Source organism: Carcharhinus amblyrhynchos, chromosome 6, assembly GCF_965287045.1.
Source record: "Carcharhinus amblyrhynchos chromosome 6, sCarAmb.v2.hapA, whole genome shotgun sequence".
Lineage (NCBI taxonomy): Eukaryota > Metazoa > Chordata > Chondrichthyes > Carcharhiniformes > Carcharhinidae > Carcharhinus > Carcharhinus amblyrhynchos.
This window is the reverse complement of record NC_137329.1, coordinates 77,335,466-77,457,361: the sequence shown is the minus strand read 5'-3', so window position 1 is coordinate 77,457,361 and position 121,896 is coordinate 77,335,466. Positions and strand designations below refer to the sequence as shown.

Here is a 121,896-nt window from a genome sequence, read left to right as displayed (position 1 = left end):
ATATATTTATAAAAACTCTTGCTATCCTTTTTTATATTAAGCGCTAGCCCAGCTTCATAGTTTCTCCTACCCTTCTTTATCAACTTCTTTGTCAATCTTTGTTGACATTTAAACCTCTCCCAATCCTCTTCTCGCCCACTACTCTTAGCTACTCTAAATTCCTCCGCTTTTAATTTAACTTCTTTGCAGTTATAAGCAGGTACTGAGCTGTCTGTCCTTTTATTGCTGCTAAAAGGCATATAATGGACATTTTTGTCTATTTTTAATTTGGGCCTAATGCAATGTCCTGCCGTTTATGACCCTTTTGAATTGTCTGGCTTGTGATTGATTGATAGGTCACGATCAAGTGGTTCCTTCCTAAGGAAAGCCAGAGTTAATTTCAGTTTGACTGGTTAGAACTCAAGTTTGGACTCCAGACTGAAAACAGTATTTTTGTCTTTCTAGGATAAAGGCAAAATACTGCAGATGCTGGAATTGGAAAAAAAACAAAAATACCAGAATCAGAAAGCCTCAGCGTTTTCAACTCACCATCCAAAGGAGTAAACCACAGAGGGGGTTGGAAAGCTGCAAGATCCAGCATCACATGAGCATACTTATTTTCTGTGCTGAACCTAGGGCAGGTGTATGTTTGTAAGAGTATTTGTTTGGTTGAAACAGTACAGTTAGCTGTTAAGGTATGTGCAATATCATCACTGTTTTATTTTGTTTGTAATTGGTAAAAGTAATTGCTGATTGTCTTATTATATGTTAACTGTATTCTTAAATAAACTTTGTTTGATAGAAGTTCTCTAGTGGGTCATTTGAATCATACCTGGAGTGTAACATCTTATGCTTACCCATGCCAAGATTCAAAGTGCAAAAGTTATGGTCTAGGCTGACTTCATTAAACACCTTGGAGTTTCTGACCTAAATTATAACTTTACAGAAACATAAAATATATCAATAGCACGATATCATCACAACAGGTTCAGGGAATTATTTGTGTCTCAGTTCAGCCAGATATTTTCTTAAATCAGAAGAGCTTTCATTCCCTTTCTGTTCTGCCAGTTGGTGATCCTGCATACCCTCACCAGATATTCAGGAGCTGGCATGACTCATTCATTCTTCACCAATTGTATCTGTCTACCAGGCAACCTCAGCGGCTAGCTGCTGGGAAACAAGGGTTACCCACTGAAGACCAGGTAACTGACTACTCTGTGGAGACCTACCAGTGACTGACTGGAGTCAAATCAACACTGGGACAATTGTTGTTCTCTTTCCATGCCTTCTAACGATTTGGACGTTATTTGCTGGAAATAGTAATAGTGTCTGCACCAGTATCTGGTAATCTATTGCAACAATAATGACCAATGGATATTATAAATGTGGTCAGCAATCTGGATTCCTTGTCCAGAGGCACTGCAAAAATTCAATGTTCACATCCAATTTGGTAAATAAGGTGCTAGTTTGGCAAGGCTCACATCCACTGAGGCCATCAGGTGGATCTCGTATTTTGCTGATTTGTTGGGTTAAATCTGAACACCACTTTGTTGTGCTAATGACCAGTGAGATAACCCATTGCTGATGCACCTTTTTCTATTTTGATCTTGGCGTTGTCCCAGAATGGGTGAGGGACTTTCCTTGGTGTAAAAGATAAATTGGTTACCGTATTTTCAGAAGGTTGTGAAAGTCCTTGAGAAGGTGCAAAGGCGATTTACCAGAATGAATCTAGGGGAAGATGTGGGGACAGGGTTTAGGTACAAGGTTAGATTGGAAGCCCGGGGTTGTTTTCTTTGGAGCAAAGAAGATTGAGGGAAGATTTGATAGACGGATACAAGATTGTGACAGGCTTAGCTCTTCATTATTTGATTGCACAAGAACTCAGGTTCACAGATTTACAATTTTAAGCAAGATTCAAAGGAAATGTGAGAAATAACTTTTTTACACAGCAAGTGGTGCTGGAACTCTTTGTTTCCAATTCCACCGTCCTTGAGAGCAATCAGTGGTCATTCTTTTCATACAGAACTTGAGTATTGCTAAAATAAGAGACATACTGTTGAAGCTTTTTATCTTACATTCATCAAGATAGATTCACAAGAATACCAATAGCAAAGGGAAAAATTGTTGTTCCCTTTACTATTAGTACTGTTGCAAACTGTCCTAACAACTGCCAGTTAAAAAGCTTCGATACATTTTAATTTGATTTATCATTGTCACATGTGTTAACATACAGTGAAAAGTATTGTTTCTTGCATGCTACACAGACAAAACATACCATTCATAGAGAAGAAAATGAGAGAGTGCAGAATGTAGTGTTAGTCATAGTTAGTGTAGAGAAAGATCAATTTAATGCAAGGCAAGTCCATTCAAAAGTCTGAGGACAGTAAGGAAGAGGCCGTTCTTGAATCAGTTGGTACGTGAACTCACTTTTGTATCTTTTTCCCGAAAGAAGGTGGAAGAGAGAGTGTACGGGGTGCACAGAATCCTTAATTATGCTGGCTGCTTTGCTGAGGCAGTGTGAAGTGTATACGGAGTAAATGGATGGGAAGCTGGTTTGCGTGATGGATTGGGCTACATTCATGACCTTTTGTAGTTCCTTGTGGTGTTGGGCAGAGCAGGAGCCATACCAAGCTGTGATACAATCAGAAAGAATGCTTTCTATGATGCAACTGTAAAAGTTGGTGAGAGTTGTAGCTGACATGCCAAATTTCCTTAGTCTTCTGAGAAAGTAGAGGTGTTGGTGGGCTTTCTGAACTATAGTGTTGGCATTGGGGGGGGGGAGGGGTGGGGGGGTAACCAGGACAGGTTGTTGGTGATCTGGAACCTAAAAACTTGAAGTTCTCGACCCTTTCTACTTCATTCCTGTTGATGTAGACAGGGGCATGTTCTTCTTTATGCTTCCTGAAGTCGATGACAATCTCCTTCGTTGTGTTGACATTTGAGGGGGAGATTATTGTTGCCGCACCAGTTCACCAGATTTTCTATCATTCCCATATTCTGTCTTGTCATTGTTTGAGGTTCGACCCACTACAGTGGTGTCATCAGCAAATTTGAAAATTGAATTGGAGGGAAATTTGGCCGCACAGTCATAGGTTTATAAGGAGCATAGAAGGGGGCTGAGAACACAGCCTTGTGGGGCACCAGTGTTGAGGATGATTGTGGAGGTGTTGTTGTTGCCAATCTTTACTGATTGTGATTTATGAGTTAGGAATTTCAGGATCTAGTCGCAGAAGGAGTTGCCGAGGCGCAGGCCATGGAGTTTGGAGATGAGTTTCATGGGAATAATGGTGTTGAAGGCTGAGCTGTAGTCAATAAATAGGAGTATGACATAAATCTCTTTGCTATCTAAGTGTTCCAGGGTTGAGAGCAGGGCCAGGGAAATGGCATCTGCTGTGGACCTGTTGCGTGGTAGGCAAACTGTAGTGGATCCAGGTAGTCTGGGAGGCTGGAATTAATTTGTGCCATGACTAATCTTTCGAAGCACTTCATAATGATGCATGTCAAATCCACTGGTCAATAGTCATTAAGTCATGCTGCTTGGTTTTTCTTAGATACTGGGATAATGGTTGTCTTCTTGAAGCAGAAAGGGACCTCAGATTGTTGTAAAGAGAGGTTGAAGATGTCAGTGAATATTTCCATTAGCAGATCTCATGTCTCATTTTTCATTAATTCTCAAAAAGAAATTTGATGGATACCTGATGGAAATAAACTTACAGGCCTATGAGGAATGAGAAGAGTGGGACTGACTTAATTATTCTTCCACACCAGCCACACAAGAACATAAGTACGCCATTCTGCTCCATTTTGGCTGATATTCAACCTCAACTTCTGGGTCTTATGCCAATTTACCTTACATCACTAGTAAGGCTACATACAAAGAACAAAGAACAACCCAGCACGGGAAACAGGCCCTTCGGCCCAACAAGCCCGCGCCGCCGCATCACCCTACACCTATTCTACCCTGCGTATCTACAATTAGAACCCCTGACTTAGCCAGATTCAGGGGAGAATAGTGTCAATCTGGTAAAACCAATCAGCCTAAGAGCACATCTTTGGGGTGTGGGAGGAAACCGGAGCGCCCGGAGGAAACCCACGCAACCACAGGGAGAATGCACAAACTCCCACAGACACAGGCCCAAATCCATGTATCTGCACAGCTAGCAGTGCTAGTCACCGAGCTGTTGCGGCGCCCGTCTACCGGTCCAGGATCAAGCACACACACCGACATGAAGTACTAGGCCACTCCCAGAACCTCCAGGAGCAGCCCACGCACAACCCACCGTGTGCATGCCCCTCGTTTGACAACGAGGTGGACCTCCACCTGCGGAGTGAAAAGACAAAAACGTTAATGACAAGCCTGCCTTTCCGGTGTCTCCCGAGGTTCTAACCCTTATTCAATAACCCCTACCATAACCCTCCATCCTCGTTTCACTCATGTTCCTATCTAACTGAACCTTAAACGAGTCCAACGTTCCCGCCTCCACCACCCCACTCGGTAGCGCGTTCCATACCCCCACTACTCTCTGCGTAAAGAACCTTCCTCTCATATCCAAATTATACCTCTCCCCCCTCACCCTTAAATCATGTCCTCTTGTATTCGTAACCAATCTAGGGAGCAGTCTCTCACTAATGACCCTGTCTATTCCCTTCAGTATCTTATATACCTCTATCATGTCACCCCTCAATCTCCGTCTTTCCAAAGAGAACAGTCCCAATTTCTCCAACCTTTCCTCGTAACCCAACCCCTCCATGCCAGGCAACATCCTGGTAAACCTCCTCTGCACCCTTTCCAGAGCCTCCACATCCTTCCGGTAGTAAGGTGACCAGAACTGGACGCAGTACTCCAAATGCGGTCTAACCAACGTTCTATACAACTGAAGCATTAGACGGCAGCTTTTAAACTCTATACCTCTTCCTATAAAGGCTAGCATTCCATAAGCCTTCCTGACAACATTCTCCACTTGTGTCACAACCTTCATGGATTTGTGAACCTGCACTCCCAGGTCCCTCTGTGTTTCTATACTCCTAATTTGTCTACCTTTAATCACATAGCTCCTCTCTACATTATTCCTTCCAAAATGCATCACCTTGCATTTGTCAGGATTAAATTCCATCTGCCACCTATCTGCCCAATGCACCAACCTATCTATATCCTGTTGTATCACCTGACAATCCACTTCAGTACCCGCCAACCCTGCCATCTTGGTGTCATCAGCAAACTTGCTGATCACACCACCTACGCTCTCTTCCAAGTCATTTATGTAGACTACAAAGAGGAGAATCTGGAATGCTGCGTACAATAAATGCACTGAAAGCAGTTCAGAGAAGATTTACTAAACTAATAGCTGGAATGGGCATGTTGTCTAATGAGGAAAGGCTGGATAAGCTAGAATTGCATCTACTGGAATTTGAAAGAGTTGGTTGCAATGTGTAAGTTTCTGATGCTCTTGACATGGTGATGTGGAGAGTATGTTTCCTCTTGCGGGAGAATCTAGAACTAGGTACCACCATTTAAAAAGATGTTAAGACAGAGATAAGGCAAAAAAAACATTTTAAATAGAGGGCCATAACTCTTTGGAACTCTTTCGTGCAAAGGTGGTGGAGGCAAAGACTTTGAATATTCTTAAGGAGAAGTGGATAGATTCTCGGTAAGCAAGGAGCTGATAGGTTAACAGGGATAAGCAGAATGCAGAGTTGAGTTTACAATTAGATGATCTTATTAAATGGCAGAGCAGGCACAAGGGTCTCACTCTGGCTTCTTGTTCATACCTTTGTACAGTCCTTGATTTCCTCAGAAATGGCATGAAATTGATAAACTGCATGTGTCATAACTTACATCTATGATTCTATAATCCTACCTGGCTCCTAGAAATGTTTTTTTGGGTGACACAGTGGTTAGCAATGTTGCCTCACAGCGCCAGGGCCTGGGTTCAATTCCAGCCTTGGGTGACTATGTGTGTGAAGTTCTCCCAGTGTCTGTATGGGTTTCCTCCAGGTGCTCGGGTTTCCTCCCACAGTCCAAAGATGTGCAGGTTAGATGGATTGGCCATGCATTACTGTAAGGGGGATTAGCAGGGTAAATAAGTGGTGTTACATGGATTGGATCTGGGTGGGATTGTGGCCATTGCAGACTCAGTAAACTTGTTGGCCTCCGTCTGCAATGTAGGGATTCTATGATAATTCATGGGGCCTTGTGAATCACTGAGTCAATGGTTAAGTCAAATGAAGGGGCAATGAAGACATTTTTCTTGGATTTGCCTAGCCACAAATATCATGTCTTACTTCATCAATGACAACTCTTCAAAAGTATTTCCTTGGCTGTAAAGCCAATGGGATGTCCTGGCGTTGTTGAAGAGTGGGGTACATGCAACACATACACTGGGAACCTCTGTCATCTTCACCACAACTGTGGAGACACCAGCCTCTCGCCAAGCAACCAATAACCGCCCGCTGGCCCGGGCCCGGGATGTTTCTATTGGACAGACCACGAGTGCGAATGATTGACAATGCGATGGTCCAATGGACAGGAGGTGGCGGGACCTTCGCTTAACCCTTTCATAAAGTATTTGAGAAGCAGCTCGCGGAGACTTTGGGCAGCGGGAGGGGGGGGGAGGTATGGGGAGGGGATTTGAATTTAAATAACTGCCAGCGGTGGCGCGTGCCGGCGCCTATAGCCCGGCCTCGAGGGAGGGTGGCGATGAAGCGCTACGTGCGGGCGGTGCTGCTGTGTTCGGCCTTGGCTTTCGTCTGCATCTTCTATGTCTTTAACGAGATCGCCGAAGCAGAGGAAGAAGTTCCAGGGCCGTCTGCTCGAGACGGGAGAGCACGAGGTCGGGAAGCGGGCCTGCCTGCCGCGGTGCGGCCGGAGCCGCTCAACAGGTAAAGGGGAGGAGGAGAGAGGCCTCACCGGAGGAGGAAGAGGGGGAGGGAGTGTATCCTGGTAGCGGCGAAGCAGTCTGGGTTTCGATGCAGCGTTAAAATAGGGATTCCCGGTAACCCGCTTAAAGAGCGTCTCCTACTGACTCGGCGTGTTAATGCACCTCCCCATCGTACAGCCGGAGCTCAGATTGTATGCGCTGCCCTGCCTGTCTCTACCCTCCATGGTGCTGAGGCTGGAAATGCACGCTGCCTATCTGAACACACTGTGCCTGTCTCTCACTCTCCACGCTACAGAACATAGTAACAGAAGGAGGCCGTTCAGCCCCTCAGCCAATTCCACCATTCAGTGAGATCATGGCTGATCCAACTCCAATTTTTGGCCCATATCCTTTAATATCTTTGCTTAAAAAATTGCCTAATCTTAGATTTAGAATTAGCAATTGATCTAGCATCAACTGTTGTTTGTGTGTGGAAGTGCTTCCTAGCATCTCTCCTGAATGGTCCTGCCCTAATTTTTAGACTATGCCCTTAGTTCTACAAACTGCAACCAGTGGAAATAGTTTCATTAGTACAAGAAAGCCACATATGGTCTAAGGAGATCCATCAAAGATGCCAAAAGACCAAGCTAGAGTCCTAGGTTAAACACAAGGACCCCCGCTGACTATGTAAAGGTCTGCAAGATATAACAGGATACAAGATGAGAGTGTGTAGAAATCACTGGCTTCAGCACACCTCTCCTTCCCTGATGAGCTCAATGCATTCTATGCCTGTTTTGAGCAAGAGATCAGTGAGAGTACACCCTCCACCCCAAAAGCCAAGAATGAACCTGTATCTGTGATCACCATTGCAGATGTCAGAGCAATCTTACAATAGATCATAGAATCCCTACAGTGCAGAAGGAGGCCATTCAGCCCAAGTCTGCACTGACCACAATCCCACCCAGACCCTACTCCTGTAACCCTACATTTTTACCCTGCTAATCTCCTGATTCTAGGGTCAACTTAATATGGCCAGTCAACCTAACCCGCACATCTTTGGACTGTGGGAGGAAACTGGAGCACCTGGAGGAAACCCACACAGAATGGGGGGAATGTGCAAACTCCACACAGACAGTGACCCAAAGCTGGAATTGAACTTGGGCTCCTGATGCTGTGGGGCAGCAGTGCTAGCCGCCATGCTGTCCCTCAAAGGTCAACCCATGGAAAGCAAGTGGCCCGAATGAGCACTCGGATCCTGTGCCGATGAGTTGGCGGGGTATTTGCAGATATCTTCAACCTCTCTTTACAATAAACTGAGATTCCTATCTGCTTCAAGAAGATGACCATCATTCCTGTGCCAAAAAAAAAGCCAGGCAGCATGCCTTAATGACTTTTGTCCGGTGGCTCTGACGTCCATCATTTTGAAGTGCTTTGAACGGTTAGTCTTGGCACGAATCAATTTCAGCCTCTCAGATTGCCGGATCCACTATAGTTTACCAACTTCTGCAACAGGTCCGCAGTGGACACCATCTCTCTGGCCCTTCACTCAAGGTTGGAACACCTATTTAACAAAGACCCCTGTGCCAGATTCCTTTACTTACGACAGCTCAGCCATTATTCCTACGAAACACATCTCCAAACTCCATGGCCTTGGCTTGGCTCTTCCCTTTGTGACTTGATCCTAACCCAGAGACTACCTCCACAATAATCCTCAACACCGGTGCCCCACAAGGCTTTGTCCTCAGCCCCTTACTATGCTCCTTACAACCTTTGACAATGTGGCCAAATTCCCCTCCAACTCGATTTTCCGTGATGACACCACTATGGTGGATCACAAACAATGTTGAGACAGTGCAGAAATGAAGTTGAGAATTTGGTTAAATGGTGTGACGACAATAATCTCTTCCCTCAATGTCAACAAAATGAAGCAGATAGTCATTGCCCTCAGGAAGTCTAGTGGAGAACATGCCCCTGTCTACATCAGTGGGGACAAAGTAGAAATGATCGAGAGCTTCAGGTTTCTAGGTGTCCAGTTCACCAACAACCTGTAATAGCTCCCTAATGCTGACACTATAATTAAGAAAGCCCACCAACTCCTCTACTTTCTCAGAAGACTAGGGAAATTTGGCATTTCAGTTATGACTCACCAACTTTTACAGGTATACGGTAAAAAGCATTCTTTCTTCTTGTATCACAGCTTGGAATGGCTGGTTTAATATACAAAGCCAAAAAGCACCTCCCTCCCTTCTCTTTGCACTGAATTCCCAGTTTGAATCTGTCATGACGACTATAAAGGCCATGGGGAGTCATCAACAAATTGATTCATAAGCTTCATGGAGTATAAGAACATAAGAACTAGAAACAGGAGTGGACATCTGCCCCCTCGAGCCTGATCCACCATTCGATAAGATCATAGCTGATCCTTTTGTGGATTCAGCTCCACATACCCGCCCACTCACCATAATCCTTACTTCCTTTACTGTTCAAAAATTTATCTATCCTTGCCTTAAAAACATTCAACGAGGTAACCTAAGCTGCTTTGCTGGGTAGGGAATTCCACAGATTCACAACTCTTTGTGTGAAGAAGTTCCTCCTCAAGTCAGTCCTAAATATGCTTCCCCTTATTTTGAGGCCATGCACTTTAGTTCTAGTTTCACCTGCCAGTGGAAACAACTTCTCTGCTTCTATCTTATCTATTTCTTTCTTAATCTTATATGTTTCTATAAGATCTCCCCTCATTCTTCTGAATTCCAATGAGTATACGCCAATCTACTCAGTCTCTCCTCATAAGCCAACCTTTCAACTCCGGAAGCTGTTTTATGAATTGTCTTGTTGAATGAGTGAGGTGGCTCACCCAATGGGCAGCAGCCAGCAGGTATTTTAAGCCTGTAACTTTGCCCAGACCAGAGTTGTAGGTCCTGAGGTGAAGACTACCTAAAGTAAAGTAAAAGTTTGTTTATTATTCACAAGTAATGCTTACATTAACACTGCAATGAAGTTGCTGTGAAATTTGCCTAGTCGCCACAATCCAGCACCTGTTCGGGTCAGTGCACCTAACCAGCACATCTTTCAGAATTGCGAGAAACCGGAGCAAACGCAAACATGGAGAGAATGTGCAAACTCCACACAGACAATGACCCAAGCTGGAATTGAACCTGGGTCCCTGGTGTTGTGAAGCAGCAGTGCTAACCGTTGTGCTACCCTGCCGACCTGATTAAGCCTTGGGAGCTGCTTTTTCCTTTGGTGCACAGTAAAAGGTGTTGTTGATGGGAAACTGGCATGTGGCTGAATTACTGCATTGGTGACAAGGAAGAAAAGAAAATCTTTTTTCTTCCATCTTTCCCCCTGGACAACCTCTGAACGTCAATACTTTCTTCGGTAAGAGAAGGCCATTCTGCCTCTTTTTGTTTGGGGAAACTTGAGCTCTATAACAATAGTGGTGAAGACTGGGCTAAATACTCTGAGTGCATGCGTTACTACTTCTGTGCTATCAAGATTGAAGGATATGAAAAGCAAAAAGTAATATTGCTGACAGCATGCGGGGCCCCAACTTTTAGTGTGCTAAGTCTGACCTACACAGATGCCCCTGATTCAACTTTTAATGAACTGGTAGACCTGGTAAAAATAAAACACTGCAGCCCAAAGCACCTGGTAATTCTCCAGCGATATTGCTTCAACACGCTTGGGAGAATCCCTGGGGAATCTGTTCCTGAATTCTTGGTTGGTTTGTGGAAACAAGCTGAACACTGTCAATTTGGATTGCCTCTTAGCAAAACGTTGCAGGTGAGTTTGGTATATGGCATTAATGACCTAACCATCCAAAACAATTTGGATTTAAAATTATTGAGATAGCCTTGTCACTTGAAAGCACGCTACAAGCGGCATCAGACAGCAATGTCTTCTAACTAGTGGGGGAGGGACCTCAAAGGAGAGTTCTTGGATCAATTGTATATTAAAGCATCTCATTCACTATAGGAACCTTAGTTTCACCATCAGATTTCAAGGAATGGCAATGCTGACTTCAACTGTATTAAAAAATCATATTCCAGAAAGGTATAGATACCAGTTGATGGATTACTGCAAGAACTTTCAAAGGACACAACCACAGCAATGCATCAGGTACAGGCAAATGTGTGTTGCCTAGGAACAAAGCAGAGACAGGTACCTGAGTGTACTATGCAGATATCCCCTCTTTCAAAGACAGGGACACTAGAACTGAACCGTATTGTAACAACAAAATTTGCTCTGAAGATGTTGGAATTACGAGTAAATGGCCATCCCTTGCAGGTGGAGGTTGACATGAAAGCTGCAATTTCCATTTTAGGGGAACAGACTATAAGCACCTCCAATTTGGCATCAACTCCTGAGGTTAGGAGGTACAATGGCCAGGCTAACCAACAACACAAGGGGACCTTTACAAATAAAAGACAGAACAATGAGCCCCAGTAGTTTATAACTAGCAATCTGCTCATATCCTACTCATTGTTGTATGTAGGCATGGACCAAGCCTTATGGGCAAAAATTAACTCCAGTAGATTTGGCTCAACTGGTTGGAGATCTTCAGTCTCAACGTGGGGGAACTGTACGAAATTGTCAGTAGATACTCTGGAGTTTTTAACTGAAATTGGGAACGTTGAATGGATGTAACTCTCCTAATTAAATGGCAATGGGCTCCTGAGAGCTGGTAATAGCATGTCACACACTGACTCTTGCCACTTGACATCCTTAAATTTCTAACCAATATTAGAAAAGCCACACAGTTTCTTGTTGCCTGATTTGAATTGCACGTATGCCTCTCTTAGCCAATTTGAGGGTGTTCAGACTTGGGTAGGCAAAAGTTTACTTAGGATTACTGCTGGACTAATTGCTCAAAGTCAGCTTTCTACTGTCTGTCTAGGATGCTTCCATCCAATGGGATATTGTGATATGGTGTTTAGGGTCAAGTGGAAAGAGCCCCAGCAATTTGTTTACTGACTCTTTTGGCATTATCAGTGAAACCAGCTGCTTGGTTAATTGTTGATTTTGCCCTCTGCAAATTTGCCTGATTCAGATATTGGATTATTGAGTCTGCTGATGAGTATATATTTGGTTTTAATCTGACACCAATGTTCCATGTCATTTTCAAATCTTTTCCACCCCAAAGAGAACCTGTTCACATCCACCTTCCCCCAAAGGAGGACTATTTTAGAAGTTAGATAGTGTGACATTGAGTCTTGACTTGCAGGTGACAGGAATGTTTGAGCAGGTGAACACAGCTGTGCATAAACCATGAATACTGTCAATGTCCTCCTGCACACAGCATGAAAGGCCTTATTTGGAGGTGTGAGACTACAGGAACTGTTACTATTGCTATTTCAGTCAAGGGAGGCAAAGAACCCATGCTTTCACAGAGGGTTCAAATGCTGAAAGCACAATAAACAAAGCAAAACCATGTGAAATGTTTTTAGTTTAACATGCAATAACCAGCAGATTGGAGCAGTGCTTTAGAAATGTATATTTTCTAATAATTTGCTTTTAAAACTTCCAAGGGAAGCTATGACTTGTGCCATTGGAAGAATTGACATAGCTTGTACTTGGAAAGAAGCACACATGGTATATCAAAATCATTACCGTGGATTAATTGTAATGTGAAGAAGTTTGGTTAAAAGATTTGAGAATTGTGTGAATAGTTAGCTGGGTATTATACAGTCTGTTCACTTTGAAAAAGGATTACTTGAGTGGAAAGGTAGACTTCAGTTAGACTTCAATTTAAAATTTAATATTTACAAAAAATAGGATGTTAGAGGTAAAGTACAAAAACAATTTAAAAAACGGTGAGCTTTGATAATTAACGAAAAGCAGAATGACAAAAAATTTAAACATCAGCTATGATAACCCAAGATCAGTTTGAAGTCTCCTGGGATACAGTTTGGCAGGCAATAGGAACATTTTAAAGGCTTGAAAGGAAAAGGAGAAACTGAACAATTTGTAATGAAAATTATGAGAATAAAATCCCAGAAGAAAAATGGTCACCATCAAAAAATCTTTACTATTTTAGTAAAGGAAGAAGAGAATGTTGCTGATCTGCACAGTGAATGGCAAATCTTGTAGAGTAAATCATAGGATCCCCATAGTGCATAAGGAATCCATTCAGTCCATCGAGTCTGCTTCGACCACAATCCCATCCAGACCCTATTCCCATAACCCCATGTATGTAGCCTGTTAATCCCCCTGACACTAGGGTCAATTTAAATGGCCAATCAACCTAACCCACACATCTTTGGACTATGGGAGGAAACTGGATTACTCGGAAGAAACCCATGCAGACATGTGGAGAATGTGTAAACTCCACACAAACAGTGATCCAAACAGGCTGGAATTAAACCGGGTCCCTGGTGCTGAGAAGCAGCAGTGTTTGCAACTGTGCTGCCCATAAAAAAAAATCATGAAACAGAACTCTTATCAAGAGGCAAACTTTTTACAACAAGACTAAGATGTCCCCCAGCACCATTGTGAAAAGCCATCACACCTGCTTGAACTTTTGGTGATATTGGATACGAACATAAGAAATAGGAGCAGGAGTAGGCCATCTAGCCCTTCAAGCCTGCCCCACCATTCAATAAGATCATGGCTGATCTGAAGTGGATCAGTTCCATTTTCCTGTCTGCTCCCCATAACCCTTAATTCCCTTGTCTATCAGAAATCTAGCTATTTGTGACTTTAGCATATTCAACGAGGTAGCCTCCACCACTTCAATGGGCAGAGAATTCCAGAGATTCACCACCCTTTGACTGAAGAAGTTCCTCCTTAACTCTGTTCCAAACTGCCCCTCCCCCATATTTTGAGGCTGTGCCCTCTAGTTCTGGTTTCCTTTCTAAGCAGAAAGAATCTCTCTACCTCTACCCTATCTAGCCCCTTCATTATCTTGTAAGTATCTATAAGATTCCCCCTCAGCCTTCTAAACTCCAACGAGTACAGGCCCAGTCTATTTAATCTCTCCTCATAAGCTAACCCCCTCATCTCCGGTATCAGCCTGGTGAACCTTCTCTGTACTCCCTCCAAGGCCAGTATATCCTTTCACAAATAAGGGGACCAAAACTGCAGACAGTACTCCAGTTGCAGCCTCACCAGTGCCTTGTACAGCTGCAGCAAGATCTCCCTGCTTTTATATTCTATCCTCCTCGCAATAAAGGCCAACATTCCATTCGCCTTCTTGATCAACTGCAGGCTGAGTTTTTGCAATTTGTGCACAAGGACCTCCAGGTTCCTCTGCACAGTAGCATGCTGCAACTTTTCACCATTTAAGTAATATTCTATCCCACTATTATTTCTTCCAAAGTGAATAACTTCACATTTGCTAACATTATACTCCACCTGCCAGGTCCTCGCCCACTCACTCAGCCTATTCAGATCTCTCTGCAGACCTCCCGCATTCGCCACATAATTCGCTTTTCCACTCATCTTCATGTCATCAGCAAATTTTGTTACCCTACACTCAGCCCCCTCCTCCAGATCGTCTGTGTACATGGTAAACAGTTGAGGCCCCAGCACCGATCCCTGCGGCACGCCACTAGTCACCAACTGCCAACCAGAAAAGCACCCATTTATCTCAACTCTCTGCTTCCTGTTAGATAGCCAATCCTCAATCCATGCTAACGTTTTACCCCCAACTCCGTGTACCCTAACCTTCTGCAGCAACCTTTTGTGAGGCACCTTATTGAATGCCTTCTGGAAATCTATAAATGCTACATCCACCGATTCTCCTCTGTCTACTGCACTAGTCACACCTTCATAAAAATCCAGTAAATTCATCAAACACGACTTCCCATTCACGAATCCGTGCTGTGTCTGCTTGATCGAAACGTTCTTTTCTAGGTGTCCTGCTATTTCTTCTTTAATGATGGATTCTAGCATTTTTCCAACTATGGACGTTAAGCTAATCGGCCTTAGTTACCCGCCTTTTGTCTGTTACCTTTTTTAAACAGTGGCGTAACAATAGCTGTTTTCCAATCCGCCAGCACTTCCCCAGAGTCCAGCGCAGCGAATTTTGATAAATAACTACTAATGCATCTGCTATTACTTCTGCCATTTCTTTCAGAACCCTGGGATGCATTCCATCCGGTCCCGGGGACTTGTCTACCTTCAGTCCCATTAGTCTACCAAGCACTACCTCTCTAGTAACAGTAATTGTATTAAGGACCTCCTCTCCTACCATCTTTAATATTCGGTAAGCTATTTGTGTCCTCCTCTGTGAAGACCGACACAAACTTAAAGCCTCAGCCATTTCCTTGTTTCCCACCATTAAATCCCCCCTCTCATCCTCCAAGGGTCCAACATTCACTCTAGCCATTCTCCTCTTCTTTATATATTTGTAAAAACCTTTACTATCATTTTTTATATTTAGAGCTAGTTTAGTTTCATACTCTTTCCTTTATCACTTCCTTAGTCATTCTTTGTTTTTTAAATCTTTCCCAATCTTCTAATTCCCCACTATTTTTAGCCGCTCTGTACGCATCGGTTTTTGATTTAATACTCTCCTTTATTTCCTTTGATACCCACGGCTCGTTATCCCTTTTCTTACAGTCCTTTTTTTATCACTGGAATATATTTTTGCTGAGTACTGAAAAAGATTTCCTTAAAAATCCTCCGCTGTTCCTCAGCTATCCTTCCAACCAGTCTGCGCCCCCAATCTACATTAGCCAATTCCACCCCCATCTTATCATACTCCCCTCTGTTCAAGCAGAGGACACTGGTTTGGGACCCTACTTTCTCACCCTCCATCTGCATCAGAAATTCAACCATATTGTGATCACTTGTCCCAAGAGGATCTCTCACAAGAAGATCCCCAATTCTACCTGCCTTGTTACACAGTACCAGATCTAAGATAACTCGCTCTCTTGTAGGTTCCGTAACATACTGTTCAAGGAAACTATCCCGACAGCATTCCAAGAACTCTTCCTCAAGTCCACCGCGTCTGACTTGAGTCAACCAGTCAATATGCAAGTTAAAATCCCCCATAATTATTGCTGTTCTGTTTTTGCGCGTGTCAATTATTTGCTTGTTTATAGCCTGCCCCACCTCAAAGTTATTACTTGAGGGCCTATAGACCACACCCACCAGTGACTTTCTCCCCTTATTATTCCTTATCTCCACCCACAACGATTCCACGTTTTGCTATTTGGAGCCTATATCTTCTCTCACTACCACCCTGATATTATCCTTTATTAACAGAGCTACCCCACCTTTTTCTTCCTGTCTATCCTTCCTATATGTCTGATACCCCTGGATATTCAGTTCCCAGTCCCAGTCACCCTGCAACCACATTTCTGTCATAGCCACTAGATCATACCCGTTTGTGCTGATTTGTGCCATCAACTCATTCACTTTGTTTCGAATGCTTCGTGCATTCAGGTAAAGTGGCTGTATGCCAACCTTTATCTGGACCCGATTTGTAGAAACGCTACTAACCTCTCCCTTGCCCTCTACTCCTTTAATTAGCGGAATGTCCTCAACATTAACCTGCACTCATACCCCCTCCTTTACTTTTGATTTTGTAATTCCCCCTACCCCTGTGTACGCGCACGCACGCGCACACACGCACACACACACCAAGTAATTAGATTAAAGCCCTATCTACAGCCCTAGTTACACAATTCACCAGGAGTCTGGTCCCAGCACAATTCAGATGAAGACCATCCCATCTGAACAGGTAACATCTGCCTGATCTTGCGTAACACTTGATCCAGATGTATGCGGTGCAGCTAACTTAATCCAAAGGCTTGGGATACCGCAATATGGAACAAAATAAATGCATTCAATTATTTGACCATAATGAAATCCAAAGTGACTGATATCCTGACACACTGGGCCTTGTACATGGTAATCAAGGAGGCAATTGTTCTTGTGAGGATTTTATGAATATTTTAACACACACCCTTCCAATCATTGTCTGAAATATCCTTACCAAAATATTCTATCTCTTAAAATCAGCATTAGCTCACTGTGCTCACATTATGCAAAAAAAAAGTTGTGAAATCAATGCCTTGAGAAGCAAAATCAGGTAAAGTTGTCTTTAGACACCTTGCTGGGAATTATTTTAAATTAGTAATTTGGGGAAAGCAAAATAAATGACTGTTGATGCTATAATGAAGCAAAAGATCTAACAGTTCTCAAATCCTCCCCTGTTGTCCCCAGTCTCGTTGGTCAATAAATGTTTGACCCAACCGTGGCAGGCAGGAAAGCACTGGCATGTCAGCAAGCTTGTTGCAAGGCACCATGGGATTTTACTGTGCTCTGTGACGTCTGAAACTTGGTGGGATGTTCTGTGCACAAAGACACCAGCAAAGTGAAATTTTGTGAAATTAGTATTTCCAGCTGTACTCTGTTATCCTGGGAAATAAAAAAAAGCTATGTATTAGGACTGTTTCAGTACGTGTGAGTCAGATAATTACTTTGTATGAAAGGTGTCACTGCAGTTGAATAACTTAGTGACATCCTTACAGGAGTATACATTCATAGCGCACTTGTGTTCCTTTTGAAATATGGTGAGTGCCATGAGTTATGAACTTGTATATTGATTTATACTGAATCAGTTAGCTCATTAGCACAATGTGTATCCTCCTGGCACAACCATGTGGTCTGTGAGAAGCATCAATCTTATGGTGTAAAATCACACAACAGAGAGGTTAGCAAAGTTGACAAAAGCAGAATTTCCATAGTGTGTCAAATAGTGAACATTTTATATAGTAACTGGAGCTTAAATAAATACAAGTATAAAATTAGCATTACAAAGTGCTTTTGCCACCAGGACAGGAAAGTGGGCAATACACAAAGTCTGATTTAACCATTGTTTTCTACATTGGATTAAGGCCTAACCGATTTTTAACCGTATGTAAGTGAATGTATTTTGTGTATATTAAAATCCGGCCCAAAAGTATCTATTGATTCAGAAGAAGGTGCTTACTTTCAAGTGAAAACCAAAAGCCTGTTGAAGGGCAATGTGAATTTGGTTTCTAAACTCCAACAGTTGTCTGTCAGTCATGTGAAAGGTTAATGCTGCTGGCAGATGTCACAGTTGAAGTTTTCAGAGGAAATCTTTGCTTGCATAAAACGGCATCAAGAAAGCTTTGTTTTTAGAGTCAAATATTAACAGTAAACAAGGCATCAAATGGATTGTAAACTACTGTCAACACCTTGTCTGGATGCTAGAATAAGATAACATCCTAATTGACTGTCAAGACACAATCATGAAATGAGTGTACTTTAACTTCTGGAATCAAGTTTCCTCCTTTGCCATGCCTGAACTGACTGAGGCTAAAGTGATTTATTGTGAGGTCACTTTTAATCATCATCAGTGCCAGTCTGCATTCATATAGTGCCTTCAACACAGTAAAATGCCCCAAGGTGCTTAATTAACAGGAACATTACATATATACAGTAAATAGTAATTATTGATGCAATATTGATCATATTTATTTATTCTTGACATGCTGAAAATGCAGACGTCACCTCATAGAACTCTCTAAAATTGTTGGGTGGAAATTTGACCCGTTAGCAATATTGTTTGCAGTGAATAAAGCAGCTTACGCTTAACTCATTGTAGAAAGAAAATGTATTCAAATACTGTGATCAGTAACACAACTTGTGGTGGTGACTGTCTGTCTGCTTTTGCAATTTTACTTTGCTAATTTAAAGTGTCCTGTCTATGATCATGTGGTTTCAGCAAAAGGGAGAAAAAAGTGCTTAAAAGTTATGGTTACAACCTGTTTCTTGCTCCACATTTTCAGTAACTGAAGTGGTTTAATGGAGCACTTCCTGTTGCTGAGCTTTTTTTTAATTAAAATTGACTTTAAATCTTGAGGTACATAGCAAACATTTTGGCCAGAATTCTCTGGTTGTTCAAGCTGGCAGGATTCTTTGATCTCACCATTGACACACTGTTGTCAGTTTTCCAACGGCGGGGGCAGCTTCAGTGGGGATTACCATTGACAGCAGTGGGACTAGAGGATCCCGCTGCCTGAAAATGGCATGCTGCCGATGAAAAACACCCGAAGGGAGGCCAGATATTGCGCCCCCTGAATTTTAAATTTTTGTGCATTTTTTTAAAAATGGAAGGGCAAGGAGTCACAGCACTTGTTAATGCTGTTAACAACAACATTTGTGTTTAAAACCCATTTGACAGCTAAGTCTATTTGGTCATTACGGGTTTCAGTTTTTTCCCCCCATGACAGCTGCATGGTTTATTCATGCTGGCAAGATTCTCTGGTTGATGTTTGGAAATGCACCCAGAATGTTGCTTTTGGATGTTATTTTCCAGTACTGCAAATTGGAGCCAAACCATTTATTTTGTAATTGTAATTGAGATATAATACTACATTGTGAATAAACATCAAAACACCCCCACCCCACCTCACCAAAAAACAAACCAGGGTTTTTGTGGTAGGTTAGGATTCATATTTAAAATTCCAACACCTCAGTACAGATAAAATTTTGACCAGTAGAATTAATATGCATTTTGATATACCTAATACTGAATCAAGGATATTACTCCATTTGGAGTCCTTTATGTTTCAACCAGTGAGTGCTCAGTGTCTGATTGATGGTATTGGTGCTCATAAATTGCTTTTGTTTGCTCAAGTTTTCACATACCAACATGACTAAAGTGAAAGAGTGTGTGTCTCCATATTCATCCCTGTCTGTCTCACTATCTTCACTACTGGTTCTTTCTCAGTCACTTGCTGTTTTGCTCTTTCTCTCCTTTGTTAATTCTTGTTTATGTTTCTTGTGTGCCTCTTTACTTGTGCACTGAGTGGAGAGCATGGGGTAGAGGGAAGAGGCAGAGATTTGAACATAAGAAATAGGAGCAGGAGTAGGCCATCTAGCCGTTCGAGCCTGCCCCGCCATTCAATAAGATCATGGCTGATCTGTCATGGCTCAGTTCCACATTCCCGCCCTCTCCCCATAACCCTTAATCCCCTCGCTTATCAAAAGCCCATCAACCCGCGTCTTTAAAATATTTAGCGAGACAGCCTCCACCACTTCAACGGGCAGAGAATTCCAGAGATTCACCACCCTTTGAGTGAAGAAGTTCCTCCTCAACTCCGTTCTAAACCGCCCCCCCTTTATCTTGAGGCTGTGCCCCCTAGTCCTACTATCCTTTCTGAGCAGGAAGAGTCTCTCCACCTCTATCCTATCCATCCCATTCATCATCTTATATGTCTCAATGAGATCTCCCCTCATTCTTCTAAACTCTAACGAGTACAAGCCTAGTTTATTCAGCCTCTCCTCATATCTCAAGTCCCTTAACTCCGGTATCAGCCTAGTAAACCTCCTCTGCACTCCCTCCAAGGCCAAAATATCCTTGCGTAAGTGTGGCGACCAAAACTGCACACAGTACTCCAGCTGCGGCCTCACCAATGCCCTATACAGCCGCAGCAAGACCTCCCTACTTTTATAAACAATCCCCCTCGCTATGAAGGCCAGCATCCCATTAGCCTTCCTGACCACCTGCTGCACCTGCAGGCTGGGTTTTTGTGACTCATGCACAAGGACCCCGAGGTCCCTCTGCACCGTCGCCTGCTGCAGTTTTTCGCCACGTAAGTAATAATCCTTCCTACCATTCTTCCTACCAAAGTGGACCACCTCGCACTTGCCAACATTAACTTCCATTTGCCAGTTCCTGGCCCATTCGCCCAGCCTATCTAGATCCTTCTGCAGACTCTCCACACCCTCCACGCAATTTGCCGTTCCACCAATCTTGGTGTCATCAGCAAATTTTGACACCATACATTCGGTTCCCTCCTCCAGATCATCTATATAAATGGTGGGGGAAGTGATGATACGTGTAGCAGAGGATGTGCATAAGGGGCACACAAATGGAATGAAAATCTGTTCTTTTGTTTTGGTGGGTAGTTCAAATGTAGCAGTAGCAGTGACTTTGGAGCAGGCTGCCTGTCACTCAACTCAACTTAGAAATTAGTGCATCTACTAATCAGCCATCCCTATCCCATCCCCCTCTGCTTCCTGCCTCTGAGTCAATTTTGAATCCAATATGCCACTTTGGGCACATGGGGATAGGGCCCTGGGCAAGATGCTCTTTCGAAGAATCAGTGCAAACTTGGTTGCCCGAATGGCCTCTTTCTGCACTGTAGAGAAAAATCATAGAATTCCTAAACAAGTCTGTGTTGACTATTACCGATTTAATTCATGTTTCTCCAAATGCAGATATATCCTGACCCTCAGAATTTGTTCTAGTAACTTTCCCAGCACTGTAATTAGACTGACTGGCCTATAATTTCCGGATCTATACCTACCTCCCTTTTTTAATAATGAGACAGAGTTTACAGGTCGCCAGCCCTCTGACACTCGTGGCCAGAGAGAATTTGAAAATGACTGCCAGTGCCCCTGATATTTCCTCCCTTGCCCACCTCATCATTTAATCCGGGGCTGCAGATTTATCCACTTTTAAGACTGCCAAACCTGCTGGTGCCTTCTCTTTTATATTAATTTCTTCTAATATTTCACAGTCCTCCACACTGAGGTCTACATTTGCATCATCCTTTTTCATTGTGAAGAATGATACAAAGTTTTCATTGAGGACTGTTTGAGTGGGTAAATAACCAAATGTTACTTCTTGCTGGTGCATTAGTAACAACGGAGCATATGTTATATAAATGAGATTAGGATACACTTCGATGTAATTGTTAGAATAGAGACTATATTTCTAAAAGCAGCCATTGGAGTAGTTAAATTGAGTTAGGTAAACTTTTTAAAGAACTATGTCAGAGCATCTTTTTTTGGGGGAGGAGCAGGGATTTGGGATAAGGTAGATAATTTAGTTATGGAGCTGGCATCAATACAAATGCAATAGACAAATGGCCATCTAATTTGCTGAAGTTGCTATGAATACTACATCCCCTCTAGTTTTTCTAAACTTTTCGTAGCTGTGAGTAAAATTTTGCAAGGTCAAATTAACTTAAAAGTTGAAGGTGCAACAGCAGTGATTTGCATTGTTACCACTGAATTTTAGCTTTGTCTTGATTATAAAACCATAATGTTAAATAGCATTTGAAATTTCTTTCTTCCATTTCTCCAAGACGATTGCTGAGTACAATTCCGCAAACATCCACAAATGCATTTTTCAGGCGGCCTGGTAACTTTCTCTTCTCTCCTCCGTTGATACCAAATTTCATATTTTTCTATCCAAGCATGGAAGTTCTGAGGCTCCTAATTTTCACCTTTCGTTCTGATAAGTATCCAAGCTGTGGCCTGTACCAACCAATGAGAAGTGTGTGGTCAGTTATGTCAATTTGATGTGGTGCCTGCATATATGTTTCTTTAAATAGTTTTCTTTTAAAAATCCCGGGGTTAGACATGGTGCACAAAGCCTGCTTGTTGTCTTGTGTTGCAAGCCTGCAACATGCTCTATTTTCAGTCACATCAACTTTGAATTGAATTCATCACTTTTTTTATAAAAATGAGGTCTCCAAGACAGCACCTGGTACCTTCAGGAAAGGTTCAAAGCATGTTTTATACTTTTAAGTAATCCATTGTTTAAAGGTAAAATACAGCTTGTGAACAATTAAAAAGTTATGCAATTAGCATGAACTGCAAATATTCAGTGAAGAACTTTGGAAAAATGTAAATTCTCTGATTATACTTCCTTGAAATTCTCTACTATATTAGCCTGGTCATTTCAATTGTTTAAACTTCATAATCTATTATTGTATGTAATTTAGATTATTTTTGACTAGCCTACATAATACATAAACTGAATGCAGTCACGCTTTATATGCTTTCCTTAATGTTTGGTAATTTTATTATTTTGCACATTGCTTTGTGAAAAATTAAGTTATTTTTCATAAATGGCCTACTTTCTTTTTATTCAATCAGGTGTAAGGATGTATCTGTATCTTTCTGGAATCCATATTGGATGCTGCCCACTGGTGTTTGTGCAGTGAACTGCTTTTGGGAATCTGCATTTAGGTAGGCTTGCTTTGTAATATGTATACAGAATAGTGTAATTTATATTCTGGTTTTCAAGGATTAGTGTTATGGGGCGGGTAAAACTTGTATTTGGAAAATGAGCAAAAATAGTTACAAGTTGTTTGTTTTGATACACAATGGTGTATCTTATACACATGCATACAGGGATTCACTGACCCTGTCAGACAGCCCGTGGGGATCCTGATGCCCTGCCGAATGGAGCATCAGCCAAAAACTGAGGTTCTTAATGACGTAAAGGCAATCGGGATTGACACAACTTGCCCCGCTGGCCCTAACTGAACAGCAACCCAACTATTATGTAAACCTGTTAAATGTCATACAATTAGCAGGCAGGACAGCCCTTTCAGTGGCCTTCCACCATTCATCTGCCTTTTCACGGGGGGAACTGCACTGGATGAGCTTTGGTTATTACCAGCACCAATGTGGACCTGGCATGCTGGACCCCAGTGTCCAGGTCCAGTAGCCATTTGTCCCTCTGTCAGGCTGCAGAGGGAGGGGCCCCAAGGGTCCTGGGGGGTTGGATAGGCTGGAGCCAGAGGACTGGAGAATTGTAAGTATTTCACCCTTATTCAAAAAAAGGTTGTAAAGCTAAGTTTAGCACCTGCAGGCCAATCAGTTCAACTTTGGTGGTAGAAAATGTTCAGAAACAATAAGTTGGGACAAAATTATTAATAGTCACTTTGGAAAAAGTGAATTAATTAAGGAAAGCTGACATGGATTTGTTATGGGCAAATTGTGTTTAACTAACTTGCTAGAGTTTTTTTTGAGGTATCAGAGACAGTTAATGAGGATAATACATTTGATATGGTGTATATGGACTTCCAAAAGGCATTTAGAGTGCTGTACAACAGATCTGTGAGCAAAATTATAACTCACGGAATAAAAGGGACAGTAGCAACTTGTAGATGAAATTGGCTGAATGGCAAAAAATGATGAGTAGCAATTTATGAATTTTTTCCAGTCTGGAGGAAGATTTGTAGTGGATTTTCCCAGGCATCTGTGTTAGGACGTTGCTCTTCCTGATTATATATTAATGATCTAGACTTTGGTGTACATGGACAATTTTAAAATTAGTGGATGATGTGAACCTTGGAAGCATTGTGAATATGAAGAGGATAATGTGAAACTTCAATACGTTGGTGGCGTGAGTGGACAAGTGGTAGATTAAATTAATGCAATGAAATGTGAAGTGATTCAATTTAGTAGTTAGAACTTGGAGAAACAAAGTAAAATAAAGGAAACTATTCTAAACGGGGTGCTGGAGCAGAGATATCTGGGTGTATATGTACATAAGTCATTGAAGATGGAAGAATAGGTTGAAAGCGTGGTGAATAAAGCATGCAACATCCTCAGCTTTATTAAAAGGACAAAGAATACAAAAGCAAGGAAGTTGTGCTAAATTTCCATAGAACGCTGTTTCGGCCTCAACAGTGGTATTATGTCCGTTTCTGTGTGCCACACTTCAGGAAAGATATGAAGATTGATAAATTCCACGGACCTGAAGAGCTACATCCCGATGGTACATCTTTCAGCACCATCTTTGAAAGTGGTGACTATGGAGATGATGGGTGCATTGGTGGTTCATGCAGACTGGAAAATAACAAATGTACTCTTACTATTTAAAAAGGGAAAGCCTGAGAAAATAGAGAACTATAGATGTACAAACGTACAAATTAGGAGCAGACTAAAACTAATTAAGAAAACTTGGCCTTTCAAGCCTGCTCTGCCATTCAATAAAATCATGGCTGATCTGATTGTAAACTTTCACCCTCTTGCTTATCAAGAATATATCTAACTCTGCCTGTTTTTTTTAAAAAAATCAAAGACTCTGCTTCCACAGCCTTTTTAGGAAGTGACTTCCAAAGATTCACAACCCGCTGAGAGAAAAATAAATTCCCCATATCTCTATCCCAAGTTGGCAACCCCTTATTTTTAAACAATTCCAGATTCTCCCACAAGGGGAAACATCCTTTCCAGGCCAACTCAATCAAAACCCCACGGTCTTTTATAATTAAGTTCAATCTAGATCCGGTAAATCCCATCTTTTATAATAGATTCTTTTAGTCACGTGGAAGATAATGGTTGGACAGATTCAACATGGATTTATGAAAGGGAATTATATTTGACAAATATATCTATTGAACTTTTCAGGGTGTTACTTGTAGCATTGATAAAGGAGAACCAGTGGGTGTGGGATTTGGATTTTTGAAAGACTTTTGATAATGTCTCACACAGGAAGCTAGTAAACAAAATTAGAACACATGGGATTGTGGGTAACATACTGGAAGTGACTGAGAATTGGTTAACAGAAAACAGTAGAAAATGGTTATTCTCAGGATGGCAGATTGTGTTATTAGTTGGGATTAATAAATTATAATTTATTATTTATTATTATTGCAAGGATGAGTGCTGGGGCCACAGCTGAACACAATCTATATAAATGATTTGGATGTGAGAGCCAAATGTAATATTTCCAAGTTTGATGATAACCTAAAACTAGGTGGGAATGTAAGTTGTGACGAGGATGGAAGGGGGGGCTTCAAGGAAATTTGGGCAGTCTAAGTGAATGGGCAAGAACATGGGAGATGCATTATAGTGGAATGGCAGGATTATCTTGCAAGGAAACTGGGCCTGTAGTGTCTGGAATTTAGAAGAGGAGAGATGATCTCATTGAAACTTAAAAAATTCTTACTGGGAATGATGGTAGATGCAGATAAGATGTTTTCCCTGACTGGTGAACCTAGAATAAGGGGACACAGTTTCAAATAAGGGATAGACCATTTGAGACTTGAGATGAGGAGGAATTTCTTCATTCAGACCATGGTGAATCTTTGGAATTCCCTACCTCAGAGGCTATGGAAGCATTGGATACTAATGACATCAAGGGATATGGGGTAAAATGACATTGAGCTAGATGATCAGCCACAACCTATATAAATGGGAGAGCAGGCTCAATAGGCTCATACTCCTGCTTCTCTGTCCTATGAAAGCGTTAAAGAAAATTCAGAAAAGATTCATAAGATGGGTTCCATGGTGAGAAAGTTCAGTTACATAGATTGGAGATATTGGGACTGTTTTCTTGAGAGAAGAGATTTGATAGAGATATTGAAAATCGTGAACGTGAATCTGCTCCCATGGGTGGAAGGATCAAGAACAAGATATCAGAGATTTAAGGTGTTTGGCAAAAGAAGCAATGAAGACACGAGAAGCTTTGCACAGTGAGTGATTGGGATCTGGAATGCACTGCCTGATATTGTGGACACAGATTTAATTGATTTAATTAAAAGAGGGAATAAGATTAATATGTGAAGAGGGCTATGGGGAGATGGCAGGGAGTCATGCAGACACAACAGGATAAATGGCTTGTGTTGTAACAGTTCTGTGATCCTGAGTCTATTATCTCTTTCAATTCTATATTTTTCTAGTTCAACACCTATCATCATACAAATATGTTTCAATTTTTTCCTTACAAAGTCAGTATCTGGTAGTTGTGGCTATAACTATAACTGACACAGCTTCAAAAAAAATGATATATTACAACTGCTTTTGTTCTGCCCTCCACAGACTTGAGGTAATCCAGAATTCTCTTACCTGTATCCTAACTTGCATTAGGTCCCAAGTCAGCACTTCTGGCTGACTTTGTCTCTAAGTTAAGCAACACCTCAATGTTAAAACAGAAGTAAGCATGTGCTCCATTTGTCTTCCTTCGTGTCTCCAGACAGAGGAAGAATATGAAAAAGAATGTTAATGTAAGTCGTTGGTCCCAGTTGCTTTTTCTAACTCAGCTGTCCTGCCTTAGTTCAGTTCAGCCAATGTAAGAAATTTGCATTGAGCTTCTGAATACAAGTAGAGACAGGTGCCACAGTATGATTGTCTCTGGGCATTCCTTTCATTGATACTTCCCTTCTGTGTCTTGAGTCAAATATCCACCTCTTCCTTTGCTTCAGTCAATTTCCTATCTCTTTTTAGATTTTCCTTTTGAATTCCCCCTCTGTTTTCAACTTCTATAGCATTTTCAATAGTCTTTTATAGGGAACTTTATTGATCTATTTTTGGAAAGTTTGATGCACCATGATTTTTAGTTGACATCTGCCACCAATTTCTCCAAAATGTGAGAGCTTGATCAGGTGAATCTTGAAGCTACGTTCATTGCTATTTTACTAATTATTTATCTATGGTTGATATTGGTAGTTGTCTACTTTAGTTTTACACCCTTTTGCAGATGGTTACTTCACAAATAAGGTAAGAATCTGTACGAACTTCCAAAGTCCAGTGGATTTCATCATGAACATCTGTACCCATATTTTTATTTTGTAAAGTAGAAAGCTTCCTAATACAAATTTAGTCAGGGGTAAGTTTTTCACTCAGAGGGTGGTGGGTGCGTGGAATCAGCTGCTGGCAGTGGTGGTGGAGGCGGATTTGATAGGGTCTTTTAAGAGACTTCTGGATGAGTACGTGGGACTTATTAGGATTGAGGGTTATAGGTAAGCCTAGTAGATAGAGATATGTTCGGCGCAACTTGTGGGCCAAAGGGCCTGTCTGTGCTGTAGTTTTTCTATGTTTGTTCTTAAATTTGAGCATGATCCATAGATTTTTGATATGCTGTATGAATCTGTTTCTAATGTAGCAATTTGAGCTGTATATTTCACGAAATAGGCAAGTCAACCAAGTTACAATTAGAATCAGTGCTGAAGAGGCCATTTGGCCCATTTTGAGTCTGCACTGACTCTGACAGAGTATCTTACCCAGGCCCTTTCCCCCCACCCTATCCCTGTAACCCCACGCATTTTCCATGGCTATTCCATCTAACCTACACATCTTGGGACCCTAAGGGGCAATTTAGCATGGCCAGTACACCTACCATTCACACCATTGGATTGTGGGAAAAAACTGGAGCACCAGGAGGAAGCAGGTACAGGGTGAATGCGCAAATTCCACACAGACAGTCACCAGAGGCCAGAATTGAACGTGGAATTGTACATGTGTCCCTGGCACTGAGGCAGCACTGTGCTTGCCCATTGATAATTTTTTTGTGTGACAAAAAAGTGTCGTAAACAATCGCATCTTGTAAAGCTGATGGTGAGCTCCAGTCACTTACTTCTACTCACCACTGCTCAGGAATTCGGTTCTTTATGTTTGGTCCAAGGGTTGTGATGAGGCAATGGTGAACAAATTGATGGTACTGTTAACAGTACCTTCAGTAACTTTGCTACTGATTGAAAGTAGACTGATTAGGTGGTAATTAATCAGCTTAAATCTGTCTGCTTTTTGAGGACAGGAAATACCTGGGCAATTTTCTGCTTTTGACAATGTGCTTAAATGGACAGAAATTAGCATTCTGTTGATCAAAATATTTGTCTTTGATATTTACTATTTAGCATGCAGACTTTAAATTACAGTTTAATACTTCCAATGTTAGTTTGTTGTTTAGCGCAAGATGATGTTCATATAGTAATTTTTAACAAATTTCAGTTAGTACCATTTTAAAGACTGCCAATCTCATTGTTGTGTTGTAAAACGGACGAAAGAGTGTTATGGGAAAAAAAATGTTATTTCAGTGGTCATATTACAGTGTGCTGTAGAAATTTTAATTTGGGATGTCTTGTCAAAAGTGATCAATGGTTTGCATTGAAAAACATGACAGTACAACAATTAGATCACTGCATCTCTTGCATTCAGTTTGTGTTGTAGTCATGACTTAATCCTAAATACAATTGATTCATATCAGTGATAAGCAACCTAGGCAAGTGAGTGGGCCGTATGAGTGGCCTTCCTGCATCTCCATGGGCTGCCAGTTGAAATCAGGCTTGTTCACTTAGCATGACCCCATGAATAAGATCAAGTACATTAAATACATGCTGAATATTTCATAATGAGTTAAAGAAACTGCTGAATCATTTATATATTAATAGAACTAGCATCAACTTCAAATGGTTAAAAACAAAAGAAACGTTTGCACTTTGGAAACAGAGAGCGCTCAGGCCCCCTCACAGTCAATGTTGTGTGCAATCCGTATGCATCTCAGTTGCCCTTGCTTTATGTGTGGATCACTTCAGTCATACCTGTAGTAAAAAAAACTACGCAGAACATGTGGGCAACGGTCAACAAAATGTCTTGTGGGCCTCACTTAAAAACCAGATGGGCAGCATGTGGCTCCTTTATTAAAATTGGCTGCTTTCTTATTCCGAGCAGCTGATTATTAACTAATGAAGTCCTTAAACCGTGAAGTTAAATTTTGTGTCTATTACATGTTTTACATATGGATGTTAACACAGACAAACCTATGTCATCATCGTCAAACCCTCTAAATGCGGGTGATGTCATGAAGTTTTACAGCATGGAAAGAGGCCCTTCAGCCCATCATGTGTGCCAGCCATCAAGCACCTAACTAGACTAATCCTGGAACCATAGCTTTTTGGGCAGAGAGGACAAGAGTTTTCTTGAGGAATGGGAATTCTCAAGCCAGGGTCCTGCTTTCTCCTCTTCTGCTTTTATCATTTCTCTGCAGTAGAGTGTTTTAATGAGGTAAATTTCCATTTATGTTGTGACTTTTGGATGAAGCACTGACATATGGTATGGTTTGCAATAAGTTTCTCACATGCTATTGTTGTTGCCAGGGTAATGTCAGAAGTCAGTGAACATTTGCCATATCTCAGCAATAACTTTTCTCAATAGTTCGCCAGAAGAGGCAATCCAGCACAGAATAAGCAGTGCCAGCGCAGCCTTCCAAAAATTGCAGAGATCTGTATAACTGAACAAAAGCTTTAGCCTACAACATTGTTGTTATCACCATTCTTCGACATAAGACTTTGGTCTTCTACCAGAGGCAACTCTGGATGCTGGAGTATTTCCAGCAGCAGTGTCTCTGTAACTCAATTTGTGAGCAAACAGGCAAACAAACTCTAGCATTCTAACAGGAGCCAGTTCTCTAACCTTGTTACCATGCTCATGTGATTGTAAACTACCCTGATTTCTCCTCACACCACCTGTCTACAAAAAGAAAGAGATTTTAGTTTGTAAGCATTTTCCAACCCAGAGTTTTGGTGTGATCCAATTTTCATAGCAAACACAAATTGGGTGATCTGAAGGTAAAGAGGAATTGAAGATTTACAGGGCAAAGACCACAGAGAAAATAATTATTGTTCACTCAAGGGCTGAGTCCAAAATCAAAGTCCAATGGTGAATCCCTTTGGAGACCAGCAGGCTGGACAGATGACAGAATAATTTATTTTTCCACTAGAATTAATGATACAGAATATCTAGTAGAAACAGTGTAGACGGGGCCAGGCATTTTAACCTGAACAGAGCCCTCCTTTTTGTGCTGTTGCTAGGTAATGGAAAGATGTCAGACTGAGTTTTGCAGTTTCACAAGGCAATATTACTGGTTTGGAGGGGGTGCACTCTGCAGTGCTCAAAGATCATTCGGTTCTCTTCTGAATTAACAATATGCACATTTCTTCAATATTGCCAAATAGCTCTGTTTGTGGTCACAAACAGACATTGCTTCAGCCATTTTAAAAATCCAATTTTCCAGTTTTAAAATTTTAGGAATTAGTCAGAAAAAAGGTCTAGCCCTCTGCCAACATAAAGTAGAGGATGGATTTGATTCATGTTTTGGGACTGTACAATGAACTTCTTAATTGTAAAGGAGTATGAACACAGGAAAATAAATTTTACTTTCATTTTCTACAATTGCTGAGGCTACCACATGGCATTTCTGGCTTGGGTATTATAGCATTGACTACGTGCAGAGTAAAAAATTCCTGTAACTATAACTCAACCACAAGAGAGTATTCTTCCTCAAGTGTGAATTTCAATGCTAGCAGCCTTATTTATTATCAGATTAGAGGCAATTAACACTGTAGATTTTTCTCATTAGGGATTTGTTAAGGCCACCAAAATGCCACAGACCTCTCGGACAAAGAAGATCATGATTTCATAATTGGAAGAGTTGAGGCTTAATTTTGTTAAAACTGGGAATGTCCCAGATTTTCACTTCAGCTGTGAAGATAAATATGGGCAAATAAGGGCATTTATACTTATTTGAAACTTGTATTGAAATGTTGAACTACTCGATGGCATATGAAATAGGTCAATGATACAGTTGACGCTACAAATCTTTTTTTTAAACTTGTGGTGTGAGGGCAAAAATTGAAAATTTTCCCTGCTCACCTACGTGAGGATGCCATTCCTAAGGCAAGCTACATTTGTTGTAGTCCTTCAATGACATAGCTAAGCTATACAAGTCACAATCCACGTCCCATTCTGATTTGAGCGTGTCTAAATTGAAGGTGCAATAGGAGTACTGCTATTTGCATCAGTGTTTCAAAGTAAGAGAGTCGAATATCCTATTGGGTAGCCTTCCTGATCACTGTCCACCAAATTATTTTGGAATGCATATGTGTCTTGACCTCAGGTAGGATAAGATCTGTCTTGGCTATGGTTCTATCCACATTTTCCCAACATTGATGTTTTGGCATGCACATGACAAATGGCTACTTGGCTAATATCTGGAATGCAGCCATTATCTATAGAACTGTGCTCAAACATGGATCAACACATTTGACATGAGTATCTCTGCAGCGTGAATTTTTTTTTGTTCTTGCCTTTCTGACTGAGATGGTAAATTCATTAATTATCTAAGAATAGACAACTGTGTTTTGGGAGTCTGTGCTCATTGGGTTGAGATCTTTCTAAGCTCCGTTTCTTTCCGAATATTTGTTGCCAATAATGAGAGGTTAGGTTTGATCCAAAAATTATGAAACAATTGTGTACAATTTGTTGCCAATAATAAATTGTGAAACAATTGTGTATATAAAGAAAAAGAATGATACCACACATTCAACATTCTTATAATTTTTATTGTTTTTGGAGAAATATTGCCATGACTCCAGAGAGAGATAACATTTTAACCAAAACTGATAATTTTCAAAAAAAACCTATTTTCTTGATTATCTGAATGCAGTGGAAATTAATTTTAATAATATCAGAAGTATTGGCTGTACCCTTAGCATCTGATTTGGAGATACTGAAGAGTAGTTGATCATTCAGACTTGAGTGTAAAGAAAACTGAAATGTGTGGTCTACTGCTCCATATAGGCCATGAGTGTTCAGATTTCAAAGAGAACTTTAGAATTAAACTTCTATTCATTGGCTTCCCTTTTATTAAAAAGGTAAAACCATCTTGTGTATAAAAGGGTAATTTTCACCTTCAGCATCTGATCAGTAACCTCTTGACCATTGTAAAACATACATGAATTTCTTCCTATTAGAATCTAATGAAGTAAAATCTGACACATTCATTATTCACCTTCACTATGGTACAATGATGGTATAATAACCAGCAGTGAAGGTGAATATACCCATTTAATTTTTCTCTTGTGAATTGGATTCCTGGATTGCATCAGTTCACTGAGGAAAAACTCACTTTTGAGGAGAAGATACATGGGTGTATGTTGTTTATACAGTAGTGACCTGAATATCCTGCATTCGAGGATATATTTTTATCAAAATCTTAATTCACAGGCATGAAGTAAGAACATGGAACCCTGCAGGCTCATCGAAAAACTCTTCTTGGAGGATGCATCTGGCTGTGGTAGCTTGTGGACAGAGACTGGAGGAAACTTTAACAATGCTGAAGTCTGCAGTTTTATTTAGTCAGAAGCCACTTCACTTCCACATATTTGCAGAAGATGACCTCCATCAGAAGTTCAATAGCTCAGTATGTACTACATTGATATTTAACTTTTTTTTATTTAAACAGGTTTAGAAAGAAATTTGATAAGTGTCCCCCGAGCATTTTGAATTTGATTAATTTAGGAGTTTGAAAAATATTTCTGTTTTATGTAGTTACTGCACCATTTTCCCTTTTCTCATCTTGCAGTGTTTAAATATCTCTTGTACTCGGGATAACCTCCACTGGTGGTGCCACTGTTTAGATAGCTGTGTGGTGACAGTGGCCCTGTAATAACTCACTTAGTTACTTTTCTACCCACCTCAGAGTGAAAAGATCCTTGAACATCACTTATCATTGGCGATAGAAATTGTTAATCTAATCTGTATTTATTTTATTTTCATTCCTGAAAATGAATTTTGATGGACATCCTGTTAGTAATGTATCTCTGTTTTGCACACAGTTGGAAACCTGGAAAAAAGCATTTCATCAGAAATTTAGTCACACCATCTATCCAATAACATTTCCAGCTGAGACTGCAGCAGTATGGAAGAAATTGTTCAAGCCCTGTGCTTCACAGAGACTCTTCCTACCTGTAAGATCGATTCTGTGTTACAATTACTTAATAACTTCTCTATGAATGAAATGATCTGAAGAAACTGTTTAATTAAGAATATTACCATGGTCCTTTTGTTCAGATACTGTCTCAATGTGGGACTTTTTCTGAAGCTGAGTGTAGAGTGGTCAGGGAGGCCAGCAATCAGGTAGGTTGGAGATAATCTCAGGGTGGCTGGAGGTGGGGTGCCAGAGTGCATGTGCTGATCTCACCACAGACAAATTGGCACATGCGGAGTGGCCCACTCAGCGCTATGCTGCTGGGCACTTCAGCAGGAACAGGTCCCGCCCCCTACTTTCCAGATGAATCTCTCTGAGACACTGTGTGATGCACAGGATGCTGGAGATTCATGAAACTAAGTATGCTCAAAAAACAGGTGGGAAAATTTCCCATTTTTGGACACTTATTTATTTTTGTGGGGGAATCCCAGCTGTAATTTTTCAAGGAAATATGTAGAAGTCCCTGTTGATTTTCTGCAGTTTGGTGTACTAAGTGCACTAGGTTAGGTTTGGTATTCATTTTGGCTTCCTGTTCAAATAACTATAACATCAGAAATGGGTATTTCAATTATATTTTCAGCTGACTCCAGTTTGTGGTATTAAAGGTAGAAAAATTTTTGTCCTGGTCAGCATTTCAATCAGGTTCACTGTGAGATACTCTGTCACAAAATGGATTATGGTTGGATTCAAGACATTAGTTATTATCTGTTCATAATTCTAGTCAATAACCCAGTTGACAAAAATTAGCTAAAGCAACTTTGATATTATAACAGCAGATATGGTAACCGTTATTCAGTATCCTGCACGCAATGCTGGAGTTGAGATGGCAAATTAACTGCAAATTACATGGCAGAGAGTGTTTTTTCATATGACCAAGTGTCATCTCGGGGTGTGTGGAAACCCAGTGTGATTCCTGCCAGCGCAGGTGACATTTTCATGATCTTCCAACACTTTGTAATTTTTTGCAGGGGGATGTGTTTTGTGCCGTCATTGAGAGGGACATGATCTAAATATGCCAGCAAGTCTGACTCCTCTGTGATCACCATTTTTAAAGGGTACTCTGATCTTTAATATTAAGATCCCTGCCTATTGCTGGCATAATCCATTCCCTTCCCACATGAGCGAACCTCCCAATATGGGGTTGGCTAAAGGCCCCACCCCTACTGAACCCATCCTTAGGTTATTGCTAATGGCCAGGATGGATAACTGTCTTCAGATATACCTCACTGGAGTTTTGTTGAGGTTTTCCATTTGTGTCTGCTTGCATATAATTTTCACCCCTCGCATGGGCAATTGTTTTAACGGCCAGAAAAATCTCATGCTGGTGAGTACACAATCAACATTTGTTTGCAATATCCATATTGCATTCTCTACCCACTTGACTAGGACTTTCTCCTGTGAAATTCCGTATTATGCAGGGTGATATTGAATGAAGGAAATCACATGGGAAAATCCACTGACCATGCTGTAATGAGTAAAAATTGTTTTGGCACCTCTACATCAGTTAGTGCTGAGCATTGTTTAAGCCCAAGCAGATGAAACTCTGATCAAGAACCTATCTGGTCAGGCTCAAGGGGCCAGTTCAGCATTAATCAACTTCTAGTAGAAGGCACACAGAACAATTCAAACTAAGCAAAATGCTGCAGATGCTAGAATATGAAACAACAAGAGGACACCAGAAAAGCTCAGCAGGTCTGCCAGCATCTATTAGGAGAGAAACAGAGTTAACTTCGTACCCTTTGACTCTTTGTCAGAAGCTCTAACACATTCTCCCTCCCTTAAATTCTGATGTACAATCAAAGGATTCAAAATGCTAACTCTGTTTCCTTCCTAATAGATGCTGCCAGAGCTGCTGAGGTTTGCCGGCATCCCCTGTTCTTGTTACACTCCCAAACTGATTACTTTCGTTTGCCTGATATGCTGCAATTGAGTCAACCCATAGAATGGGAACTTAAGCTGGTTGATGCCTTGTCATTGTTCAGTGTCAAAACAGTTGATTAAGTGGGCTCTGTAGTAGTGATGTTAAGTGCTGAGTTGCTTGCCATAGCTGTTGACAATGTAGGCAGTCCCCACAAGACACACTAGTTCAGTCAAACATTTAATCATCACCTCCTTTGCATTCAGTAACAATTTATATGTGAGGAGTTGGGTTCCTTTCTGCATTTATTACCAGGAGCCAAAGCTCTTAACAACTGTATTTGAAAATCTTGCCAAATATTTGTCAATTTGTTAAAACTATAAAAATAAGTGTTGCATTTGTAGTACAGATAGGCCTGTCCACCCACGTACTGAGGTAATTAGCCTCTTAACATGGTATCTGTTTTCGTCAGTACTGAAATTGTGGATGCTTGCCTTGACACAGATTTCCTAATCATTGTGAACCATGAAGGAAATAACATCAAAAAAATCACCAGAGGTGGATCTCTGTGTCAAATCTGTCTTGTAAGCTGTCTCAGACCACTAATTTAAAACATGATATAAAAGAACACGAGGGACACCAGAAAATATATTGGATTATGCTAATCAGGAAGCTTCAGTGACGAGTAGTATCCAATTAAGTGAAATTCTGTTTCAAGTGGATTGGTGTTGCTCCAGAGCTAAATCTTGATTTGTCTCTTAGCAAGACATAAACAGACATCCCCATTCTGTGGACACACTGAAGGACAATTCTTTTTGAGTGTCAGTGGATGAAAATGTTCTATAAATGAAGATAATTCCAAAATAAAATACATGCCAAGGATACTTCCAAGAAATTGGTTGTTAGTACACTGGATCATCTATCAAAGGACTTATTAATTTAAAATATATTCATTTTTTGCCTTTATATAGTAGCATTTGGAGCTGAAAACTCTGACTGCGTTGATTGTGATCTGCGCTGACTGAAACTATTAGGAAATAGTTATTGTGAGCAGTCTCAGTATTCAGCATATATTTGCACTAAGTTGATTCAACAGTACCTACTTTCTGTTTTTCCTGACACATTTGTCTTTTTTCAGTTAATTCTGAAGGACGTGGATTCTTTGCTCTATGTGGACACGGATATTCTTTTTTTGCGTCCTATGGATGATATATGGGCATTTCTTGAAGATTTCAATCACACGCAGATTGCTGGAATGGCACCAGAACATGAGGAGCCACGAATTGGCTGGTACAACCGTTTTGCCAGACATCCATATTATGGGAAGACTGGAATCAACTCTGGAGTTATGTTGATGAACATGACCCGTATTCGAAAAAAATATTTTAAGGTTAGTGATCTGTATTGATTTTCTGCTGATATACATAAAATATTGCCACAATTTAATATATGTTTTGTTTGTGTTGTATATTGTCATATACTCTGAAGGGATAGGAAATAAATTTAACATACTGAGACTCTTCCGAGTTTATATGGCACAGTTGGTTTCTTCCACAGCCCATTCTTTTGCAATGAAAATTGTTCCATTATTTCTTTTGCTTTTAATTATTTGGCTGATTTATAAATGTTTAATGATATAGTATATGGTAAAATTGTATTTAATTAATGCAATAATAGTCAAATGCAAAATCTAATTAGCAGAAAATTATAAATGAATACTTTTCCAGGCTCTAATCTATTTGTGTTTAGCTTGAAATATTGTTTTAATCTCAGTTTTTTTCCTCAAAGCTTTCTAGCAACAGTCACAGGATTGCGATCAAGATAGGAAACCCTGATATACCCCCTGCCCTTTCTTATTCTGAACTGTTAAAACAAAATTTCAGCCCATAGAAGCAGGACCACAAAAAACTAACTTAAACTGAGTGTTCGTCTCCACAGAAATCCTTAGTAAAAGGTGAAAGATTTACAGAACCTGAAGATAAGCAATTGTAGTGTATTCAACCATTAAACAGTGACCTTTTTAACAAGTACCAGCTGATACCGTTAGTTTGCAGCAGAATAAGCAGAGATTTAGTGACCAAATTAGAGAATCTTGTCACAGCAAGCAGGTATTTTTAAAATTGTCTGCAGTCTCTAATTTCAACCTCTAGAAATGTCTCCCAAGTTTATGTTGTGGTGGGCTAAAGATAGCAATTTTGACCAGCTGATGGCGCTATTAGACTTCCTTTGGTGCCACTGAAACACTTATTGGAGGTGAGAAAAGGATCTGATTTCAATTTAAAAATGAAATAAAGGTAATTCATAGAATGGTGTTTGATGTGTGATATGCTTGCATCATTTCGGATTGCTTTGTTTTCCAACTGAAATACTTAAAGGAGATAAATTGGTTGCTTGTTAAAACGGAGAAACGGACTGTAGTGCTGCAATAGTTATTTTCTGTTGAGCTGTTATTTTTTGTAGCTGTGGACTGTTCAGATCATTTTTCTGTGATAGAATCTGTGATAGAGTGTTAGAGGAGAATATTTCTTATCAATAATGTGTGCTTTGACTAATTAGCATCTAACATAAGGAAAATTAATACCTTGTGTGGGAAAATGTTTTTTTCTAAACCTGAGACAAAGAAATGGGGAAAATGGCACATTGCTATAACATTAAACTTGTATTTGACATGAAGATGCCTAAAATTGTGCGCCATACCCAATAACATCATTTTCATTCCATCAAAAATGTTCCTGTTTATACATCCCCACTCTCTCTCTCACACTAACTCTAATAGAATACAACGTTTATTAGCATGCACAGATTTTTATCCTTTTTTAGCTTTTCAAACATTCATTGTGGTGTTGTTCTTGTCTACTTTAGCCTTTTTCCAACATTGTCCATTGAGCACTTAAAATAACATTTTCAAGCTGCCAATTGCTTAGCCTTTGCTGTAGATGTTGATCTGCTGAAGAACTCCATTCCCCTCCCTGACTACTTTCTCAATAGGTTTGTAATCTCTGCATTGCATTCACCCTTAAGTTGATTTTCTCAAACCTTCATACATGGCTCTTCTGCTTCTTGCCTTTCATATTCCATTCTCTCTCAACTTCAGCTCATCAGAAACTTTTACTCTATTCTACATTCCACATAGCTGCACACCAAGAATCTTTGTGCTCACTGAGCTACATTGTGAAGTGTAGAACTAGAGCCACATTATAACCTTTTTGTTTACATGCACAATAATAGAGGGGTGTGTGTGGTCAGTTCCCATCACCTGAGTATAATTAAACATTTCAGATCATATTGAGCAGCATAAAAATATTTTAACAAGTGAAAAACCAATAAGATATGTTTTTCTAATGTTTTTGTTATGTGCAGAAGTATAATCTCTCTCTCTGACAGCTTAAGGATGTAGGCTGGGATTGTCCCAAAAAAAATTCGGGGGCAAACTGGAGTAACTCACGTTGATCTTTTTCAGTGGGAGTTCACACTAGAATCTCCTCACACTCTGTGCAAAGCAGAGGCAGTAAGAAGTCTCACAACACCAGTTAAAGTCCAATAGGTTTATTTGTTAGCAAAAACCACTAACTTTCGGAGCAGGATGGGAGAATTGCCCCGATAATTTTTACAGAATATTGATGCTCAAAACATCAGGTCAAAATACTTGGAATTGCATGTTGTAATGAAGTTGAGATTTTGATTTAGCCGCCTCATACCCAAACCTTCTCTGCCTCCACTTGGTGTGAGTGAGGCAACGAGGGTTCAACAAAGGAGCAGTGAGTAAAACAATGAGAGGTCAGGAATAAAGTGACAAATGGGAAACAGTAAGGGGTTGGGAGCATTCAGTGGGTGCACAGCAATGATGATAAGAGAAAGTAGTTAGGTGCTGGTAGACCAGGTGACCTTTGTCCAACCTTCTCATGCAAGGGTTTCCATTAAGTTTTGTTCTCAGTCCAGGGGCTGATGAGCAAATTTCAAAAAGATATGGTTTGGCACATTCTTAAACATGAATTTCACAAAAGAAGCAACTATCTGAGCAAAAATAAAGCATCAAATTGTTCATTTATAATATGGAGTAATTAATAAAGATGACCATTAGCATGTGAGAGGGTCAAATTGTATTGTTTTTCCAGCGCACTCGCAGGGTACTTATTCATTTTTCACTTAACCTCACTCCCATACACCAGCACACTCATACCTCTTGGTGTGAACCCTGAGATTAGGAATGAGCCTCTACCTCTCTTCATCTCACGCACACACCTATGGTCTCACGGGCAATGTGCCCCTTGCATGTGTCCCAAGCCCCAGTGCTGTCTGCGGCCAGTCTCGACCCCGCTCACATGCACCACCCCCAGCCCCTCGCTTGAGACCCATGCCTGTTCGTGCCTCCTGACCTCTCACCTGCCCCCTCCACTGATATGCCAGTGACATGTCTCTGCACCACTAGAATCACCACCTCTCCCAAAATAAAGTTTTACTACTCATGAAAGGAAGTTATGAAAAAACTCAGCAGTTGCTTAGCAATAAGGGATTGGAAACAGATCCACAGAAATAGGAGGTAAGTGACCTAGAAGAAAGTAAGTGGTGGAGGCTGCCTCGCTAAATATTTTTAAGAAGTGGGTTGATGGGTTCTTGATAAGAGAGGGGATTAAGGGTTATGGGGAGAGGGCGGGAAAGTGGAACTGAGCCACGACAGATCAGCCATGATCTTATTGAATGGCGGGGCAGGCTCGAAGGGCTAGATGGCCTACTCCTGCTCCTATTTCTTATGTTCTTATGTTCTTAAAGTGCTGGATCAGGTAGGTTATGGAAAGGTATAGATAGCAAGTCTCAAACTAAAGAAGAAACTAAAGCCAGAGGTTGATCAGGAGAACGGTCCCAAGAAGACCTTCTAGTCAAAGGAAAAGAACAGAAATCTGAAAAAAAGTCCTCTTTAGTGAAGTCAAGAGTGAGAAACAGAGGAAAAGGCTCCATGGTAAAAGACACGTGCAGGAAGCAGGTGTGAAGCAATATCAGCTTGAGAGAAGCCGGAAGATTAGTGGATTCAGCCAATGATTGGTAACTTCTCACTATGGGCTTGTGAAGCAGTGGTGTCCTGTTGGCACGGAGAGCTCAGTATCTGAGAGAGTGTGGAAGGCAAAGCTTGAAAGCATGTGGCGATTCATGGGAGAGGAACATTGTAAAAAGAGATCCAAACCCTGAAGGTGAGTCGTTATTAAAAATATTCAGTTGAAACCATAGTTTAGAGGATATTTCAAGGCAAATTCTTAGAGTGAAGATTGGAAACCAAATTAAAGGACAGAGGCTCTGTGAGACCAGTTGGCTCATAGTGTAACAAGCATCTGGGGGAGTTGATGAGAAATCCATGGAAGTTATTTTAGATGGCATCTGTCACTTGGTTTCAGGGTGCGGTATGTCTGACCACAGGTTGCCTATCTGTTTGCATGGATTGTTTACATACTGTGAAATTTAGAGTATAACAAGCTGTATTTATCTGTAAGGATTTAATTGTAGATGAAGGAACAGTATATTGTAGTTAATTGTTTCTTGTTTAATATATGTTTTATTCTTTTGTTAAAAGTTCCTCAGTTAACTCTCATGACCCTGTAAACAAAAAAATAAAAGTTTGGATCAAGCCTAGTTTCATCCTGGGATCTGACATTTCCTGTTGCAAGATCAGCTGGGATCATAACACCCACAAGAGGAAACATTCACTCTGTATCCATTTTATCAAAACTTTTCATAGTTATATTGAATCACACCTCAATCCTTGTACTTCCATGAGAAAAGAGACCCAGTCTTTCAATTTTTCCTCATGTATATGCATGCAGTGCTAGTTTCATACTTATGAATCTTTGCACACTATATCCTTTATGCCTCTATATCCTTTTTTCATTTTGGCAATTAGAACAACATGCAGTAAGTAGCCTAACCAAGGTTCCCTCTCTCTGAACAAAGAACAGAACAACACAGCACAGGAAACGGGCCCTTCGGCCCAACAAGCCCACGCCGCCATTTTAACATTGAGTGCCCTCTTCTATCTATGACCTTTGTCTACGCCTATTGGACTCCACAATGAAGGAATTATGACCAGATTGAGGGACGCCTAATTTAGGGACGATTTGTTAACACCAGTCAGCCGAAGAGCACGTTTTTGGGGTGTGGGAGGAAACCGGAGCACCCAGAGAAAACCCATGCAAGCACGGGGAGAATGTGCAAACTCCCACAGACACTGGCCCAAATCCATGTATCTGTACAGCAAGCAGTGATAGTCACTGACCTGTCATGTTGCCCGTCAGCTGGTCCAGTTTAAGTGTACACTAACGACTTGAAGCACTAGGCAACTCTTGAAGCAACATCCAAGAGCAGCCCTTGCACGACCCATCGCGTGTGTGCCCCTTGTTGGACAACAAGGTGGACCGAATCACCTGTGGATGTAAAAACAAAAAAGACATCAATCAACATACACAACTTATACAGACATTCACAGAATCCTCAGAAGCTCAAACGTAAGACAGGTGAGCCATAAAATATGTTGGACACTCCATAGGAATCTATTGATTCCCATGAATGTCCTGAGGCTCTTGATCCTTGTTTAGAACAATCTTTTGTATCCCTCCATCTCTAGTCTGCTCATGTGCCTCTGGGTTTAGTACAACTTCCCTTTCTTTTAATTCTGTTCTTCTCTAAATGAAGCCAAGTGCTTGGTTTACTTTTTAAATATATGACTTTGCTAACCTGTAGCACAACTTTCATACCTGGTATACTTGTACTCTGAGGCCCCTTTGTTCCTCCACCCCACCAGCCTTGTAAATTTTCAAATAATAAGTGACCTCTGTACTTTTTTTATATTACATGTACGACCTCACATTTATGTGTGTTGAACTTCATTTGTCAATTACTTGTCCATTCTGCGGGTTTATTAATGCTGTCCGTAGTTTGTTGTAGTCCTTCTCAATATTGGCTATCCCCTTCCACCCTTACGATTTGGTGACATTTGCTAATTTAGAAATTGTGTTTTTACTTCCAACATCCAAATCATTAATATAAATTGTGAACAACAGTGGTCCCAATACTGATCCTTATGGAACAGCACTTCCCCCTTTCTGCCACTCTGAGTAACTATCCTACACTTTACTCTCTGCTTTCTGTCTCAAAGCCAGCTGACAATCCATTCTGCCACTTGTCCCTGACTCCACATTCTCTGACTTTATTCCTTAGCCTACTATGTGACACTTATTGATGGCCTCTTGAAAATTCTGAAAATCTAATGCATTGTTATTTAATAAATAAAGCAAGACTTGCATTTATAGAGTGCTTTTCATCTCTACCAAGTGCCTCACAGCCAATTAGTACTTTTTGAAGCCTAGTCACTGCTATAATGTCAGAAATGCCAACATGCACTGAGCAAAATCTCGCAAACAGCAATGTGATAATCAGAAAATCAGTTCAGATATTAATATTATTCTGGTATTAATTGAGGGATAGATATTATCCAGTACACTGGTGGTAACTCGGGTACTCGTCTTTGAAATAATACCATGGGATCTTTTACATCTACCAAACAGGCAGATGAGGCCTCGGTTTAATGCCTCATCTGTAAGACTGCACCTCCAATAATGTAGCACTATCTCAGGACTGCCTTGATTTTTGTGTTTGAGTCCTGGAGTGGTGCATGAATCCAAAACCTCGTGATTCAGAGCTAAGAATGCTGCCACTGAGCCACAGCTGGCACTTTGACCAGTATCTACTCTCTGTTATCTCCTCAAAAAAAAATTGCTAAAGTTGGTCAAGCAAGATTTTCCCATTTGAAACCAAGTGGCTTTTCATCACTGCATTTTTCATTTATCATTTTTTTTTCTATTCTCTTATTTAAGAGTTCCATTAACTTTCCTACTAGTGGTGTTAAGCTGACTTCCTTATAATTCTCTGTACGCGTTCTGTGTCCCTTTTTTAAATATAGGAATCACATTAGCTAGCCACCAGTCCTCAGGCACTGCACATTTTTCTAACGAATTATTAAATATGTGTAGTAATGCTCTGCCATCTCTTCCTTCGATTCTTCTAAAATACATGGATGCAATCCAACTGGACAGGAGCTTTATCCTCTGAGTTTATTCAATGCAACTCCTTTATTTTAAATGCACTTATCTCATTGTTCAACTCATCATTCAGTGTCGTGTCTACCGATTCTATCTCCCCAGTAAATACTGAAGTGAAATAATTAATATTTCTGCTATCTCCCTATCATTATCCATGGTATTATCCTGTCTACCCTTAATAGTCCTCTTTAAATTAAAGCCAACCTCTCTTATTAATGTGCTTGTAAAAATGTTACTCTTTTGTTTTATGTTCTTTGATAATTTAACTTCATGCTTCCTCTTTGCCTTCCTAATTGTTTCTCTCCTCATCTCTTCATATCCTCTTTCATCATTTGTTATCTATGTACCCATATGCACTGAAATTCCTGCTGCCAACAGGTAAAGAAATCAGGAAATTCTGGCTGCTGGCGTATGTGCATTTTTCCAAATGCCATCATTGTGTCCCCCAAACCTTGCTTCTTCCCTCAGCTTTCCTTGTTCCCCCAACAATCTCCTGCAGCCCTTAGTTCCCTTTGGTTTTCATTTCCACTCGCCTGCCGTCCATTTCTAGTCCCACAATTGGATGTGCAGAACATGGGAAACACAGCATGCTGCTTCTGTGTGACTGCACCGCTTAAATTAAACCAGATGTGCAAATTCAAATTTGACTACTGCACAGAATAATAGCTGCTTTCAATGTTATCCTGTTAAGTGGGCTTTTAAACTTGTGCAATACACAATATATCCAAAAATTGCACTTTTATATCAGCCAATAAGAAAAGATGGTGATTGTTAGGAAAGCCTGATTTTGCAATTTTTATAGTTGCAAGATCACACCAATGCATACAAGTCCGCCCAGCTTTTAGTGTCAATGTCAGTTTTCTGACTGGAAGTCGAGCTCAATTTAAGTCACTGAGCTAGCTGTTGGAATTTAAATGGTATCATTTCCTTTTCTCTCGGATCCTAAACTATTTATGAAAATAAACTTTAGTATTTTCATCCTCATTGAATAGTGTCCTTAAACTAAATGTTGCAATCAGTTCACCATAGTTCAAGTTCATTGGAAGCTGGGAATCTTATTATCATTTACTGGATCATCAGAAGCATGATTTACAGAGTTATCGCAAATGTGTAGCTTTGATTATAGCAGATTTTGTAAGAAAGCTCATCTTTATTTTGAACGGAGCCTTATATATGGCTGTTAAATTGCCTGACCTTTTACAGCTTCAATGTTTGTCATGCTACTAGAAGGCTCCAAGTGGATTACAAGTAAACATATCTAGATATATTAAATTGTTTAAAATTCAATGTGCATTTCTATAAGTGTTAACAGAAGCTAATTGACACTGGCTTCCCTGGCAGTGTGAATAGCTATTTCCTATCTCAACGTTCCTGAAAGAGTGGGAGCCATTTAAATTAGTGGTTGAAATATTTCAAACGTTAATGACCTCATCTGAAAGACAATGGATGGGACTATGCCCAGACTGGAGCTAATCCAATACCATATATGAAAGTGTTAATTTAAAAAAATTAAACTGATATGAATTATTTAGAAGAGACTAATTATTAAAAGAAATAACCAATATTCATGTACTTGGGAGTAAAATATACCAATAGCTATCATTAGTTTACATAAGCGGTCAACTTTACTGTTACTAGTGGGATAATTTCCCCAGACAAGCTTTGTACTCCTCAAAGCCATGGCATTCTATTGTAGGAGAAACAGCTGGTTGTTTATTGCAGAAGGGACAAGCACTGAGACAGAGATTAGGTGTGTCTTCTGGGAAGATGAGGAGGACTGATAATACCTAAATTCTGTGCACCATGTACCACTGGATCCAGAGATATAAACCTTTATGCAGACAGCATTGAAATCTAAACAATGTTTTGCGTACGTGACCATCAATGTAAAGAGGCACTGCAATTCTATAGCGTTCTGCTTCAGAGGTTCCTCCGATATTGTTCTCTCCTATCATATGTTGGAAGACTAAATAATTGTACTGACCCGAGTCTCCTCAGATCATTTTGTGCATACCTCATCATGACAGAAGCATGAGTCAATAGCTTTCAGCAGTCTGACTGAGTACAGCCATTTTGAAAAAAAATGAATCCAGATAGTCTTCAGTGGCATACCGGCAGAGCCAGTGAATAATAGGGACTTTCACTTGCTCCCCGAAGCTACCTGCTGAGTCCAGCTGAAAAGGCAAACACCATCTAATTGATTTACAGATGTCATTGCAGCTGCTGAACACAACCCTTCACTCCAGACAACCAATACCTCAAGCTATGAACCTGCAATGATATCTTAAAGGACTTAATCGAATCTTATCTTTATAAACATCTTTATCTGAATTTATTTTTTGTATATAATAGAGAATACAAAAGTAAGGAGGTTATACTTCAGTTATACGGGGCATTGATCTTGGAGTACTTAATTGACTGAATGGCTTACTTCTGCGTCTATGTCTTATTGTGAGACTATGTACACAATGTACACAATAGGTCTCTTCATTTAAAAGAAAGATGTAACTGTGTTGGAAGCAATTCAGAGAAGGTTTACTATACCATTTCCAGGAATGAATGAGTTGTCTTATGAGGAAAGACTAGGCTAGTATTCGCTGGTGTTTAGAAGAATAAGAGGCAACTTGATTGAAATGTATGCAAGCCTGAGGGAACTTGACAGAGTAGATGTAGGAAGGATGTTTCCTCTTGTGGGAGAATCTAGAAGTAGGAACCACTGTTTAAAAATAAGATGTGGCGATGCGGCGTTGCATTGGGGTAAACACTGTAAGAAGTCTCACAACACCAGGTTAAAATCCAACAGGTTTATTTGGTAGCATCAAGCCAGTAGTTTTTGGAGTGCTGCTTCTTCATCAGGTAAGTGGGAGTTCTGTTCAATAACAGGGCATATAAAGACACAAACTCAATTTACAAAATAGTGGTTGGAATGCAAGTCTTTGCAGGTAATCCAGTCTTAAAGGTTCAGACAATGTGAGTGGAGTGAGGGTTAAGCACGGGTTAAAGAAATGTATATTGTCTCCAGCCAGGACAGTTAGTGAGATTTTGCAAGCCCAGGCAAGATATGTTTACTTGTGATCCACTTGGAGCCTTCTAGTAGCATGACAAACATTGCAGCTGTAAAAGATGAGGCGATTTACCAGCCACTTACAAGGCTCCATTCAAATAAAGATGAGCTTCCTTACAAAATCTGCTATAATTGAAGCTACGCATTTGTGATAGCTCTGTAAATGCTTCTGATTATCCTGTAAATGTTAACAAAATTCCCAGCTTCCAATGAACTTGAACTATGGTGAACTGATTGTAATATTTAGTTTAAAGGACATTTTTCAATGAGGATGAAAATACTAAAGTTTGTTTTCCTGAATAGTTCAGGCACCTAGGAAAAAGGAAATGATACTATTTAAATTCCAACAGCTAGCTCAGTGACTTCCAGTCAAAAAAGTGGACATTGACACCAAAAGCTGGGTGGACTTGTATGCACTGATGTGTTCTTGCAACTATAGAAATAGCAAAATTAGGCTTTCCTAACAATCACCACAACGATGGCATTGCTACAGTACTCAAAACCGACAACTGCCAATCTCCAGATGCAATTTTCCAACTCATCCGCTTCACCTGGACCACAATGTCTTTACCTTCAACGACCAGTTCTTCATCCAGACACACGGAACAGCCAAGGGGACCAAATTAGCACTTCAATATGCCAACATCTTCATGCACAGGTGCAAACAATACCTCTTCACTGCACAGGACCTTCAACCAATGCTATACACTAGAAACATCAATGACGTTTCCTTCCTTTTGACTCATGGTGAACGTTTACTGAAACAACTATATGTTGACATCAACAAGTTCTATCCCATCATCAGACTCACCATGGACTACTCTCAGGAATTGGTTGCATTCTTGGACGCACACATCTCCATCAAGGATGGTCCCCTCAGCACTTCACTGTACCGCAAGCCCACGATAATCTCACGAAGCTCCACTTCTCCAGCTTCCAACCCAAACATGTTAAAGAAGCTATCCCTACAGACAAGCCCTGCACATACACAGGATCTGCTCAGATGAGGAGGATCGCAACAGACACCTTCAGACACTGAAAAATGCCCTCATAAGAACAGGATATGGCGCTCGACTCATCGATCGACAGTTCTGACACTCCACAGCAAAAAACCACACCGACCTCCTTAGGAGACAAACATGGGACACGGTGGACAGAGTACCCTTCGTCATCCAGTACTTCCCCAGAGCGGAGAAGCTATGACATCTTCTCTGGAGCCTTCAACATGTCATTGATGAAGATGAACATCTCGCCAAGGACATCCCCACACCCCCACTTCTTGCCTTCAAACAACTGCACAATCTCAAACAGACCATTGTCTGCAGCAAACTACCTAGCCTTCAGGAGAATAGTGACCATGATATCAGACAATACTGCCACAGCAACCTCTGCGAACGTGCCAGATTATCGACACAGATGCCATCATCTCGTGTAAGAACACCATCCACCAGGTACACGGTACATTCACTTGCAACTCAGCCAACATTGTCTACCTGGATACGCTGCAGGAAAGGATGTCCCGAGGCATGGTACACTGGGGTGACCATGCAGACGCTATAACAACGGATGAATGAACACCACTTGACAATCACCAGGCAAGAATGTTCTCTTCCTGTTGGGGAGCACTTCAGCGGCCACGGGCATTTGGCCTCTGATCTTCAGGTAAGCGTTATCCAAAATGGCCTTCGTGACACATGACAACGCACAGCTGCTGAGCAGAGACTGATAGCCAAGTTCCGCACACATCAGGACAGCCTCAACCAGGATCTTAGGTTCATGTCACACTATCCCCATGACTTGCCTGGGCTTGCAAAATCTTACTAACTGGCCTGGCTGCAGACAATATACATCTCTTTAACCTGTGCTTAATCCTCTCTGCAATCACATTATCTGTACCTTTACCTTTAAGACTTGATTACCTGTAAAAACTTGCATTCCAACCATTATTTTATAAATTTGAGAGCAAATATGCCCTGTTTGTGAACAGAACTCCCACTTACCTGATGAAGGAGCAGCACTCCAAAAGCTAGTGGCTCGTGCTACCAAATACACCTGTTGGACTTTAACCTGGTGTTGTAAGACTTCTTACTAAAAAAAAAAGGTGCCATCCATTTTATGCAGAGTTGAGGAAAATATTTTCTCTGGTGTAAAACTTTGGAAGTCTCTTCCTAAAGTGTTTGAAGTCTAGTTTTCAAATACCTTTTTGGCAGAAGTAGATAGGCTTGCGATAAGCGAGGAGATGAAAGGTTAACAAGGGCCGGCAGGAATGTGAAGTTGAGATTAAAACTAGTTCAGCTATCATTTATTAAATGCTACAGCAGACTCGGGGCTGAGTGGCCCCTAATTTGTACGTTCGTATGAATCAGTTAGTGACTTTTATTTAAGTAACTTACAGCAGTCTTGTAACAAACTAACCTTTTCCGGTTTAAGGCATAGCTTTGTTGCTAGGTTAGTTGTAAATAGAATCGATCACATTTAATAGGCACTGCGCACATCCTCATGGACCATTTTGAGAGAATGCCTTTAATGTATTTGTATTGGAGGGATTCATTGAGAAATCATAGGTGGATTGCTCATAAGAATTGCAATTGGCCAAGGACTGCACAAACCTAAAAATGCAGTGCTTTCCAGATATTTTCCATTTTAACACTTGCAAATTAACGTGATCCCAGATACCAGCAAAAACAAAAGAGCAGTGAAGCAACATTGTAATATTCTGTATATAATAACATTTTGTGTCTTACAGATTAACATACCAGATGTCATACATAATATAAATAGGAAAATCAGTTTTTAAAATACTCCATAAAAATATTATTTAATATACTCAGGTTTTAGGCAAGCTTTCCCCATACCCTTATGACAGAAGACTCAATGAAGCCCTTCTCCCCCGGCCCTCTGCACACATTGCAATCAGCTCCTCTCTCTCAGTGCACACACACCCTGCTTCCCATATTCTCTCACCTACCCCCCAATACATACTAGTCCTGCTTCCCAACTTCCTCTATCCCTTTGTTCCCCTCTGTCCTCAATCTTTCTTGGTTTGGTTGCTGATGAATGTGAAGCAGAGTCACTATCCTGGGGAAAGAGGCTTGAACAAAAAGCCAATGAGCAGAAACACAACAATGTTTGAAGATGCCACTTTCTTTCCTAGCTCAGCTGCATGACAATCTAGTTTTTCCTGCACTCAGTCAGTGACTGCATTAAACTTACCTGCCTGTTCCTATGTCAGATCAGTGCACAGACTCAAACTTGTCATAAAAGTGGCCTGATATTAAAGGCATTTTGGACTCACCTTCTGCTATTTGCTGTTCGGCAGTATTAATTCAGAGGGACCAGGGCTACCCCAGACTGGGCAGTTTGCTCTTCACAGTCACCATTGCTGTTTTGGAGAGGAGGGCAGCTCACGACCCAATACTGTCCCATTGGAGTGTTGTGACCCAGTTTGCAAGAGCCGGCATTAGTGTTTTTCTTCTTTTAGCAGAATATATTGTTCCTGTGCTCTGATCACTGTTTTTAAAAGTTTCCATGATTGTTCTACATTATTATTTACTAATATTATTGCCCATTTTATTTTCGGAAGTTCTATTCTTAACAACTTTGAAACCAACTTTCCTGTGTTAACCTTACTTTATGTCATATATATGTCGCTATCACCATCTTAAAATATAAAGTTATGATCATATGATTTCTAGCTGTTTTCCTATTTTCACTTCTCCTAAATGCTCTGGTTCATTACCCATCACTAAACCCAATAGCAAGCCTCCCTTACTGTGATTTTTTTACATATTGGGGGCACTTTTGAGGGTGGAGCGAGCTAATAAAATTGTGCGAGAACTGAGAAATCAGCTTTGTGCCATAATTCTCTCCTGTTGTGATCTAACTGGTGCCAGATATTCCGGGCATTCAGCCTCCTGCCCATTTCCGGCGAGAAACTGAATAAATTATTTTACTATATTCTAAACCTCATTTAAATGTAATTGGTGAGCCCAGGATGCAATCATCCAGGCTCACTTGCCTTTTGGCCTTGCCGTGAGAGATTCTTTCCTGGGATGATAATGTCTGGTACCCATGAATGGGGACCAGTCATGATGGCCTCACTGATAGACATGATGTGGGTATGCCAGCGTTGGACTGGCGTAAACACAGTAAAAAGTCTGACAACACCAGGTTTTAGTCCAACCGATTTATTTGATAATAGACTCACAAGCTTTCGGGGTTAGCCCCTTCACCTGACGAAGGGGCTAACCCCGAAAGCTTGTGAGTCTATTATCAAATAAATCGGTTGGACTAAAACCTGGTGTTGTCAGACTTTTTACTGTGCTCGCTGATAGAACCAGAGGCCTCTTAGGGAAGTCAAGCGCAACGGTAGGGATGCCCCATAAGCCTGACACTCTCGCCCATCTCTCGCCTGAGGAGGCATGAGGCCTGAAAAGGCTGGACCGTGCAGGCGTGGGCCGATCGGGTAGGGAGGTTGGGCTCCACTGCCACTATGCAGGAGATCATGAGGGTGGGTGGGGGTAATACTCCTGGGTGGTGTGGGGCTTGTGATTGGCCATGGGTCCCTCCGATTGCTGGGGTGGGGATAGGTTGAGGCTGCAGCAACAGAGGCTTGACAGGTCTCCTCTCTCTCTCGCTCTCTGTCTGGTTGCCATTGTACATGTGCAGCTGCAGAGTTCTGCATTTACTCAGTAGCACCCTCTGCTGCTATAGCAGGCTGGCTGGTGATTTAGGCCTTGTCCCCTTCCCCTGCAGGTGGGGAATGGTTTAGCCCATTTTTTTCATGCACTAAGTGCATAAAATTCTGGATTTGAACTTGCCCAAAAACCAGGTAAGAGAGTCTTCCATTTAACCACCCTTTCTGTATTTAGAAGTTTTTTGGTAAGATCGTCCCCACTGTGTTAAAAAGGAGTCTTGTGCACCTTAAGAACTTAAGAACATAAGAAATAGGAGCAGGAGTAGGCCATCTGGCCCCTCGAGCCTGCCCCGCCATTCAATAAGATCATGGCTGATCTGTTGTGGCTCAGCTCCACATTCCCGCCCTCTCCCCATAACCCTTAATCCCCTCTCTTATCAAAAACAACCTTGGAGGCACTCTATTCCCTTTTGCCTTTTCTGCCCAGCTAATATCTGGATAGTTGAAATTCCCACTTCTATTTTAAATTCGGTTCCTTAATTTGTCTGCATATTTCTTCCATCACCTCAGTTCCATTAAAAGGTAGTTTGTTTTAGTAAAGCGTTTGACAGAGTCCCTCATGGCAGATTGGTGCAAAAGGTTAAATCTCACAGGATGAAAGGAGAGCAAGCTAGATGGGTGGAAACTGGCTTGGCCATAGAAGATAGAGGGTCTTTTTCCGGCTGGAGGTCTAAGACTAGTGGTGTTCTGCAGAGCTCTGTATTGGGACCTCTGCTGTTTGTGATATATATAAATGATTTGGAAGAAGGTGTAACTGGTGTGATCGGTAAGTTTGCAGACGACACGAAGATGGCTGGACTTGTGGATAGCAATGAATATTGTCAGAGAATACAGTAGGATATAGACTGGAAAATTGGGCAGAGAAATGGCAGATGGAATTTAATCCAGGTAAATGTGAAGTGATGCATTTTGGCAGAACTAATGTAGAGGGGAGCTATACAATAAATGGCAAAACCATCAGGAGTATAGACACACACAAAGACCTGGGTGTGCGGGTTCACAGATCCTTAAAGGTGGCAACACAGGTGGAGAAGGTGATGAAGAAGGCATATGGCATGCTTGTCTTTATAGGACGGGGCATGGAGTGTAAAAGTTGGCGTATGATGTTGCAGCTATATAGAATGTTGGTTAGGCCACATTTGGAATATTGCGTCCAGTTCTGGTCGCCACACTACCAGAAGGATGTGGAGGCTTTGGAGAGAGTACAGAAAAGGTCTACCAGGATGTTGCCTGATATGGAGGGTCTTAGCTATGAGGAGAGATTGGGTAAACTGGGGTTGTTCTCCCTGGAAAGACGGAGTAACCTAATAGAGGTATATAAAATTATGAAGGGCATAGATAGGGTGAACAGTGGGAAGCTTTTTCCCAGGTCGGAGGTGACGAGGCGAAAAACTGCAGCAGGCGACGGTGCAGAGGGACCTCGGGGTCCTTGTGCATGAGTCGCAAAAACCCAGCTTGCAGGTGCAGCAGGTGGTCAGGAAGGCGAATGGGATGCTGGCCTTCATAGCGAGGGGGATTGAATATAAAAGTAGGGAGGTCTTGCTGCAGCTGTATAGGGCATTGGTGAGGCCGCAGCTGGAGTACTGTGTGCAGTTTTGGGCGCCGCACCTGCGCAAAGATATTTTGGCCTTGGAGGGAGTGCAGAGGAGGTTTACTAGGCTGATACTGGAGTTGAGGGGGTTGAGCTATGAGGAGAGGCTGAATAAACTGGGCTTGTACTCATTAGAGTTTAGAAGAATGAGGGGAGATCTCATTGAGACGTATAAGATGATGAATGGGATGGATAGGATAGAGGTGGAGAGACTCTTCCCGCTCAAAAAAGACAGTAGGACTAGGGGGCACAGCCTCAAGATAAAAGGGGGGCGGTTTAGAACGGAGTTGAGGAGGAACTTCTTCACTCAAAGGGTGGTGAATCTCTGGAATTCTCTGCCCGTTGAAGTGGTGGAGGCTGCCTCGCTAAATATTTTTAAGACGCGGGTTGATGGGTTTTTGATAGGAGAGGGGATTAAGGGTTATGGGGAGAGGGCGGGAAAGTGGAACTGAGCAGCGACAGATCAGCCATGATCTTATTGAATGGCGGGGCAGGCTCGAACGGCTAGATGGCCTACTCCTGCTCCTATTTCTTATGTTCTTATGAACACGAGGGGTCACAGGTTCAAGGTGAGGGGGGCAGGGTTTAACACAGGTGTCAGAGGGATGTATTTTACACAGAGGGTGGTGGGGGCCTGGAATGCACTGCCAATGCAAGGTGGTAGAGGCGGACATGCTGGGATCGTTTAAGACTTGTCTGGATAGCCACATGAACAGACTGGGAATGGAGGGATACAAACGAATAGTCTAGTTGGAAACATGAGCGGCGCAGGTTTGGAAGGCCGAAGAGCCTGTTTCCTGTGCTGAATTGTTCTTTGTTCTATAGATTACCCCGATTAATATGTTATCTTTTATTTCTATCCAGATGGATACTGTTTTGGTCGTACTGATAGTTGCGTCCTTTTTTTCCTGCCATTATGCTACCCCTAATAAGTGTAGCTATTCCATTTCCCCTTTGCCCTCTCTAGCTTTTCGGAAATACGTTACACATTTGATGTTTAATTTTCTGTCCTGGTTTTTATGTAGTGTGCCTCCTTAAACACTAGTGTATTTAAAATGTTTTAAAATGCACATTGAAAGCTTCCTGTGACCAATTTCCACAACTATTAATTTTGCTCCCTGCCTTTTTTGTGCTTTATATACAGTAGTTTATTGTACATTTCAGCATACTGCTCTATTTTCAGGGAAGATAAATTTTGTAAAATAAGCTCTGGTGTTTCTCATGAATATTGCAAGTTGTCATAGTATAGTGAAGCTTGGTGTCAATTACTATTATTTATCTCATCTGTCCCGATTTTGTAAAGATTGGGGATGAACATAAACATTAATCAGTGGAATACCATTTGATACCAAGTTACCAAACCATTATTAGATTGGTGAAGTTACTTGACACCAAGCTCTCAAACAGAATTTGACACATCTTATATTGTCGTTTTTATGTTTGTCTGTTTCTGGTTTGTTCTGTCCTCCGTGTGCCAATTTAAACTGGGAATGAAATCTATTTAAATCATTAAGAACAGAATGTAATGACATCTGATAACTAAAGGATGCACTTATTCTCCTTCTGTCCAAAAAAAATTAATAGTTGACGTTGTGAAGAAGCCTCCACTTGTGATATCTTTGTTTGGCAGGCAGATGATAACTTGTTAAGTGGTGCCTGGATCTGGATTTTTAAGGAATTTAATCAAATATTTTGTAAAGAACCTGGATATTTTTCTTTTGAAATGATCAGTTACTGTTAGAAACTCTGATTAAAAATATTACTCGGCCACTTTCTCAACTACTGATGCAGCAAATTGCAGCATTAAAATTACTTTTATGTTCAATTTTTTCTATCACAGAATGATATGACAACTGCAAGGCTGAAATGGGAAGATTTACTTTTACCGCTCTTCAAGAAGTATAAGCTCAATATTACTTGGGGAGACCAAGATTTACTCAATATTGTCTTCCACCACAACCCAGGTTTGTTCTTTTTTTTTGTTTCTTTTCTTGCACTCTCTCATCCTCCCCTTTTCTCTCTCTTGCTCACTTTTCCTCTTTGCTCTCTTGCTCTTGCTTGGGCTATCTTCCTCTTTTTTTCTTTCTCTCCCTCACACTCTTTCTCCCTTTATCCCCTTTCAATCTACCCTTTCTCTCTCTCTGTCCCTCCTTCCTTCCCTCCCTCCCTCCCTCCCTCTGTCTCTCTCTCTGTCTCTCTCTCTCCCCCCCTCTCTATTTCTCCCTTTTGCCCCTGCTACTTTCCCTTTCTCTTTTTTCTTCTTTCTCTTCTGCACTCTTTTTTCTCTTTTTCCTCTCCCTCTCCCCCTCCCATTTTTCCCTTTTTTCTCTCCCCCTGTTTTCCCCTTTCTCACTCATGCTTTTCCCTTTCTCGCTCTCTGTTGTTCTCTTTTTAGCTTGCTCGCACTCACACTCGTTCTCCTTGCTCGCACTCTTTTTCCTTTCTCATATTCTTTGCAGCTTTTTTCTCTTTTGCTTGCTCACTCTATTCCCCTTGCTCATGCTTTTGTTTTCTTTTCAGCTTTCACTTGCTCTCAGTCTCCCACTCTTTCCCCCTTTTCGCACCCTCTCTTCCTCCTTCCTTTCTCTACATTGCTTTAAGAGCTGCTTAGGCTTTTTAAAAAAAGATTTGTTTGATGTCAAAAAATCCTGCAGATATGTTGCAAGAATGTTTCTGTCTTGAATAGAGACAACAGCTGACCCTGCTTTTGGAACTGCTCTGCGTATTCATTAAAAAGTCTGACAACACCAGGTTAAAGTCCAACCGATTTATTTGATAGTACACTTTTGTCAGACTTTTTACTGTGTTTACCCCAGTCCAACGCCGGCACATCCACATCATGACTGCGTATTCATGCCATCGGTGACAATCAATGACCATCTCCATCTCCAACACAAAATCTAATCATTTCCCCATGATATGGGGGGAGCTATGTGGATGGTGGTTATCATTGACTTTAACATAATAAGCCACATGAATACTGTGGCTACAAGAGTAGTCAGAAGCTGGATATTCTTTGGTGAGTGACTGCTCTTCATACTCTGAAAAGCCTTCCCGTCATCTACAAGGCAGAGTCTAATGGAATGGATTTAGTTACCTGCATGTGCAGTTACGAAAATATTCAAGGAGCTTGATAATATCCAGAACAAAGGCAGGTACCAGCAAGATTGACAAAAAAAATTTGCAAATCTTTTCATTGATTTTTAAAGATCTAATTATTTTTAACTCAATTTTCTAGACAGGTCTTTACTTTTATAATTTACACTACATTTACATTGCACTATCTCATGCTTTGCTGTTTTTCCTATTACAGAAAGCCTGTTTATTTTTCCATGTCAATGGAATTATCGTCCTGACCATTGTATGTATGGCAGCAACTGCAAAGCAGCAGAGGATGAAGGAATCTTTGTTCTTCATGGAAACCGAGGCGTCTACCATGATGAAAAGCAGCCAGCTTTCAGGGCTGTGTATGAAGCAATAAAAAATGTAAGTACTGCAGCCCAGGAAATATGGGCCGAAAATAATTAAAGGTCTTTTATTCCCTCGTTTGAAATGATCAATTGATGCACAGTAAGTGGAACATTCTAGTACCATTGTGAAGAAGTATTTTCCTGAATCTATGCAACAAGGCTGCCTCTAGGTCTGATACTGCTCTGCATATTCATTTTTCTCTTCTAAGAGGTTATTTACTTGGTTCCTGTTACATGATTTTTAAGATTGGGAATCTCAAGCAATGGTTTCCTGTGTTGAAATATGATGTTGTAGTAGTTATTTTTCACTACAAATCAATAGTAATGACCCTTGTAATTAGTCCAGTGCACAAAGGGTGGTTTTTCTTTTTCATTCTGCAGTAAGGTTGCATCAATTAAAAATAGAATTCTGGTATGTAATGAGCCTCCTCCCAATTCATGTGTGCTAAAGTTGTAAGCTTCTTTTAACCTCAATTCTTGTAAGTTAACGTATCATAAGGTTGTTTCTGTCACAAGTTATAAAATGTCATCAGTGCTTTTTTTAATAGAATGCATATTAACATATTTCATTTGAAATGAAGTTGGCTATTTTGTCTTTTTTCATACTGAGCATTTCTTTCCTTGGTTTCACGAAGAATTTTTTTTGAAAGTATGAGTATCTCTTTGGAGAGCATGATTATCTCCGATTTTCAAGCAGTTTCTGCATCAATCCAGAGTTGAGCTTAGTGATGCCATGTTGTGAAATCTATCCAATTTGTGCCTGTATTGTTCAGCGTCGTATCTTGAGTGGGGGAAGCATGCAGAGAAGTGTCTGCATTTTTTGCCATATGGTCATGGAATCTGTCTTTAGATTTGTCGTCAACCGGGATCTTGGGTTCATGTCACGCTATCTGTAACCCCCATAACGACTTGCCTGGACTTGCAAAATCTCACTTACTATCCTGTCCGGAGACAATACACATCTCTTTAACCAGTGTTTAACGCTCTCTCCACTCACACTATCTGCACCTTTTAAGACTTGATTACCTGTAAAATCTTGCATTCCAATCATTATTTTGTAAATTGAGTTGTATCTTTATATGCCCTGTTTGTGAATAGAACTCCCACTCACCTGACAAAGGGACAGCGCTCCGAAATTTAGTGGATTTTGCTACCAAATAAACCTGTTGGATTTTAACTTGGTGTTGTGAGACTTCTTACTGTGTTTATTTCAGTCCAACACCGGCATCTCGACATCATGTCCATCTAGGACACACTGTGCTCTATAGTGATTCTGCTAATATGTCTTCACTGCAAGTTCCCTATAGTGTTACTGTTCAGGTTGTTGGAGCCACTTCATGATGGTACATGTGCTACTTCATTGCATTATGACCCTATAGTGTCCCTTCCTTTTCAGTTTTCTTGCCAAAGTTAGTTGCTTTGAAATCTGTTTTTCAACATTTTTCCTTTTCTCACTCCTATTTTAAAATTCTTAACTTGGAAGAGCTGAGAACATGAAGTACAGATAGTAAAAGGAGCAGTGATGACACAAGGAAAAGCACCAGTATCGGGGTAGGTGGGACCTATTCAGGTGGGATGGGGTTGGTCTGAACCGTGCTGGGACCAGAGTCCTGGCGATTCGTGTAGATAGGACTGTAGATAGGGCTTTAAACTAATTGGGGGGGGAGGGTGCGAGGGTGGGTGAAATTACAGGGTCGAAAGTAAAGGAGAGGGTACAGGTACGGGAAGAGGCCAAGGATGTCCCAATAATAAAGGGAGTAAGGGGTGTGAGTAAGGTTGGTGGCATTCCGGCAAATAGGGTACAGATGAAGGCTGGGATGAAGGCACTTTATCTGAATGCACGAAGCATTCGGAATAAAGTGAATGAGCTGGTGGCGCAGATCAGCACAAATGGATATGATCTGGTGGCCATTACAGAGACGTGGCTGCAAGGTGACGGACTGGGAGCTGAATGTACAGGGGTATCAAGTGTTTAGGAAGGATAGGTGGGAGAAAAAAGGGGTGGAGGATAGCATCAGGGTGGTAGTAAGGGATGATATAGGAGCCAAAGAGCAGAAAGTGGAATCGTTGTGGGTGGAGATTAGGAACAGCAAAGGGAGGAAGACGCTGGTGGGTGTCGTCTATAGGCCCCCAAATAATGATCTGGAGGTGGGGCAGGCTGTTAACGTGCAAATAAATGCGGCGTGCAGGAATGGAACGGCGATAATTATGGGGGATTTCAATCTACATATTGATTGGTCGACCCATGTTGGACACGGTGGGCTTGAGGAAGAGTTCTTGGAATACTGCTGGGATAGTTTCCTTGAACAGTGTGTGTTGGAGCTGACGAGGGAGCGAGCTATCTTGGATCTGGTGTTATGTAATGAGGCGGGTAGAATTAGTGACCTTGTGGTGAAGGATCCTCTTGGGAAGAGTGATCATTGTATGGTGGAGTTTGATGCAGATGGAGGAGGAGAAACTGGGTTCCCGGACATGTGTCCTTTGTTTGAACAGAGGGAAGTACGATAGGATGAGAGAGGAATTGGCGAATGTTGATTGGGGGAGCACGTTGGAAGGTAGGTCTGCTGAGGAACAGTGGAGGATCTTTAAGGAGATCTATCTTGATGCTCAGCAGAAATTTATTCTGATAGTTAAAAAGGATCGTAGGAGGAGAGATAATCAGCCGTGGATAACGAAGGAGGTAAAGGAAAGTGTTAAATTAAAAGCAGATGCGTTTAGAGTAGCTAAGAGTAGTGGACGAGAAGAGGATTGGGAGAGGTTTAAATATCAACAAAGAATGACGAAGAAGTTGATAAGGGTAGGATAATCTATGAAGCTGGACTAGCGCTTAATATAAAAAAGGATAGCAAGAGTTTTTATAAATATATAAAAAGGAAGAGGCTGACTAGGGTGAACGTTGGACCCTTAGAGGATGAGAGGGGGGACTTAGTGGTAGGGGATGGGGAAATGGCTGAGGCCTTGAATAACTTTTTTGTTTCGGTCTTCACGGAGGAGGACGTGAATAATTTGCCAGATGCGCAGATCGACACAAATGGATATGATCTGGTGGCCATTACAGAGACGTGGCTGCAAGGTGACAGGGACTGGGAGCTGAATGTCCAGGGGTATCAAGTGTTTAGGAAGGATAGGCGGGAGGATAAAGGGGGGGGCGTAGCTCTGCTGATTAAGGATAGCATCAGGGTGGTAGCAAGGGATGATATTGGAGCCAAGGAGTAGAATGTGGAATCGTTGTGGGTAGAGATTAGGAACAGCAAAGGGAGGAAGACGCTGGTGGGTGTCGTCTACAGGCCCCCGAATAATGATCTGGAGGTGGGGCGGGCTGTTAACGCGCAAATAAGTGCGGCGTGCAGGAATGGGACGGCCGTAGTTATGGGGGATTTCAATCTGCATATTGATTGGTCGACCCCTGTTGGACGCGGTGGGCTCAAGGAGGAGTTCTTGGAATGCTGCCGGGATAGTTTCCTGGAACAGTGTGTGTTGGAGCCGACGAGGGAGCGAGCTATCTTGGATCTGGTGCTATGTAATGAGGCGGGTAGAATTAGGGAACTTGCGGTGAAGGATCCTCTTGGGGAGAGTGATCATTGTATGGTGGAGTTTCTGGTGCAGATGGAGGAGGAGAAAGTGGGTTCCCGGACACGCGTCCTTTGTTTGAACGGAGGGGAGTACCTTCTCTCATACGGTAGGATGAGAGAAGGATTGGCGAATGTGGACTGGGGGAGCGCGTTGGAAGGTAGGTCTGCTGAGGAGCAGTGGAGGATCTTTAAGGAGATCTTTCATGGGATGCTGGCCTTCATCGTGAGGGGGATTGAATGTAAAAGTAGGGAGGTCTTGCTGCTGCTGTATAGGGCATTGGTGAGGCTGCAGCTGGAGTACTGTGTGCAGTTTTGGGTGCCGTACTTACGCAAGGATATTTTGGCCTTGGAGGGAGTGCAGAGGAGGTTTACTAGGCTGATGCCGGAGTTGAGGGGGTTGAGCTATGAGGAGAGGCTGAATAAATTAGGCTTGTACTCGTTAGAGTTTAGAAGAATGAGGGGAGATCTCATTGAGACGTATAAGATGATGAATGGGATGGATAGGATAGAGGTGGAGAGACTCTTCCCGCTCAGAAAGGATAGTAGGACTAGTGAGCACAGCCTCAAGATAAAGGGGGGGCGGTTTAGAACAGAGTTGAGGAGGAACTTCTTCACTCAAAGGGTGGTGAATCTCTGGAATTCTCTGCCCGTTGAAGTGGTGGAGGCTACCTCGCTAAATATTTTTAAGACGCGGGTTGATGGGTTTTTGATAAGAGAGGGGATTAAGGGTTATGGGGAGAGGGCGGGAATGTGGAACTGAGCCACGACAGATCAGCCATGATCTTATTGAATGGCGGGGCAGGCTCGAAGGGCTAGTTGGCCTACTCCTGCTCCTATTTCTTATGTTCTTATGTGTTAGCGATGGAAAGATGGTAGGAGTGGAGGGCCTGAATGACATTATTGTTACTAGAGAGGCAGTGCTTGACAGACTGGAGGGACTGATTGTGGATAAGTCCCCAGGACCGGATGGAATGCATCCAAGGGTTCTGAAAGAAATGGCGGAGGTGATAGTGGATGCTTTGATGATTATTTTCCAAACATCGCTGGATTCTGGGGAAGTGCCGGAAGATTGGAAAACGGCTAATGTTACGCAGTTGTTTAAGAAGGGTGGCAGGCAAAAGGCAGGGAATTATAGGCCGGTTAGTTTAACGTCTGTTGTAGGTAAAATGTTAGAATCCATGATCAAGGAGAAAAGAGCAAGGCATCTTGAGGAGAATTGTTTGATAGAGCAGACGCAGCACGGTTTCGTTAAGGGGAAGTCGTGTCTGACGAATTTATTGGAGTTCTATGAGGATGTGTCTAGGGCGGTGGATAGAGGAGAGCCGGTGGATGTGGTGTTTCTTGATTTTCAGAAGGCGTTTGATAAGGTGCCGCACAAGAGGTTATTACAGAAGGTTAGGAGGCATGGAGTTGGGGGTAGGGTGTTAGCGTGGATAGAGGATTGGTTGTCAAATAGGAGGCAGAGAGTGGGGGTCAATGGGTGCTATTCGGATTGGCGGTTGGTGACTAGTGGAGAGCCCCAGGGGTCGGTGCTGGGGCCTCAGCTATTTACCATTTATATAGATGATCTGGAAGAGGGAACCGAGTGTATGGTGTCGAAATTTGCTGATGACACCAAGGTTGGTGGAACGGCAAATTGTGCGGAGGGTGTGGAAAGTCTGCAGAAGGATCTAGATAGGCTGGGTGAATGGGCCAGGAACTGGCAAATGGAATTTAATGTTGGCAAGTGTGAAGTTGTCCACTTTGGTAGGAATAATGGTAGGAAGGACTATTACATACTTGGCGAAAAACTGCAGCATGCAACGGTGCAGAGGGACCTCGGGGTCCTTGTGCATGAGTCGCAAAAACCCAGCCTGCAGGTGCAGCAGGTGGTCAGGAAGGCAAATGGGATGCTGGCCTTCATAGCGAGGGGGATTGAATATAAAAGTAGGGAGGTCTTGCTGCAACTCCTACAGGGCACTGGTGAGGCCGCAGCTGGAGTACTGTGTGCAGTTTTGGTCGCCGCACTTACGCAAGGATATTTTGGCCTTGGAGGGAGTGCAGAGGAGGTTTACTAGGCTGATACCGGAGTTGAGGGGGTTGAACTATGAGGAGAGGCTGAATAAACTAGGCTTGTACTCGTTAGAGTTTAGAAGAATGAGGGGAGATCTCATTGAGACGTATAAGATGATGAATGGGATGGATAGGATAGAGGTGGAGAGGCTCTTCCTGCTCAGAAAGGACAGTAGGACTAGAGGGCACAGCCTCAAGATAAAGGGGCAGCGGTTTAGAACAGAGTTGAGGAGGAACTTCTTCACTCAAAGGGTGGTGAATCTCTGGAATTCTCTGCCCGTTGAAGTGGTGGAGGCTGCCTCGCTAAATATTTTTAAGACGCGGGTTGATGGGTTTTTGATAAGAGAGGGGATTAAGGGTTATGGGGAGAGGGCGGGAAGGTGGAACTGAGCCACGACAGATCAGCCATGATCTTATTGAATGGTGGGGCAGGCTCGAAGGGCTAGATGGCCTACTCCTGCTCCTATTTCTTATGTTCTTATGTTTTTTCTTATTTTTAAGCAGCAAGTGGTTGGGATATGGACTGTAAATCTTCAGGGTGTGGTGTGGAGGCAAGTGCAATTGTGGCTTTCAAAAGGGAATTGGATAAATGCTTGAAGAGAGAAAATTTGCTACCAGGCAGTGAGATTAGTTGAATTGCTCTTGCAGAGAGCTGGCATGCATGTGGTTGGTCAAGTTCCCTCCTCCTGTGCTGTAACCGTTCTGATTCTGAACATGGAAGATAACTACAGAGCAAATGTGACAATTCATGGCTTCCTTTTTTGCAGCCAAAATTAGTTGTAGTTTTCCTTTACTCACCATGCTGACCTCCACCATCTATGCTGATCACCCAGCCAAAACTGAGAGGCCATCACTATAGGGAATACATAAACACTATTCCTTAATAGATTTGTGCTAATACTTCTACATTCCTTGAGGTGTTTTCATTTTCTCTCTGTAACTAAGTACATTTCATTTACGTTTCCAATTGTTATTTAGTTCTCTTTGTTTATGTTGTTGGCATTTCTGCCTTTTGGGCAAACTGTGTTTCAAAGGGGAGGTTTTGGAAGTGCTCCAGGGGGTATTAATGATCGTATTAAGCTTTGGTTTTAGTTGCACCAGTAGGTTCTAGACATTGAGGGCTTGATTTTACCATCACACTGTGCTTATTTTTGGGTGCAAAATGTTAGTAAAGTTGAGCGTGAAGTGTGATCTGTGCCGCCTCCACGCTTGTTTCTTCCTTTACCAAGACCCGAAAATGGCTGTGATCAGGACCGTGCCCGAAACAGGCACAATGGCCATTCAAATGCATTTGCATGCATTCAAATTGACTTAATGGACTGCACATCCAACTTGACTGGCACTTCTTCCTTCACCATTGCATTCATCCATCCAGAATCGGCGCAAAACAGACACGCTCCATCTAAGTCCGATTCAGGCGCTCCAGTTAGTGAGGAGGTAAGTGCCTACCATCCAATGAGATGGAGGAGGAGGAAGATCCACTGCCTGAGATAAGTGGGAGGATGGATCACTCTGCCTGGGATCGGTGGGAAGGAGGGAGGGGATGATAGGGAGTAATGCCTGTGGGGGCCAGGGGGAGGCATTATCAGGCCCAGGAGAGATGTGGCAGGGGAACAGCATTCTATCTTTTTTTTATTCTGTGCATGCACAGTTGGAGGAGCTGCAGGGTTTTGGCGTGTTAAGCCCTGTCCACTGGTTTGTGCAGCACAATTTGGAATCGCTGATATTTTTGCACAGTGTGCATATGGGGACGTCTGAGAACAGGTCTAAAAGGCGGATCTGAAACACTCCCAGTTTCAAGGCTGCTCAGCACTTGGAATCAAAATGGTAAAATAGGGCCCTCAGTGTCTTCTGGACTTTCAAGTGGAGAATGCCTGAAAATAATTACAAAATTTATATCTGAAAAATCAATATCAAGTAGCAAGTTTGTAATTGACAGATTTTCACTATAGAAGTTAAGGTATCTGCTGTTTAGGACTGTATTGATCACAGCAGAAATGTATCATTGTAAAATTTTGATTGTGGCCTCTGTCCTGTGAGTATCATAAAAATGGTACATACAAAATGCTTTTATCACTCTATGCAATTTCCTTCATGGTCTCGTTTTGTATTGCATGTGTGCTGAAATTAAGGTCAATACACTAAAATACAATAAAAACATGAAAGCTTTTTTTTGAGAGCATGAAAATAGTTTTGAAAACATTCTGGTTGTTTTCACAATTTAAGACTTGCATAAACTCATTCAATCCTAGTTATTGCCTCGGTTGTATAAAATTTATTATTGAATAAAAATCTCTAATGCTCATACGCTTAGAGACAGGAATATTGCATCCTGTAAAATGCAATGAATTATTCTGCTGCAAAATTGTGGAAATTGTCCCTTAAGACAAAAAGTCTAATTTTCAAATACTTGTTGATATTGTTCAAAAATTGGGATCATGAGCTCTGTGTTTATTTATGGTAAGGTTAGTTGAAAAGCTATAGTTGCTGTAGATCTAATTGTTTTGCATTTCCTGTAAAGGCATATCACTGCTTTTTCTCCTTTTTAATACTTCAGGCATGATACAAAAGTTCATGTTAAATTTTGGAGCATTTGAAGTGAGAGTGTGAAGCTTTGGAAAGTTTTTTTCATATATTTGTCAAATTCGCCCTTCAAATGCTCAGAGTAATTTTGATACAAAGATATTGGGGGGGGCGCGATTCATCAGTCCCACACGCCACTGGTGGGGTGTTGGGGCTAAAATGGGATCCCCAATGGGCATCAAACTCGCTGCAAAACAGCTATCTTGCCATCCCCAATCTGGTTCCAGCCCAGACCAGTTCCCAGGCGGGAACTGAATAATTATGCAAATCCCATGATTTGCATTTCATTAGCAGGCTGCATCAGTGACCTCCCACAAATGGACCCACCTCCCCAAGTGGAAATCATCCAGGTATGATTTGGTGATGCTCTTGAAAAGTCAAACCCTGGTGCCCTGGAATCCAAGGGCGCACAAGGACTCGAAGATAAATGGCCTGCGCTAAAGTTTTCTGCATTGCTTTGGGGTGTGGGGTGGTGGTTTGTGCAGGAGGGAAGGGGGGAACCACACGGGCTTCCCTCTGAAGATGGGAGTGATTTGGCTTGTTGGCTTCATAGTGTGCTTAAGCAGTGGCAACTTGCACCTTGATAGACACCTGATTTGGTAAAGGTATTCATTCCCCTCTGTGTCCTGTAACAGTTGTGAGGTCTCATGTTCGATCTCTACTTCATGCAACATGGCCATGAGAGGTGCTTATCTGTTCCTGCTGGTTCTTGTTTTCCTTTCCCTGCCTGCCCACACCTGTGATCTCCTAAATCAGAAGCCAGACAGTGCACAAGTTAAATAAATGTGTACTGTAAGGACAGGTAGGAGAGAAATAAGTAAGCGGAAGCGGGGAAAAAGTGGGTGCAGACTTCCCAAAATTGTGTGTTGGGTCAGGTGAAAAAAACTGTATGGAACTTGCCAGCTTCACAGCTGCCTTTTCTCACCTGATTCAATGGCACTCTGCAATTTCGGAGTGAACATAAGAAATAGGAGGAGGAGTAGGCCATCTAGTCCTTCAAGCCTGCCCCACCATTCAATAAGATCATGGCTGATCTGAAGTGGATCAGTTCCACTTTCCCAATCTCTCCCCATAACCCTTAATTCCCTTGTCTGTCAGAAACCTATCTACCCGTGACTTAAATATATTTAGCGAGGTAGCCTCCACCACTTCAACAGGCAGAGAATTCCAGAGATTCACCACCCTTTGGGTGAAGAAGTTCCTCCTCAACTCCGATCTAAACTGCCCTCCCCCTTATCTTGAGGCTGTGCCCTCTAGTCCTGCTATCCTTTCTAAGTGGGAAGAATCTCTTTACCTCTATCCTATCCATCCCTTTCATTATCTTATACATCTCCATAAGATCCCCCCTCATCCTTATAAACTCCAACGAGTACAGACCCAGTCTATTTAGTCTCTCTTCATAGTCCAAGCCCCTCATCTCTGGTATCAGCCTAGTGAACCTCCTCTGCACTCCCTCCAAGGCCAAAATATCCTTGCGCAAGTGCGGCGACCAAAACTGCACACAGTACTCCAGCTGCGGCCTCACCAGTGCCCTGTACAGTTGCAGCAAGACCTCCCTGCTTTTATATTCTATCCCCCTCGCAATAAAGGCCAGCATACCATTCGCCTTCTTGATCACCTGCTGCACCTGCAGACTGGGTTTTTGCGACTCATGCACCAGGATCCCCAGGTCCTTTTGCACTGTAGCATGCTGCAGCTTTTCGCCTTTTAAATAGTAATCCCTCCTACTATTATTTCTGCCAAAGTGCTGATGAGGATCTCTCTGCCAGCTGGAGGGTGTGGTCTAAGAATGTGAGCAACGCCAGTAATCTCAAGTTGGAGTGCCCTTTATAAATCTGAAAGTTTGAACTTAATGTATCCCCCCACCCCGCAGATAAGGGGAACACCCCCAAGCCCACACAAATGTGGATTAATAAAGGAAAGCCAGCATTGATTTGTTAAAGGCAAATTTTATTTAACTTGAGTTTTCTGATCAAATAGCAGAGTTGATGGGTTAATGCAGTTGATGTGGTATACATGGGCACTCGATATTTTACTAAAATCCTTGCTAATAATGACAGTGTTATCATTGAAGTTCCATGGATCAAATTGTAGACAGCTTGATGGGTGGACCCATACCAGTGCTATGTACCAGCTTATTACCACATTTTATGAAGTGATTTACAGAAACATCTGTTATTTCACTAATCAAGAAGTTAGGAGATAATAAACTGTAAATGGTTTTTGTGAGGTTATCTTTTCATTGCTCACTAAAATTTATGTTTGCCTTCATTTTAATTCCTGAAAATCTGAGATGCATCTGAAAGGTAGGTCATTCTTCCATGTTCAAATGTTACCATCAACCAGAGCACGTCCAGAGACTAGAAATTCTCCTTCCTGACTTTTCTGTGGAGATAACACACCTTCTGACTTCCCAAAGCCTGTCCACCATCTACAAGGCAGAAACCTCCACTTGCTTGGAGGAGTGCAACTCCAAAAACACCCGAAGCTCAACACTATCCAGAATAAAGCAGCTTGCTTCATTGGTACCCTATCCATGACCTGCAGCATCCACTCCCTCCACCCACAATGCACTATGGCAGTAGTGTGTACCATCTACAAGATAAACCGTAAGTGCTTCTCAAGGCTTCTTCAACAGCATCTTCCAAGCCCACAACATCTACTTAGCCAGAAGGACATTGGCAGCAGATTCATGGGAGCACTATCACCTGCAAATTCCGTTCTAAGCCACATATCCTGACTTGGAACTGTGTCACCATTCCTTCACTGTCTGGAAAGTGGGTAAAAGTCCTGAAAGTCCTTCTCAAACAGCATTGCGCATGTACCTAAACCATGTGGACTGCAACAGTTCAAGAAGGTGACTCACCACCATCTTCTCGAGGGCAATTAATTGATGGGCAATAAAAATGCTGGCTGAGCCAGTGATGCCCATGTCCTCTGAAAGAATAAATTTTAAAAAGCAGGTATTTGAAGCCAAAATTTACCTTCACTTTTCAGACAGACTGAAATGCATGTTTTTACTTGAAATATAAGTAATTCATTCATACTTTGTATGTTGTCTTGTAATCTCTGCAGTACCCTTTTTGGGAAGATCCCATCCATTCACTTCTACATCCACTTGAAAAAGAACTACAGAAAACTACAAATACATATTGTGGAAGGATCCATCACGTCTTTACACAACAGCTGCTGAAGAGTGTAAGAACTTTACAGGACAAAATTTCAAGAGGAAGGTGATTTTGGTAAATTACTGTAAATTTTCTCGTGTCTTTTTGTCTTGAACGGCAGGGACTTGAGTTTTCATATTTACAGTTACAACCTAAATAAAAGTCTGGAGGAATATTGAGGTGACTTACAAAAGTGAAAGAACTCCCACCAAGCACTGTATCTACACTGAAACCTCAAGAATGACTTCTGTGAATGTAATTCTTATCTCACACTTGAGCACTAATTTACCTTAAATTGAAGAATTTATTTAGTGAAAGACTTTGTTTACAGAGAAAGGAGTGTTATTCTGTCATGCGAAGATTTACTGGAATTAACGACAATCTGTGCTTTTCATTATGAAATTATGGCAATTAATTTGTACTTGTGTGTCGCAAAGTAAATGCAGGAGTGCATTGTATGTTTATGACAATCAGGTCTTGAATAGTACATCATATTAGGTGCTCCAGTTTGAGGATCAGTTGGGGTCACTGAATGATGTAATAAAGTGCAAAATATTAGTACTTTTGAGTTGAGTCCTTGCCTGGTCAACTGAGCAACTAAAAATAATTCATTTTAATCAATTGAAATCTTGTCAATAAGAAACACTAGACAAGAACCATGTTTTAATCTTTGCATAAATTTAATCAAATTACTTTGTGCATTGAGTAATGGTGAATCTAAGTTCAGTAAGTCTACATGGCAGATAAACTTGCAGCTGAAATATGCAGATGCAAGGCTCAAAAATAACTTTCTATCCATCTTAATGCAAGTCAGTGAAATTTGTTTTACAGTTGATATTGAAAGAAAAATGTCTCCCGTATTTTAAACGTTCCATGAAAATCACCACCTTAGATGCATTGAAATGTATTTGTTGTCTCTTACCAGTCAAATAATAGATATGACAAGAGTTTTGTAGGTCTTGCCACCAGCCAAATATTTTTTTGAAGGCTTTCTGGGAATTTAGCATTTTATGAAAACTAATAATTCAGCTAATGATGTAAAATTGGGTTATATTAGTAGTTTAGAAATGTGACTTGGATATATACACTTATAGGCCAGAAATTTCCAGCCATTCACGCTGGCCAGATCTTCTTGTCCCACCGGCGGAACGTCCCTGCCGTGGCTTTCTGCCGGTGTGGGGTGCATTCAATGGGAGTCCCCATGGATGACAACAGGACCAGCCAGCGGGTTGCATGGAAAATGTGCTCGCTACTTTTTGGAGTGCAGTGATTTCATGGGCAGAGCCAGAACAATTTTGCACAATTTACTTAAATTACTTCTGAAATTTCTTCTGGAAGTTATTATTACAATTGCAGGCATAACAGAACTGAACTAGTTCATTTTTTTTTTGTTGTGATCTCTCTTGCTTCACAAAACTTTGCCACTGCATTATTAATCTTTTTTTCCTCTTTCACTACCGCCCACCACCACCACCAAATTGAATGCATGTTCCATTATTGGAAGCCTACTTTTGCCACTTTTTTGTAGTGTTTATTGCCCACATGTACATTGTCAATGTTAAAACAACATGTTTGGAAGTTGCAACATTTATAGACTTGAAATGATCTGAACTTAGCTGTGTTGAGTTGCAGGAGCGTTCAGCACTATTTATATCAGGCTTATTACTCTGGAACCCGACTAACGTTTTTTTACTTTAAAATTGTTTACTTGACTCTGCTGTTAACTGAATAGAAGCTTTTAGTGAGCTTTTGAAGTCTCCATACATGAAGCTAATGAAGTAAATTTGTAAAATTTAACCAGGGTAAAGAAAACCCACAGCTAATGTTACAGACATGACAGGCTCTTGAAAGTAACTCAGGAAAGCATTTGATTTATATAATGAAATGCCTTGCTAATCTTGGGTGTCACAAAATATGGATATAAAGGGTGTTAAGTGCACTTCTTAAAAATAAAAGGAGGCAGATAAAAATGCATTCAGTTGCCTCAAATTTAATAAATTTGTGAGAATTAAGCCATTATTTTATTAGCTTGAGTGTTAATTATTTTAATACTTCCAAATTGAAACTTCTACTGTAACATGGCTTCTACAAGCCATAGTAAATTATATGTAAACGTGGAAATCGACATCTAGATGTTTTTAATAATTGACATTGATTATGCGTCAAAATATTGTAATGGTAAACATTAATATAGAATATACATTTTTACTGAAATAAAATTGAATACAAAATCTGGATGTGAACCATTATGCATCATGTTTCTGAGAGCAAGTTGTGTGTTCGGGTCATGGTTTGTTCATCTGACGTTTGGTATGCCATCTAACCGAAATGTTGGAGATTGAGATAATAGATGGCAAAAAAGGCAAAAACTGGGTGAGATTTGAGCTATATTTGCATATTACTGATGTTAGACTATCATATTCTTTTCACCACCAGAACAAAACAATATTAACAGGCTGAGATCTGCATCCTTGAGCCCTAGGATCTAAAGTTGTGTATCTCAAAAATAGAGTACAGATGGAACCCAAGTTTCCCTTTGGTCCTGCCCTCTAAAGATTAGCAGCAGGATACAAGTGCTGCTGTGACGTTGCATTCTGCTTGAATCCTGCTCTCCTGGAACCTGACCACCAGTAAAAATGGCCATAATTAGCAGGACAAGTGATTCCTGGAAGAACCTTGTGGAAAACTGTGTACCCCTCTTCAAAGTCCACTTACCCTTTCATACTGTATCATATTACGTAATGGATAAAGTTTCTAGAAAGGGCCAAAGTTGTGTAGGACTGTTGCAACATTGGAAAAAGTAAGACTTGTAAAATATGTTGTGGCTTAATAACTCTGAACCCAATACACAGATAACATAGAACATGGTTTGTTAAATGACAAACTCACTAAAGGCAACAAGCACAGATTACCCCCACAGAGAAGGTGAGTGTCATAGCTGAAGACAGAACTTGCCAACGTTACAGCCACCAGCCTGCTAAGAAGGAGTTTGTATGTTTTGAGGTTCGTATTTTGGAGAAACAGCTGAGTGCTGGAGACTTGGAATACAGATTTTAATTATCATTGCTCCTGGACATTCAGCATTTTTGCAGAAATGTTAAATGAAACCCAGCTATGGTGAGCCTAACTTCAAAATTAGGATTCTCTTGTCTCTCATTGAATAAAGTTATTAAACTAATGGTGGCAAGGGGATAAACACACAATAATGTTTTAACTAAGTTGATAATTGTTGTATTTAGAACATTTTCGAGGCCTCATTTGGTACATTTTGATGGCTCCCTTAAGAAAGACTTGTCAGATTTTCAGCAACAGTGCATCTGCATGCTTTTAAGAGTTATGTAAATATTGAACAATACAGCATAGGAACAGGCCCTTTGGCCCAGAAGCCTATGCTGACACATGATACCTCTCTAAACTAAAGACCTTTTGCTTCTTTGCAGTCTGTATCCCTCTATTTGCTGCCTGTTCATTATCTGTATCATGTGTCTGTCAAGATGCCTCTGAAATGTTGCTATTGTATCTGCTTCTACCACTACCTCTGGCAATGCATTCCAGGCACTTGCCACCCTCTGTGTTCCTTCAAACTTTCCCCCATATTCCCCAGTAATTGATACTTCTACACAAGAAAAAAGATTCTGTGCCTCTCATAATTTTGTAAACTTGTATCAGGTCGCTCCTTGGCCTCCAGCAGTAAACAAACCAAGTTTGTCCAATATCTCCTAATAGCGAATAGCTGCAAACTAGTCAACATCCCAGTAAACCTTTTCTGTACCCTCTCCAAAACCTCCACATCCTTCTGGCAGTGTAGCAACCAGAACTATACAAAGTAAAATTGTATATTGCTGCAACATGATTTGCCAATTTTTGCCCTGACTGATGAAGGCAAGCATGACATATACCACCTTAGCCACTTGTGTTGCCACTTTCAGGGAATTGAGTTTGTATGCCTAGATCCCTCTATATGTTAATGACTTGAAGTGTTCTGCCATTTACTGTATACTTCTCTCCTGCCTTTGACCTTCCAAAATGTATCACCTTGCATTTGTGCATCTGCCATTTTTCTGCCCAACTCTCCAGCCTATCTATATCCTCTGGCAATCGTCCTCACTATCTGCAGCTCCTCCAATCTTTGTGTCGTCCGCAAACTCACTAACCAGACCATCTACATTCTCCTCCAAAATATTTATATTTGTATATTACAAACAATGGGTCCTGGCACTGATCCCTGTGGAACACCACTGGTCACACATCTCCAGTTATAAAAACACCTTTCCACCACTATTCTCCGTCTGTGACCAAGCCAGTTCTATATCAATCTTACTATCTCACCGTGAATCTTGTGCTTTCACCTTCTGTGTTAGCCTGCCGCGAGGGACCTTGCTAAAGTCCATATGGACATCATCTACCGCCCTGTCCTCACCAATCATCTTTGTCACTTTCTCAAAAAAATCATGTTTGAGAGACATGACCACCTCTGCATAAAGCCATGCTACCCGTTGCTAATTATTTTTTGCAAATGTGTCTAATTACTATCCCGAAGAAATTTCTCGAATAATTTTCCTCCCACTTATGTAAGACTCCCAGCCTGTAATTTCCCAGATTATCCCTGTTGCCCTTCTTAAACAAAGGAACAACATTAGCTATTCTCCAGTCCTATGGTACTTCTCTTGTGACAAAAGAGAATACAAAGATTTCATACAAAGCCCCAGTAATTTCCTCCCTCGTCTCCCTCAGTATTCAGGGCTAGATCCCATCAGGTTCTGGGGACTTGTCTATCTTAATACTTTTCAAAGCACCCACACCTTTTTTCGTTTTGACATGTAGATGTTCATCAGAGATTGGTGAATTTTGCTACTTTTTTTCTGGAATTGAATTGGAGAGGTGATCCAATTGAGCTATCTAGAATAATAAAAGGAATTTTTCTGGCAATAACTTCTCCCTCTGCTTGAGCAATCAAGAACAATGGGATATAATTGCAACTACTCTGGTTGCTAGCAAATTCAGGGGAGAAACTTCACAATTGATCAGGATGCTGGAAACTCCCCACTCTTCAAATTGTGTGGGATATTTTGCATCCACCTGAAAAGGGGCCTCATTTTAACATTTCATCCAAGCATTGGAGCTTCTGAGTGCAACAGTCTTGGGCCCACAAGCTTTCAGACACAACATTAGCTTGCATTTTTATTACACTTTTTAAGCATAAGAAAATCTCCCAAGATACCTCACAGGAACATTATCAAACAAAATGCAAGACCAATTCACATAGGAAATGTTAGCACAGATGACCAAAAGCTTGATCAAACAATAGGCTTTGATTATAACGAAGTAGATAAGATAGAAAGGCAGAGGGGTTTATGGAAGGTCATTCCAGAGCTTTGGGCCTCAGTGGCTGAAGGCACAGTTACTTGTGATGGAGGCATTTAAAATTGGGAATACTCAAGAGGCCCAAATTAAAAGATAATTTTACTGAAGGCTGTAAGATTGGAAGTGGTTACAGAGATAGAAAAGGGTGTGGGCATGGGAGAAGTAGAAAATAAGAACGTGAATTGTAACATTACTATTCAGTTGTACCAGTATAGGCCAGAGCCACAGGTTATGTGTGAGTGTGACTGGGGTGCATGTTAGTACATATGCAGCGCATTTTCTGGCGAGCTTAAGATTATAAGGAATGGGAAAAGGAAGTGCATTGGAATAGTCAAGTCTAGAGGTTACAAAGACACGTAGGTTTCAGCAGCATATGATCTTAGTTAAACTTCTCTCTGCTCTCACTCTGAATTTTCATCTTTCTCTAGTTTCTCCTCTGTTTGCCCTCAGGCCCTCTGAGCTCACCTTTGTCCATGAGATCCATTCCTCGTTCTCTTGATCTTATTCCCACTAAATTGCTAACCACCCAATTTCCCCTCCTGACTCCCATGTTGATATTTTTAACAGTTCTCACTCATCAGATACCATGCCCCTCTCCTTCAACTCTGCCATCATCACTCATCTGAAAAACTTAACAATTAAATCCTTGCAAAGTACTGCCCCATCTCCATCTGCCATCTCTCAAATCCATGCCCACCTTTTCCAGAACTCCTTGTTTGAATCTTTCCAATTGAGGTTTTATGCTGATCGTAGTATTGAAAGCCACCAGTGAATTTTTGTGTGACTCCCGTCATATCCTCCTCACCCCAATAACACCCCGTAAGAATCATCCTCCAATACCACAAGTCCATAATCCAGCTGGGGGGACTGCAACCTCTGGGTTCCATTCTTAACTGTGCAATTGCAATAGGGGAATTGCCTCCAACAGCTTCTCTTACTGCTGCTGCAACATCACTTCTGATGACCCTGAAAAATCTGTGTTGACCCTTGCAAACATCATCCAATGCCTGTTTCCACATATTGGCTGAGAACAATTTACCTCACCATAGCCTCTCTTGGACCCTCCACTGTCTCTATGACAGCAGCTACCAAATGCTGCATCACAGCTGGATCTGTTATAGAATTCACCACCATTTCATTCCTTGGAAAGGATATGCTCCAAACTATGCCTGATGACCTGTGCCATGTTGGAGTCTGACTCCTCTATACTTGTTGGCAGTGACAAGACTGTCAAGACAATAAAATTTCTTGGTGGATGCTCATCAGCATTCTTCCATAGGCCCACATTAATGTATTCATCCACTGTGGCAACTTGTGTGTAATATCTGAGAATTTGGTGTGTGAGCTACCCTTTCCCTCTTGTTGCAACCAACTTCTGTTCAGTGACTCCCCATGTTCAGTTTGTATTGCAGTATTAGTCTCTAGTCACACTGTTAGAATTAGAGCTGGTGTCTGATTAATTGATGATGCTTCTTCATTAGCAGTCAATGGCAGGTCTTGCCCTTTTCTCATGAGCTACCATGGCTCATCAAATGGCAAAGTTTTTGGTAATTTATAGCAGAAAATTAATAAGAGAGGAAAGTGGGATGGAATGGGATGGAAAACACAATGTTCGAGGGCACAGAATCTGCAGTTTTCACTTTACAGACAGCAGGATAGGGTGAGGAGAGATGTGAGAAGGGCTATTGACATGAACATAACCGGTATCTTGAATGATCTTATGGCAAAGAATGCAATGAGTGCTGTAATAACAAGTTTGTGTTGCATGCACGTTTGTCTCCATCTGGTTCTCCTCTGCTTCATGTGGTTATGTTCTGTAGAAGAGAGAGAAGGGTATCAGTAAGTGTATTCAATTGAGTGAAGTGTGTCACGTTGAATAGGTGAATGTAATGGAAGCATTGAGGCTGGCATTATTCATGGATGTGGAGAAGTATCTAAGTGTTAGGTCTGAACTCTGCCAGGTGTGGTGCATTGAGCAGTGCATAAGGTTAGTGAATGGGTGAGAGATAAGATGCATTCACTGACTTTCACCACAAGCATCAGATCATTAAACTTCTTGCAGCACTGTTGCCAGGTCTTTTGGGCTAGACTCTGGAAATTAATCTCCCTGGCCACTATCTTTGGCCTCTAGGGATAGCCCTTGAGAGCCACTTCAAATTGCTTTCCTTTTGATCTCCTGGACTAAAGGCCTCTAGTACCAGATCTAAGAACACAAGAGCTCTCCATTCCCTGTTGCTCATTTGGGACACTTCAATTTATAGCCTACTGCTGCACAGAAAGTCAGCAATAGACAATCAATGTAGCTCCATTTCAAGAGTGGCAAGCTGCTTTTTGTAGATGCAGGCTAGATGGCATGTGTATCGGCCAAGCACTTTGGATCAAATGTTGAGCATTTAGCTAGTCAGCAGCATAGCTCCACTGAATACTACAATTATGGAATTGAAGGAGGAGTGTGAAGTTTGTGTGCTGCCTGCCTCAACAGGACATTAATTGCAGTCCTTATGTCCAAAAAAAGAACAAACTGAATTTTAACCAGAATGTTGTAATACAGCTAGACTATTCTGTTACATCTGCAGAAGTGATTATCCCCTGTCCAACCACAGTTTTTCACTTATCCTCATAATCTTTAATAATGCTCTTTTTCAGGCACATAAACACTTTTAAAAATTTATGGGATTGCAGACAATTTTTGACAGTGCTAAACACCTTTGCATAGCATATCCTTTGCATAGCAAATTTTCCCAATCTCTTCTATGGATTCACTGTGGCTTTGTATAATTGGGCCCTTGTTGTCTCATCAATCATGAGAACAATCCATCATCTTATCATAATCCTCTAACATCTTCAATACCTGTAACAGATCTTTCTTTAACTTTTTGTATCTTCATTATGAAACATGACTTAAGATTTTTTAACTATAATTTCTCATTCCCTGTAACATTCACAAATCCTTCCTAGAATTCAGCAGTTAAGACTATATCCCTAGTCACTATAATCTCAACTGCATCCCAACAAAGATCTTCCTTCTCCATCATTGCTCCCTGCCTCTAGATGCAAAAACTAAGGCCATTTTTACTTGAATCATCATCTTTAATGACATGTGCATCCACACACTAACACCTCATTCTTTTCTCCATTTGGACATTTTCTGTTACTGATGCAATTTCTTTCCTTAATATGCATTCAGCTTTATCCACACATCCTGCCTATCTATGTCCTCTTCAGTTATTGAAGAGTGGAGTCATGTTTTAACTGTACAGACCTCTGGCACAATTTTCCTTCATGAATTTTGGGGAAATTATCTTTGGTGTCTTTTTTTTCTCTAACATCCCTTGGGATCTTTGGATTATGAACCATATTTGAGTAACTTCTTGAATGCCATTTCACTTTGGACAATACCCACTGCTAACTTCTGTTGGCTCTAAAATCCTAATGGCTATCTCCACAGTGAAAACTGAAGATCATTATGGAGTCTCTGAATGCAGCCAAGTCCTGTATCAGTGAGTTGAATGTGTGTTGAATCCAACAACAGCTGGTACACTTAAGTGCAAGGTGTTCTATGGGAAGCTGTATATGACAGTAAAACCAACATATGGTAGATAAAACTGCCTGCTTCTTAAAGGTTATTTATTTTACAAGTGGATGTAGGACAGGCCCAAACTAATACTTAAGATAATACTTAACAAAATACCAAATGGTGATTTGACATTGAATGGAATTACGAGCAATTTGCAACAATGAGTATTAATTAAAGTCCTGTCTGTATAAATTCAAACTCTATTTAAAACTGTATTAGCTCAGCAAGTACTGAATTTTGAATTTCAGTACTTGGTCAATAGATACAATTATTTGTTATCAGCATGCCCATATTAAGTGTAGCTAACAGCTACTAAATCCTTATCTATAAATTTCTTAGTAACATTTCCAATTCAGGATCTCCAGCCTGTTATTTTATTCGCAGCAAATCCAAACAGATAGCACACTGCTGTTGTATGATATTATACTGCACACAATGGATGTAGTTACCAACAAGAAAATGTGGCCAAAATTTATCGATTGGAAAATGATCATGAACTAATCAGAGTTTTTTTTTAAATGCTACTTTCCTATTTAAGTGTTGCAGCCATACTCTCACTTGTGGACCTTGAAGTTTTTGCCAGGTATTTTATGTTGCACAAGTGTACAGTAGTAACTTAGGTTATGAGTTGCTTTAGAGGAGCAATGCCCACTTGATTTCAAAACTATAAATTTGCATGAGACAATTATATTGGACTGTGTTAAACAGTTTGCTTTCCCAACTAAAGGATAACTGCTGGAGATGAAACATTTTTAGCACATTTAAAATATTAACATCACCTGACTGTAAGATGCTCAGAGTAGTTGAGTGACCATAAGTCTGTTTTGAATAATTGATCTTGTTTTACAGTCAATAATAAACTTGAACAAAAACCCGTTTGCTCCCATTTCATATATGATCTGGCAGATTATGGATGGTACGTCAGATAAATTTACAACTAGTGGTTAAACTGTGTAATGGAGGTCACTGTATCCTCTTATAATGCAGACCCCAATCTACATTGCTGTGATTTGTTCAAACATCGAAATACTTTATGACCAATCTGCATTCCACTCTTGTTTCTGTTTTGTAAGAAGTGTCATAAATATAGTCATGAAAATACAGATCCACACTTCCACTTTGGTTTGATTTGAACTGATTTTGCAGGAACTGATTGAACTGATTTTGTGTGGAGAGTCTGCAGAAGGATCTAGATAGGCTGGGCGAATGGGCCAGGAACTGGCAAATGGAATTTAACGTTGGCAAGTGCGAGGTGGTCCATTTGGTAGGAATAATGGTAGGAAGGATATTACTTACGTGGAGAAAAACTGCAGCAGGCGACGGTGCAGAGGGACCTCGGGGTCCTTGTGCATGAGTCGCAAAAACCCAGCTTGCAGGTGCAGCAGGTGGTCAGGAAGGCGAATGGGATGCTGGCCTTCATAGCGAGGGGGATTGAATATAAAAGTAGGGAGGTCTTGCTGTGGCTATATAGGGCACTGGTGAGACCGCAGCTTTAGTACTGTGTGCAGTTTTGGGCGCCGTACTTACGCAAGGATATTTTGGCCTTGGAGGGAGTGCAGAGGAGGTTTACTAGGCTGATGCCGGAGTTGAGGGGGTTGAGCTATGAGGAGAGGCTGAATAAACTAGGCTTGTACTCGTTAGAGTTTAGAAGAATGAGGGGAGATCTCATTGAGACGTATAAGATGATGAATGGGATGGATAGGATAGAGGTGGAGAGACTCTTCCCGCTCAGAAAGGACAGTAGGACTAGGGGGCACAGCCTCAAGATAAAGGGGGGGCAGTTTAGAACGGAGTTGAGGAAGAACTTCTTCACTCAAAGGGTGGTAAATCTCTGGAATTCTCTGCCCGTTGAAGTGGTGGAGGCTACCTCGCTAAATATTTTAAAGACGCGGGTTGATGGGTTTTTGATAAGAGAGGGGATTAAGGGTTATGGGGAGAGGGCAGGAATGTGGAACTGAGCCACGACAGATCAGCCATGATCTTATTGAATGGCGGGGCAGGCTCGAAGGGCCAGATGGCCTACTCCTGCTCCTATTTCTTATGTTCTTATGTTCTAAAACATCTAGTGTGTGCTTCACTATCAAGCTCACAGTCTGAAAAAAAAGCGTTAAAACCCGAGTCCAAACAGTCCTTTATTAAACAACAGCAAAATTCAAAAATGTGAAAAGTAAGTTTAGAATCAAAAATAAATTCAATAAGTGACTGATAATACTGTGGGTTCAATCATAGTGATGAGTTGGTAGTGTCAGTCAAATATAGTGCACTAGTCAAATATTATAGGGACTGTACCATGAAATATAATGGAGTGGCAACAGTGGTTTGCACTGTTACCTCACAGCACTAGGGACCTGGGTTCAAATCCAGCCTTTAATAAAGGACTGTTTGGACTCGGGTTTTAATGGCTTTTTTTTCAGACTGTGAGCTTTATAGTGAAGCACACACTAGATGTTTTACCACATGTGTGCTGCAAAATCAGATCAAATCAAACCAAAGCGGAAGTGTGGATCTGTATTTTCATGACTATATTTATGACACTTCTTACAAAACAGAAACAAGAGTGGAATGCAGGTTGGTCATAAAGTATTTCGATCCAGCCTTGAGTGACTGTCTGTGTAGAGTTTGCACATTTTCCCCACGTTTGCATGGGTTTCCTCCAGGTGCTCCTGTTTCCTCCCACAGTCCAAAGATGTTTAGGTTCAGTAGACTGGCCATGGTAGATTGCTCCTTCGATGTGTAGGTTCAGGGGAATTAGTGGGGTAAATATGTGAGGTTATGGGGATAGGGCCTGGGTATGATTTTCTGTCAGAGAGTCAGTATGGACCCAATGGGCTGAATAACCCCCTTCTGCACTACAGGCATTCTATGATGGACCTGTAGCCTTGTTTTTATATTATTTATTTTGGAATATGAATATTGCAGGTAGAGCCAGCATTTACCATCTATGCAGTTCCCTTGAAACTGTTGGACTGTTTCTCTAGCAATTTGAATGCAATTTCATATATAGCTAGAGTTCTTCAGAGGGCAGTTGGTGTGGGTACACATGTTCCCTTTGACTTCATGCAGTTGCATCATTTTTACATATTTTCATAAATTTGGAGAAGCTAAGCTTTATGTATGAAGGGGTTGAGACAATTTAATAAGGGTTCCCCTGAATATCTTTAATTTCAGATGTTTATTTTGGGGTACTGAATAGACCAAATGTTCCGATGTGAAATGTGATTATGTGGCGCAACAGCTAGCTTTTGGAATTAGAAAGAAGTGTCACACTAGTTACGAGGTTACAGTGATTGTACAATTGTGCTCCATTTGTATTGTTGGTCAGAAGATGGAGCTGTTCTGTGTCTGCACCTATCAAGTCCACACTGTAAATTAATGTAAACTTGACAAATTTGTGCGTTGTGAATTGGTCCTGGCACAAACGATGTCTATCTCTTGGGGCCAATTTGGAAACTACTGTGTAGACTGTCAGTGGACTCACTGCTGAATTATCCATTGAAAAATGTTCATGACCTGGAACCAGCTGGAGGAGCGGGATTAGGATGAAAAATGGCCTAATCAGGGACTTGGGCTCACCCTGGGGACACAAAACTCTTGCGTTGCTTACTTTGTTTAGAATAAGAGTGAAACTCCCCAACTTCATTACATTGACAGCAAGCTACGCATTTATTTACTTGGGTTAAAATGATGCGAACTTCAGCACTCATAGTGACAGATTGAAAAATAACTTGTGATTTGTACAGGCCATTGCAAACAGTGTGTTGACTTTTATACGTGATGTTGTTAAAACTGGCTGGTATTAATGCTTCTGAATGATGTGCTCATTAATAATAGTAACTTGGTTAGAAATTAAACCTCACTTTGTATTTATAAGTTCTTAACTGTGAATGCGCAATTCCAATCATATTGTAGAATACAGATAGTAAGTGTTTCAAAATGTGAAGGCATACAAAGAATGGATAGAAATGGAATGCCGCTTAAATGAGGAAGCTCTGCTTAACTCAACATTCGACCCCTCTGATGAGCCTGGGTTAAGAAGTTGGTTTTCACATAGACATAGTATCTCTGCTGTTTAGTAAGATTTGTGCGTCACTAAATGTAGATGAGCGATTTTAGATGAAGCAGAACTTATTACTTGTGATTCTTTATTTTTAGAATTGTAAGTTAGTTTGACCTCCTCTATTTGTTTGGCCTTTCCTCCAATTTGATTTGCATTCAATCTATTTGGGGTTGCCATTCTGGCTTGATTCGTACTGTGAATGTGCAGGCCTCAATTTAGGTAATTGGAGATTCCACTTGCCTGACATTTTTACTAATCAAGAGTTCAACACATTTTGCCCACTTTCCTTGTAGCAGATCACTAGACCAAGAAATTATCTAGCCATATCATTCCAGTAGACTTGAAGAGGAAACAGCCCAGGGAAAGAGATGAGAGTGATTTTGGTCATATTAGGTAGATCAAGCTTGAAATCAAGCCAAATCTCAGTGCTTTCTGGCCAGTCTGCCTCCTTTTCCAACCTGTAATATATTTGGTGTAGTCCGGTTCGCTCATGTTCATGATCTGCAAAATTTAGTATGTACAATCGGTTTTAACATTGCAAACTCTGGACTGAATTAATTTGGATGATTTCAGTCTGGCTGAGTATAGAATTGGAGTTGGTCTAATATATACTAAGTGAGATAAATGCACAACCAATTGTTATTGATGCTAGTGATTTTTAAATGAATTCTCTCTGTGGGTGCCATTGGGAAGTTTGGCATTTCCCACCTCTCAATGCACCTGAGTGGATTGACACAACTGAATGGGAGATATGTTAGGCCATAAGATTGCAGATTGTGATTAAATTCACTTCTGCTACAGCTAATGGCCCACAGTGTCTCATGAATGCCCAGTCTGCTAGATCTGTTTGAAGCACGGTAGTAGTGCCACACAACACCATGGAGGGTATCCTCAATGTGAAGCAGGGACTTTGTCTCTGCGAGGACTGTGTGGTGGTCACTCCTACCAATACAATCATTGACAAATGTATCTGCGTAAGCAGGTTGGTTCCCTCACCGTAGGGGAGTAGTAGTTTCAGTCTAGCAGTTATGTTCTTTAGGATCTGGTCAGCTTGGTCTGTGGTGGTGCTACTGAAGCTATCTTGGTGATAGACATTGAAGTCCTCCACCCAGAGTACAGAGCCCTCAGTGTTTACTGCAAATGCTGTTCAGTATGGAGAAGTATTGATTTATCAGCTGAGGGGGGTTGATAATGTGGCAATCAGCGTGTCTGAACTGGTGACACGAGACTATGGGGTCCAGAGTTGATGTTGAGGACTCCCAGGGCATTTCCCACCTGACTGTATACCACTGTGCCCCCACCACTTCTGCCCTCCACATACTCAGGAATGGTGATGGGGGTGTCTGCAACATTGTCTATGGTATGATTCTGTGAGTTTGACTATGAGACAACTCTCCAAATTTTGGTACAAGCCCCTAGATGTTAGTCAGCATATTTTATTGCATTTCAATTTCACCATCCGCCATGGTGGAATTCAAATCTGGGTTCCCTGGATTTCTGGATTACTAGTCCAGCAACAATACAACCTCTCCCTGTTGCTAAACTGTTGCACTTGTACTTGGGATGTGGGCATTGCTGGTAAGGTCAGTGTTTGTAATCTATTCTAATTTCTTTTGAGAAGGAAGCAGCCCAAACCCAAAAGCTGCGCAGGATTCCTGCAGCCATGACTGCTCCATTATCTGATGAGTTATAGATTGCAAAGTGTTCAGTCCAATCGTAAGTGAACGTCTTCTTTTCTGACTTTTTTGTAATGGGAAGCTGATTGATGAAGCAGCTGCAGATGACTGGGCCTAGAACACTACTTAAGGAACTCCTGCAGCGGTGTCTTGAGGCTGGGATGATTGGCTTTCAATAACTGCAAGTATCTTCTTTTAAAATAGGTATTACCTGAGCCATTGGAGAATGCCCCGATTCTCTTTGACTTCGGCTTTACTTGGACTGCTTGCTGCCTTATGTGATCAAATGTTGCCTTAGTGCATGTCAAGATCAGAGTGCCCTATTTTACCACTTTTTTGCTAAGTGCTGGACAGACTTGAAACTGGGAGTGTTTCAGATCGGACTTTTCAACCCGTTCTCAGGCGCCCTCCTTCGCACTCTGCCTGCAAAAAGATCAACAATTCCAAATTGCACTGCACAAGCCTGTGGGTGGGGCTTAATGCGCCTGAAATCCCGCAGCTCCGATCGGTGCCTCCAACTGCACACGCGCAGAAGAAAAATGTCAGAATTATGCTCCCCTGCTACTTCTCTCCCAGGCCAGATGTTGCCTCTTCTGGACCCCACAGACATTGTCCCACCCCCACAACATTAATGACCCCTTTATCCCCATCGCCACCCAGACCCATTGTGGGCCCCTCCACCTTCACCTTCACCCTCCGGCACTGATCTCAGGCTGAGTGGCAGCGGACACCCCACACCACACCACCCCCACACCCATTCCAGCTGGAATGCTGTGCCAAACTGCCTGCAACTGATTTGCCCTAATGAGAAGTAGCTCCATTAAGAGCTCAAGAATGGACAGGCAAGCAGGCATTCCTTCATAAAATGTGTGCACAACCAGCCCCAACCCCCACTCCCCTCCCTCCCAATTTACTGAGGGCAATCTGGGGAGCTGCTGGATGCAGCAGAGGTGAGGAAGAACACCCTCTTTCCCCCCTCCCAGGAGGACACAGACCAGGGCTCTGATGGAAATGCAGCCTGGGAGGAAATTGCCGCTTTCGTTAGTGCCAAGGCACTGGCCCCCTCTCCCGAACCGGGAAGCAATGCCGGAAAAAAGTCAATGGCCTCATCCGTGTAGCGAGGGTGAGTGCTGAACCCCATCTCCCCCCCCCCGACATGGGATATTTCAGGAGCAGTGGGATGAAGAGTGTGTCATGGAATCATCCCAGACATCTGCAAGCAGGCCAGGGCTCTCACGATCCAGGACCTGCAGAGGATGCCCGCCACGTGCATCACAGGCCACGGGGTGAGGTAGTCAGCTGGTCCCCTCCACCTCCAATGTACATTCTGGGGAGTTACTGAGACGTAGTGGTGGGCTACAAGGCTAGGAAGTTGTAGTTGCACTGAGATGATATGGGTGAAGGGCTGCACTAGTTAGAAAGATATTTAACCACCTTAATGTTTTCTGTTCATAAGTTTTTATGTTAGAACATCTTTTCTAAACACCTTTAGTGTAATTAAATTTTTTTTCACCTATTTTGTCTCAGATTTGTCTCAAGTAGAAATCCTCTTCCATTGATGATCACCTGAGGGATGCTTCTTATTGATGTCAGTTGGGAAGGCCCCTCAATGCTGTAATACTGAGAAAAGAAAGCCATTAGTTCCACCCCCACCCCCCACGAGTGATTCCCTTCCACCCCAGGCCCTGTACAGGGGTTTCAGATCCCTTACCCACTACACAGACGTGGGTCCAGATGCCAGTGTGCATGCAGAGCTCAGGTAGGAGTCAGACTCGTTTGTACCAGGGCATCATCATAATGGTACTTAGTGAGTTGTCATCACCCTCTTGCCTGCCAAAAAGCTCACTAACAGAGTACCCAGGTCCACCACTCTGGTGTGACAATGTTGGAGGATATAAAAGGAATTTTGCGGTTGGGAAGGGGATGGAACGAACAGACACAAACCTCTAGCGAGTGAACTACCTGGTGACCAGAGGCTCCCTTGCCGCCCTCGCCTGCCTCATTTGGGCTGCCAGCCCTTCAGTTGGTTTTCCTTGGCATGCGCTTCCTCTTCTTCCTCCTCCTCCTGCTGGTCATCCTCCCCAGTGACTCCTGGCTGGTCAGCCTCCACATCCTCCTCCTTCTCCAAGAGATCGTCTCTCTGTAGAGCCAGATTGTGCAAGGCACAGCACACAACCACTATGCGGGAAGGGATCACTGGGTTGTATTGGAGAGCTCTGCCAGATTGGTCCAGGCACTGGAATTGCATTTTGAGGAGCCCAATGCACCTCTCCACTATCGCACAGGTGGCTACGTGGGCCTTATTATAGGGGGTCTCTGCGTCAGACACCGGCCCCCGCACAGGCATCAGCAGCCATGCCCGAAGTGGGTAACCAATATCGTCATGAGCCACCCCACAGCCTGGGCTCCTCCTCAAATGCCTCTGGGATGTATGTGCTCCTGATAATAAAGGACAAAGAACAAAATCAGCCCGGGAAACAGGCCCTTCGGCCCAACGAGCCCACGCTGCCATCTCAACACCACCAGTCCACCTCTCTACCCATGACCCCTATCTAATGTTTTATGGCCATCCAGATTGAGGGAAACTGATTTAGGGACAATTTATTCCTGCCAATCAACCTCACAGCACATCTTTGGGGTGTGGGAGGAAACCGGAGCACCCGCAGAAAACCCACGCAAGCACGGGGAGAATGCGCAAACTCCCACAGATACCGGCCCAAATCCATGTGTCTGCACAGCAGTCAGCGATAGTCACTGAGCTGTCGTCTTGCCCAGTATCTTGTCCAGTTTAGGCACACACTAACGACATGAAGCACTAGGCTAATCTCGAACAACCAAGAGCAGCCCCAGTACGACCCATCGCCTGTATGCCCCTCGTGTGCACACTACCTGGATGTTTTGCGCAGACGTGCATAATATTCATCTCATGATTCGCACACTCAGGGAGTGGAACCCTTTTCAGTTGATGGATTCTGTAGGGGGGCCTTGAGGGAGGGGGCTGTAATAGTGGGGAGCATGTGGCTGGAGGAATTGGGAGGGGGGCTGTGATTGTGGGGAGTATGTGCCTGGGGGAACTGGTTTGACGTGTGTTCGACTGTGTGTTCAGTCGATGGCCCCCAGCAAATTAGGCATCCCCATAATGGCTGCGAACCCTACAGCCCAGGCTTCCTGATGGACCAGGTCCAGGTTAAATTTGATGTACTGCTTGACACAGGTGATGCACAGATCACTAGAGGTGGCATCTCTGCTCAGGGTCTGTAAGGAGCCAATCATTATAAAAGTTCAGAGCAGCTGTCAATTTGACAGCCACCAAGAATGGGTGCCCACCCCTCCCACTCCTGCCTGCAGGTGCCAGGTCCTGCAACAGGTTGCACAGGTATTGCACTGTCTCCTTTTGGAGGTGGAGACATCCATGTCACATGGTGTTCGACAGGGTTCAGGGTAAGCACGTTCCTCTTAGCGTGAAAGGCAAGGTTGGCAGAAGTAGTGAACCCTGGATGACTCGGGATATTGAGGCCCTGATCAAGAAGAAGAAAGAGGCACATAACATGCATTGGCAGCTGGGATCAAGTGAATCCCTTGAAGAGTATAGGAAGTGTAGGAGTACAGTTAAGAGAGAAATCAGGAGGGCAAAAAGGGGACACAAGATTGTTTTGGCAGATTGAGCAAAGGAGAATCCAGAGAGCTTCTACAAATACATAAAGGGCAAAAGAGTAACAAGGGAGAGAGTAGAGTCTCTTTAGGATCAACAAGGTCATCTATGTGCGAATCCACAATAGATGAATGAGATCCAAAATGAGTATTTCTCATCGGTATTTACTGTTGAGAAAAGCATGGATGTTAGGGAATTGGGGAAATAAATAGTGATGTCTCGAGAAGTGTACATATTACAGAGAAAGAGGTGTTGGAAATCTTAAAGCCCGTCAAGGTAGATAAATCCCCAGGACCTGATGAAGTGTATCCCTGGACATTGTGGGAGGCTAGGGAGGAAATTGCAGGTCCCCTAGCAGAGATATTTGAATCATCAATAGTCACTGTGAGATGCCTGAATATTGGAGGGAGACAAATGTGCTTTTCTTTAAAAAGGGCTACAAGGAAAAGCCTGGGAACTACAGTGAGCCTCACATCTGTGGTGGATAAGTTGTTGGAAGTATTTTGAGAGACAGGGTCTACAGGTATTTAGAGACACAAGGACTGATTAGGGACAGTCAGCATGGCATTGTGAGCGGAAAATCATGTCTCACAAATTTATTTGAGTTTTTGAAGGGGTAACTAAGAAGGTAGATGAGGGCAGTGCAGTTGATGTTATCCACATGGACTTTAACAAGATGTTTGACAAGGTACCATATGGTAGGTTGTTGCATAAGGTTAAATCTCACAGGATCCAGGGTGAGGTATTTAAATGGATACAAAATTGGCTTCTTGACAGAAGCCAGAGGGTGGTTGTAGACGATTGTTTTTCAAACAGGAGGCCTGTGATCAGCAGTGTGCCTCAGAGATCAGTGCTGGTAGTCATTTATATTAATGATTTGGATGAGAGTATAGGAGGCATGGTTAGTAAGTTTGTAGATGACACCAAGATTGGTGGCGGAGTGGATAGTGAAGAAAGTTATCTTTGATTGCAACGGGATCTTGGTCAGTTGGGCCAGTGGGCTAATGAATGGCAGATGAAGTTTAATTTAGATAAATGCAACATGATGCATTTTGGTAGATTGAATTGGTAGATAGGCAGGACTGGATTGAACTAAGGAAGGGTGCTGGGGAGAGTTACAGAACAAAGAGATCTTGGGGTACATGTTCATAGCTCCTTGAAAATGGAGTCACAGGTGGACAGAGTGGTGAAGAAGGCATTCGACATGCTTGGTTTCATCGATCAGCACATTGAATACAGGAGTTGGGATGTTTTGTTAAAAGACATTGGTAAGGCCACACTTGGAATACTGTGTGTAATTCTGGTCACCCTATAATAGAAAGGATATTATTAAACTAGAAAGAGTGCAGAAAAGATTTACTAGGATGCTACCAGGACTTGATGCATTGAGTTATAAGGAGTGGCTGAATAGACTGAGACTTTTTTCTCTGAAGCGTAGGAGGCTGAGGGGTGATCTTATAGAGGTCTATAAAATAGTGAGGGGCACAGATCAGCTAGATAGTCAATATGTTTTCCCAAAGGTAGGGGAATCTAAAACTAGAAGGCATAGGCTTAAGATGAGAGGGGAGAGATACAAGAGTGTCCCAAGGGGCAATTTTTTCACACAGTGAGTAGTGAGTGTCTAGAACATGCTGCCAGAGGTAGTAGTGGAGGCAGGTAAAATTTCACCTTTTAAAAAGCATTTAGATAGTTACGTGGGTACGATGGGTATAGAGGGATATGGGCCAAATGTGGGCAATTAGGATTAGCTTAGAGGGTTTTAAAAACAAAAGGGTGGCTTGGACATGTTGGGCTGAAGGGCCTGTTTCTATTCTGTAAACCTCCATGACTCTAAGTCTTTAAAGTGACAAAGTGTTATGAAAACTTTGCAAGGAGCTGTGATTGTGGGGAGCATGTGGCTGGGGGAATTGAGGGGTCTGATTGTGGGGAAGATGTGGCTGGGGGAATTGGGGGGTCTGTGATTATGGAGAGCATGTGGCTGGGGAATTGGTGGGGCTGTGATTGTGGGGAGTTTGTGGCTGGGGGAATTGGGGGGGCTGTGATTGTGGGGAGTTTGTGGCTGGGGGAATTGGGGGGGCTGTGATTGTGGGGAGTTTGTGGCTGGGGGAATTGGGGGGGCTGTGATTGTGGGGAGCATGTGGCTGGGGGAATTGGGGGGTCTGTGATTATGGAGAGCATGTGGCTGGGGAATTGGTGGGGCTGTGATTGTGAGGAGTTTGTGGCTGGGGGAATTGGGGGGCTGTGATTGTGGGGAGCATGTGGCTGGGGGAATTGAGAGGGAGGTTGTGATTATGGAAAGTATGCAGCTGGGGGAATTGAGAGGGAGGTTGTGAGTGTGGGGAGTATGTGCCTGGGGGAATTGGGGCAGGGCTGTGACTGTTGAGAGGCTGCAGCAGTACAATTTGCAAGGGCTTTGTGCGCATCCTTCAGCTGGAAGTGAGTTGAGTGCACTAGAACACAGCAGCACTGCAGGACCCAAGGTCAGTGCTGAGACAGGTCTGTGCTATAAGTCACATTCTCCTCACAATCACAGACCCCCCACCACCCACACACTCGCAGAGCGACCACTGACCCATGCGCAGCAGAGAGCCGTCGGACACTAGGCACTTACCTCCATGCTAGCCTTTGCTGATGGAGCACCTGAATCAGACTTTTATGGAGCATGTCTGTTTTGCACCGATTCAGGATCAGTGAACATGGTGGAAAAGGGAGAAGTGTCAGTAAAGTTCAAATGCATTTGAATGACCATCGCGCCCATTTTGGGCACGGTCTTATCAAGTCTATTTTCAGGCCTTGGTAAAGGGGGAACCAGCGCAGAGGTAGGCACAGATCATACTACTTGCCACGTGCCTGACTTTATCAAGTTTTCGGGCCCAAAAATGGGCACAACTTGATGATAAGATTGGGCCTATAGACTCTGACCTCTAGAATTTATCTCTTTTCTCCATGTTTGGACCAAGGCTGTAATGAGACCTGGAGCTGAACCCAATCAAAGCATCAATGAGCAGATCATTCCTGATTAAGTGTGTCTTGATAGCACTTGACCACACCTTCCATTATTTTGCTTATGATTGAGAACAGACTGCTAAGGCCAATTGAATTTGACTGGGCAGAACATACCTGTGCTCTGATGAAAGGTTACTGACCTGAAACATTAATACTGTTTCTCTCCCACAGTTGCTGTCAGACCTGCTGAGTATTTCCAGCATGTTCTGTTTCTATTTCACGTTTTCAGCATCTGTAGCATTTTGCATTTGTTGTCTTGGTAGATGCGTCAGGATCACACAGTAACACTCTTTAGTGTTAGTCAGGGTCAGTGATAGGACTCTTGCCTCTGATTCGGAAGGTTGTAAGCTCAAGTTCCACTCCAGAGGTGTGCGTCATTAGGTTATTAATGCAGCACTGCATCCGTATTTCATTGATTTATTAAAGGTACTTTAGATGAGATGTTAAACTGTGGCCCCCAAGTGGGCGTAAAAGATCCCACAGCATTATTTGAGGAAATTCAGGGTACTTGTTGAGATTTTCCCCTCAACTAAAAGCAATAAAATGGAATATCTAGTCAATAACACATTTTTGATTTGGGATCTTACTCTGCTTAAATTGACTACCAAGTTTGCTACATTACAGCAACAACTACACCTGAAACAACTTCATTGCTGTCAAGCACTTTGGTACATCCTGGTTTCATGAAAGGTGCTATATAAATACATCTCTTTCTTTCAGTACAAAATATTATGAGGAAAATAATCTGTAAACTGCTCCAAAACAGCATGGTGGCATATGTTGCCTCACAGTGCCAGGGGCCTGGGTTCAATTCTGGCCTTGGGTGACTGTCTTGTGGAGTTTGCATGTTCTCCCCAACTTTGCATGGGTTTCCTCCGGGTACTCCAGTTTCCTCCCACAGTCCAGAGATGTGTGGGTTAGGTTGATTGGCTATGCTAAATTGACCCTTAGTGTCAGGGAGATTAGCAGGATAGATAAATAGGGTTATGGGGAAAGGGCCTGCGTGGGATTGTTGTTGGTGCAGGCTTGATGGGCTGAATGGCTTACTTCTGCACTTTAGGGATTCTGTGATGCAAGAAGCTTATTACATTCCTGAATATCAAGCAACTTGGATCATTCTATAAACGCCTGAAATAACAGAGTGCCAAAGCAATGTCTGAATATCTACTTCAAAATGATCCTTCAGGGATGTCGCTTCGTAAATTTCACCAATGCAGTGATGGGTTTTTCTGGGCTCAAGGGCAGTGAGTGTCTCGCAGCGAATTCCATTTCAGTTTCCGATGGTCATAAAGGATTGTGCTGCCAACCTTTCATTTTTCTTTATAAAAGGTAATCACTAATTCAGCTGGTGATATTTTAGATGTGGCATGGTTATTAATAAAAATGATTAGCTGCAAAATCCAAAAATGTCTGAAAGGGGCGTGGGGATCATGAAATGTAATTAACCTGCTTCTACTGTTCCTGATGCAAACTTTATGTTGCCTGTTAATTTAAATAATGTAACCTGCATCCAACACTAAGCATGACTGTAGTTGGATGTCTGTGAAGGGGGCACAAAATTGTAACAGCTCAGTATGAGTTCAAGCCAGCCTGCACTACTTAAAGGGGGGATGCATGTTGGCAGGAGCAGGAGCTGATTTTGACATGGGAAAGACTCACAAACAACATAACATGGTAGAGAGTAGCCTCTATGATTTTCGAATGACATACTTTAGGCAGGATGAGGAGAGATTGTCAGCTATCTCTTGGACAAACTTTGTGAAGGCAGTAGACCAAATAGCACAGATGGTCAGTGCCAGCATTTCACCCTAAGAAGCTGGATCTAATACCACACAAAGTTTAATGACTGCAGAATAATCAGTGACAATGGGAAATGTCATATCACACCAACTGCACCATTGGCTTCACACACTGCTCCTTGCACCACGCTCCCATCACTTATCTACCAACAATCTTATCAGCCTAATAATAGCACATGGTCACGCATAGCTTCACCTCATCCTCATATTCAGCACTGCTGCAAGTCTCACACTTGTTTCTCATTGCCAGATATTCAACTATGACAGCTACATCACCCAAACGGACTATACCACATTCACTGATACACTTCCCTTCCTCTTGCAGGACAAGCTGGTTTCTAATTGGAGGGAGCAGCACCAAACCAGTAGGAGGGAGGCAGGGCTACAAATCCTCATCCTGATGGAAGAGTTGGCCCTGGCAATTATTGGAGTGGCCATGACTGAGGTTGTGGCCAAAGGCAGAGTTGAAAGCATTGGAGATAATGGCATTCTCCTGTCTAAGCCTTCTCCTCACATTCCACTCACCCCATATCCCAAAATCTCTTCTGTTTTAAAAGCTGCAGATGGTGTCAGCAGGCATTTCTTACTTTCCCTCTCTCTCTCATCGTAACCTTACCCTTGGATGTCTGAAAGGAGAATAGCAATCTGACCAAGCAGTGGTGGAACAGCAAGATCCTCCCATCCCTGGTGCCCATGCCATGGTGATGTAGCCCTTCAAGATCATTCAAGGTCATCCTCACTGAAAGTCAATAGCCTTCCACCAGCTGTGCTGTAGTCACTGGGGTAGCTAAGTACGGACAAAGACACGCTGAAGATGGGCACTAAGGGAATGTGCAAGAATGGATATTTGATTTATTATATTCACATGTATTGGGATACAGTGAAAAGTATTGTTTCTTGAGACATTTATTGACATTTATTTATGTATACCATAAATTTAGAAATTTGGTTTGGAATGTTTATTTTGGAGTGGCTTTTATTTTCACACTGTAGCCAAATGGATCCCATGTTGTCTAGACTGAGGTCAAGTCAGAACTGGGCTGTTGGCGAGGAGGGAAATGGGCTTGTGTCACTGGTATCACAGTTAGATGGGTCTATCATGGAAAGTCCTTCCCATGAAGGGCTGTGTTGGTGCCTCCTCTTCTTCCTCCTGCTTCTCAAATGATCACTGTATAGCTGGTATCACATGATGGTGAAACAGTGCAGTATGTAGCTGACCACCGCAGATTGTACGGGGCATTCTGCAGGATTCCTCCAGAGCAGTGCAGACAGTGGAAGCAATGTGGTCTGCTCTATCACATTAAATGCAACTTTTGTTATACGCATGCTGCCCACATGTTTTGGGTTATATACAAGAGTCATGAGTCATGTTGCCAAAGGATAGCCTTTGTTGCCCAATAGCCAGTCTCTACTTTGTTGTGATGACTCAAATGCAGATGGCACAGCGGATTACTGCAGAATGAAGGCATCATGACTGCTACTGGATACAGTGCATTGGTCTGCATATTATGCTGTATACGGTCACTTGCCAGCTAAATGTTAAGGGAATGGTGTTCTTTCTGATTGTGGAATATCTGAGTTGACATGCACCATCCGCAAAATGACATGTATGCAGTAAATGGCACCGTGCACCACAAGGATGACTCCAACCCCTCCAAAGCTGCGTGTTCACATTGTCTGCTTCTCAGATGAGAGAATTAAATATATTCTTGTTTGACAGAGCCTCAGTGACTTCTATTATGCAACAGTGGGTGCAAAGTGGGAAATGTTGCAGATGTTGCCTACTCCAGCTTGGAATCCACCAGGTGAAAAAGCTTCACCATTCCCAAGCGCCTCAGCGACTGCTGAGGCGATGGTTGAGACTCCAGCTGTTGGCAACTTTCAGTGAAGGCAACTTTAGTGAAACGTAGATGTCTCATACGTTGTTCCTTGCTGAGGTTCATATCGGATAATTGCCTCCTGAACATCCTGGGTCGATACAATTTCCTGCTGAGAACCTATCTCTCCTTCCTCTTCCAGTTGCTCATCCTGCTCTGTGTGGCCTCTGCTCACTCTCCCTAAAATGCTGTAGTCTGAGGAGATTGCAAATGGCTGCACATGAAAGATGATCCCTTTTAAATAGCACTAATGGTGGTCTTTCCTGCTGCTGAATGCATGTTCAGCTGTGCATGTATAGAAACAACTGGACCATTGGTTTCCAAAATAACGGCTTTAGTGTTAAATCAGTGTTAGCCGTACTAACACTGTCAAGCAAGGGGAGGCAATGGCCTAGTGGTATTATCACTAGACAATTAATCCAGAAACTCAGCAAATGTTCTGGGGACCTGTGTTCGAATCCCGCCATGGCAGATGGTGGAATTTAAATTCCATAAAAAATATTTGAAATTAAGAATCTACTGATGACCATGAAACCAGGAAAAACCCATCTGGTTCGCTAATGTCCCTTAACTGGTCTGGCCTACACATGACTCCAGGATCAGAGCAATGTGGTTGATTCTTAACTGCCCTCAGGCAACCAAGGGAGGGCAATAATTGCTGGCTGGTTAGTGACGCCCATGTCCCATGAATAAAAAAAACTTAGTGACATCACAATCTACTTACTCTCCATACTTACACTGCACACCCTCCTGTTCATGTGCGAACGTCTTTGTCAATGATGTACAGTGCAGCTAGCACCAGAAGTGTGTGCTTATGCCGCAGATGCCATTTTGGAGGTAAAACAGCACTTGCAGTCCTGAAATACCAAGCACAAGGGAGCCAAATATTGTAGCTTTTGTTTTGTACTGAAAAGGTTAAAGTTTCTCAATCAAAATTGCCCTTGGATAACTTTGCATTCTATTTGTATGAATTAAAATATTCTCTGTCAGTTTTGCCCTTTCGCAATATGTTTGATTTTATTAATCATTCTTTTCTCATGGATGAATCGATATCTAGTAAAACAGTAACACTGCAGAAGGAAACTGTAGTGACATTTTTAAACTTGCATTGGAAAGGCAATAATAAAACCTTCTTCCTGTTACATCTGTATCTTGTTGGTACACTGTTTGCTGATTGATTAAGATATTTCGATCTTTAAGTCAACTCAACTTGACCAAGTGTAGTACCAGCTAATGTTTCCATCATTTGCAATGACAACAGAAATGATGCTGTAAATAATGGTGTGTTAATATTTAACAAGAACTTGTATTGATAATCGTGTCATAAAATGGGCGGCATGGTAGCACAGTGGTTAGCACTGCTGCTTCACAGCTCCAGGGTCCTGGGTTCGATTCTTGGCTTGGGTCACTGTCTGTGTGGAGTTTGCACATTCTCCTCATGTCTACGTGGGTTTCCTCCCACAGTCCAAAGATGTGCAGGTTAGGTTGATTGGCTATGCTAAGAAATTGCCCCTTAGTGTCCAGGGATGCGTAGGTTACAGGGATTAATGGGTATAATATGTAGGGATATGGGGGCAGGGTCCGGGTGGGATTGTGTTCGGTGTAGACTGGATGGGCCGAAGGGCCTCTTTCTGCACTGTAGGGTTCTATGATATGTTTACAGTTCTAAAATGGTTCAAAAGATGGTGCTTCACAAGAACGTAATCAGATAAAGTAAAGAGTCAGCATGGAGACTTTAGACCAGTTGACCAAAACATAGTTAAAGAGATTGGTTTTAAGATGTGTATCAGAAGAGGAGTGAAGGAATTGCAAACCTTGAGGTTAAGACAGATCATAGTAAGCAGGATATGTGTGAGGAGCAGCCTGCTAATCTCAAGACATTAAACATTTGACTCCAAAAAGGACAGGTTAAGGTTTAAATCACAATTTATCTTCATTTCTGCAAAAAATGAAATCAGGGTGGTATGGCAAGATTGCATATTTACATATTAAATAGAAAGAAAATTAAGAAAAGCTTCAATTACAAAAGATGTCAGGCTTTGGTTTTTGCAAATCATTCCCCTGGATATCAACACAGACTGGGGAAAGGAAGCCATTTCAGACAGGTTTGGAAATGAATGATTGAAGCTTGTGACTTTATTAGTCAGCTACAGGGATTCTGCTTATCAACATCGCACACCTGTATGGTTTGATTTTTCTTTGCTGTTCAAGAAACATCAGAGGATTGATCTTGCTCTTGCTGGACTATTTGTCAATGGACATGTGATAATTTTCACAGATACTGGCGGAAATGCCATTGACATATTGACATTGATCTGGAACTACCAGTGGGACAAAGCATGGAGGATAGTTTTTGATAAACTTAACCATTTTCAGATTTTGTGCTCTATCTAGTAGTATTATTTTGCAGTGCCACACAGAAAGATTGGAGAATTGCTCAGAGGGTAAAAGTGGTTCAGATTTGATCATGAAAAACACAACAAAACAGCGCTTGCATTTTTAAAAAAATCCTTTTCATTTTACATTCTTCTAAATGTTCTAGATGAATTTGATAACATTACTACGAACATAGGTTTGCAGAATTCTCCCAACCGAAAACTCATAACAACGGGAATAACGGAGTCATCCACGCCAGTCTCTCGGGTGTGTTCTGCACTGCAATCATCCCACACTCAGTCACCTTCTTAGACAGTGGTGAGTTGCGCACTGATCCTGAAGGCAACAGAGCCTAAAACACGTTGGTGAGCCCAGCTTCAGAGCACTTGGGTGCCATTTCACAAAGGCGCCCAAACTCACAGTGCACTGGAACACCCCTCTGTCTACAGAGTGTTTCCCTACACGGGTGCTGACATTAGAGCTCTCCCACTCTATTTTTCTTGCTATTATGACACTTATGATACCACAAAAGGCCAGAGTTGGGAGACAAGAACGTCTAGTGCAATCTTACCTGCCGTTCACGCCACGCTCCCGCTGTGGTGAAGTTGGAGAATTCAGCAGCTCGTTAAATCTCCATTCACTGTGGCAAGATGGGAAAATCCCTCCGCAGTGAATGGTGGTAAGATTCCAGCTGGTGTCTTATCCTTTTCTGGATTTATCATGTTCAGAGCCTGATAGTTCTGCAGATGACGTAGGGAACTTTTCAAAACGGAATCATGATCTGCGCCTGCTGACACACACTCCATTATCTTTGCAATATTTCTAGGCTTTTAATGGGAGCAGACCATGGCCCCAGAATAACTGCAAGGAAACATTGCTTTAGTGTCCTTTGTGCGGCAGCTGGTTTTCCTGGATTGTTTTATTGAGCCACATCGAGTTCAGTGTACATCAGGTCCTGGACCTGATCTTCTCTTCAGTCCCCTTATGGTTTATATCTACATTTTGTGCTCTCCCACTAGTGGTTATGCAAATAAATAATTTTCGATTTTCAGCATGTTGGAGTGAAGTACTGTCACGGTGGATTTCAAAGAAAGTAAGGCAGTGAGGGGTTGCTTGCATATGTTGAGTACTGTCCAAATATCTTTAAGGAGGAAAATCTGGACCCGCTGTGTTCGGAACAAACTCCTTTTCTTTTAATAAGCATCTTTGGACAAAGTGACAATGGCCAGTAAATTGTTCACCTATGGAGTTCATCCAAGTAAACAGCAAAGCATCAAGTCCAGCTCATTTGCCTGGAGTTAATGTTCCCTTTCTGCCTTGCCAGTAAACAGGCCCCAGTTAACATGCAGTCTTTTAAGAATTTACACTTGCTGGCCACTGTCTAGATTTCCAGGCTGAGATGCCCATTGAATCATTGGTAAAACAAGGAAATAATTGCCAAAGAGAGGAGATAATTACAGTCAGGCACAACCCATATTTCTCAAGAAAATTACATGAATATCACTTAGAAAATCTTAACAATGACCAGAAAGCAAGGCAAGAATTGTCAGGATTTTTGATTTGGTTGCACAAATCAATGTCTGCATAAAACAAAGGTTAGCAACTGCAAGCAGCTGTCAAATCTGTAATGCAGAAGATTTGCTGAAATGACAGAAATGTTTTCGTGTTTGCTGCTTGACTGCCGCTCTAACATCTTAATTATGCAAATGATCAATTGAATCACTAATGTAGATTTATAAATTCACTTGTTTTCACAAATACAATTTTCTATCGCATCAGCGAGTATCCTAACACCATTGGTTCTCAACTAACATTACTGTTTATTAAATAATATTGTTTAGTCATGGGTTTCTGATGTCTATGCACAATAATTTCCTGTTGGTGATAAACAAACTCTCACTGTAAGTGGCCAAAATTAAGATTTGTCAATTGGAGAAAGCTCTGCTAGTCTATGATTTCATTTTACCTCCTTAGCAAATAGATACATGAGGAACGTCATGTAGCATCGCTAAGATCTCCTAGCCAAATAGATCCAGCAGTTGCCTTCTCATAGCATGTTATTCTTAAATGGTCGCAGGGAATTGTCTCTGTTGTCAAGCATAGAAATCTAACCTCTAGCTGATCATGTTCATCAAATGAAGAGAACCTTCCTGATATCCATTCTAAATTTACTCATTGCTGCTTTGATCCTGTGCATCTTTGCCCTGTTTTTGTGGATTAGCTGAAATGATGTCCTGAGTTTACCTTTGCCACTGCATCTGCCTTTTTAATCAGTTCTGTGACAGCTCCTCTTAATCCCTTGTCTTTTTTTTCAGCAAATTGCTCAAATTCATTTACGTTTTTCTCATGATTCTGTCCTCCAGTGCCATTCAGTCTGCCTAGTTTTGGCACACTGATGCCAAGCCATCTTCCTTGCCAAATTGGATGCAGAAAGCCCAGATGTACTGTTGCTTTGAACAGGGACCAGACTGTGTTAACACAGTTTTTGCATGTGGTTCATTTCTACCCACTCTGGATTAAGTGACCTCTTCAAATTACATTCTGAGCTCTCACATCTGTCCAAATATCAAATATTTCTAAATTGTCATGCACAAGCTATCAATTTGTATCACCATATTAGACCTTAAAGAAAGTTGCCTTGGGTTATTTGGAATCGATTTAGTCATAAATACACAGTTCCAAGTGTTTTTATTTAACACGTGTAATGTGTCACCTTCGGGTATATGGACGTGAAGGGCCCTTTGACGTTCATGTAACTTAATGAAAGATGTGATTTGAAAAGACCTTGAATACTTCAGGAAAGGGGAGAAACCATTTGACATTCCACAGTTGGGAATCACATGTCTCAAATTAATACTTTCCTTTGAAAAGATGGAAAAAACACATTTGCTTTAACATTTATTCTTCTTAGGCTATGGCCACGTATCCAAAATCAATTGGAATAACAATGTAAATTGCTTTGGAGTCAGGCAGGGCATGTGAGACTGTTCATTGCAAATGAGAAAAAAATAAACTCCATTGTAAATTATTTCAAAAAGGTATTTCTCTCAAAATATTTGCAGTCTCTAAATTGGCACTCTACTAGATATGATGACCCATGGGTTCACTGCGTGCGAATCTGGTAACTGGATTCAGGAATTCCTCTTTTCTCATTATTTTTAAAATGTAAATACATCTTGATAACTAAGGTGAGGAGGGGGAGGGGGAGTGGGGGGGCATGTTCATTTATTTATGTCAAGAGTCACCTTTAGACTTTTCCCTGGTTTCTGATGTAAACCCATTTTGCAGGTCAGTTTGCAGACGGAAGAATTGCCCCAAATGAGGTTGGGAGAGATTTTCTTTCCTTCCTTATGAATGAAATGACTACTGAAGGTTGGACTAAACATGTGCAAGCATCCTTCATTATGTTTTTAAACTTGGATAGATGATACATTTCTCTAACAACACTCACAAACATCATACTGTATAGTTCAGGAGAATAAGGGCAGCAGGAACTTGGACATCCAACCTCCTGCTAGTTACTCTCTAAGCCCCACACCATCCTGACTTGGAGCTATATTGCCATTCATTGGGTCAAAATCCTGGACCTCCACGCTTTGATAGCACTGTGGGTGTACCAACACCATATGAACTGCACTGGTTCAAGAAGAGGTTCGCCATCACCTTTTCAAGGGAAATAAATATTGGTCTTGCCAGCAACCTTTAATAATATATTTATCTGCACAACTCAAATTAGTATTGAGATGCAATACGTATTCTTGAATCAGGTAAGCTACAATAACACTGAGGAAGTTTAACATGATCCAGGTCAGAACACACTTGATCCTATGATGGTTACTGCATGTACGATTCATTGCAGCTTCTTACCAATTTTATCGATAATCATTTTGTTAATCACTAAATGATGGCATTTTACCTGCCTGGGAGTGAAGTGTTTAACCACAAACACTGCTAAGCTGCTTATATTTGTGCATGTTATTTTTTAAATGGTGGAAAATGAGTGTCAGTCTGTTGATGCCCATTGGTGATGATACAATTTGATAACATGCAAAATTAATCCCTTATGTTAGATAGATTGTGTCATGAGAAAGGACTGGAGAGAATAGGGTTATCCCTCCTCTGAAGGAGGGACAGGAAAGGGAACCTGTTAGGTAATGTTATTCATACGGAAGTGAGCAGGTGAAAGCTGGATAGTGGAACATAGCGAGGCAGAAAAGAGTAACATATCTGGAACTTTACACAATCCTAATCTGAGGGAGGAAGATAGAAAAGCATTGATGTATTCCAGCAAAAGGTAAATTAAAGATTGATATCAGAAGGTTTTATTCCACACTAAGAGTGGATAATGTGTGGAATAGTCTTTGGAATAGACTAACATGAGAATGATAAGAGTGGACATGGGGAATATGTTTCCATTAGTAGGTGAGACTAGGATCTGAGGACACAGCCTCAGAATAAAGGGACGATCTTTTAGAACCGAGATGAGGAAAAATTTCTTCAGCCAAAGGGTGGTGAATCTGTGGAATTCATTGCCACAGAACGTGTGGAAGCCAGGTCATTGAATATATTTAAGACAAAGATAGACAGATTCTTGATTAATAAGGGGATCAAAGGTTACAAGGAAAAGGTGGAGAATGTGGTTGAGAAACTTATCAGCCATGATAGAATGGTAGCGCAGACTTGATGGGCTAAATGGTCTAATTCTGCTCTTATATGTTATAGTCTTATGGCCTTAGCAGATGAAAAAAATGCATTGGAATTACTTACAGGAGAGTTGGATGCTGTAGTGTGGTGACTGTGGGTTATTTTTGGATTGGAAGCAATGGATGTCCATCCTTACCTCTCATCAATCTTGTAATTTTGCTAAATGATTCAAATTTATCAATTAAATCCCACATAAACCTGCCACCCTATTCAGGTCTATTCTACATTTGATTTCAATCCCACACTGCATTGACAACTCAATGAGCAATAAACATACTATGACATATCTTATGATCAGATGAGAAAATGAACATATGAACCAAGCAAGAAACTTCCATGGAGCACTCCAGGATGAAACCCTGATGTAGAAAGAGTTTTGGAATTTTTTTTTATCTGCAGGTCAAATTAAAGCTGGGCCTATTTATAGCTCTCAAGGACAGAGTGCCACACTTGCCTGAATTAAATACAAATTTGATTGAAAGAATTCATTTCAATCCATTCTAATCTTGTTCCTAAATCTATACCACAAACCTTGAGAAGTAATGTCCAATTATTTTTGGTTGTTACACATTTCATTTTTAATTACTGATGCTTTGAAATATCATTTTGTAAAACAGAATACCAGTGGTTTACTGGGTATATGGACATCATCAATAATAAAAAGGTAGGAAAACAGAGCATTATGATTTGAATATTCTATCTGAAGATATTGGATAAACAGATGCTACAATATAGACACCCGCTTGCAACATGTAGTTATCAGGGATTCAAGTTTCAATATGGCATATGTCAAGTGGCAAGAGCAAACTTTTGGGCATGATATTTTTGCCCATTGGGTGCACATTGAGCAAGCCTGGAAGCGGGTGAGAAACATACTTCTGGCTGTGTTCTGTCCCTAAAGGTGATTTTATGTTGGTGACCAATTAAAGGCAGCCAATGCTGGGAAAAGCTAGATAGTAGCTGCAGTGCTGCTGGTGGAAGGCTGTCTGCTTTACTGGGAGAGACCTAAAGATGGCCTTGCAGAAAGATCTCAAGTAGCTCTGGTTATAGAAAACCCTAGCTTTGGACTGCACTATCTCACCAAAGGCAGTGAAAGTCTTAGGTAGCAACAGCAAGGGCACATATACTGGAGAGGCATTGCAGACTTCAGGCATAGCAGTAGTAACCATGGCATGTCAGAGCCAGACAGCAAAACAGTCTTGGTAATCAACAGGGACGAAATGGAAAGGGTCAAGAGCTTAAAGTTTTTAGGTATCCAGATCACCAGCAACCTGTCCTGGTTCCCCCCATGACGACACTATAATTAAGAAAGCCCACCAACGCCTCTACTTTCTCAGAAAACTAAGGAAGTTTGGCATGTCAGGTAAGACTCTCACCAACTTTTTATAGATGCACTGTTAGCGTTCTCTTGGGTAATAGCAACCTAAAGGCACACTCATTGACTCTTGACACAAACAGTGCTGGACGCCATGCATCCAATGCAAGGCCTTTAATTACTTGCACACAAGGAGAACTCTCTATGGGCAACATAGAATGGCCATAGCAGTTCTGAGGTTACAGAGAAACAGCTCAGCAGTAATAATCAATTACAGCAAATCAGAAACAAGAGATTTTTCACATCATTCATTGACATACATATCCACTAATCATAGCATAGGCTTTTGCCCTTTCTTATTCAGTAGGAAACCAATCCTTCATTAGCATAATATGTCCTCATAGCTTGCTATTTGGTAATCACCCTGGTATTCTTTGTTTTCATCCTGTTGTCCTAACCTGGAATGCAGTGTTTATGGAACAAGGTTTTAGATATACTCACTTATTCTGTACATGTCAGTGTTGGCCTGACTGAATGCCGTGTTTGGTTAATAATAATTTTCCATTACTTGACAGTTTTTTTTGACAATTATGAAATTTCAATTTTCACAATTGTTGTAACCTAACTTCCGCAGCATCGTCAAAAGTATTCTTTCTGGTTGTATCACAGCTTGTATGGCTCCTGCTCTGCCCAGGACCGCAAGGAACTACAAAAGGCCATGAATGTAGCCCAATCCATCACACAAACCAGCATCCCATCTATCGACTGTCTACACTTCCCACTGCCTCGGCAAAGCAGCCAGCATAGTTAAGGACCCCAAGCACCCTGGACATTCTCTGTTCCCCCTTCTTCCATCAGGAAAAAGATACGAAAGCCTGAGGTCATGCAACAACTGGCTCGAGAACAGCTTCTTCCCTGCTGCTGTCAAACTTTTGAAAGGACTTACCTTGCATTAAGTTGATCTTTCTCTACATCCTGGCTATGACTATAACACTACATTCTGCACTCTCTCATTTCCTTCTCTCTGAACAGTACGCTTTGTGTAGTGTGCAAGAAACAATACTTTTCACTGTATGTTAATACATGTGACAGTGATAAATCAAATCAAACCAGAAGTCACAGACTTAGTTTAATGGGACGTGATTGGTTGAAGGAAATGTGGTTAAACTATTTGGAAACATTAAATCGGAGGGACGGATGTTTTCAAGAGCCATTGGATCCAGGATTAATGAGATTGCCAAAATCGTGTGTTTCGTTTCATCTTTTAAATACAGACCAGCCTGCAGCCGAACTGAGGAGCTCTCCAGAGCCAGGAAGACCCCAATCCATTTGAACCTTTGATGATTTTCCAAAGATTTGTCTGGATACCCTTTTCATGTAACAGCCTGTGATGTACCTACTAATGGTGTTCTTAGTTTCTCCACAATATATTCAACCTTCCATGTTCTTGTCCATTCATTCATCCTCCCCAAGTCCTGCTGCAGCCTTTTTACATAAGAACATAAGAAATAAGAACATAAGAAATAGGAGCAGGAGTAGGCCATCTGGCCCTTCGAGCCTGCCCCGCCATTCAATAAGATCATGGCTGATCTGTCGTGGCTCAGTTCCACTTTCCCGCCCTCTCCCCATAACCCTTAATCCCCTCTCTTATCAAAAACCCATCAACCCGCTTCTTAAAAATATTTAGCGAGGCAGCCTCCACCACTTCAACGGGCAGAGAATTCCAGAGATTCACCACCCTTTGAGTGAAGAAGTTCCTCCTCAACTCCGTTCTGAACCGCCCCCCCTTTATCTTGAGGCTGTGCCCCCTAGTCCTACTGTCTTTTTTGAGCGGGAAGAGTCTTTCCACCTCTATCCTATCCATCCCATTCATCATCTTATACGTCTCAATGAGATCTCCCCTCATTCTTCTAAACTCTAACGAGTACAAGCCTAGTTTATTCAGCCTCTCCTCATAGCTTTGCCACTTACTTGACCAAATTTGATCACGTTGCAGCCAAGTCTTCACAATGCCTATTAGATCAAACCCATTAATTCTACCTTTGCCATTAATTTGTCTCTTTCTTTATGAACGCTCCACTGGCATTTGAAGATTCATGCACTGACTTTACTCATGTGGGGTCATTAATCTTCTTGTCACATTGCACTCCATTCAAATGCTGGCTGTCCGCTACAATCACTTACATTAGCAGGCAGCATTAATTTTGAGTGTTGCTTGCATTTGAAGCGTTGGACAAAAAAATGTAAAGCTGGATATTTTTTAAATGACGAAAGGCTGGGACATATTAGCATTCAGAAGGATTTAGATATCCTTGTACATGAATCATAAAGTTAGCATGCAGATACAACAAAATTCAGAAAACAATGTGTCATAGCATTTATTGCAAACGCAATCCCAGTGTCTCTTTTTAGGAAGTTATTTTGTGACCTATCCGTTCATGAGTTGCCTGGGAAGTCACAACTTCTTGTGGGCAATTCCCCCACTTCCCGGGACTCTTCAGCAATGTCTCCGATTCTGTACTAGAGTCAAAGTCTTGGGACAGTTCCAATCTATTTATCTGGACAGGTACCCAGGAAATGTTAGTTAGATTAAAACCTGATCTAACTTCTGGGGAACTACACAACAAAACACCCAATTACTCTTGACTATCCCTAGACTTACCACTCCCAAACTGACCATATTACTCCCCTCACCACTGGCCCACCAGTCACTCTGACCTAACTACGCCCCTAACCCGACTTAAGTACCCCCCTGACTTGACTATCACCTACGTCGTACCCACTTATCCAGCTTGCCCACTTGCCCATTTATGCATCTTACTCACTTATCAATCTTACCCATCTACCCCTCCAACCACCACACCCTCTTCCCCACCTGCCCACCTCAACCATCTTACCGATCCTCTTCACAAGTCTCTGCTTGGGTTCCTGTGCTGAGCCAGTTCATCTGCTGAATCGGTAATCAGACCCTTTTAAACAAATCAGGAAATTAAAGCAGTTATCTGACTTCAGGGTTGGCTGAATGCAATAGTTCCAAAGCTGCTCAGAAGAATTGGACCGTGGCTGTTAATACATTAGGCAAACTATTTGTTGTGGCTGCTTTGAGCAGATGCGTGTTGCTTTTTTTAATGTGCAGCTCTATTGATGCAAAGATTTATTGCACACCCCTAATTACCCAAGGAAAGTTTGTGGTGGGTCTCCTTCTTAACCACTGCACCCTTTGTGCTGATGTTGTGGTAGCGTTAGACAAGGAATGACAGATTATTGGCCCAATGGCTGTTGATATATGTTCTAGTTGGGATGTATTCGCTGAACACATATGTTGACATTGAATAGATGAGTATACAATGAGAGAACTCCGATCCTGAAAAAGTAAAATTAATGAATAAATTTGATCAGTGTTTCAGTATCACTCACACTCTGTGGCACATACAGGCGAGAGTAAGCTACATTTTTTACACCTAGATCCATCGGGCTCTATTCCTGACATTATAACATTCAATTGCCTTTGACAGGCTGTAGTAGCTTTTTGCCATTATTATGAACAAGTTTAGTGAGTGAGTAGATGATTTTCAAGGGACAAGGGCAAATTAATGAAAGAATGTGTTTGAAATTATGGCAGTTTGAAAGTGAGGCAGAAAATAGTCTTTCAGTTTTGCATTCATTTCACATTGCTATACAGTTGGGTGAGACGTTTTGATCAGTTACACCCAACTATCACAAATGAAATGATAAATTGGATCAATAAAATGGGAGGCAATCTGTTAGCATCTGACCCAACTTTTCAGTTAGATTTCCCATTATCATTGGAAATGCCAACTAGTTTACAGTTAATTACATTGCAATTAGCCCTGATTATGTTATTTAGATATTCAGACAATTCCTTGATGACAGTATGACATTCAGTATTTCAACACATCCATCTGAAATAAGTGTCCAAAGTTTGAGTTTTTGTTGTTTCTAGATGGGCATTTAAAGAACCCAAAGTTGAGAGTAAGATTTACAACAGCTCATTAGTTCACCTGAATACTTTCTTTTGATTTAATTCCTTTTTCTGCATATTCAACAAGAGACTTTTGTCAAATACTGCCATTGTTTTGGTCCATCCACAACATCGGAAAAACAGGTCTCCCAGTTGGAACCTCCCTGTTTGTATGTTTTTTGTGGGGGAAGAAGAGGAACAATGGGAGGATGGCAGACAGGTTAGGTTGCATTAAGGAAAGATGACGCCCATCTTCAAGTGCCCTAGCAGCCATATTTACATGCAGAGGTGGATCAACCTAATTGGAACTGCACTGTGGTTGATTCAAATCAATCTCAAAATAAAAATTTGAATCAGTAAAATTGACCATGAAACTATTTGGAATTGTTGTAAAAATCTAAATGGTTAACACATTTCCTTAAGGGAAGGAAACCTGCCATCTGACTGCAGTCCCACTCTTAATTGACTTTTGAAATGATCCACAAGTCATTCAGTTCCGTTAAACCAATACCTGTGGTTTAAGAAAATGGACCATTTCCACTTCTTCAATTCAATGAGACATGAGTGATAAATATTTGCTTTGCCAGCACCGGTCATATCCAGAGAATTATATTTTTAAAAACTTGAGCAGGAAACGTTGCATTATTTATTGGGTAGCTGTATCATTTTTCAAGCAACTTAAATGGCTACAGTATAGATTATATAAATACTGTACGATACATGTACTAAATTTTATTTGTCTGTGCTGTGACCTGTGAACCTAATTGGGCTGCTGTGAAAGCACAATTGAAATAAAACACTGATGGTACAGAGATTGGAAATAGTGATGTATTGCGATCAGGGCCTGGTCTTTTTTTAACAATTGTTCAAATCACTTGTATCAGATTTCAGGTTGTACTGATCCTTTAGGCAAACAATGGTTGCAATCAATGGATGGATTAATTGGCACAATGAATCTGATGGGATTATGGATGACATTCTCCCATGGTTGAAGTGTTAATGTTCCATGAACTGATCATTTACTTAGTACTTTCATTACGAATATGTGAGGTTTTTAAACAAGAGGGTTCAGTGGCAAACCAAGACAGGCCACTGCTAGAATTTCATCTACCAACTGCACTTCCAGCCATTTTGTCACTTTCCTCATGCTAAGACATTATATGATGTAGAGATGCTGGTGTTGGACTGGGATGGGCATAGTAAGAAGTCTCACAATACTAGGTTAAAACCCAACAGGTTTATTTGAAGGAGTCACCTGATGAAGGAGCAGTGCTTTAATCTGAGATTTTTTACTAAGAAGTTATATGTTTAACCTCTGACATGGTTAGTGGAATTAGAGATACATTGCAAAATAATGGTGGAATTCTCCCAAATGTGAGACTAAGTACCGTGGCAGGGGTGGGAACAGCGAACACCGGGAAAAACACCAAATCTTCTGGCCTGATTGCACTAATTTTGTACCTGAGTGTTTCACACTACATTCAGTGACAGGACAGGCCTAAATGGTGCATAGTCCACTGGCAAGCCCCGTGCCAGCTTGTCTGGGTGCCATATTGAAAAGGCGCCTGACAACATGGATCCACGATTGAAGACAGCGTGGACCTCTTGAAAATGAGGATGGATCTCTGAGATTGAAAGAGATGGATCTCTGAGATTTGAACAGAGGGGAGTACGGTAAGATGAGAGAAGAATTGGCGAATGTTGACTGGGGGAGCGCGTTGGAAGGTAGGTCTGCTGAGGAGCAGTGGAGGATCTTTAAGAAGATCTTTCTTGGTGCTCAGCAGAATTTATTCCGATGGTTAAAAAGGACCGTAGGAGGAGAGGTAATAAGCCGTGGATAACGAAGGAGGTGAAGGAAAGTGTTAAATTAAAAGCGGAGGCGTTTAGAGTAGCTAAGAGTAGTGGGCGAGAAGAGGATTGGGAGAGGTTTAAATGTCAACAAAGATTGACAAAGAAGTTGATAAAGAAGGGTAGGATAAACTATGAAGCTGGGCTAGCGCTTAATATAAAAAAGGATAGCAAGAGTTTTTATAAATATATAAAAAGGAAGAGGCTGGCTAGGGTGAACGTTGGACCCTTAGAGGATGAGAGGGGGGACTTAGTGGTAGGGGATGGGGAAATGGCTGAGGTCTTGAATAACTTTTTTGTTTCGGTCTTCACGGAGGAGGACGTGAATAATTTGCCGGGTGTTAGCGATGGAAAGGTGGTAGGACTGGAGGGTCTCAATGACATTATTGTTACTAGAGAGGCGGTGCTCGACAGACTGGAGGGACTGATTGTGGACAAGTCCCCAGGACCGGATGGAATGCATCCGAGGGTTCTGAAGGAAATGGCGAGGTGATAGTGGATGCCTTGGTGGTTATTTTCCAAACATCGCTGGATTCCAGGGAAGTGCCGGAAGATTGGAAAACGGCTAATGTTACGCCGTTGTTTAAGAAGGGTGGCAGGCAAAAGGCAGGGAATTATAGGCCGGTTAGTTTAACGTCTGTTGTAGGTAAAATGTTAGAATCTGTCATCAAGGAGGAAATAGCGAGGCATCTTCAGGGGAATTGCTTGATAGAGCAGACGCAGCACGGTTTCGTTAAGGGGAAGTCGTGTCTGACGAATTTATTGGAGTTCTATGAGGATGTGTCTAGGGCGGTGGATAGAGGAGAGCCGGTGGATGTGGTCTTTCTTGATTTTCAGAAGGCGTTTGACAAGGTGCCGCACAAGATGTTATTGCAGAAGGTAAGGAGGCATGGAGTTGGGGGTAGGGTGTTAGCGTGGATAGAGGATTGGTTGTCAAATAGGAGGCAGAGAGTGGGGGTTAATGGGTGCTAATCGGATTGGCGGTTGGTGACTAGTGGAGTGCCCCAGGGGTCGGTGCTGGGGCCTCAGCTATTTACCATTTATATAGATGATCTGGAGGAGGGAACTGAGTGTAGGGTGTCAAAATTTGCTGATGACACCAAGATTGGTGGAACGGCAAATTGCACAGAGGGTGTGGAGAGTCTGCAGAAGGATCTAGATAGGCCAGGCGAATGGGCCAGGAACTGGCAAATGGAATTTAATGTTGGCAAGTGCGAGGTGGTCCACTTTGGTAGGAATAATGGTAGGAAGGACTATTACTTACGTGGCGAAAAACTGCAGCAGGCGACGGTGCAGAGGGACCTCGGGGTCCTTGTGCATGAGTCGCAAAAACCCAGTCTGCAGGTGCAGCAGGTGGTCAGGAAGGCGAATGGGATGCTGGCCTTCATAGCGAGGGGGATTGAATATAAAAGTAGGGAGGTCTTGCTGCGGCTGTATAGGGCATTGGTGAGGCTGCAGCTGGAGTACTGTGTGCAGTTTTGGTCGCCGCACTTATGCAAGGATATTTTGGCCTTGGAGGGAGTGCAGAGGAGGTTTACTAGGCTGATACCGGAGTTGAGGGGGTTGAGCTATGAGGAGAGGCTGAATAAACTAGGCTTGTACTCGTTAGAGTTTAGAAGAATGAGGGGAGATCTCATTGAGACGTATAAGATGATGAATGGGATGGATAGGATAGAGGTGGAGAGACTCTTCCCGCTCAGAAAGGACAGTAGGACTAGGGGGCACAGCCTCAAGATAAAGGGGGGGGCAGTTTAGAACGGAGTTGAGGAGGAACTTCTTCACTCAAAGGGTGGTGAATCTCTGGAATTCTCTGCCCGTTGAAGTGGTGGAGGCTGCCTCACTAAATATTTTTAAGACGTGGGTTGATGGGTTTTTGATAAGAGAGGGGATTAAGGGTTATGGGGAGAGGGCGGGAATGTGGAACTGAGCCACGACAGATCAGCCATGATCTTATTGAATGGTGGGGCAGGCTCGAAGGGCTAGATGGCCTACTCCTGCTCCTATTTCTTATGTTCTTATGAAAGATGGACCTCCCTGAGAATGAAGATGAATCTCCAGGAAAATTTGGAGGCTGGATAATGAACCTCCTCCAGGACACTTGATCTGGAAGGTCCACCTGCAGATGCTCTCCCAGCCCACTGCTGTGATCCAGACTCCACCCCATACTCCAGAGGCAGCCCTAGGCATTGTTCAGATGAATCCCAACATCTGTGAAACACACGTTCTAAGCATGTTTCATGCAGGCATTGCAGAGCAACTAACATGTGAGGCAAATGAAGTTCATGGCGTCCTCTGGTGGGTTTTCTGATCTGCCATGGTGGGCAGCAGCAGAAGATCCCACACAAACATGCCAGAAACTTGGCAGAATTCCACCCTATGTCTTCAGTTAGCACAGGAATTAAGAGACATTCCTACCTATAGAAACCAATTTCGAATTCAGTTTTTGAATTATGCCACTAGTCTGCAGTATCTACATATGTTGACATTCCTTTCAATTCTGCTACTTTAAACTGCACAATCGAGAAAAACCACTGGCTTATAATTTGTACAGTAAACCCAAGCTGTTGCTCTATTTGGGATCTTTTCTGGGTCCGGAACGCAAGAGGTGAGGATACCAAGTTAACAACATCGAGGTTGAATGCAAATTGCACGATGGCAAGTTTTAAATTTGAATTCATAGTTGAGGACGGTGCAGTGAAAAGGACCCCAGGAGGCTGCAGCGACCGAGGGACGAGATGTGATTTAAACAAGAGGATATGGAAGCACTGGCAGCCTAGAGGCAGTGTATACCAGTGAGTACAAGTGTTTGTACATGGAAAAAGATCAGAATCTTTTTAATCTGTACCAGTTACTTCTTTTGTCTAGTGCAGCTGATACCAGTTGATGAAGTTTACTGCTTATCCTCAATTCTTTTATATAGTTCTTTTAAATGTGTTATAACCTGACTGCACACCAGATGGTGCTATTTGTCAATCCCACCTACCTCAGACTATATTCTGAAGCGCTCTATATTTGAATAATACCTTGGAGCCCTGTGAATTTCCCATTTGGTTATTGACTACATTCTTAACAACAGCATCAGACAGAAGGAGGCAATAATGTCTCCAGATGATATAATAAAATGCTGAAAATGATTTTCCCCATGATTACTGCCTTGTATCACATTACAATAATATAAAACATAATAGTGAATTCTCAGTCAAAACTCCTAGAGTGATCTGTGTCCTGGATGTTTTCCAATGTTGTTTGAATATGAGAGTAGTGTCCCATGAAGTGAAAAAAAATATTGCTGCTTTTAGATTGTCAGCCAGAATATAGTGCGCAGTTCTGGTTGCCACATTAAAGGAAGCAGGCAATAGAGTGAGTGCAGAGGAGATTCACCAGGATGTTGCCTGGGCTAGAGTACTTCAACTATGAAGAGAGGCTGGTTGGGCTGGGCTTGTTTTCCTTAGAGCAGAGAAGGCTGAGGGAGGACATGATCGAGGTACAAAATTATGAAGGACATAGATAGGGTAGAAAGGAAGATGGACTCAGCTTGTCTGTACAACTCTATTGCCAGTAACATTTGATTTTGTTTTGATTTATTATTCTCACATGTATTGGCATGCAGTGAAAAATATTATTCCTTGTAGACAAAGCATACCATTCATAGAGAAGGGAAGGAAAAGGTGCAGAATGTAGTGTTATAGTTATAGCTAGGGTGTAGAGGAAGATCAACTTAATATAAGGTAAGTCCATTCAAAAGTCTGATGGCAGCAAGGAAGAAGCTGCCTTGAGTCGGTTGGTACATGGCCTCAGACTTTTGAATCTTTTTTGTGATGGAAGAGAGTGTGTCCAATATCCATAGAGTCTTTGATCATGCTGGCTGCTTTTCCGAGGCTGTGGGAAGTGTAGACAGAGTCAATGGATGGGAAGCTGGTTTGAGTGATGGATTGGGCTTCATTCATGATCCTTTGTAGTTTCTTGCTGTCTCGGTCAGAGCAGGAGCCATACCAAGTTGTGATACATTCAGAAAGGATGCTTCCTATGGAGCATCTGTAAAAGTTGGTGAGAGTTGGAGCGGATATGCCAAATTTCCTTCGGCTCTTGAGAAAGTAGAGGTGTTGGTGGGCTTTCTTAACTATAGCGTCATAAGACTTATTGAGCGGGCAAAGTGGTACAGATGTTTTTCAGTTTAAGTTTCACTTGTAAATATTTCACATTTCATTAGTTTTGTTTTATTTATGGGAGTGAATCATCATTATTTGTTGAGACCAGTTGAGTCAGAGAGTTAATGTACTGGCATGCTTTATGGCTGGCACACGTTGACGGTTGCAGGAGCACTAGAGACATTTCTTCATTGTGGTAGAAATGACAATGTGTTTTTGTGTCAATGGTAAAGGATATTGTTGGAGATCATTCTCACTGGAATAAGTGAAATGCGGTGGGTGAATTCAAAGCTCTGTAATGGCTCTGCTGGCCTTTGGACCCCGACGTGTACAGTACTGACACTGTCTTGCCAACTCCTCACTTTCTTATCTTGACTGAGTGTTCCCACAATCCAGGATGCCAGGCTCTCCTGACTTCACTCCTCCATAACAGCCCTCACCCCCACCACTGACTCAGCCTGTCAGTGCCGAGCCTCCGTGCAATCTCCTGCTTGCTTCCTGTTTGCCGCAGAGATCAACCAGGAAAACCACTGTCCTTAGACACACCCACAGAAAGCCAATCATTACATGCCACCTTTAAATGAATGTGAACCGGGTGGCATGAGCTTCGAGTGCGCTGCTTACATTATCATGCAGCTAAAAAGCTTTATTATAGTGAGGATTAATTGCATACAGATAGGAAGCCAACACACGACAGTGAGGCCCGACTTGCAACAAACATGATGCAGAGTTTATCTCTAAATTTGGACAGGCTGTTGGGAAAGCTAAATTTTAGCTCCCCCTGATTAAGTCTGTCATCCATCCATCACATTTCCCCTTATTCAGCTCCCATTAAATGTACCCTCTCATGTTCCCCCCGCTTCCCGCACTCTGTGCATGAATGTGATTGACTCCAGAATTCAGGGGCTGGGGCTTATCCCTGCCCGAGAGGCCAGCAGCATTGTGCTGAGCAGGGCCACTGCACATGCGCCAATCTGTCAGCGCCAAGATCAGAGCATGCCCACAGTGCCTGCTTCTCAATCGCTGGCCAGCCCGGCAACCCCTGCAAAGCCAGCCCTCCACCTCCCAATGGCCTGTTCGCTGACTCCCTGACCATGGCTCCATGCTATTTCCCCCCCGCCCTCCCCCGGCCCCCCCCCCCCCCACCCTCCCGCAGCCCTGATTTTCCATGATCCCCCCCACCCCCTGATCCCGTCCCTGCCCATCCCGATGGCCAGCCCTGATCGCTGGCCTCCTTCCCCCCCACTCCAATCCTTATGTAGAGTGGCAGTGGGACTCTCCACTCCCACCGATTGCCCCAGTAGGCCCTTCCCCATCAAGCCCCACCCCATCAGGCCCCTCCCTTTTGGTACTGCCCATCCTGGGCATTGGCACTTTGCCCCTTGGGCAGTGCCAGGGCACATAGACAGGTGCTGCCAAGGTGCCAATGTTCAAGGGATACCATCCCACCACTGCCCGACCCTCAGAGGGGTCCGGATTGCCCCTTCCTCAATCCAATTGGTTCAGGCTGCTAGCTCCCTGAAAATGGGCAGCTATAATAAACCCCGCTGGAGCGAACTACTCTGGCAAGTGGGCAGATGCTAGTGGGCCTGGGCCCGCTAATCACATTTAAAATTTACAGTAGTGAGTATTACCACAATTTATGTGCCTCCCCATCAATTTCTGATATGGATGTGACACTGCTGGAAATCCTGTGCTGGAAACGCTAGCAGGCTGCGATACCCAGTGCGGGTCCAATGCATCGGGTGCTGCTAGAATCTCCTGGCATGCTGTGGTAAAATGTTAGCACAGTGGGATGAGAGAATACCGCCCCCCCCAACTCCCCAACATCCCCAATCATGTGTTGTTTTTAATGTTGAAGGATAAATATTGGACAGGACACCAGGCAGAATTCTTTCCTTGCTCTTCTTCAAAATAGTGCCACAGGATCTTTTACACGAATGAAAGAGAGAAAACTCCAGACTGATTCCAGAATTCAGGGGCTGGGGCTTATCCCTGTTTATCCCCAAAGACATGGTTTAATGTCTCTCATCATAATAATGGCACTCTTGGGAGTGCAGCTTGCCTCAGTATTGTGCTCAAGTGTCAGCCTTGCTTTGGAGTTCTAGAGTGGGAAGAACTCACAACCTATTATTTTAGTTTTTAGTTTATTTATTAGTGTCACAAATAGGCTGACATTAATTCTGCAATGAAGTTACTATGAAAATCCGGAGTCGCTACACTCTGACGCCTGTTTGGGTACACAGAGGGAGAATTTAGCATGGCCAACGCACCTAACTAACACATCTTTTGGACTGTGGGAGGAAACCGCAGCACCCAGAGGAAACCCACAGACACGTTCACACAGACAGTGGCCCAAGCTGGGAATTGAAGCTGGGTCCCTGGCACTGTGAAGCAGCAGTGCTAACCACTGTGCCACTGCACCGCCCAACAACTCAGCAGGGGGGACAGTTGTGCCTCCCACTGCACAACTTCTAATATCTTTAAAAGGGTATGCATACAAGAGAGTGTCTTTTGACATCATTGGCTGTACTCTAGCCTATTCTGGGCAGCAGGCTCTCTGTGAGTAACGAGTGTGCTGCCAGTCCAACAATGAGGGCTTCAGCATGGATCTGGTTCTGGGTCACAAGGGAGAACAACTGAATGGCTGGAAAGGCAGACATCCGGAAAGTAGTGAACATAATAAAAAAAAATTGGAATAAAAATAGTTGAGGGAGGTGAAAACAGTTCACTAAAATAGGCAGGTTGAGTGGGCTCAGAAGGGCCACTTTGTCGAGATTAATGACTTGGGAAAAATTGCAACAGACTAACCAGCAGATCAACCTCTCAACTTCAACTTTAACTCAGGAGCTGAACTGTTGCAGCAAGGAGAATTTTAAGTAGTTGTGAGCTCACTTTAATTTAAAACTTATCATCTAAATGTAATTCATTTTCAAATACTTTCAGCAGAAAAAGAGAATTATTAAATAGTGCGGAGGAGCAAGCAAGGAGGATTAGAATCAGTAGCTCACATGGAGAAAAATAATACTGCATATTTGAACGGAATGACTTATTCCTGCAGTGTAATACTTTATGAGACTTCCCATTGTAGAGGCCTGATGTTCATTTTGAAAACCTGTGTTCACTTGTTATTAGTATTTTACCAGAAATGTTCTGTTACTTTGGGAACACTCATCACTCTAATGTGCTTTAGTGTGTAAAATATTTCTCTGATTGCACAGCAGGAGGATTTGGAGTTACACCTAATTCACTGTTCTTGAGATGAAGCAATTATATTAAATTGATCAGCCCTTGTACAAAGACAAATTTCTCTGGCTTTAAAGTTTAAAGTTAAAGTTTATTCATTAGTCACAAATAGGCTTACATTAAAACTGCAATGAAGTTACTGTGAAATTCTCATAGTTGTCACAGTCTGGGGCCTATTCGGGTCAATGCATCTAACCGGCATGTCTTTCAGAATGTGGGAGAAAACCAGAACAGTCGGAGGAAACCCACACAGACACATGGAGGATGTGCACACTCCACACAGACAGTGACCCAAGCCGGGAATCAAACCTGGGGTCCCTGGTGCTGTGAAGCAGCAGTGCTAGCCACTGTGCCACCGTGCCACTCCAGGCATATAGGAACTCCTATACACTCATAATAGTTGCTTTTCGTGACGAACTGTCCACATGACACAAGCTAATTGTGTTGTTAGATAAATGGGCCGGGAATTCCTTCTGCTTTAAATGGATCAAAACGAAAAAGGGTTTGCCACATATTCATCAATAGAATGGTCCATTCAAAAGGCGAGGCTGCAGCCAATTACCTTGGCCAGACCTTGTCCTCGTGACATGAGGAAAAACAAATCATTTCTGCCATGTTCTGCCTTTAAGCATGTACCCCTTTGTGATTATTTCTGAATGCGTTTGGAAACATTCAGTGGTAAAGGAAGCAAAAGAAGGCAGGAAAACTTATGCATATGGTGACCCCTTGACAGGTCAATCTTTATGCTAAAACTAATGCATTTCAGATGCTTGCCCCATCATACCACATAGCATCAGCTGCAGACCAATCATAAAACTTTTGCGTCTGAGTCAGAAGGCTATGGGGTCAAGCCCAACTCTTAAAACCCACATACATTCCAAGGTGACACTTTAGAATGTTACTGAGGAAACCATACACTTCAGACTTGTTGATGACTTGTTGGACTGAGGCCTTGTTTACTCTTTCCGATTGGATGTTAAAGGTTTCATTCCGTGACTTCAAGACAACCAGAAGAATTCTTCCTGGTGTCTGGGCCAATATTCATTCCTCAACCAATATCACTAAAAACAAGTCATTCAGTTGTTTATCTCACCAGTGCTTGCTGACGTTTTTCTGTGCAAATTGGCTACTGCATTTCCATACATTACATCAATGATTGCATATATGTGATCACAGTAAAGCATTTAGGGATGTACTGAGGTCATTAAAGGTGTTATATAAATGCAACTTCCTTTCTCTCCATCACACTTAATGTATTACACAGGGCATGCAACAAAATATCATTGAAATGTGTGTTTTTAAACTGTAGATAGATAGAGGTTAGCTTGTTATCCTAAGATATTTCAGTGTAGTAGTGTTAATATTGCAGGTTGGTAGCAGATTTGAGTCTTCTGGCATCCTATAAATATCCTTGTGTTATCAATAAAATACCCATGCTAGAAATACACAATGAGATGAGTAAGCAACTGTATATAGATAAAACACAGCTTCTGGTGTGTATACTTAATCAGAAATTTGTTAAATATTACGGTTTCTTTTCTTTGCAGATGCTGGCTAACTTATTTTATATATTCAACACTTAAAGTTTTCCCTATTTTCCCTCTGTATTGTATCGAATACATTCTTTGGAGGGGTGTGAATTATGGCCCAGAATTTCCAGTCACTAGCAATTGAAACTCTTTGATTTGATTTGAGCTATTATTGTCACATGTATTAGTATAAAGTGCGAAGTATTGTTTCTTGCACTCTATACAGACAAAGCATATCATTCATAGAGTACATAGGGGAAAAGGAAAGGAGAGGGTGCAGGATGTAGTGTTTCAGTCAAAGCTAGAGTGTAGAGAAAGAGCAACTTAACATAAAGTAGGTCAATTCAAAAGTCTGATGGTAGCAGGGAAGCAGCTCTACTTGAGCCTGTTGGTACGTGATCTCAAATTTTTGTATCTTTTTCACAACGCAGGAAGTTGGAAGAGAAAATGTCCAGGGTATGAGAGGTCCTTAATTATTCTGGCTGCTTTGCAGAGGCAGCGAGAAGTGTAGAAGGAGTCAATGGATGGGAAGCTGGTTTGCGTGATGGACAGGGCTACCTTCACCACCCTTTGTAGTTTCTTGCAATCTTGGTCAGAGCAGGAGCCAAACCAAGCTGTGATTACCTAGAAAGGTGCTTGACCATCTTGACCACCCCCTCCTGACAACCTAGCCACCTCCCACCAGCTTAACACTCGCCCACTTACCTTACACACTTACCTTCTCCCTGGCTTCTCAAAGTGGCTGAGACCTTTAAACTTAGCAGGTTTTACAGCATCTGTGGAGAGAGAGAATATAGAGCCAATGTTTCAGTCCCAAGTTCTATTCTCTCTCCACAAATGTTGTTGGTACTGCTGAGATTTTCCAGCATTTTCTGCTTTTATTTCAGATTCCATTCCATTCAGATTCCAGCACGGTGATATTTTGCTTTTACCATTAAAGTTACCTGATTTATGGCAGCTAGTGCTGTAAAATTAAGGCATGGTTTCATGTTTCCCTGTGCTGCTGTCTTGCACCAGAAGGATTCTGGAGGTGCTATGCTGCACATTTCTTGCCAGACCTGGAATGGATGATCAGGCGAAAGATGTGCAGCTCTCAACCTGGGGATGCGAAAAGGAGCACAATGCAATCTGACAGTGACTGCTACTCCATGGATACCCGGAATCAGTTATCATATATTGGATCACAAGTCTTTGGTCAAATCAACATCTGCCATTTTTACCTCTGTATCTGTCAAGATCTGAGTGTAAAGTAATGCTGGAACAATGAAAACTCAATGTTCAATCCTTCCGTGGCTCCTGGTGAATATAGGATCAAACTCAATAATGGCTTCGAGCTGTGTCAAGTTAGATATTCCATTAAGGCTCAAAGAGTATCTGTAATAATTGCATATTGTTGTTGCTCCTTGACTTAAGAAGTCTCGGTGAAATAGAATAAGCTCTGGGGATTTTAATTTGCATGTGTTTTGATTAGTCTAAAGATTTGCAGAATGTGAACAATGTACAAGTGTCTCGATGCCTCATGACTTTAAGCAGCAATTATTCAAAGATTCTTTAGACACATCAAAAGAACTTATATTTATTATAACAATTTTCAAAATCTCAGGATGCCCAAAGTGCTTTACAGTTAATTAAGGAAATGTTTGAACTAAGTACAATTGCTGAACCTGCTGCCAAACTCATGCTGGAAATGTTGCCTCTTCAGATGCCATCTATTCAATTTGAAGGGACTAAAGTAGAAGCTGACATCTGCTGTTGGTTGCGGTTTCCATATCTTCACATTTATTCCCATTAAGAATGGTGGAGTGGACAGATTTGACAGACTGATGCAGGTGCAGCAGGTGGTCAGGAAGGCAAATGGGATGCTGGCCTTCATAGCGAGGGGGATTGAATATAAAAGTAGGGAGGTCTTGCTGCAACTGTACAGGGCACTGGTGAGGCCGCAGCAGGAGTACTGTGTGCAGTTTTGGTCGCCGCACTTACGCAAGGATATTTTGGCCTTGGAGGGAGTGCAGAGGAGGTTTACTAGGCTGATACTGGAGTTGAGGGGGTTGAACTATGAGGAGAGGCTGAATAAACTAGGCTTGTACTCGTTAGAGTTTAGAAGAATGAGGGGAGATCTCATTGAGACGTATAAGATGATGAATGGGATGGATAGGATAGAGGTGGAGAGGCTCTTCCCACTCAGAAAGGACAGTAGGACTAGAGGGCACAGCCTCAAGAGAAACGGGGGGCGGTTTAGAACGGAGTTGAGGAAGAACTTCTTCACTCAAAGGATGGTGAATCTTTGGAATTCTCTGCCCGTTGAAGTGGTGGAGGCTGCCTCGCTAAATATATTTAAGACGCGAGTTGATAGGTTTTTGATAGGCAAGGGGATTAAGGGTTATGGGGAGAGGGCAGGAAGGTGGAACTGAGACACGACAGATCAGCCATGATCTTATTGAATGGCAGGGCAGGCTCGAAGGGCTAGATGGCCTACTCCTGCTCCTATTTCTTATGTTCTTATGTTCTTACTGCAGTGTGGAAGCTTCTTCCATAAGTGTAACCATTTTTCTTCTAGCTAGTGGGCTGGTCAGTCCCATGGTAAGGAGAGGCTTACTGATTCCAATAATAAATACAATACCCTGGGAAACTGTCCAAACACTCCATGCTCGCACATTCCATGTCAAGCCAGAATTCAGAACCTGTAATAATGTATCTACTCATCAGATCTGTTTGGATTAGGGTTTGATCACTGCACTTCCTGATTCAGAAGCGGCAATGTTTTCATGAAGCAAAAGGCCCACTTTGTCTGCATCACCATCAACCGCCATTAGGGATGGGCAATAAATGCTGGCCAGCCAGCGAGCCATGTCCCACACATGAATAGAAAAAACAGAAACAGTGCTGACAGCGAGGGCAGGGGTAACAAGCTCCCTTCTACCCTTCCATTAACCAATGGAATTGCCCATTCTTTCATTCACTTGTATGGTGTTTCTACCTTCCCTAGAGAAACTGCGAAGAGGAAACAAAACATTTTTCACCAACCTTTTCGAAAGTAAGTGCCCCGGTCACGTCTGCTGCTAAATTGTAGCAGAGTCTCCATTACAGAACCTGTGGGAATTTATACATCATACAATATAGATCTGTGAAAATCTATGCTCTGTATGCCATGGGACTTATCTTGCTTCACTCGTGGAGCCATTCCTTGGCATTAGATTTGGTTCTTGGTCATTGATTGAGGTGGTGAAATGTTGCTGCTAATATTAATCCTACCCTTGGTGAGGAATACACCATGCCTCCTCCCCCACTCTCCACTATGATATGCAGAAGTGGTGTTCCTGGTCCAGCATCAGGAAGGGATCGGCATGGGACAGCAGTTAGAGATTGAACTTGGGGCGGGGGGGGAGGAGGTGTGGCAGGAAAAAGGTGAAACACAGCCGCAAGTGGGAAAAAGCTGAAATAAGTGTCTGTATGGAGAAGGGATATCAGCATAGTACAGGCTGAAAGGGCAGAAGAGTAATTCAATGCAGTAGGAAGGATAAGGAATTGTAAATAATTTAGCAATCAGATTTTGACAAGAGATTTATCTACAATCATGCACAATTTCTGTGAGAAATTAGGAAAATTCCCACCATGTCACCATGGCTTCTTTAGCAGCACCTCTCAAACCTGTCAGAAGGACAAGAGTAGAAGATACATGGAAACACTATCAGATCCACTTTTCTGCGTCAAAACGCTGAAACATGTAACAACATGTGGGCACACCTTATTCATACCAAATGCAGCTTTTCAGGAAAAAAGTTGACCACCACTGAGGGTCAGATGTGATAGCCAATACATGCCAGCTATGCCCACTTCCCAAGATTGAATTTTTAGCAATCTTACCCAATGTCACAATGGTGCTGCACATGGACACACACTTACCGCGCTTGTAAATAGATGCAAATAAATTGAGGATCTGGAATTCAAAGGTACTGTATAAGGACTATAACGTTTGAATAAACGTGCAAGTAAACAGGATTCTCAATTGTGTGTCTGAAATGTGCACACAGTGTAACCTGGAAAAGCATCCAGTACAGTTGCTTAGAGTTCTATACATTGCAAAAATGCTAAATGTTCACCTCTATGACCCCATGCTATTGCAATGCCCTGACAAGCGCACTCTCCTCTGTGCAGTCTCAGTGTGTCAGTAACGAGATAGAAAAAAAAGTTTCTCCCAAAACGCAAGGCAGAATTTCTCATCTTTTATTCCATTACTGAGCAGTGTCACAAACCATTCGCTCAATTTGTATTTTCTTTGACAGTACAACCTGTCATGTGCTGTCAGTGGAACCCAGTTAGAGATTACTGTAATTTGAAAGTTCACTGAGAACACAAAGGGGAAGTGAACCAATTCACAGTCTGTGCTGTAGGCGAAAAGAACTGCAAAATTCATATTTTTTTACATATACTAGGTTGTGTGGAGAATTTATCTCACCACAGTTCTAGTGGGCTGTGACTGAGGTTTTGTTTTTACTAAGTATATTGTACTGGCAACCAATCTAATTACGAGTCAGAATGATTAAAAAAGATATTGAATAGGTAGAAGATGTTTAACCAGATCCCGCAGCTTTGGGAAAACAGTAGATTTTAATTGTTCAAAAGAGGGAGTGATTTCAAAACGGTAAGATTCTAAAATGAGCACATTACTAATTACTTCCCAAAGAGTCAATTAAATGACTTATTGAGTAGACAAGACAGCAAGACATCTTCACGTCTCGTACAGGGAATAAGGAGCCAATTAGAGATCTTTTCTGGTTATGATATGTCTTCAGGCACTATTATCTCGCTCCAGTGTTTCAACACTTTGGAGAAATAGAAGGCAGAATTCTCCACTCACACCAGAGGTGGGAATCAGGGCACAACATTTGACATGATGGTAGAAACCCGTTTCCCGCCAGCAGGAAATTAGTTTGTAACATCAACATTCTGGGGGCTACCATTGACCAGAACTGAATTGGACCAGCCATATCAATACTGTGGCTACAAGAGCAGGTCAAGAGGCTGGGAACTCTGTGACGAGTAACTCACCTCCTGACTCCCCAAAGCTTGTCCACCATCTACAGGGCACAAGTCAGAAGTGTGATGGAATACTCTCCATTTGCCTGGATGAGTGCAGCTCCAACAATAAGAAGCTCAACACCATCCAGGACAAAGCAACCTGCTTGATTGGTGCCCCATCCACAAACATTCACTCCATCCACCATCAATGATTTGATTTAATTTATTATTGTCACATGTATCTGTATGCAGTAAAAAGTATTGTTTCTTGCATGCTATACAAACAAAGCATACTGTTCATAAAGAAGGAAAGGAGAGAGTGCAGAATGTAGTGTTACAGTCATTGCTAGGGAGTAGACAAAGATCAACTTAGTGCAAGGTAGATCCATTCTAATCCTTAATTATGCTGGCAGCGTGATGTGTAGTCATGATGTGGGTATGCCGGCGTTGACAGAGTCAATGGATGGAAGGCTGGTTTGCATGATGCTTCATTCATGACCCTTTGTCGTTTCTTGCGGTTTTGGGCAGAGCAGGAGCCATACCAAGCTGTGCTACTACCGAAATGAATGAACATTGGCAGCTGCATGCACCATCTTAGGATCACAGAATCATACAGAATCATACAGTGCCCATCAAGTCTGCACTGAAACACAAGAAACACCTGATCTCCCACCTAATCCCATTTACCAGCACTTGGCCCAATAGAGTTGGCAGCAACTCAGTGAAGCTCCTTTGACAGATGTTGAGAGGTATTGATCAAGTGGACTCTCAGAAGCTTTTTCCCAGGGCTGAAATGGCTGCCACAAGAGGACACAGATTTAGGGTGCTGGGGAGTAGGTACAGAGGAGATGTCAGGGATAAGGTTTTCGCTCAAAGGGTGGTGGGTGCGTGGTATCGGCTGCCAGCAGTGGGGGTGGAGGTGGATTCGATAGGATCTTTTAAGAGACTTTTGAATAAGTACATGGGATTTAGTAAAATAGAAGATTATAGGTAAGCCTTATAAGTAGGGACATGTTCGGTGCAACTTGTGGGCCGAAGGGCCTGTTTGTGCTGTAGTTTTTCTATGTTCTTTGTTCCATGACAGCACATTCCAAACAAATGACCATTGCCATCTAGAAGGACAAGGGTAGCAGACACATGGGAACACCCCCACCTGCAAGCTAATCACCATACTGACTTGGAAATATTTCTCTGTTTCTGTACTGAATGCTGGATCAAAATCCATGTGGACAGCAGCTGTTCTAGGAGGCAGTTCACCACCAACTTCCCAAGGGCAATTAGGGATAGACAATAAACGTTAGCCTAGCCAACGATATCCACACTCCATGAATGAATAAAGTAATATTGATTTTCCTGTCTAAGATAACAAGTTAAAGCCAGTCAAATTTCCACTGATCTTTGTCAGGGGCCACATTTGCATTTCATAAACGCTCTTTAAAAGACCAACTTGATCTCCCTCCGTGCCCCACCAATGGA

The 121,896-nt window shown here is 42.0% G+C and overlaps 1 protein-coding gene across 2 annotated transcripts; it reads left to right on the top strand.

The window, feature by feature from the left end:
• The first annotated feature begins 6,623 nt into the window (after nucleotides 1–6,623).
• On the top strand, nucleotides 6,624–69,474 carry LOC145344021 (glucoside xylosyltransferase 1-like). Of its 2 annotated transcripts, XM_080190729.1 has the most exons (8): nucleotides 6,624–6,858; nucleotides 22,707–22,799; nucleotides 32,346–32,541; nucleotides 32,957–33,088; nucleotides 36,105–36,356; nucleotides 54,242–54,365; nucleotides 55,715–55,887; nucleotides 67,154–69,474. In XM_080190729.1, exons 1-8 carry the CDS (start codon nucleotides 6,677–6,679, stop codon nucleotides 67,313–67,315), a joined length of 1,314 nt encoding a protein of 437 aa, XP_080046855.1. In that variant the 5' UTR covers nucleotides 6,624–6,676; the 3' UTR covers nucleotides 67,316–69,474. The 2 variants fall into 2 exon arrangements, with proteins under 2 accessions (XP_080046855.1, XP_080046856.1); XM_080190730.1 differs by lacking the exon at nucleotides 22,707–22,799.
• Nucleotides 69,475–121,896: the final 52,422 nt, after the last annotated feature.

Coding starts and splice junctions, on each gene's coding strand:
- LOC145344021 (XM_080190729.1), top strand. CDS start 6,677: ATGAAGCGCTACGTGCGGGCGGTGCTGCTGTGTTCGGCCTTGGCTTTC. Junction 32,542..32,956: donor ATCAGAAGTTCAATAGCTCA/GTATGTACTACA, acceptor TTTTGCACACAG/TTGGAAACCTGGAAAAAAGC. Junction 33,089..36,104: donor CACAGAGACTCTTCCTACCT/GTAAGATCGATT, acceptor GTCTTTTTTCAG/TTAATTCTGAAGGACGTGGA.